At 39.8% G+C, this 120,702-nt stretch overlaps 2 protein-coding genes across 2 annotated transcripts; one reads left to right on the forward strand and one right to left on the reverse strand.

The window, feature by feature from the left end:
• Positions 1 to 6,542: 6,542 nt before the first annotated feature.
• Positions 6,543 to 60,636, reverse strand: shisa9a (shisa family member 9a). Its single transcript, XM_063003804.1, has 4 exons — positions 60,023 to 60,636; positions 54,209 to 54,315; positions 21,666 to 21,791; positions 6,543 to 7,217 (listed from the first exon to the last, which is right to left on the reverse strand). Exons 1-4 carry the CDS (start codon positions 60,529 to 60,531, stop codon positions 6,817 to 6,819), a joined length of 1,143 nt encoding a protein of 380 aa, XP_062859874.1. The 5' UTR covers positions 60,532 to 60,636; the 3' UTR covers positions 6,543 to 6,816.
• An 8,706-nt stretch (positions 60,637 to 69,342) lies between these two features.
• On the forward strand, positions 69,343 to 110,218 carry cpped1 (calcineurin-like phosphoesterase domain containing 1). Its single transcript, XM_063003805.1, has 4 exons — positions 69,343 to 69,406; positions 77,223 to 77,441; positions 83,098 to 83,520; positions 108,035 to 110,218. The coding sequence occupies exons 1-4, from the start codon at positions 69,343 to 69,345 to the stop codon at positions 108,256 to 108,258; spliced, it is 930 nt and encodes a 309-aa protein (XP_062859875.1). The 3' UTR covers positions 108,259 to 110,218.
• Positions 110,219 to 120,702: the final 10,484 nt, after the last annotated feature.

Below are 120,702 nucleotides of genomic sequence, written 5' to 3' on the forward strand. Positions count from 1 at the left end.
CCATAACCTGTTTGCTTCATGAGAAAAGTCCTGCTTGGATCTATTTTTCACTACAGTTACTCAGCTGCTGACTAACACTTGTTTTGGCTCTTACTTGGTTCGGATGAGCCTGCCAATGAATTTGGGTACATAAACAATGCAGACATGTGTCTCCCCAATGCCCATAGCGCCCGGCCCACCCGGCTCTCCGCCCGGCTATGGTTGTTGCCATGGAAACTTAATAGTGATTTTAAAGCAGAAGGCATCTGTTCGATCACCGTGGCAACTGGTGGCTTTCATCCAGGCTTTTGGCCATAGATTAGTCTTTTTGGCTATTTCGGTGCAGTTGACCACCAGCAGACCTGTACAGGTCACATGAGGACTGCCAATAATGTTAAGAATGCATTTGGTTATTGTTCAAATTCTGTTATGCAACAATGCAGATGCTTTAGATGATATCATTGTGTGCATATTAATACTGTTTTCTATATACAAATTGATGTATTTAGTGGTCTTTAAGCACTTTATTGTTGTTGACCCTCTAATATATGCATTTTATTTTAAAAACACTTAAATTTTAACTGGTTCAAATGCAGAAGACATTATCAAGAAATTTTAATATTAAAGTTTCCAACCTGCCACTCAGATTGTAATCACTGCAGAATGAAAGGATCAAACTGTATTGTTTACACCTATCAGCCATAACATTAAAACGATCTCTTTGTTTCTACACTCACTGTCAGCTTCACTTACCATATAGACTTTGTAGTCCTACAATTACTGACTGTAGTCCATCTGTTTCTTAGCATGATTTGTTAGCCCCCTTTCATGCTGTTCTTCAATGGTCAGAATCACCACAGAACCACTACAGAGCAGGTATTATTTAGGTGGTGGGTCATTCTCAGCACTGCAGTGACACTGACATGGTGGTGTGTTAGTGTGTGTTGTGCTGGTATGAGTGGATCAGACACAGTAGCGCTGCTGAAGTTTTTAATCTCCTCACTGTCCTGCTGGACTAAGAATAGTCCACCAACCAAATATATCCAGCCAACAGCACCCTGTGGACAGCATCCTGTGACCACTGATGAAGGTCTCAAAGATGACCAACTCAAACAGCAGCAATAGATGAGCGATCGTCTCTGACTTTACATCTACAAGTTGGACCAACTAGGTAGGAGTGTCTAATAGAGTGGACAGCGAGTGGACACAGTATTTAAAAACTTCAGCAGCGCTGCTGTGTCTGATCCACTCATACCAGCACAACACACACTAACACACCACCTCCAAGTCAGTATCACTGCAGTGCTGAGAATGACTTACCACAAAAATAATACCTGCTCTGTGGTGGTCCTGACCATTGAAGAAGTGTAAAGCAGGCTAAAAAGATATGTAGAGAAACAGATGGACTACAGTCAGTAACTGTAGAACTTCAAAGTGCGTCTATATGATAAGTGGAGCTGAAAAAATGGACAGTGAGTGAAGAAAAAGGTGGTTTTAATGTTATGGCTGATCAGTGTATAACAGTGCCTGTACTTGTATGTTAATTAATTCTGTTTTATTTATCTGGCTTTATTATTAAACTTTGAGGCAGTTACATAAAGCATCAGTGAACTGTTACAGTTTGATGCCAAGAACACATTGAAGTGCACTTAGAGACCAGATGGTGAGACACAAGTCTGGACACTTTGTATCTTGAAGTGGAAGCAACTGGACACTTTCAGTCTGACCTGCTCAGAGAGAAGCTTTTACAATGTTGAAAACAATAGAAACAAAGCTTAAATTAGTGGTGTTTATAAGTTATTTGTTTAGGTTAGTGCATACTTTAATTTGGTAACGTTAATACAATGTAAACCATATTCACATTTGTTGGCCATATAGTGTATAAAAAAGAGGAACAGAGACTAAATAAGTGGAAACAGATCATCTCTACCAATGTAGATTCAAACTGTAGGTTTGTAAGTCATGCTTCCTCACTACTAATATTATAATTAGTAAGATATTTAAACAGCTGACCAGAAAAAAAAACTAGACCAACACTTCGTAATCTGGAAGATGCTGTGCAGAAACTTCATGGTTTATTACAAATCCACACCTGCATTTTTCATGCCATGACTGAATAAACCACTCAAAACTGGTTTATTCTGCCCGGTTGCCAAGCACACTGCAGACTTTAAGAGCTCGATTCTACTAATTAGGTCACTTGCACCCGGTGCTTTTCTTCAAAAAGCCAAATTTTTGATATCTGGCAGAGTAACAAAGCCTGAGCTGAAACGAGTGCATTCAACCACTGGCTAATTTGAGGCACCTGTTTGAAGGTGAAGGAGCGCCAACTAAGATTAGATTAGACACTCGCTCACTTGCTCCAAGAGCCGCAATCTAATCAATTACAGCTTCTTTTCTTCTCCACTCATCATCAGGAAACTCGGCACTGTCGGTTACAATCAGTCACATAAAACATGTTTCTAAAATGGGAAGATCGACAATTATGATTACATATTGTGTTTTTGAGGCCAGGTTAGCATTTCACCCATTAATAGTTGTCCTGCTAAGTAATTCTAATAAAAACTGGAAACTTGAACTTCTCATGTGCAGTTTGGAGGGCTGAACCAATTTCAGATTTCACACAGCAATAACATTTTCATTTTATTTTAACAAGCATTTTAATTCACACCAGCTGCATTTGTTGTTTGTTTTAGGGTACATTTGTACATGTGCATGTAACTTACATTTTACATTTGCTGCATTTAGCATACGCTTTTATCCAAGGCAAATTACAATTATGACTGAATACAATTTGAACAATTGAGGGTTAGGGGCCTTGCTCAGGGGCCCAACAGTGGCAACTTGGCTTTGGTGATGCTACCACTTCTAAAGTATAACAGCATTTCATTCAGCAGTTAAGCAATTCATTAAGAAAGCTTATTATATTGTTAAAAAATGATTGTAATTACTTCACAGAATCACAGCATGAAGGTCCTGGGTCCTGGGTTACACTACTGTAAGTCGGGGCGGCACGGTGGCTCGTTGGCAGGGCGGTCTGGGTTCTTTCTGTGCGAAGTTTGCAAGTTCTCCCCATGTCTGTGTGGGTTTCCTCCAGGAGCTCTGGTTTCCTCCCACAGTCAGGTTAATTGGAGACACTGAATTGCCCTTTAGGAGAATGTGTGTGTGCATGTGTGTGTATGTGTGTCTGCCCTGCGATGGACTGGCGCCCCGTCCAGGGTGTTACTGTGTGCCTTGCACCCATTGAAAAGCTGGGATAGGCTCCAGCACCCCACGCAACCCTAATTGGATAAGTGGTTAAGACAGTGAGTGAGTGAGTGACTACTGTAAGTTGCTTTGGATAAAAGCGTCTGCTAAATGCCGAAAATGTAAATGGATAAATATGTTTTGAATGCACCAGTTTTAAGGCTAATAAAACCCACCAGAGCCCAAAACTTGAAAATATTCTTTAGTGTATATTTAGTGTTCAAGCAAATAAATAAATAATGAGAATTATGGGAACATACTATACTAACAGTAACCAACTGAATAGAGTATGAATATGAAGTCATTTTTAGGTGTATTCAAATAATTGATCCAGTTAGTTTGTTTGTTTTTATATTTTTTGGCTGTCAATAGCCATTTTTATTATATTATTAAAGATCCAATGAAGCTAACATGAAATTCCCATGACAGACAACCGTCATGAAACTAATTCACTGACCTCATGTAAAAATAATATATAAAAACCTGTTTGAACTGAACTGTAACCCACTTTTCTTACAACTAAAGACATCAGTGAAGGACTGTTATGGAGAAAATGATGAAATGCTTATTTTATTCCAATATAATAAGTTGATTGTAAAAGATAACATTATTTTCAAACAACCACATCCATTACATTGTGATGCAGCAGAAACATTTCATCTGGAATGCACAGTTGAGTGAAAAAGACAAATAGATTAAATAAAACACAATGTTAACAAGCTATTTCTTGGCACAACATACTGTATAATTTGCATACATATAATGGTAATAGTATAAATAGATATATGTATACTTTTAAAAACAGTTTCACCAGAATGTTTGTGTAATAATTGCCCTCCTTCACTACTCTCTACAGAAATAAAAGTGCTAAAACCCTGCGGCTGGAACACAGACATTTATTTTTGTGAATAAATATTATACAAATGTTTTAACAAGAGCTCGGCTTTCATTAGGATACGATAAAACACAGAGAAATGAATATTAACTATACTGAAGAGAAAGCAAATACTTCATTCCAAAGTTCAAGAGCTACTAGGCACAATGTGCAGTAGAACGATCATGTTTTATTAACAGTGCTAATTTCTCTTCCTCGTCATCTCACTCCTCATGCTACCTCACGGCGTTTTGTGACAACTGGGGTTGAAAAAGACCCCATAAAACATAATAAGATCATACAATTTATTGATGACTGGACTTGTTACTTGATAAATTGAAGCCGGTCTCACACTGTAAGATAAAATCACAAAAAAATGCAACTCATGAATGAATGTTGAGATTGCTAGAAACATTAGCTTCACAACACGTGATGTGATAAGCACAACAGAGGCCAATTTAGTCCTATACTGCAACCAAAGACAGTCAAAGAGTTGTGACACTGTCAGAGATTTTGAACCAATAACTGTGTGTGGGGCTGCTACTAATAGGTGAATCACATTTCATAAATGTGTGTTTTAAGGGATCACTTTAATTTTTTAGATGAATTCATGTACGAGTGCTTGTCCCTTCTCTTCTATTGACTTAAAACGCCTTAACAAAATGCAGTACAGATAATGCATAGAAAAAACTCATTACCTTAAATTTACTTTGATCAACAGGCATTTCATTTTACCCTCTTGTTCCATTATTTTTGTCTTTTTGTTACCTTTGGGTTTAAAAAAAAAAAAGCACAACACTTATTGCCACTATTTCATAAAAGGGTTATTTTGTTTATGAAACCACATTTTCAGAATGAACCCGAAGGCCTTTATTGACAAGTAGACAAGCTGAAGAATAATTATACACTAATCAGACATATCATTAGAACCACCTCCTTGTTTCTACACTCACTGCTCCACTTACCATATAGCAGCACTTTGTAGTTCTACAATTACTGACTGTAGTCCATCTGTTTCCCTACATACTTTTTTAGCCTGCTTTTGCCCTGCTTTTTAATGGTCAGGACCCCCAAAGGACCACCACAGAGCAGGTATTTTTTAGGTGGTGGATGATTCTCAGCACTGCAGTGACACTGACATGGTGGTGGTGTGTTAGTGTGTGTTGTGCTGGTATGAGTGGATCAGACAGCAGCGCTGCTGGAGTTTTTATATACCATGTCTACTCACTGTCCACTCTATTAGACACTCCTACCTAGTTGAGTCAGAGACGAACGCTCATCCATTGCTGCTGTTTGAGTCGGTCATCTTCTAGACCTTCAGCAGAGATCACAGGATGCTGCCCGCGGGGCGCTGTTGGCTGGCTATTTTTGGTTGGTGGACTATTCTCAGTCCAGCAGTGACAGTGAGGAGTTTAAAAACTCCAGCAGCACTGCTGTGTCTGATCCACTCATACCAGCACAACACACACTAACACACCACCACCATGTCATTGTCACTGCAGTGCTGAGAATGATCCAACACTCAAATAATACCTGCTCTGTAGTGGTCCTGTGGGGGTCCTGACCATTGAAGAACAGGGTGAAAGCAGGCTAAAAAAGTATGTAGAGAAACAGATGGACTACAGTCAGTAATTGTAGAACTACAAAGTGCTTCTATATGGTAGATGGAGCTGATGAAATGGACAATGTGTGTAGAAACAAGGAGGTGGTTTTAATGTTATGGCTGATCGGTGTAGATTTACTACAATTTAAACACACCTTCTCAGTACAGGTTCAGCTTCCAATAACAATATTTCCACCTTGAAAAATGTTAATTAGGTTTATACTAAAGGTTGCCGGAATACTGTGTGCAAGAAGTATAGAAACAGCTCACTGTACTGCCAATTGCATTGTAGACTTTGGTTTGTGTTGTTAAATGTTGGTGTGCATGTGTTGGTTGGAATCTTGTTTTGGCACCCAGACTGGTTGGTGTGGTGATAATTTTGTTGTGTTGTGCTTCACTTGGCCACAGTACTTACACGTCTGTTATAATTTCACAGTTTACAGCTGGCTTTAGAAAGTACATAAAATTATGGAGAAGATTGTAAATGTGAAAACAAATGACTAAGCCCTAAAATTTCATTACATTATATAACAGTTCACTAGTGTTCTTTCTTCAAATAAAACCTCTAACTTAACATTCTTACTAATGCAGTAAACCAGACTTCGATCTAAGCTGTACAGGAATGATCGGAGGGAGAATTCAGCTAAAGAGACATCATGTATTAGCTCTGGTAATGTAATTATATTAATTATTACTGACCCTGTTTACTATAGTCCACTCTAGCCCTTGTTTTCCTGGGCTTTGTATGCATTATACTTTTTATATACTAAAAACATTTCCAATCATTGTGTGTTGTTAACGTTTATTACATTTTATTCATTGCTTGTTAACTTCCCTCCTTTTCTCATTTATTATGTCACTAATTGAAAAAAAAAAAAGATAATTGTTGGCATGAATATAGAGTAAATATTTCACCGAAATAATGGAACGTTCCTGATTCAGCTAATGTCATTGCTCACTGACTGCCTGTGTTTGGGTGGCTGACCATAGTGTGACCAGCTCGTCTCTGCAGTTAAGCCCTCCCTCCACCAGGGGCAGGGTGAAGGTAAATGTCAGCATAGTGTTCAGTTTCTGTTTGAAGGGCTGAAGAGCCTTTTGGAGAAAAGTCATTTGCTTACACAGTCACTTCCGTCTTACTGTTGGTGATGAAGTAGGGCTGTGTGGGCAGGTAGTGATGACTGCGGGCAGTGTGAAGCTCATTCATTTGGCCCATCACATAGGGCTTTTTGGGATTATAGGTCTTGCGGCGGCCCAAAGTTTCTGTGCCCTCCCAGGCCTTTAGCATGCCTGGGTTGGCTATGGTGTTGGAGCTGTAGGCCATGTGATGTGGCACATGGGGCCGGGCGGGCTTAGGTTTCTGTTCACTCGGTTTGGGTGTTGGAATCTTGGTGACGTACGAGGCAGTGGGCTCCACATGCTCCATTCTGATAGTGTGCAGGGGCAGGCTGCCTTTTGTTGCCAATTCGGTCAAGTGGCAGTGCTGCTTCTTGTAGAGTTCACCGTTCATTTTTGAGGCTAAAGCAAAACAGAAAAACAAATACATGTAAAAAATATGAAAATGTAGTAACAGAGCAATTTGCATTGCTTGAAAAAGGCAGTTGGAGCCTAGTGGTTAAGGTACTGGACTAGTAAGCAGAGGTGTGCTGGCTCAAACCCCACCACTGTTGGGCTCTTGAACTAGGCTCCTAACCCTGAATTGCTTAGACTGTTTACTGTAAGTTGCTTTGGATAATTAAATTTTTTCCTTCATTTAATAATGTATCTTCATTAATCATCTCTTAATGTAATTGCTTGTTGAACATTTTTGTGGCAGTTCTGTGAGTGCAATAATTTTTACTGGTTCTCAAACTTTTTATAAATTTAATTATGCTCAAAATGAGTCTAGAACTCAATTGAAGTCCACCTGTTGCAATTTAAATTGATTGGACAAAGTTTGAAAAGACACACCTGGTTTCATAAAGGCCCCAATTTACACTGCATCATCAGGACAAAAACCAAGCCATGCCATCCAAGAAGCTGTCTGTGGATCATTCATCCACTCATTCATTATCTGTTTACCACCGTTTATCCTGGTCGGGATAACGGTGGGTCTGAACTAATAAATAAAGCACGCAGGTGTTCTCAGGACCACAGTGGCCTCAATAATCTTGAGATAGAAGAAGCTTGGCACAACCTTAAGTCTCACTAGAGTTGGCTGTTGAGCCAAATTGGAAATCTGGGCAACAAGGGTCTTGGTCAGGGAGGTATGAAAACCCAACAGTTACTCTAAATGAGCTTAAAAAGTGCAAAGATGGAAAAACTTGTTGGATGGACATCCATTTCTGCATTACCTTATAAATGAGGTCATTATGGCAGAAGCCACTGTTAAATAACAAGCGTATGGCAGCACTGAATAATTCTGGCAACATGAGGAAAACGATTCTCTGGTCTGATAAAATAAAAATATAGAAACAATCTTGAAGAAAACTTACTTCAGAGCACACACTAACTATGACGGGGTGACAGCTCTTCTTTCAACATGACACTGACCCAAAGCATACAGAAAAGACAACACTAGAATGGCTTTGAAGAAGAAGAATGCCTTTATTTGCCTGTACTGTACATCTACATGTGTGCAGTACAATGAAATTCTGTTTTCTGCATTTCCCAGCTTGTTTGGAAGCTGGGGTCAGAGCGCAGGGTCAGCCATAAGACGGCACCCCTGGAGCAGACATGGATAAGGGCCTTGCTCAAGAACCCAGCAGTGGCTGCATGGCAAAGCCTGGATTTGAACCGTAAACCTTCCGATTGATTGATAGCCCAAAGCTCTACCCACTAGGCTACCACTGTTTGGTAAATGTCTCTGAATGACTTAAAAGTTCCTGCCAAATCCCAGGCCTGAATCCTGTTAAACATCTGTGAAGATACTTGATGATGAGAATTAACAGATGCAAAAACCATCCAATCTGACAGAGCCTGAGAGGATCTGCAATGAATGACCTATCCAATAAGACGTACAGCTTTAATTGCTGACAAAAAGGGCTTCTTAGTATTTTAACGTCATGTTTTACACTTCAGTTACATCCATGACAGGAATGGTAGTTACTCATTACACAAGGTTCATCAGTTCACACAAGGTTATTTCGAACAAGTCATGGACAATTTAGTATCTCCAATTTACCTCACTTGTATGTCTTTGGACTGTTGGAGGAAACCGGAGCACCCGGAGTAAACCCGTGCAGACACGGGGAGAACATGCAAACTCCACACAGAAAGGATCCAGACCACCCCACCTGGGGATCAAACCCAGGACCTTCTTGCTGTGAGGCGACAGTACTACCCACTAAGCCACCGTGTCGCGCTCTTAGTATTGAGTAAAGGGTTTTAAATTATTATAATATTCTCACTCACTCCCTGTCTTAAACGCTTATCAAATTAGGGTCTCGTGGGGGTGCCGGAGCCTATCCCAGCTTTTCAATGGGCGCAAGACAAACAGTAACACCCTGGACAGGGCGCCAGTCCATCGCAGTGCAGACACACACACACACAGAGCAATTCAGTGTCTCCAATTAACTTGACTGCATGTTTTTGGACTGTGGGAGGAAACCGGAGCTCCCAAAGGAAACCCACACAGACACGGGGAGAACATGCAAACTCCACACAGAAAGGACCCGGACCGGCCCGCCTGGGGATCGAACCCAGGACCTTCTTGCTGTGAGGCGATAGTGCTACCCACTGAGCCACTGTGCCTCCCGCAATAATATTCTTTTAACATTAAATTAGCATTAGAATAAAGTACATATATAGTAAAGGGGTTTGAATACTTTATGAATCCACTGTATTACAATTCTTGTCACTGCAACACTATATTTTTTATTAGTCAGTGATGGATACTAAAAGATTTTACCTGCTTATTAAACTAAATTTGTGTATTTTACATCAGATCTATTTCACATTTTTCATGCACCAGCACTGGGTGATTTGCTTTATAAAACGACCAATACTGAGCAAAGCACCAAGCATCAGATTCTGCACATTGATCCGTGAGTCTGCTTCCTGAACAACACAAAAGCATGATCAGCCTTTCAGAGCGAACACGATCACCCCAAGGACTCTAATGTTCTCACTGGCATTTGTTTATCAAATGTCTTCCTCTGACCTTTAATCTGTTATGCCGTTCATTGAAATGAGGTGGCCATGTCTGGCTGTGTGCTCCCACTGTGCCTTTTGCATTGGAACAGTTAATGGCATGTTTCACTCCTTCACTAAAGTTCTCGATTAAACTTGTTAGCAGGGGGTGCAAAAATATACCTGTTTTTTTCTCTTCACAAACACTTTGACTGCTTTTAAGACATTTCAATTAAGCTCAAATGGGCTCTTGACTGATTTTCAGCAAGCCAACTTAGTTTTAGTGATACATTGAGAACAGCTATAGAGTCGAGAGAATGTTTGTAATCATTTAGAATTACCTGGATTTACATGATGTCTGTGATATTATTCATTAAATGTGGTCTGATAATAAGAAGATGCACTGATCAGCCATAACATTAAAACCACCTCCTTGTTTTTACACTCACTGTCCATTTTATCAGCTCCACTTACCATATAAAAGCACTTTGTAGTTCTACAATTACTGACTGTAGTCCATCTGTTTCTCTGCATGCTTTGTTAGCCCCCTTTCATGCTGTTCTTCAATGGTCAGAACTCTCCTAGGTCCACTACAGAGCAGGTATTATTTAGGTGGTGGATCATTCTCAGCATTGCAGTGACACTGACATGGTGGTGGTGTGTTAGTGTGTGTTATGCTGGTATGAGTGGATCAGACACAGCAATGCTGATGGAGTTTTTAAATACCTCACTAACAAAGCATGCAGAGAAACAGATGGACTACAGTCAGTAATTGTAGAACTACAAAGTGCTTCTATATGGTAAGTGGAGCTGATAAAATGGACAGTGAGTGTAGAAACAAAGAGGGGGTTTTAATGTTATGGCTGAAGACACAAGCACTTGCTCTTTTCATGTTGTATCCACAAACTAGGCTGAAACAGGTGTGTGAGGGGTATTAAATAACTTGCAAATGCTTTATTTCCTGCATAACAGTTTTATTTTTTTCAGATCATGCCACAATATGTCAGTTAGTTTAAGCTCTTGGCTCTGATCTACCCATTGCAATTTTCTTTCTAATTTTACTCATTTTGTTGTTGACATACTCTTGCCAGTATATGATTATTTTGACTCACTGTCTAGTTGTATAATCTAGCTTCTATTAGCATACTGTGATGGAGCTCTAATATAACATTATCCTGTCAAGCTTCTCAAAACTATTTAAGGTTGTTTGGTTAATGATTGTTTGCTGTTCAGGCCACAAGACAACAGAGCAGGTCCAAAACAAAAGCTGAACTTTTCTCATTGATTTATTGTCCCACTTTTTTTTTTCTTCGTAAATGAGCTTTGCAGTGTTTTTTTGTCTTCTGTGTCGTAATTCCAGTAACTCTATGTTGTTTAGTATTTTTGTATAGAAACACATTCTGGCAATTTCTAGCAAATCAATACTTGTACAGTGGGGTCAAAAAGTATTTAGTCAGCCACTGATTGTGCAGGTTCTCCTACTTAGAAAGATGAGAGAGGTCTGTAATTTTCATCATAGGTACACTTCAACTATGAGAGACAAAATGAGAAAAAAAAATCCAGGAAATCACATTGTAGGATTAAAAAAAAAATTATTTGTAAATGATGGTGGAAAATAAGTATTTGGTCAATAACAAAAGTTCAACTCAATACTTTGTAACATAACCTTTGTTGGCAATGACAGAGGTCAAACGTTTCCTGTAAGTCTTCACCAGGTTTGCACACACTGTAGCTGGTATTTTGGCCCATTCCTCCATGCAGATCTCCTCTAGAGCAGTGATGTTTTGGGGCTGTCGCTGGGCAACACGGACTCCACAAATTTTCTATGGGGTTGAGGTCTGGAGACTGGCTAGGCCACTCCAGGACCTTGAAATGCTTTTTACGGAGCCACTCCTTCGTTGCCCAAGCGGTGTGTTTGGGATCATTGTTATGCTGGAAGACCCAGCCACGTTCCATCTTCAATGCTCTCACTGATGGAAGGAGGTTTTGGCTTAAAATCTCACGATACATGGCCCCGTTCATTCTTCCCTTAACACGGATCAGTCGTCCTGTCCCCTCTGCAGAAAAACAGCCCCAAAGCATGATGTTTCCACCCCCATGCTTCACAGTAGGTATGGTGTTCTTGGGTTCTTCTTCTTCCTCCAAACACGATGAGTTGAGTTCTTACCAAAAAGTTCCATTTTGGTTTCATCTGACCACATGATATTCTCCCAATCCACTTCTGGATCATCCATATGCACTCTGGCAAACTTCAGACGGGCCTGGACATGTACTGGCTTAAGCAGGGGGACACGCCTGGTACTGCAGGATTTGAGTCCCTCTCGGCGTAGTGTGTTACTGATGGTAGCCTTTGTTACTTTGGTCCCAGCTCTCTGCAGGTCATTCATCAGGTCCCTCCGTGTAGTTCTGGGATTTTTGCTCACCGTTCTCATGATCATTTTGACCCCACGGGATGAGATCTTGACCCCAAGGGAGATTATCAATGGTCTTGTATGTCTTCCATTTTCTTACAATTGCTCCCACAGTTGATTTATTCACACCAACCTGCTTGCCTATTGTAGATTCACTCTTCTCAGCCTGGTGCAGGTCTACAATTTTCTTCCTGGTGTCCTTCGACAGCTCTTTGGTCTTGGCCATGGTTGAGTTTGCAGTCTGACTGTTTGAGGCTGTGGACAGGTGTATTTTATACAGATAACGAGGTCAAACAGGTGCCATTAATACAGGTAACGAGTGGAGGACAGAAGAGCTTCTTAAAGAAGAAGTTACAGGTCTGTGAGAGCCAGAAATCTTGCTCGTTTGTTATTGACCAAATACTTATTTTCCACCATAATTTACAAATAAATTCTTTAAAAATCCTACAATGTGACTTCCTGGATTTTTTTTTTCTCATTTTGTCTCTCATAGTTGAAGTGTACCTATGATGAAATTTACAGACCTCTCTCATCTTTCTAAGTAGGAGAACTTGCACAATCAGTGGCTGACTAAATACTTTTTGACCCCACTGTACTTTTTCACAAGACAAGTACAATGATCAGCCATAACAATAAAACCACCTCCTTGTTTCTACATTCACTGTCCATTTTATCAGCTCCACTTACCATATAGAAGCACTTTGTAGCTTGCTTTCACCTTGTTCTTCAATGGTCAGGACCCCCAAAGGACCACCACAGAGCAGGTATTATTTAGGTGGTGGATCATTGTCAGCACTGCAGTGACACTGACATGGTGGTGGTGTGTTAGTGTGTGTTGTGCTGGTATGAGTGGATCAGACACAGCAGTGCTGCTGGAGTTTTTAAATATCATGTCCACTCACTGTCCTCTCTATTAGACACTCCTACCTAGTTGGTCCACCTCATAGATGTAAAGTCAGAGATGATCGCTCATCTATTGCTGCTGTTTGAGTTGGTCATCTTCTAGACCTTCATCTGTGGTCACAGGACGCTGCCCACGGGGTGCTGTTGGCTGGATATTTTTGGTTGGTTGACTATTCTCAATCCAGCAGTGACAGTGAGGTCATACCAGCACAACACACACTAACACACTACCACCATGTTAGTGTCACTGCAGTGCTGAGAATGACCCACCACCCAAATAATACCTGAGCTGTGGTGGTCCTGTGGGGGCCCTGATCATTAAAGAACAGCATGAAAGGGGGCTAACAAAGCATGCAGAGAAAGAGATGGACTACAGTTAGTAATTGTAGAACTACAAAGTGCTCCTATATGGTAAGTGGAGCTGATAAAATGGACAGTGAGTGTAGAAACAAGGAGGTGGTTTTAATGTTATGGCTGATCGGTGTATAATGTTTAAAATAAATACTTTCACTTTGGCCAGAGAAAAAATGGCCACCTAACAAAAATGTAACACTGTGTCAAAAGGAAATGCTAAAGTGAACAAATGTCTGAATGCCAAACACACTTTAAGGACGGCTTGGCAATGTGACATTTGATGTCATTCTTGACAAAGACTGCATTGTGTGTTGTAGTAACTGTTGAGAAAATAGCAAAACACATTTTATCCAAGTTTGGGATTTACTTATACCAGGATGGATGAAAAACAAAGACAACAACCTTAAACAAACAGACATCTCTATTTTACAAAATAGATAGTGTTCACTGAACACATAGTCTTACTGTGTATAAGAGTGTGTGATGTTAAATTAATTATAGCAGCTTTCTGAAGGTTTTAGTCATTTTCAGCAGTGGTACCTAAGAATAGGAATCACTGATCTAATCCTTTTTCTTGCAGCTGAGTTTATCAGTATCCAGCTCACCAATAAAAGACATGTCCTATCACCAGATTATTTATTGTTATCACTTGTTACTCTAAGGGCCGGTGCAATGGCTATCCTTCTGTGACTTTTCAGACTATGTTTGATGGTCTGCTGCTCTATCGTCCTTGAAGATAAAGTTTTTCCACTCCTATCTGTCTTTTGGGAAGTGAATGAGACAGAGTTTATGGGGTACTTTATCTCTTTGGAACATTGCCTCACATATCACACTAACCCAGCCTTCACATAAATTAGTTTACAATTTATACACATTGTACCCAGCTACAATACGACAGAAAGGTTATAAAATATATGTACCTGGATAAAAAATATTGTTTGTCGACTTGAATTGTGGTAGTGAACAAGGAGTTTAATAGAATGAGATCTTTGGTACATCAACAATCAATGTAACTTGTTATATCCTTCTGTTTATAATCATACTCTGTGTTTGTATGGTGTGATCCTCATTTTAATAGAAAACAGAATAAACACGACTACATTGGGTGTTTATGGTCCCTCTGTTTAATGTCAGGTTTTCAGGTAAACTGTTTGTACTTACAGCTGTACTCAGTCATCAGTATCAGGATTAGTCCTGTTTAAATATGATAATACATCTGCAGTGTTTATCTGACTCATCCAGGATAAATCCAGCATTAAAAATGTGTTTCCTGTCTGCTTGTGCAGAATAGCAAAACGTGACTGGGGATCCTAATGTTATTTATTGGTTTAGTTGTACTAACTGTTTCATCCTATTCAGGGGCAAATAACAATATTACAATTATTATAATTAATAACTATTATTTATAATTATACTGTATTTATTATTATTAGGAACTATTTATTATTAGTTGGGTAAATAATAGTACTATATTTATTATTACTATATTATTATTATTAGGGTGGCAATTTCTAATTAGCTTCTGTCCAGCTTTTCTTTAAACTGTTCTGTTATACCAAATTAATACACACCTGCCAGCCAATAAGAAAGAAGCATTCTTGTAGTTGTGGTATCATTTTGGACACAAAAACAAACTGTTTTTATTTGTTATAGATCAATTTTAAATCATGAGTTTCAATTTCAGCTCTGCTACCTGCAGGCCGGGCGCCTACACAAACAATGATTATCTTGTCCGAGGGTGGAAATGCTGGAAGGGATTCTTCATAACTGCTGCAATTATCTGGGGTATAATGGAGGTCGGTGCATGATTCTCCATGCGCAATACAGATCTCCATAAGAACCTACCTCATGCAGCTGAAAATATTTGGCTACTGAACACGTGTTGGAGAGATCGTGTGTCACGTCTCTCCTTGGTCTGGAATGGAGGTCAGCAGCAGTAGAGGAAGCCAAATGCAATCAGATAATTGGATACGACTAGATTGGGAGAAATTGGGAATAATGCACCAAAAATGATACAGTCAGGTATATTTTCTTGGCAGTTGGATGAAGAACCAAATCTGACTTGACAAAATAAATGGGCATAAAAATGCACTAGAACTTAAATTGTAGTTTTAACACTGTGTTTGTGCTAAGATTTGTTATAAAAGTGCAATTTTTAATTAAATTGCACTTAAGTAAGTTTTTAAATAAGTTTTAAAATTTTAAGTAAGTTTTAAAATGTTACCTCTTTACCTCTCATCAGAATATCAATCAGCTGCAAATGTGCGATGTGCAAAATCAGCTGTAACTTATATAATATAAGTAATATATAAACTATATATAATATTAGTTTAGCATAATAATAAATATAGTGTTACTATTTATACAGTATAATTATTAATAAAACTTATTACTACTAATAATAATTGTAATATAATTTTTTATATTAATAATATTATGTTTAATATACTATTATTATTAAATTGTAGTAATATAAAAAAATTATGATGATAATAATAATAATATTCACTGTTTTATACTGAACATTTTTATTCTAATTTATTTATTTATTTGGATTTTACCGTACTGTTTTACACTTTTGATTTCAATTATGACAGGACAAAAGTTACAGGTTACACAAGATTCATCAGTTCAGGTTCACATTCAAACACTGTCACAGTTAATTTTGTATCTCCAATTCACCTAATCTACATGTTTTTGTACTCTGGGAGGAAACCACACAGACAGATGAAGAACGTGCAAACTCCACACAGAAAGGACCCAAACTGCTCCACCTGAAAATCAAATCCAGGACCTTCATACCCACCGAACCCTTGTGCCGCCCCCTATTTGCTTTAAATAGTTGTTCTACTGGCTAGTTGGTCTGGATCATTAAACCCTATATGTAACGATTTTCTAAACTCTATATAAATAAAATGACAGGAAAATTAAGGCATTTAAGGAAAATCAAGGCAGGTAAAAAAGTGGACAGTCACTGTTGAGCTCAACCTTTATGTAAATGTTAATCTATTGTATTACCCTGCTTTGTAAATGTAACCACATTTTGGTCAATCTGTTACTCTCTACTACTCTACACAACACTGGATACATAATAGTTAAGGGTTATTTCCTCTAGTAAAAGAGGGAAATTGGTACCAGATGTCTTTGCCAGATGCTAAGCAAGCATTTGTTTTAAAGTACTTGTGGAATTCGTAGAAAAACGTTCTTGGAAATACAAGAAGGATGTAAAAAGGGAAGAAGTGCTTTAGCTAAGGCTTAGTTTTTCTAATTCAAATAATTTCTAATAATCAAATAAAATTAGCACAACTTTCTATGTTTCCTCCAAAACCAAGATGCCAAAGCACCTGCATCTCCATATTCAAACATGATTAACGGACAAGCTGGCGTCTTTTAATGTGTTTTGTTTTCACATTTTTTTATTTAAAATTTGCCCATCATATATATAAATTTTTCCTCCGTTAATACAGTCTGTATCAGCCACAGAGACTCATACACATACGTATATACAGTAAACCAATGACCATTATATTAATTTGGAATTATTATGTTGTCAGCTAGGCAGCACATGGTGCAGCTGGGGAAGTGGGTGATACACAGCAACATGGTTACACAGAGGTTTGATCCTAGTTTCATATTGTCTTCCCATTTTCATATAAGTGCTCCTGTTTGCTTTTAACTTCCTGCACAGAAGGTAAATTGGCTACTCTAAATTGCTTGTTGGGTGGAATGGTGGCTCAGTGGGTAGCACTGTTGCCTTCTAGGTTTGATTCCTAATTAGAACGTTCTGGGTCCTTTCTGTGTGGAGATTGCGAGTTCTTTACATGTCTGCGTGAGTTTCCTCCAGGAGCTCATGTTTTAAATTTGTGTAAAAATTAAACAGTAATATTATTTTTTATGGTTTAATATAATGATATTATATTCCCTCTAGAAAGGGGAAATCTTTCATAGTACAGAAACAGGTTGCAGGGCAGGTTGGATGGAAAGGCACTTTGTTTTGCTTTTGGGTTAGTTACATGAAAGGTGAGCACCCTGAGACTCGTCCTCTCAGAAGGGTCAGAGGCTATCAAAAAATCTCTGCCTGCTTTTTCTCACGAGTTCCTTTATTTGTTAGCTCTACTTCATATCCAGGAGAAATCCAATAGCTGGTGACTTTAGAGATGCATTTAAGCAACAGGGAAGAGAAGAATCGATTGGTTGGACTGTGGCTTATCAGCTTCTCTTTGCTCCTTTGGGAACTTGTCAGGAAGGCAATTAAATAAGAAGAAATTACAGTGACTCCAGGGAGCTGTTTTCTCTTTTCTCACTGATTTCTCAGTGTGGTACTCATGATGAGAAGAAATTAAGGGGTTGGAGTGGTCCTGCGAGCTGCAGCAGGAGAGGGAAAGCTTACCTGCTGTGAATTGACTGAATACATTTCATGCTTGAGTGATGCTCTTTTACATCGGACTTGGACTGAATGAGACTAAATGAGATATTTTTAGATGCGAGTGGAGGACAACGAGACAATTTGCATCATAAGGTTGAATGAGAAACGGCAATGTGTTTCTGGAATGTGATTATAGTTCAGCTGGTCATTGTTATTGTCAAAATAGCTGTAATAATTCTAAACTTATATTCAGGCTTTAGTATAAATTGTGAATGTTCTTCTGCAATAAACTAATAAAGTCTAAAGATGAAAGATCTGGAATAAATGTAATATGATTATACAAAAAATTATTATAAGGACTACTCATATTACAGTACATTACTTGTATTTGTTTAGCTATTCTCTGACCAATACAGAGTTTTAAAGTACCTTGGCAGAATCTGTATCTGCTAAATGCATTTATTTTGACACAAAAATTATCATAACATAATGGTACAAACCAAATACAGTGGTACCTTGTAACTCAACGTCCCTTAAACTCAAAATCTTTGAAACTTGACGCCCTTCGTCGAGAAATTTGTACCCTTAAACACGTTCACCTTTTTTTTTTTTTTTATTGATTTATTTAATTTCAATTTAACAATGAACAGCCACTTTGTTCAGCGCTCAGCTTGAGCGGTGCATAAAGATGCCATCAAAGTGCGAACATGAGACGAATCTGCATTTGTGTGTCAAATCCAGTCTGAAAGCTCCACATGTATCTGTGTTTATCTTGATTTTTCTACTGTTTCCCTTTTAAACTTGTGTTACAGCTCGAGGTTCTGAGAAATTGTGAGAATCAATTTTTTTTGTTTCCTCCAAAGCCAAGATGCCAAAGCACTTGCATTTGCATATTCGAACATGATTAACAGACAAGCTGATATCTTTTTAACGTGTTTTGCCTTTAAATTTTTTATTTAAATTTTGCCCATCATATATTATGTTTTCTTTTTCTGTTAACACAGTCTGTATCAGCCACAGAGACTGTTTTTCCACATATATACAATAAACCAATGGCCATTAAATTCATTTGGAATTATCATGTTGTCAGCTAGATGGCACATGGTGCAGCTGGTAGAGTGGGTGCTACACAGCAACATGGTTTGATCCTAGTTTCATATTTTCTTCCCATCTTCATATAAGTGCTCCTGTTTGCTTTTACCTTCCTGTACAGAAGGTAAATTGGCTACTCTAAATTGCTTGTTGGGTGGCATGGTGGCTCAGTGGGTAGCTGTTGCCTTCTGGGTTTGATTCCTAATTGGAGTGGTCTAGAATATGATACGAATCGGCATTTGTGTGTCAAATCCAGTCTGAAAACTCCACATGTATTTGTGTTTATCTAGATTTTTCTTCTGTTTCACTTTTAAACTTGTGTTACAGCTCGAGGTTCTGAGAAATTGTAAGAATAATTTTTGTCTGAGAGTCTAAAACGCTTATCGTTAAAAAATGTACTAAAATTATGACATAGAAACACTAATTATTACTGCTCATAAGTTCTCTCCACTAATGAATTTCCTCATGGGAAAAACACCTTGAAACTCAACACCTTTAAAACTCAACGCCACTTCCAGAACCAATTGACGTTGAGTTTCAAGGTACCTCTGTACAGTCAAGACCTCAAAAAAAATCTGATTTCACGTCAGACACATAATACATTACAAAGCTAAAAGCATGTGGACACTCCTTCAATATACTGTGGCATCGGCGATATATAAGGAAACATAACGCTCTTGCTGTTGTAGATCTTGTGTGAATTACAAGAGCGAGAAAAGAGGCCAGATTTGACGTACGGCAGATCCCTCCCACTAATTAAACAAGTAAATATGAACACAAAGGTCACTATGTCTGACACACTTAACCAAAATGGTAACTTTACAAACTCATTCTAAATCAAAAACAAAATGTGTTATGCACTGCATCAATTTGAACAAACGCAAACAATTCAACCATTAATCCCCGGTTTCAGCTGTGGGCACACAGCATCATAGGATACAGCACTCCTGTCATAGATGGCCTCCTGTTTACCTTTTTAATGATGGTGAGCCGGCTGCTCGCCTCAATATATTCTAAATGTTGATCTAGTTTTGGTCATGCTATCTACTGTCTAATTTATGTTCTACATTACCGTCAGGTTTGCTATGCTAATGTTTTATTTTATAAAGCATAAAGACTTGAGCAACTCAGTGATGTGTTTTATATTTTGATGGGACTTGAAAAGCTTTGGTTAACAGTTAATCATCAATTTAGAATGATAACGGCAAAATTAGGGCAATGGTAGCTCAACGCTAAGGTCCTGGACTAGTAATCAAAAGGCTGCCGATTCAAGCACCACCACCTTTAGGTTGCCAATGTAAAGCCCCTGAGCAAAACCCATAAACCTCAATTGCTCAAATTGTATTTTAAGTAAAATCATCTGCTAAATGCCTCCAATGTAAATGCAGATGCAAAAGAGTTAACCTAGTTAGTTAAGCCACATCAATAACATGCAGGGGCGGCATGGTGCCTCACAGCAAGAAGGTCCTGGGTTCGATTCCCAGGTGGAGTGGTCTGGGTCCTTTCTGTGTGGAGTTTGCATGTTCTTCCCGTGCCTGCGTGGGTTTCCTCCCACAGTCCAAAGATGTGCAAGTGAGGTGAATTGGAGATACAAAATTGTCCATGACTGTGTTTGACATTAAACTTGAACTGATGAATCTTGTATAACCAGAAACTACCTGTTCTGTCTTGAATGTAACCAAAGAGTGTAAAACATGATGGTAAAATCATAATAAATTCATAAATAAATCAATAACATGTGCATACAATCAGTCTTTCAGTGCTACACTTTCTAGTCTGGGCGCTGTCGTGAGCGGCAGCCTCTCCAGTCAGTGTTGTACTTCTATAGCGTTTCTATAGTGTTTATACTTTTATTCTTTATTTTGTGTCACTTTTTCTCGCTTTTTCTATCATGAATCTACCTTAAACAATAATTTCCCTCTGGATGAATAAGTATGTATCTATCTATCTATCTATCTATCTATCTATCTATCTATCTATCTATCTATCTATCTATCTATCTATCTATCTATCTATCTATCTATCTATCTATCTATCTATCTATCTATCCATCCATCCATCCATCCATCCATCCATCCATCCATCCATCCATCCATCCATCCATCCATCCATCCATCCATCCATCCATCCATTGATCATATGATGCCACTTTACACCAGGTCACTTAGTCAAATTTCTGTCCTAAGATGGTTGATTTGAATAGCTTCTGTTGTAAAGTTTATACATGGAGCAATTGCAACACCCACTACTGAAATTCAAACAGTATTTTTAATACAATGTCAAATGGCTTATATATTGCACTTTCATGATCAAGCTGCTACAAACAAGACAAGATCACCATACACAATGCCCATACATCGCCATTGTGCCTTAATGTTTTGGTTCTTTATGGATTAAGTGGTGTGCTTATAACTATGCAGACACACTTTACTGTAGGTCTTTCTGTGTTGCAGCATGACAGTGCCCCATGCATAAAACATGACCCTTAAAGAAATAGTTTGCAAAGGTTGTTCAGGAAGAACCTGACTGGTCTACACAAAGCCTTTACTTTAACTCAACCCAGCTCACTTAGAATATCCTGGAATTCCAGCTTTGCCATTTAACACAATTTTAATATTCATGATTTGAGAATAAATATTTCATCCAGCACATGGGGTGTGATGTTTGGGATTAAAGCTTGTATTGTTATTACTTGTGGTCTGAGAAGTGTAAACAATATCTTGATCTTACCAACAGCCTTCAGCGAGGCGTATTTGTTAAGCTCTTTGCCAGGCTGCTGTTGCTCATACACATGGGCCAACTGGCTCAGGACAGGGTAGGGGTGCGGCTGTCTCATGTTGTGCATCTGGGTCCCCTCTAAAATGAGAAAAAAAAAAGAAAGAGGGTTGGAAACTTCCATCAATCCAAGACTCTATATCAAGCATATGTCACAATTATTGGATCAACTGTTGGAAATGATTGTTTGATCTTGTGTGGGGTGTCTTTCTACCTAACAAAATATAAGCTTGGGAAGCTTAATACATAAGACAAAATAGAAGACAACAAACATTTTTAAAGACATATATATATATATGTACAGATCAGCCATAACATTAAAACCACCTCCTTGTTTCTACACTCACTGTCCATTTTAGTAGCTCCACTTACCATATAGAAGCACTTTGTAGTTCTACAATTACTGACTGTAATCCATCTGTGTTTCTCTACATACTTTTTTAGCCTGCTTTCACCCTGTTCTTCAATGGTCAGGACACCCACAGAGTAGGTATTATTTAGGTAGTGGATGATTCTCAGCACTGCAGTGACAATGACATGGTGGTGGTGTGTTAGTGTGTGTTGTGCTGGTATGAGTGGATCAGACACAGCAGCACTGCGGTTTTAATACCGTGTCCACTCACTGTCCACTCTATTAGACACTCCTACCTAGTTGGTCCACCTTGTAGATGTAAAGTCAGAGACGATCGCTCATCTATTGCTGCTGTTTGAGTTGGTCATCTTCTAGAATCTAGACCTTCATCAGTGGTCACAGGACGCTGCCCACGGGGCGCTGTTGGCTGGATATTTTTGGTTGGTGGACTATTCTCAGTCCAGCAGTGACAGTGAGATGTTTAAAAACTCCAGCAGCATTGCTGTGTCTTATCCACTCATACCAGCACAACACACACTAACACACCACCACCATGTCAGTGTCACTGTAGTGCTGAGAATGAACCACCACCCAAATAATACAGTACCTGCTCTGTAGTGGTCCTGGGTAAGTCGTGACCATTGAAGAATAGCGTGAAAGGGGGCTAACAAAGCATGCAAAGAAACAGATGAACTACAGTCAGTAATTGTAGAACTACAAAGTGCTCCTATATGGTAAGTGGAGCTGATAAAATGGACAGTGAGTGAAACAAGGAGGTGGTTTTAATGTTATGGCTGATTGGTATATATACTGTATATATATATATAAATATAAAGAAAAGGCTTTAAACAAAAGTAATAAAAATAATAAGAATCACCTTTAAATCTCCTGAAATATTAAAGAGTACACAATAACAGTTTTCTATGGGCATCGCTGAATGATACAGTAGCTGCCAGATTTAAATGAACACTTTATTATGCTTGGCCATTGTTACGAGTCTCCTGTGACAGTCACACATGCAGACAAATTAATGAATGATGCCAGTGTGCAGTGCCGTCAGCTCCACTGATTTTCACACTCTGATAGGTAGAGAAAGATTGTCACCAGTGAATGACGATTAAAGCGGTGTAACCTACTTGCGTAGCTGTCAGAGAACAGCTCCTGTTGTGACTAATTAATCACTTAGCCTTGCTGCCAGGTTGCTGACACACGTCTGCGCCGAGCGCCACGCAATGAGTCACACAACACCAGTCAACACAGCGAATCCTCCTTCAGCCCGCACATTAAAATACGATATAGCTTAGAGTATTTCACAGTAAACAAACACAACCTGCTGAATGGATTCTCTCAGCTGATGCCTCTTCTTTTAGCACTTAATTCAGCGTGTACTTCCAGTGTTTATTTTACCAGAGACACAATTTGACCTGAAACTGCACATCTGAGAGAAAGACTGTGGATATTCAAAATCATTTTTCCAGAAAATCTAATTCACTACCTTCACATTAGTGCTTCTTTTTCCTCTTGACAGTTCAAACCTCAGTAATAACCAGCTACTGACTGATGTCTGTGCAAGCGAAAGTACTTACTTTGAGTTATTTATCCTCTGCCCTCAAGGGATGTGCCATTCATGTATACACATTAGAAAACTGTAGCATCTAGTTCAGGGCATTTTACAAACAGAAACAAATATAAAAATGAAAGGGTGTACAGAAGTAAAAAATGGATGTGGATTAAAATGGATCCACAATGTTAATCATTAACTGATAAACTGATGACTGGTCAATAAAAAAATGAATCAGTTTTTTAACAGGTGGCAACTAATATTACATTGCAGACATCTAGTGTGTATAAAACACATTAATAACAGAGACATTAAGCCAGTCATTAAAGCCTCCATTTGCATTTAGTTCAAGAGAGTTCAAGAGAGGCTTTATTGTCATTTTAGCTATACAGTATACAAGCACATATTGAAACGAAACAACGTTCTTCCAGGACCAGGGTGCAACATAGAGCAACAAGTGCAAGACAATACAATATACACTGATCAGCCATAACATTAAAACCACCTCCTTGTTTCTACACTCACTGTCCATTTTATCAGCTCCACTTACCATATAGAAGCACTTTGTAGTTCTACAATTACTGACTGTAGTCCATCTGTTTCTCTGCATGCTTTGTTAGCCCCCTTTCACTCTGTTCTTCAATGGTCAGGACTCCCACAGAACCACCACAGAGCAGGTATTATTTAGGTGGTGGATCATTCTCAGCACTGCAGTGACAATGACATGGTGGTGGTGTACGTTGTGCTGGTATGAGTGGATCAGACACAGCAGCATTGCCGTGTCCACTCACTGTCCACTCTATTAGACACTCCTACCTAGTTGGTCCACCTTGTAGATGTAAAGTCAGAGACGATCGCTCATCTATTGCTGCTGTTTGAGTTGGTCATCTTCTAGACCTTCATCAGTAGTCACAGGACACTGCCCATGGGGCGCTGTTGGCTGGATATATTTGGTTGGTGGACTATTCTGAGTCCAGCAGTGACAGTGAGGTGTTTAAAAACTCCAGCAGCATTGCTGTGTCTTATCCACTCATACCAGCACAACACACACTAATACACCACCACCATGTCAGTGTCACTGTAGTGCTGAGAATGAACCACCACCCAAATAATACCTGCTCTGTAGTGGTCCTGGGTGAGTCCTGACCATTGAAGAACAGCATGAGAGGGGGCTAACAAAGCATGCAGAGAAACAGATGGACTATAGTCTTCTATATGGTAAGTGGAGCTGATAAAATGGAAAATGAGTGTAGAAACAAGGAGGTGGTCTTAATGTTATGGCTGATCGGTGTACAGAGTACAGAACAATAAATACAAAAACATTTCTAATCTAAAACATAATTAAGGGAGACAAGACTAGAGACAAGTGTAGTGTTGGCCAGTACATGGTACTAAGTAGATGATAGGTGAGGTGAAAAAACATATTTTGATAAACAGTTAGCAGCGTAGGGTTTTTATAGCAGCAGGCTTGAATTTCTCTTGAATCTTTTACAATCTCCACACTTCTCAACAAGTTGCATATAATGACCTCTTGGTGTCCGACAACCAGTTTAGAGTGTATTCCCATTATGCCCCCTAGTATTCCTGTATAAGGCATATGATGAATATCAGGACTTCAGGGCAGATCTACAGATCTACACTCTCTCTTATCACCCCATGCTTTTGTAACACAGTGACTTCAAACTATTTATCCCCTACTTTGCCCGAGGAAGTACACAACACTCGTACTCATATATCTGGTGGATGTGCTAGAAACTCAGAAACAAGCACAGAATTGAGGATATCTGTGTATAAGATGTGTTTACAAAAGATTTGGAGCAGGACTAACATAGATAAATAACACTAAAGCTATGAAAATACTTCCAGTGAAATAACATACTATAGTAATAAAAACTGGAGCCGAACAAACTGGAAATAGTGCCAATAACTTTTGTGTTAAGTAGTCAGATGTACACTGCTCCAAAAAATAAGTGGAACACTTAAATCACACATCTGATCTAGATGAATGAAAGATTTAAGTTAAAATCTTTACTGATTTAAATTGTGTGTATAGCAGTGGCGATTTCTCTAAGACTGCAAGGGAAGCTCAGCTTCCCCTAAAATGTCAAAAATTAAATGGTCAAATATGTACAGTTGTGTTAACATTTCATTGACTACAAATGCGTTAGAACACTCGTCTTCGAAATTAATCTCGAGTTCGTTCAGAATCAGCTACTTATCACAAATCGACTGACTCGATTTTGTTAACTCCCGTAGCGTCAATGCATTTGCCCGCAGAAGCTGAGCGTCTATTCACTTCAATGGGACTGCATGGAAAAGTTTTTTTCATTGCTTCAAAACTCGCCGGTCATTGGATAAATGCCACGATTTTGTCCCGCCCCCGGACGCTGAGCGTCTCTGGGGGTGAATGGAGCTGTGGGCGGTCTGGACACGGAGCTTCTGCAAGATGATTGGAGGATCAGTAGAAAGGCTGAATCCCATTTTGATTGACAGCTATTTTGAGATCTACACGTCACTTAATCACTGGGAGCTTCAGTCCCATTGCGGATTTTGCGAGTGAAGTCAAAAGACAAACTGCAACCCATTTCTTGGTATTTGCTTGGTGAAATTACTTGACCATTTCCATTGTTCATTGTGTAAATAAAACACACTCATAGTATTTGTTTCAGGACACTGAAGACACAAGTCCCTGGAAAAGACGCCTACTTGGTACGATAGGATCACAGGCCATTTTCTTGAAAAGGAACGGAGGGCAGAATTTATGTATAAATAAATTGACAAATTTTATGATGTAAGCCGACAATGAGCTTCCCCTCTTTGAAAGACCAGCATCCGCCCCTGGTGTATAGTTTGTTGAGGACAAATTCAGAATCAGAATCACTTTATTTTGCCAGGTATGTTACACATACGAGGAATTTGTTTTGGTGATACACATAATAATACACATAATAATACAAACACACATTGATGTACCAATGGTCAGTGAAAACCAAAATCATCAATCCACTGTAGCCAGGACTCAAAATCACATCAAAGTAAAAAATTAAATCACAGACTGATCCATTTTTTTTTGTGAATTTCATCAAGACAATTCATGTGACTCAGTGATGCATTTCAAAACTGTGTGACTTGAATATTCTGCATATTTAATTCTTCAATATTCTTGAATATTCTGCATATTTAATTCTTCAATATTCTTGAATATTCTGCATATTTAATTCTTCAATATTCTTGAATATTCTGCATATTTAAAGGGCGGCACTTTTATTTTGCCCTTGTCCAAACTTGAGATTTTTGAGTGTGTTTAGATTTACAAATATAATTAAGCTTGTCGGCCAACACATTACAAGTAATTGCTTTGCACCTTAGTGAGTTAAATCATGAATAAAAGATTGAAAAGAATTAACAAATCAAAGTAGTTTTTATTGCTTTTAACAAAACATTCACACTTTTTTAAGTGGGATGTGTATCTGAAATGATCATAAAAAAAAAACAAGGATCAGGTTTAATAAAATCTCTCAAGCAATAAAGACAGTAAAACTAAAACAAAAACTAATTAAACAAGTTTCATAACCCTGTTTTGGATCAAATTGTTGCTCTTACATGCTGTTCATTTTGTTCACCACAGATTTCTCAGCCTACTCACTTGAAAAATTGACAAAAGTAGCAGCTAAGTGGGAGTGATCCCATACATGGTTCTGTTCCATTGCTATATCTCAGCGTGTTTTTGCTTTGTGTTTGGAGCTGACTCATCTCTACAGGAAAAATTTCACCCGAGTGTTCAGCTCCAAAATGACTCTACATGTTACTCTGTTGCTAACTCTTGTCATCATGTGAACACATCTGCATGGGTTTTATTTATGATGTATGAAGTCAGTTCTTCTGTGGGATTCACCACCCACAAGCTAAGCACACAGTGTTTAAAAACACATAGCAGGAAGGTTTGTACATTAACAAGCACTTCTTTTTATTATTATTATTATTATTATTATTATTATTATTATTATTATTATTAATAATAATTATTATAGAAATATTATATAATGTCTGATGGCTGCAACACATTCCAAAAAGTTGTAACCAAAGTATACTAACATCCCCTTTTCTTTAACACTTCATTTAAAAACTAAAGACAGAAATTAATCCAACTTTAAAAACTAAATTATTTGCCATGTTTCCGTTGCACACATTTTCAACAGCACAACCTTTATGCATTAGTATTCATCATGTTTATAGTGGGAGATCGGTTCAGAATGCAAACAGGCTAGTCTAGCACCCACATTTTAAACATTACTGATGGATGTTGTTATTATTATTTTCTCCCCTTTTTCTCCCAACCCTTAGCGTATCCATTTACTCAATTGCATTACGCTTCCTCTCTACTGATGCCGATCCCCGCCCTGACTGAGGAGAGCGAGACTGACACATGCCCCCTCCGACACAGTAGTGCAGTAGCTGACTGCATGTCTTCACCTGCATGAGGCGAGTTCATATGCGGATCAGCTTTGTGTACAGAGAGACACACCCTGATCCGCATTATCCCTCGACTCTTTCGATGCAGGTGCCATCAATCAGCCAGCAGAGGTCATAATTGCACCAGTTATGAGGTCCCTATCTGGCTCCCACCCTGTATGAACAACAGCCAATCGTTGTTCATGTAGGCACCCAGCCCAGCCGGATGGCAGAACTGAGTTTTGAACCGACGAGTTTGAAATGTCAGCTCTGGTGTGCTAGCGTGTTTTACTGCTGCGCCACCTGAGCTCCCCTGATGGATGTTATTAACTCTAATGCACCACTGTATCGTAACAGACCCTGGCTTTAAAAACTTCATGGTGGAAACAATCAGCTGGTCCTTTTTTGTTTGGCTTGAAGAGTTTACTATTTCTATTAACAATTATCTATCTAATGTTTCCATGATGATCTTGAGCCAGGAGAGGTCAGCTGTGTTTCTGGTCATTGTTGACATATTGAATCTTATGATGCATGTTTTGTTAACTTGTATTTGTAAATGCAGAGACAAACTGTGTTTATTTAAAAAGGTTTGTCAGTATTTGTGAGCCTCTGTAGGGAAAGAAGAATGTTTACTCCAGTCTTGTCTTTATGAAACACAGTATTATCTCTTGATAAACAAATGTAAAAGGTATCAGATCATTTTAAGGTAAAACAAGGACATTTCTCCAAATGATAAGCTATAATCCACCTAAAGAACCACTTTGTCAGCAACGTCTGGTAAACGTCTTTGCCAGAAAGGGACAATTCATCCTGTTAAGTTTGAAATAAGCATCTTTGCTGCATGTGTTTTATTTCGTGATTACAGGGGTGAAATCTTTTTCCTAAGTAAATAATCACAACCACAAATCCTACTTAGCATGAATGCAAGTACGTAGTAATCTTCACCAAGCCACTGAACTGAATATTTACTTAACTCAAAGCCCCGTATTCTTTTCTTGCTACATGATTAATTCTTTATTGGGCTGTAAGAGGCTTTTACTGGTTACCCTGCTTTAAAGCTACACATAGGTTTTCTAGTGTGCTTTTGGGTTAAAAACCCCTCTGTGTGTTGGAAAAAGTGCCACACTTTCTTCTAGCCCATTAACATTGTACAGTCTCATTCATACAGTTATAAAGCACACACATTTACACACATTTATAATTTATATATACACAGATCAGCCATAACATTAAAACCACCTCCTTGTTTCTACACTCACTGTCCATTTTATCAGCTCCATTTATCATACAGAAGCACTTTGTAGTTCTACAATTACTGACTATAGTCCATCTGTTTCTCTGCATGCTTTGTTAGCCCCCTTTCATGCTGTTCTTCAATGATCAGGACTCTCCCAGGGACCACTACAGAGCAGGTATTATTTGGGTGGTGGATCATTCTCAGCACTGTAGTGACACTGACATGTTAGTGTGTGTTGTGCTGGTATGAATGGATCAGACACAGCAATGCTGATGCAGTTTTTAAACACCTCACTGTCACTGCTGGACTGAGAACAGTCTACCAGCCAAAAATAACCAGCCAACAGCACCCCGTGGGCAGCATCCTGTGACCACTGATGAACATCTCAAAGATGACCAACTCAAACAGCAGTAATAGATGAGTGATCGTCTCTGACTTCTATCTATCTATCTATCTATCTATCTATCTATCTATCTATCTATCTATCTATCTATCTATCTATCTATCTATCTATCTATCTATCTATCTATCTATCTATATAGCGCTATAACTACATTCCCAGCATTTTTTGTACAAACACAATTATTTGCATCACATATTTGGTGAAGTGCCAGTTCTAAAGTAGTGCTCAGTAAATTTGGTTTTTCACCCATCTCAGATGTAAGTGTTTGTGGCTTTTTAGTCCTGCCCTTAAACCTGACCTCCTACCCAACTTATATGGACGTTGTTTTCTTTCTTGTCAGAACATTCACTATACACTGGTTCATTTCTTTTTATTCAGTCTCTCTCTTATTCCCTTTACTGAGGGTCACAGGCTCAAGCCCAACATCTATCAAGTTGCCACTTTTAGGTACTTAAGCAAGGTCCTGGTATGAGCCCCACATCTGCCAAGTTGGCACTGTTGGGCCTTTGAGTGCCTTAACCCTCAATTGCTCAGATTGCAATTATCACTCTGGATAAAAGCATCGGCTAAATGCTGAAAATGTAAATGTAATGAGATTGATTCTGTTTCCTTCTGATCTGAAAGACTGAAATAACACGAGTAACCATAGTAACACATAGTTTCTACAGCAGCTGGCACTGGTGGTGGTACTGGTGCTATTATTGATGCCACACAGAACCAGTGTCCTGGGTATTTGAGGATCAGGATCTTTGCTCACTGTCTGTGTAGACTTTGGCACATTCTCTGTAGGTTTCATTTGCATTCACTTTTAAACTGTACGCTATTAAAACACACACAGAACAGGGATTGGCTGCTCTAAATTGCCCCTGGGTGTGGGTGAGTAAATAGAGGAATGCATTATGTGCTGCCATGAATTGGTGCCCTGTCCAGGATGGTTTTTTTACTTGCATCTAGTCTTTCAATTATGTTTGTGGGTGACCAACAAATCCAAAGAAACTTATTATGATTATAATCAATGATTAAAAAAAACAAAAACAATATGCATTATTAATTGACACACCCTCAAGGCCTGCTCTAGAAAAGGGCAGTCACGCTGCTTCTGGGGCAGTTTGCTCATCCATGGTGGCTCCCTTGTGATGCCCAAAAAATGGCTGAGACACCGGCTAAGTTTCCAGAAAGAGATAAAATCATTCACGCTTCATACACCAGCAGAAAAACAGACAGAGCCCAGCATCATGGTTTCAACAGCATAGCAGGTTTACCAATAAAGGAGCTGGCAAATCTGTGAGGAAGAAACCATGAGAAATAGCAACACTTCCACCTGGAGCGAAGTGCAGGTCACTGTCAGTTAAGAGGAACTGACATGTCAATCATCCACGGCAGGTGGGCTCATTACAGATACTGAACTGTATTATTATAAACAATACAATGTTTTATTATCTACATTTCCCAGACTGCTCTAGCTGCTAGTTTCTGCTGATGTGTTGATTAACAGGGTGTGATAATATAATAAATTGTGGCATTCTTACATAATTGTAAATAATATTTAGTGAATAGAGTTTTGCAGGTCTAAATATATTTGTTTAAAGGTTCTGTTGCTGAATATGGTAATTGTACTTAAATATAGACATTATTTTATTTATTTATTTATTTTTGCAATTTCCCCCCTTATCTAGTCGTATCCAATCACCCGGATTGCATTACGCTTCCTCTGTACCGATACAACCCTCCACTGCTGACTGAGAAGCATCGCAACTGACACACGCCCCCTCCGACACGTGTGCAGTATCGACTGCATCTTTTCACCCGCACGAGGCAAGTTCATATGCGGATCAGCTTTGTGTATGGAGAGCCACACCCTGAACACATTATTTTTCGACTTTGGCAGGTGCCATCAATCAGCCAGCAGAAGTCATAGCTGCATCAGTTATGAGGAACCCTGGTCCGGCTTTCCCACCCTGTGTGAACAACAGCCAATCGTTGTTCATGTAGCCGCCCAGCCCGGCCGGATGGCAGAGCTGAGATTCAAAACAGTGTGTTTGAAATCTCAGCTCTGGTGTGCTAGCGTTTTACCGCTGAACCACCTAAGTGGCCTATAGAGGTTATTTTAATGATAATACGTGTTTGTAGCTGTTGTAAAATATAAAAGCCTGGCAACCTTTTTAACAAAGTCCACCAAAAATGCACCGATAGTTCAAGATCCACTTGATTCAGGAGTACAGACATCATCTGAGTAAAAGAACAGAGGTGTATTAGATGCGCCCTATTTCCATTTCAAATGCTGATTTGCAAAATGTCACCTCTCTGATATGAGCAATCCGTCAAGCCTGTTTAAGCTGGTGATGAATGAACCCCCTCCTCTCCTTCACCCAGTAATTTCCAGGTGGGGATTATGCAAATCTGAAATAAATCACAGTTCTGTTTTCTCTCAGTGCAAATTATTTCTGTTGTTTTCTGTTATTCATTTAAATTTCAATCCTAATAATGTACTTCTCAGGGTCTGACTAATTTTACTGTAAATAAATAAACTGAATAAACCTTACCTGTGATAAACAGGTCAACACTGTGAGAACAGCACAGCAGTTTTTTGTGATTTACCTCTGAAATACTACAGTACAGTACAATAGCAGCTGCTTTAGTGGTTACTACATTGTAATGTCTGTACGTCTGTATGTTGGCCCATAACTTTGGCAAATGTTTATTAATTTTCATAATCCTTTCACTGTTGCATTCAAAATTAAATTTGCAACAAAGTGATGATTTTATTGCCCACTTTAAGTGTTTGATTACAGTATGTCGCAAATACAGCCTCTGTGCTCCTGGAACCTGCCACACCCACCTCTCTGGGAGCACATGTTTGTTTATGGTGTGTGTTCAGTCAGGCCAACACCCCTTTTTGTGATTGGGCTCCTGTTAATGATTCACAGGTGCCTCTTGTTTAGGGAAAATGCTCAGGGCATTTAAGGAGGCCTGTGGATCAGTCAAACGGAGACTATTTTGATTTGCTTTGGATTTTGCAGCTGCCTTTGTCCTGTCCGTTTGCTCCTGTCCGTTTGCTCCTGTCCGTTTGCTCCTGTCCGTTTGCTCCTGTCCGTTTGCTCCTGTTCATGTTCAAGTCTGGTTTAAGTTAGTCTTGTTCATGTTTTGTTGTAGTCAGTCTATGTTCTTTGTTAGCTTAGCTTAGGGTTTAGATTTTGGTTAGGTTCATGTTTCATATGTTTAGCTTTAGCTTTGTTCATGTATGTTTAGATTAGCATTAGCATTTAGATTAGCATTAAGCTTAGGCCATGTTTTAGTGTCTTGTCTTGTTCCAACCTGTCTTGCGTTTTGATATTATTAAATAGTTTGCTCTGCGTGTGTGTCCACCCCTCTGTCCATCCCTAGCCCTAAACTCATTACACAGTACATTGTAAAAAGATTTTTTTTTTTTTTTATGAGCATTAGTTCTTGAGCCTGCGCTATGCTGTCATGGGTGTGTGCGATTCTCATTCAGCCGCTTCGCTTTCGTCTTCCGTAGCTACCAGTTTAGATCTTATACTACAATTTAAGTCTTTCTTTTCCATTTGTCTCTGGAAATTCAGCAAGTACATTAATCTCATACAGTTTATAACCTTTAAGCAGCCACAAGTTCTTAATTAAATTTCTGTCCTTGGTGGTAAAAATCTTGGTGCGCTGCTGCTGACTGGAAACAGAACTGGTTGTCATGGTAACCAATATTTCAAATAAGTAAAATGAAGTACCTTGTTGTGTCGAACAAAGAAAGAATTTTTGGAGTTGTTCAACATTTGCCAAAATTCTAGGTAAATGTACAAAGGTCCCTTTGTCTCATATTATGGTTATACAGTGACTAGGCATAACATTATGACCATTGACGGGTGAAGTGAATAACACTGATTAACTCTTCATCATGGCACCTGTTAGTGGGTGGGATATATTAGACAGCAAGTGAACATTTTATCCTTAAAGTTGATGAGTTAGAATCAGAAAAAATGGACAAGCGTAAGGATTTCAGCGAGTTTGACAAGGGCCTAATTGTGATGGCTGGACGACTGGGTCAGAGCATCTCCAAAACTGCAGCTCTTGTGGGGTGTTCCCGGTCTGCAGTGGTCAGTATTTATCAAAAGTGGTCCAAGAAAAGAACAGTGGTAAACCGGTCATGGGTGGCCAAGGTTCATTGATGCACGTTCTCTGTATGCGATACTGTTCTCTGTGTGAACTTGTCTCTGGCCAGGTGAAAAGAAACAGCTGACACATGGCATGGTCAGGGTAGGCATCTGCAGCAGTGGCAGATACAACTGGGTAATTGGGTACGACTACATTGGGAGAAAAAGGGAATGATGCATTAACAGCATATTTTTAAAAATTATACAAAATAAAGCTGCAATAAGACAGAATAATTTGAATCTATTGGCTCTTGTATTACCCACTGTGTTTTGGTTTTTGTTTGTTTGATTTTCTGTTTTGTTCTGTAGTAATTTAGCATGATTTAAAAGTAATATTAGTAGATTAGATTAACTGGATAAAATATGTTTATTTTGCTTTAATTCCTTTTGCTCTTTAATGGTTTTTATTTCCTGCTAGAATGATTCTCTTTTTTTGCTGGTTATCCCTGGCTAGGTGATCTAATTGAACCATTTTGTGTTTCCTCTTTATCCTTAGACATCATTGTTTGGCTTTGGGTTATTTTGCTTTCTTTAGCAAACTGATGTTTGAATTATATTACTTATTTTAATTTAATTTTTATGTTTTACCAGCGCTTTATCATGGTCAGTGTTTTGGTAGGCCCGGCTTTCCAGGAATCACTGGGTGCATTGCACTGGACACACCCTGGACAGGATGTCAATTCATCAGGGGGCCTAGCCAACCCTGGTGTACCGACCGATAGCACCACAGGGGGATTCAAACCCTGGATCTTAGTGGTGGTGGGCTAGCATAAGGTCCTGCTGTGCTACCCAATATCCTAAGTAAACAATCAAGGGTTTAATTTTAACTATTTGATTTCATACTGCTAAACAGTGTGACATATTAACAGTATTTGACTTAAAAGCAATAATAGTCTTATTATTATTATTATTATTACAGTGGTACCTTGAAACACAATGTCAATTGGTTCCGGGAGTGGCGTTGAGTTTAAAAGGCGTTGAGTTTTAAGGTATTTTTTTCCCATAAGGATGTATGGGGAACCTGTTAATGTGTTCCATGGTCCTGTGGAACTGCATACATTTTAGGCTAATGTAAAATAATAGGATTGTTTTTGACACTTATGCACTATAACACAAATATAATATAAAAACACTAAAATACAATTAAAAACAATAAAAAAATACAATAAAACCTGCTGTTTACCTTTACTTCTTTATTGTTTCTTTATGCTTCTTAATTAGTGGAGAGAACAAGTAAGCAGTAATAATTAAGAGAGGTTTAGTGTTTCCTCGTCATTCCTATAATACATTAGGTTACTGTGTTTTTTAATGATAAGTGTTTGAGACTTTTCTCTCTCAACTGTAACACAAGTCTAAAAGTGAAACAGGAGAAAAATCCAGCTGAACACACATACATGTGGAGCTTTCAGAGAGAATCTGAATTTGTTATTTCACAAATGCAGATTTGTCTCATGTTCGCATGGCGTTTTACCGCACTGCAAGGTGAGCGCTGAGCAAAGCAGCAGTCGCACACATGTTGAGTTTAAGGGAAACATTGAGTTTAAGGGTACAAATTTCTCGACGAAGGGCGTTGAGTTTCAAAGATTTTGAGTTTAGGGGACACTGAGTTACAAGGTACCACTGTATTTATTTACTATTATTTATTCTTAGCAGTTTATAGCTGTGACTTTCATCCTCATCAGACCCCGTGTGCCTAGCAGATGAGGGACTGTCATACTAGACCAGACCGTTCCTATCAGTACATTACATCATACTGAGCAGAAATCATTTATTTTGATTTGCAGTGGAGTTAGAGGAACAAAGTCACGCCCGCAAAATACCCTCAGCATAACAGAGCCACCAGACCCCTGAAAGGTAGGAGCCAGGCACACACAATTTACCAATTTCTGGGTGCATTCTACACACACCATTAAAGCATGAAACACTCGCACTTCTGCCATCTGTGCCTAAACAGTGATGCCAAAATGTCACATTGATCAACCACACCGATATACAAAAGGGCATCATGCGTCCATTTACCTCATTCCTTACACATAAAGGCAGTTTTAAGGGTTCAGTTCACCTGCTGAATGTTTTGGAAGCTGATAGGAAACAGAACCACCTAGAGTGGACACATGGACAACACAAGAAATACCTGGCAGATAGTCATCATAGAGGAGGACTGTACCTCTGGACATATGTCTGGCTACTTAATTATTTATTAGGATTTGTAACGTCATGTTTTACACACTTTGGTTACATTCATGACTGAACAGGTAGTTACTGGTTATACAAGATTCATCAGTTCACAAGTTAAATGTCAAACACAGTAATTGCAAACTCCACACTGCTACAACTGGAGATCGAACCCAGGCCCTTCTTGCTGTGAGGTGACAGTGCTACCCACTGAGCCACCGTGCCATCAACAGGCTACTTTAAATCCCCCATAGATGTGAGCTAGTGAGTGAATGTGTCAGTAAGTGATTCTCTGCTGTTGACTGATGCCAATTAAAAGGGGTATTTCCACCTTGTGTCCAGCATTTCTAAGTGAGTTCCAGTTCACACAGAGATCAGTATCGCATACGGAGAGTCACGCACTGCTCTCCATTATTCACCATTTCTATGTAGGCGCCATCGACCAGTCAGCAGAAGAATAAGGAATCCCTGTGGCTCTCCCACCTGGCAGACGTTAGCCAATCATGTCTACCATTGTTAAATGGTATTCAGTCATAATAGTAAGTCATCTGCTAAATGCCACAAATGTAAATGTAATGCTGGATGCTGGGCAGTTGTAGCCTAGTGGTTAAGGTACCAGACTAGTAATCAACAGGTCGATGGTTCAAGCCCCACCCCTACCAGGTTGCCACTGTTGGGCCCTTGAGCAAGGCCCTTAACCTTCAATTGCTCAGACTATATACTGTCACAGTACTGTAAGTTGCTTTGGATAAAAGTGTCTACTAAATGCCGTAAATGTTGCTGTGAGGCACTCACTCTAGCAGCTGCTATAATTTGCCACTCAGAATATAGATTTAGATAAATCTTAAATTATAGAATAGACATTCCTAGATTTAGATAAATCTTAAATTATAGAATAGACATTCCTGTAATAAACAATAATAAACAACAATACACAGTAGTACTGTACATAAAAAACACACATCACATTTCAGTAAAGTACGTGTGCTGTGCCATACACCATAATACATTTCCTTCTTTTTTATATAAAATGTATCTACCAGAAACAACAATAACTCTCATATTTCTCTATTATTTCCTTCTTTATTTCAATAGTGTTGTATTTTGTAGGTGTAATTACACGAAAGAAAGAATACTTTACTCAGCGGACTTCCTTCTTCTCTCTCACTCACTGTCCCCTCTGTCTGATACAGTGACAGCTACTGCCAGGAGTAATTATACAACAACAAATAGTAATAGATATTTTCATTTTCTCATCACTGCGCTTTCTCTGCACCTTCATTGGGGACATTTTATTATAGAATTTTACAAAATATAAAGAAAACACAGAAAAAAACACCGGCCGCTGTCCGAATGTTCACTCACTGTATATATATAGAGAGAGATGGTCGGAGTCAACTTGTTCGTGACGTCACGTGTTTCGTGAATTTCGGTTTGTAATCTGAAATTTGATTGTACGTTAAGTTGAAAAAGATTGCTCGTGACTCAAAATGTTCATATGGTAAACGGTTCGTAAATCAAGGGTCTACTGTAGCATCCTTTAAAAATACTGTTTTACAAACCATATTGAGTGCATACTGCTATGGGTAATAGCTTGTATCTTTACTCGTATATAATAGAGGTGGACTAGAATACTGTTATCTGTGAACAATGTCCATCAGAACTGTTCATATCTGAGACATTGTCATATTCAAGATAGAAGCTTGCATTGTAAATGCCATCATCATCATCATCAGCTACTGAATTATACTTGTTCCTCCGCAAACCTCATAACCCATTTACATTTTAGGCGTTTAGCAGACGCTTTTATCCAAAGCGACTTACAATTATGACTGAACACGATTTTTGAGCAATTGAGGGTTAAGAGCCTTGCTCAGGGGCCCAACAGTGGCAACTTGGTGGTGTTTGAACCGGCAACCTTCTGATTACTGGTCCAGTACCTTAACCACTGAGCTATCACTACCCAGTATGATTTAGTGTGCACAGTGATTTTAGAGAGGCGAGATAGCCTTAAGTATTTGGTTTTATGGAGGAGTATCATGTCAGTAAGGTTGTGCAAAAAACAAATCTGCATTTATAATTTGTTCAGTTCACACCAAGCAAACTGAACAGAACGGTTTATGTTTAATTTGAAAATCTCTTTGTGCCGTTTTTTTTTTTCAACAAGCCGGTTTAGACAGTGCCTTAGCAACAGCACACAGAAACACTTCTCAATGGCAAAGGCTCTCCCAGCGCAGAGAAAAATTATACCAACGCATCGCTTTCTTCTGAGAGAATCATAAAGCTCGTAGCAGAAAATCCCATATGGAGTCACAACATCCCCTTAAGCAAAGATTCTTTCTTTTGCCAACTGAGAACATAACAAGTTTGCCTGCAGATATCATACATCAAGGCTTAATCTTCAGGAAAAACATATGAAAATGCTTCTTATCGTATACTACATCAGTAACATGATAGATGTCTTTATTGTATCAACATTTTTATTTTATTTTTTATAAGATTGTATGCTGCTGTGTGCTTGCTTCATTGCAAAGAAATTTAAATAAATGACCAATCACTAATGCCAAGCAAGAACGTTGTCATTACTGCTTACTATTTACTGCAGATCTTTTTTCTTTCATTTGGACTGTTTTTCTTGGTGAAAATTGGGCGTCACAGTCAGGGGCGATTTAATGCACAGGCTTACCTGGGCTTCAGCCCAGGGGCCCCGAATAATTGAGGGCCCCGGATTGGCTGTTTTATTTTTTATTTATTTTGTTAGTTATTTTGGTGAATAAGAATGGGAAAGCTTACAAACCAATGATTTTGTAAATCATTTACACGTTATTCATGTTTCTGACTGTTGATTGGCCAGATAAACTCTAACGAGCTGCTGTAATTCTGATTGGTGGTTTCAGTTAAGCAACGTAAACGTTAGAGCTAGTATGTGAGTGACATTCAGCTCAGCCAATCAGAATGCAGCACCAGGTTTATACATGTGCGTTCGGACGTTCTGCAGCAGTTAGTTTTGTATATGAGACTCGGCTTACGGTTCCAGCATTGAAGTTCGGGTTCTGAAACTAGGCGGTTTAAAGTGTTGTAACGCTCACTGAGGTCCTGACTAAACAGTTAAAGTGACTCTACCCTGTCGTGTGCCTTTATTCCCACACCTCCACCACCGCACAGCAACAGACCCGTAGCATCCCCACCAGACAGCGGCTAGGTGAGCCGACCCTCTACAGGCTAATGCTAGCGGTAAAGTGCCGCAATAGCGAAAGTAAAAACATGACAATATTTTTGTTAAGTAAGATATAAAAATAACTAAAAGACAATGAAATATCAGAATACATGTAATCACAATACACAGTGAGTGTACAGCAAGGGATTTGGGGGGCCCAAAATAATTTTTTGCACTGGGGCCCATGAGCTCCTAGTTACACCACTGAACTCTTGTTGTCTTGCGTTGTGTACTGATTTTATGAAAACTATACGTGGGGGTCCACAACCAGCTGTAGCCCCTGGGCCCACCGGCAGGTTAAATCGCCTCTGGTCACAGTGGTTTAGTGGGTGGCACTGTCGTCTCACAGCAAGAAGGTCCTGGGTTCGATTCCCAGATGGGGGTCCTTCTGTGTGGAGTTTGCATGTTCTCCCCGTGTTAGTGTGGGTTTCCTCCGGGAGCTCTGGTTTCCTCCCAAATACATGCAATTGAGTAGTGGTGGTAAATTCGGGTCATTTTATGGACTCGGGTTAATCTGAGTCACTCAGTAATGTGATCCGGTTCACTTGAGTCAGTTGAGTCAGTTGAGTCACTTGTACTGACATGTTGATTGCGATTGATTTACTGCATGAAACCGCATTCAAATATCACTTACCTTCTGAGCGCTCATCTTCTGTAAATAAATCCTTCTCTCTTAATTCTCCTGGCACCTCACATCTCTCTTGTCAGTGACAAGTTGACACTTTTTTCTAAGTGTAATCTTGATCATGGGGAAGAGGGGGGTGGACTCACCTAACAATCAGATGGGTATATTAATGGGTCAAGGGTTCAAGGGGGATGGTCAACAACAATCTGCCATGGTAACTTCACCCAGTCAGGCAGCCACAGTGGTACCAAAACAAACAGTCAATAAATTCCCATGGGGGCTATGATACTCCTTAAGTGGTACAGTACTGTAAGCAGCCTGTAAGCATTTGCATTTTAATAATAATATAACTATATTTTGTTGTTTTGCTTACAAGAAAATATGCTGCATTACTAATCTATACCACTACTACTGATAATAATAATAATAGCTTGTGCATAAAATCAGCCACATAACGAACACCAGTGTGTTTAACTGCTTGTTTATTGGAATATTTAACTTATTACTTAGATTCACGGACTGGAGTGAAGTCGGTTCAGCCAAATCATCTGAGTTCGCAGTGTTTCGAGTGAGTCTGCTCACCCGCCTTGTGTACTTAGCAGCAGCCAATCAGAGGACTCATAGGACCCGGGTTAACTGAGATTTCGGACTCATGATTCCTGATTCAGTACAAAGATTCGAATCATTAACCCGGGTGATTCAGGAACCGCCCAGCTCTACAAGTGAGGTGAATTGGAGATACAAAATTGTCCATGACTGAGTTTGACATTAAACTTGTGAACTGATGGATCTTGTGTAACAAGTGGCTACCGTTTCTGTCATGAATGTAACCAAAGTGTGTAAAACATGACGTCAAAATCCTAATAAATAAAAAAATATGGGTGGAAATGTGATTAATAATTTTGAGGATTTGCAGTAATTCATCTTTAACTAATGATGGTATTTTGTATGTTTGCACCATAACTACAAATATTCCACAAAAAAAAACACAAGTCAATGATGGCGACTGATCTTAGCATATTATTACAGTGAGAACTAAGGAAACAAATAAACTTTGCATGTAGCGGCGCTCGGGTGACAGAGTAGTCTGATACACCAGCCAGTTGGCCTGTTCAGGCAATTAACAGACACAGTTGGTCGTGTCTGATAATGAGTTACCTCTTTGAGGCTGCAAAATGCTACTTCTACTGTGTTATTGTGGGGCTTGAACAAGAATGTGGCACAGTTGCAAATGCAACTGGGAATAGGAAATAAGCAAACTAAGATGACAGTTAATATTTGTACTATAATGCGATAACAATTTTATTTACAAGAAGATCAAGCATTTACACTTTAGACCCCAGGTGGGGCTAAAGCACCTGTCCTATGGCCCCAGACTTCCTCTTTTTTAATTTGATATTTTAGTTTTAAAAATTGAATCTGTGGGCGCCCAGGCGGTGCAGCGGGATATTCCGCTAGGACACTAACGCCGGGATTCTGAACTCCTCGGTTCGAATCTCGGCATTGACAACGGTCGGTTGGGTGCCATCTAGCGGGCATAATTGGCAGTGCCTGCAGCAGACATATTTCTGCTAAGGTGGGCTGACCGGACTATGAGGGTGAGGTCTTCAAACACTGTGTAAGGACCAGATTAGCACATAGTGGCACCTGTGCAAAATGAATGGGTGAAAAAGGGTTCCGCTAAGGGCAGCTCACGAGTCGGAAGAGGCAATGGTGGCCTAGCATAATAGATAACTGCACCACCGAGCACCTGCTTAAGATCGTATGCTCCAAAAATCATCCATGACAACTGGACCACTGTAAAGTTCCACTGTAAGAGACATTTTCTAGAAACTTCAACATACTACACAGTTTTGATCTTTTGTGATGGTGAGATTTTGTCAACCTGAAACCTGAGCTGAGGTGAGAGAGAACATAAATAATTCCTGTTTCTGTCATAGGAAATGAAGCACTGTTAAATGTTGTGCTGAAAATCCATTAATATGTCACTTCCTTTATAACAAAATAATATATGTAATAAATAATGCATATATTTAAGAGAGAGAGAGAGAGAGAGAGAGAGTGTGTGTGTGTGTGTGTAGAATAGAATAGAATGCCTTTATTTGTCATATATACATATACAGGTGTACAGTACAATGAAATTCTTTCTTCGCATATCCCAGCTTGTTTGGAAACTAGGGTTTGGATGCAGGGTCAGCCATTGTACAGCACCCCGAAGCAGAGAGGGTTAAGGGCCTTGCTCAAGGGCCCAACAAAAGCTGCATAGCAGAGCTGGGATTCAAACTGTCAAGTGTATGAGCATGTACATGCAAACAAAGGCAATAAACACACACGAGGGGAGTAAAGAGGAAGAATCACAGCGGGTGCTGATTAAAATCAATACATACATAATTAAGGTCTATAAAGGAAATAGAAACGAGGGCTGCTTTTATAGAGAAACGCTCTAAACAGCAAATAAAAAAATCTGTAAAAACATCAGGGGTTCTTACTCCAGCACCACAAAAAAACTGTTACGCTGCTAATCAACAGGCTTTTTCTTTCATACACAGGATACAGTATGGAAAATGTAAATAAAATAAAAACACAGAGTTTCTTACATTTACTTTGACTTTCTTATTGTAGACAGTATGAACCTGAGATATTTAATGTTTACATTTGCATTTTCGGCATTTAGCAGATGCTTTTATCCAAAGCGACTTACAGTACTGTGACATTATACAGTCTAATCAATTGAGGGTTAAGGGCCTTGCTCAAGGGCCCAACAGTGACAACCTGGTAGTGGTGGGTCTTGAACCAGCGGCTTTTCAATTACTAGTCCAGTACCTTACCCACTAGGCTACACCTGCCCTCATGTTTTGTCTGGTCAACTTCATTTCATTTATTATTAAACATCCATTCCTGCATTTAAGTCCTGCAACACATTCCAAAAAAGTTGGAACAGTAAAGCATTTACCACTTCATCCACCACCCAAATAATACCTACTCTGTAGTGGTCCTGTGGGGGTCCTGACCATTGAAGAACAGCATGAATAGGGGCTAAAAAAGCATGCAGAGAAACAGATGGACAACAGTCAGTAATTGTAGAACTACAAAGTGCTTCTATATGGTAAGTGGAGCTGATCAAATGGACAGTGAGTGTAGAAACATGGAGGTGGTCAAAATGGTATGCCTGATCGGTGTATGTATATTATGTACTGATGTAACATGAAATATCTTGGGTTTAAACAGTCTGTAATGAAATAAAAGTCAAAGTAGATGTAAAAAAACACTATTAGTATTTCTTCCTATTATTATTTTTTTAATTTGCATTTTCCATACTGTCCCAGCTATAATGTGACTTGAATAAAAGTATAGAAGTTACCAGAAGAAAATGACATTAAGCACTAGGTAATTAAGTGGTATTGTATTAAGTGGTATCTAGTGGGCTCAAAGGTTACTCAAGTAAATGTAATAATATTTAATTACATTTTCATGTTTTACCGCCGCTTATCCTAATGAAATGTAAAAGTGGAGCTATATATTCTTTACTGCAGCACTGTAATACAGTTCATTTTATGTGTAAGACAATTGCATGTAATTTTTTAAACCTCCAGCTCTATGGGAGTAGTTTAATCTTAATCTGATTTCCTATTTACTGTGCCTGAAAGAAATTAAATTGGTAATCTGTGTCTGCTACGCTGTGTTCCGGAGACAGCGCCTGAGATCCGCGGAGATACTCAAATGGTGCATTTGCATATATGCATGATGAGAAAAAATTAAATCCTGGATAAATGGCAAACTCTACCCCCTCATCATGCTAATGTAATGCTGCTCCAACATCGTATATTCAGATGAAAAGCCCTCTTTTACTTTAAACCATTCCAAATACTGTGTAATAATGCACACTTTCTGCTTTATATACACTGATCACACATAACCACCTCCTTGTTTCTACACTTACTGTCCATTTTATCAGCTCCACTTACCATATAGAAGCACTTTGTAGTTCTACAATTACTGACTGTAGTCCATCTGTTTCCCCACATACTTTTTTAGCCTGCTTTCACCCTGTTCTTCGGTGGTCAGGACCCCCACAAAGCAGGTATTATTTAGGTGGTGGATGATTTTCAGCACTGCAGTGACACTGACATGGTGGTGGTGTGTTAGTGTGTGTTGTGCTGGTATGAGTGGATCAGACACAGCAGCGCTGCTGGAGTTATTAAATACCATGTCCACTCACTGTCCACTCTATTAGACAATCCTACCTAGTTGGACCACCTTGTAGATGTAAAGTCTAGAGTTGGTCATCTTCTAGACCTCCATCAGTGGTCACAGGACTCTGCCCACAGGGCGCTGTTGGCTGGATATTTTTGGTTGGTGGAATTTTCTCAGTCCAGCAGTGACAGTGAGGTGTTTAAAAACTCCATCAGCGCTGTAGTGGTCCTGTGGGGGTCCTGACCATTGAAGAACAGCATGAAAGGGGGCTAACAAAGCGTGCAGAAAATCAGATGGACTACAGTCAGTAATTGTAGAACTACAAAGTGCTTCTATATGGTAAGTGGAGCTGATAAAATGAACAGTGTGTGTAGAAACAAGGAGGTGGTTTTAATGGTATGGCTAATTGGTGTATTGTCAAAGCAATTGAGGGTTAAGGGCCTTGCTCAAGGGCCCAACAGTGGCAACCTGGTGGTGGTGGGGCTTAAACCAGCGACCTTTTGATTACTAGTCCAGTACTTTAACTGCTAGGCTACAACTGCCCTATACATACTCTATATGGCCAAAAGTATGTGGACACCCAACCATAAGCTTGTATATAGTGTATGATAATCACATGTGTGTGTATTCTTCTTAGATCTTAGAGTAGGCTCTTGTCATAATGGACAGTGTCCTTGTTTATATAAAGTAAAATTAGCCCTGGCATCGTGTATAAGACCTGTACACTCCTATGTTTTAGTGACGCACATCAAACGACCACATGTCCCTTTGCCCAACATGTTGAAGGAACACGGCTGCCAGCCTGTCCTCTGGGTGTGAAATCTGAGCCAATTCTGCTTGATGAAGTTCTCTGGGAGTGTGCGGGCCATGCTGGCCCGAATACTCACCCAGCAGGGGAGTCCCTACTCAGTAGCATTGGAGTGTTGATGGCTGTGCTCAGTGAACAAACAGAAATATGCTGCCTGCCTCTAGGAGCATGAACCGTGGCCCAGTAATCAGGGTGGGACGAAGCCTCAGGAGAGCCCTGGCCATACACACCGTGTTCCTACTATCAGCCAACTGCCTCAGAGGAGACATACAAAGACTTCGCCTGATAGCCGATTATTTATAGACCTTTATCACTGAGAAATAAGAACAGAACACATGGATTTCTTTACAATAAATAAGTGAGAAAATGAGAACACTTTTACAAAGGCTGAGGATTAAGGGGGATTTCTCACCATAAGGAATTTCAGAGAGATAAATGCTGCTTTAATCCCTCGTTCTAGTTTTTCCTCCTCATTTCTGTACTCAGGGTTTTAAGCCATATTTTTCTAGTTGACAAGAAATGCAACCTCTTTCACAGACTTATGTATTGTAAAATGTATTTGAATGAAGATTATTGCAATACATTTTTTTTTATTGAAATAAAAGCCGTTAATGGACTTATCAAATGGTTTTACTTTCATTAGGATTACATTAAAAATCTGTATAAATATTTAATTGAAGTAATTAATGCAGGCTAAAATACAAATACTATATTCAAAAAGCAATGAACCAAATATAAAACTCCTCACATAATCACAAAACCTCAGAGTGTCAAGTTTATTACAATTTTTATGAACAGTAAGTTTAGTCCAATCAGTTCTCACAAAGTATGAATATTAATTTACTGTCTTTTACTGCGTTTTACCAACATTTCTGGAAATGGAGTTTGTTCTTACTTATTGACTGACTGACTAATACCTACTTATTTACTTACTTACTAACTTAATTACTAACTTACTTACTTACCTACTTACTTACCTACTTACCCACTTACTTACTAACTTACTTACTCGCTTACTTACTTCCCTACTTACTTCCCTACTTACTAACTTACTTACTTACCTACTTATTTACTTACTTGCCTACTTACTTACTTAATTACCTACTTATTAACTTACCTACTTACTTACTAACTTACTTACTTGCTAACTAACTTATTTACCTTTACTTACTTACTTACCTACGTACTTACCTACTTACTTACCTACTTACTTACTAGCTTGCTCACCTACTTACTTACCTACTTACTTACTAACTTAGTCACCTACTTAATTACTAACTTACTCACCTACTTACTCACCTACATACTTACTAACTTACTTACTAACTTACTTACTCACCTACGTACTTACGAACTTACTCACCTACTTACTTACTAACTTACTCACCTACTTACTTACTTACTCACCTACATACTTACTAACTTACTTACTAACTTACTTACTCACCTACTTACTTACTAACTTACTCACCTACTTACTTACTCACTTACTTACTAACTTACTTACTAATCTACTGACTAACTTAATCACCTACTTACTTACTTACTTACTTACTCACCTACTTACTTACTCACCTACTTACTTACTTAACTACCTACCTACTTACTTACCTACTTACTTACTAACTTACTTACCTACCTACTTACTTACCTACATACTTACTAACTTACTTACTCACCTACTTACACACTAACCTACTTACTAACTAACCTACTTACTTACTTACTAACCTACCTACTTACTTACCTACCTACTTACTTACCTACTTACTTACTAACTAACTTACCTACCTACTTACTTACTTACCTACTTACTTACTAACTTACTTACTCACCTACTTACATACTAACCTACTTACTTACTAACTTACTTACTAACTTACTTACCTACATACCTACTTACTTACTTACCTACTTACTTACACATACACTAAAAGTATTTGGAAACATGACCATAATCTTGTTGGACATCTTTTCTGAGTAGGCTTCTCACAACACATGTGAAGTATGTCTGAGGGAATTTGTGCCCATTCAGTTTGAAGAGTATCTGTATGGCTGGGCACTAATGATGGTCAAGAAAGCCTCAGTTAATGTTCCAGTTCATTCCAAAGCTGTTCAGTGGAGCTGAGGTCAGGGCTCTGCGCTTCTTTAAACCTCTTTATAGAGCTTGATTTGTGCACAGGGGAACAGTCATGCTGGAACAGGACGAGTCGTTTCTAAACTGTTGAAATCATTTTCTTTATATAATTAATTTATTACACCTGTTAGCCACTGTTGTGGCTGAAACATCTACATTAAAAATAGTTGGGATACTTTTGTCTGTATAGTCTTGGTGCAATTAAGAATAGCTAATAAACACTACCTGCTGCACAACAGTACTGCCCAAACGATGCAGTGTTGTTCTGTTAAACTGTTAAAAAATTCCAAGAAATGAAGCTGTATAAATGTACAGTGGGGTGATGAGATGTGGCTGTGATGTGCTTTATTTCTTGTGTATCACCTTGAAAAAGTTTTTCAAGGACATTGATGGATCTAAAACTGCATGAAAAGCTGTTCTGGAAAAAAACTGAAGGGTACATTCTTTTATGTCTAGTATCTTTCAATGGAGTTTCAGTTTATAAGCAGACATTCATTAATGTTGAAGTGCATTTGACTAGAACTGCTTTTCAGACTGTTTTATGAAAACAGTTCACTACTGTCACTACTGTAAATCCCAGTTGATTTAAACTTTGTAAATAAATGTTCAGAAACAGGTATTTTATGTCCATGAATTCATTTATTCATTTAATTTTCTTTAGGAACCACTTGATATGGCTCAGGGTTACAGTGAGTCCAAGCCATGGCAGGAAAACAAACTGGATATGGTGCAAATCCAAAACAGAAAATCACACAGCTACCCAGAAACCAGAGTTCTCAAAGTAAACCACAACAAACGTGGACACAAAAAAACATACAAAACCTTTAACATCTAGTGACTTGTGGCGAGCATTAAACACAAATCTAAAGAACCCTAGAGCTGTGCGACACCCACCTATAGCATTTTTCCCAATTACATTGTCCTAATTTGGGTATGACACAGTTGCTGACTGATGAGGCGACAGGCCAGCCTCGTTAGACACGTGTAAAGCCATCAGGTATTATTTTATCCTGGCCTTTGGCGAATGGTTGATGAGGGACTTAACATGTACAGTGGATCGCACTATGTGTTCTGTATTCCTCCACCACACATACCAGCACCTCAACCAGATAACAGGTGCTGATACACTGATCAGCCATAACATTAAAACCACCTCCTTGTTTCTACACTCACTGTCCATTTTATCAGCTCCACTTACCATATAGAAGCACTTTGTATTTCTACAATTACTGACTGTAGTCCATCTGTTTCTCTACATACTTTTTAGCCTGCTTTCATCCTGTTCTTCAATGGTCAGGACCCCCACAGAGTAGGTATTATTTAGGTGGTGGATGATTCTCAGTACTGCAGTGACACTGACATGGTGGTGGTGTGTTAGTGTGTGTTGTGCTGGTATAAGTGGATCAGACACAGCAGCACTCCTGGAGTTTTTAAATACCGTGTCCACTCACTGTCCACTCTATTAGACACTCCTACCTAGTTGGTCCACCTTGTAGATGTAAAGTCAGAGACGATCGCTCATCTATTGCTGCTGTTTGAGTTGGTCATCTTCGAGACCTTCATCAGTGGTCACAGGACACTGTCCATGGGGCGCTGGAGATGTATATTTTTGGTTGGTGGACTATTCTCAGTCCTGAAGTGACAGTGAGGTGTTTAAAAACTCCAGCAGCGCACAACACACACTAACAAACCACCACCATGTCAGTGTCACTGCAGTGCTGAGAATGATCCACCACCCAAATAATACCTGCTCTGTGGTGGTCCTGTGGGGGTCCTGACCATTGAAGAAGAGCATGAAAGGGGGCTAACAAAGCATGCAGAGAAACAGATGGACTACAGTCAGTATTTGTAGAACTACAAAGTGCTTCTATATGGTAAGTGGAGCTGATAAAATGGACAGTGAGTGTAGAAACAAGGATGTGGTTTTAATGTTAAGGCTGATCAGTGTAAAACAGTAAGTAGGTCATTTGGCCTTCTCCTTCAGACTGGCCAGGTCAGTGACATCACTAAAACTGGGCTTGAGTGCCCTCTAAGTACTCCTTTTTTCATGTGCAAATAAGCACAATAGATAAACAAGCCTGTTAATGTAACAGAACAGAAAATAAATCTTTTCTTTTTAGCACAGCTGGTGAAACGCCCACCATGGCCATGTGGGCGTACATGTATTCTCAGAATCTAAGGAACATATAGCATTTTCTTGGACGATCACAGCTCGATTCCGGACATCTGCTAGCATGAAGCTCTAATAATGACAAATAACAGAGCTGCAGTTTCATTTGAAAATCCCATTAGGGTAATTAATTTGAGGAGAAGTATTGGACCCACCCCCCTGAACAGAGTTTGTGTGAGCACACATACATAAATAATGAGGCAGGAAAGAATCTCAAAGAACTGCAAAATTTTAAATAAAACTTTTACAAATACATTTTTCATAAAGCTCATTATTAGACTCAATTATTTCATGCATTTCTATTTTATTTTTTATGACCCGCAGTAGAAAAGCTACTTTCATTCCCCAAACTTTGAGCTCTTTCTGGCTGTAACTGTGATGGGACTGATCAGTATGTGGAGTGAATCCCAGTATTAATAAATCTGAAATGATTAAAAGTAGAAGCATTGCTAGAGGTATGAAACTTTAATCTACTCACAGTTCTTCAAGCACCCTCTTTTTAAAAATTAACATTTTGATCTGGGTTGTAACTGCTGTCTGTTTTTTATTTTTATCTAATGAAGTGAAACTCACCTCTCTGCACATCCATGATTGTTTTTGAAAACACAGTGCCTACATTATCTTGTAATTTCTCCCTTTTAGCGCGTCTAATTGCCTGATTGCGTCATGCTTCCTCTCCACCAATGCCGATCTCTGCTCTGATTGAGGAGAACGAAACTAACCCACGCCCCCTCCGACACGTGGGCAGCATGCCGTATGCATCTTGTCACCTACACTTAGACGAGTGCAATGTAGATCAGCACTTTGTATGGAGAGACACACCCTGACAGCACTCTTTTCCCATCCCTGTGCAGGCACCATCAATCAGCAGAGGTCATTAGTTATGAGATGAGTCCCTATCTGGCTTTTTAATATCCTATATGAACAACAGGCTAATCGTTGTTCATGTGGCTGCTCAGCCAAGACGGCAGGCAGAGCTGAGACTCGATACGATGTATCCGAGATCCCAGCTCAGGTTTCAGTGTGTGTTTTTACCGCTGCGCCACCTGAGCGGCCAACAAATTGTTATTTGATGTCAGCATGTCCTTTGGTGTTTTGGCCATAAAATGTATTTCCTTTTTATTATATTATCATTTATTTTTGTAATAGCATTTTGGTTTTGTTTTAGGTTTGTTTCCAGCTCACAGAGTTTCTCTGCTATGACCTTGATCAAGATAATGCAGTTTATTAAAATGAAATAAAAATGCTTTTACAGACCCAATAAAACCATTTAAAAGACTAAATCTAAAGTAATTTAGTTATATATCCATATGTAACAGTGGTGCAGCTAATGGTGTGGGGGCCACACAGCAACACTGGTCCTGTTTTTCTCCAGGGGTGCCATACAATGGCTGACCCTGTGCTCTGAACCCGGCTTACAAACAAGCTAGGATATGCGATGAAAGAATTTCATTGTACTGTATATGTATACATGACAAATAAAGGCTTTTTATTCTATGTTCTCCGGTTTCTGTGTGAGTTTTCATCTGGGTATTCCAATTTTCTTCCAACTTTCAACATACAGTATGTAGATGATAAAGTGGCTGCCCAAAATTGCTCGATGTACTGTAAGTAAATGATTGATGTTTTTTGTTTTGTTTTGTTTATATTTTTGTTTATGCATTTTCTCCCCCTTTTCTCCCTTTTAGCGCGTCCAATTGCCCGATTGCCCGATTGCATCATGCTTCCTTTCCACCAATGCCGATCCCTGCTCTGATTGAGGAGAACGAAGCTTACGTGGCCCATTTGGCTTAGTCCCGCCCAAATCTGAACAACAGGCCAATCGTTGCTCATGTGGCCACTCATACTTAGCCGGTAGGCAGAGCTGAGATTCGATACAATGTATTTGAGATCCCAGCTCTGGTTCCAGTGTGTGTTTTTACTGCTGTGCCACCTGAGCGGCAAGTAAATGATTGTTTGAGTGTATGATGCTCCACAATGGACTTGTGCCTGTCATAGTCAGGTATCTTTAATTTGCTTCGAGATCAATAAAGTATCTATCTATCTATCTATCTATCTATCTATCTATCTATCTATCTATCTATCTATCTATCTATCTATCTATCTATCTATCTATCTATCTATCTATCTATCTATCTATCTATCTATCAACTCCCTAATGCTCGGGGCAGCAAAGTGGGTAGCACTGTCGCCTCACAGCACGAAGGTCCTGGGTCCAGGTGGGGCAGTCTGAGTCCTTTCTATGTGAAGTTTGCTTGTTCACCTCTTGTCCGTGTGGGTTTCCTCCGGGTGCTCCAGTTTCCTCCCACAGTCCAAAGACATACGGGTGAGGTGAATTGGAGGTGCTAGATTGTCCGGGAGTGTGTTCGGTGTGACCTTGTGAACTAATGAATCTTGTGTAATGAGTAACTACCATTTCTGTCATGAATGTCACCAAAGTGTAAAACATGACGTTAAAATCCTAATAAACAAACAAACAAAAAAAACTCCTTAATGCTCAGTGTTTTAGGTGCTGCAGGAACCCACCTTACCACACCCAGTTGGAGAAAACCAATGAATGAATGAAATAACTCACTGAAACTGTCTAGCACCCACTCCACCAGCTGTGCCACCGACGGACTTAAAAATTCAATTACTGGATACTTACAATGCTGTTATTTCTAATAATCTGCCCCTAACTTTTAGTTTATATCATTACTGTAACCCACAGGGGCTCTGAGGAACAGGTCAGAGAGAAGACGCATACTGATTAAATCTACATTATTAATCTCAACTTAAACAATGGGAATTGCCCAAATACACTTTCTTTATCACTGCAATTTAAAATTCACATACTGGTTTTATACAACCACCTGGGGGTCTGTTTATATTTGATGAGAAGCACAAAGTAATTAATTAAGTTGTTCATGTGGCGTGATCACGAGCTTTAATGAGAACTGCAGTAAGCTTGATGTAGTTCCTGTAAAGTGTCCAAGAGCCCTGTTCCCTCTTCCAAACATAGAACAGGGATTAATGTTATTTGTAATTCCATTAATTACAATCTAGCAAACACAAAGACTAATATTAACCCCCAACATTCATTACAGTTCACTGTTACCCATGAGTTTCTGTAACAAATTCATTAACATAACCTACAGCACTTACTGTAGTAATTAACTGTTTTAATGTAGTCCAATGTTATTAACTTGACATATTCTGCCCATGTCTGCGTAGGTTTCTTCTATGCATTCTAGTTTCATTGACTTCCCCAGAACATGCAGAAGAGGGATTGGCTGATTTAACTTGCCCCTAGATGTGAAAGAGCGAGTAAATAGTTTAGTGTGTGGTGCTCTGTGTTGTTCTGTTGTCTTATTCTTCCAGCCACTATTTCTGGGTGTTGCAAGACCCACCGCAACCCTGATCAGGTTATTAAAGTGCTTATTGAAAATGCTTGAAAAGATGTCCGATCAATCTACAGTCAAGCTGGGACAATAGGGAAAATGTAAATAAAAACCGAGAGTAATAATTTAAAAAATAGGACCTTTAACTGAATTTGGTACAAATAGAAGTCATTTAATATTTCAACATATTAACGATCCTTCATGTTTTGTATAAGTATGCTCAGTCTGATGTTGATAACTACATATTTGGACAAAAGTTGGGACAGGGACACAATACTACATCATCTTTCCCTTCAACAATGTTCTGTAATTGTTTTAAAACTAAGGACACTGGCCGCTCAGGTGGCGCAGCGGTAAAAACACAAGCTAGCACACCAGAGCTGGGATCTCGAATACATCGTATCGAGTCTCAGCTCTGCCTACCGTCTGGGTTGAGCAGCCACATGAACAACGATTGGCCTGTTGTTAATATAGGGGTGGGGTATTGAGCCCCTCTTGTCTTTTTAGGGCCCATTCGTTACAGTTATAAAAATAGTGCAAACAATTTAGTTACCATTTACAGAATATCAAGTTTATATGTTAAATTGGAACTCTTGGTAAACATGGCTGAGGAAAACAATAACAACCAAAACAGAAGTCAGAAAAGTGTTTATAATGACTAAAGTCATAATCTGAGTGATGAAACAGGAGGGAAACGAGGTAAAGTTTCTTATTCTCAGTGTAAACCAGAAAGATTTGGTTGCTTTGATACCCACACTGCTCTTGCTGTCATTTCCACACAAACATTTATTTAGGGTTTGATAGCCACAAAGGAGATGATGTATTTAGGGTTACAGACTTTACTTTAATTCATTCACTTTGAGCTGTTAGAGCCCAGTGTTGAACCATCACAATACTGAACCCAAAATGCAAAATGCTTTAACCAAGTAGGAACAATACTGTGGCTAAAAAGCCATAAACAACAAAGAAACAGCAAAATAACAGAAATAAAAGAAGCCAACCAAAAAAACTGCTGCCCAAAGCAGAGAGGAGAAAAACAGATAGACAGATAGAGGGTATCAAACTCCACACGCTCGCCCAGAAGAGAAAAAGGAACATTTGCCACACAGAGACAGAAGTCTAAGCTGTCCCCGGAAAATGTCAGAGGCATCAGCAGCACGCCCTCAGCAAAACCCACAATAACAAAGGAAAGTAAGAACATTAGATAGATAGTAATATTTTTTTTACGTTACACACTTCTGGAGCGTTCACACTACAGACCTGAATTTAACAATGTATTGATTGTGTAAGCCGTAGCCTAGTGGTTAAGGCACAAGACTAGTAATCCAAAGGTTTCTGGTTCAAGCCCCACCACTGCTAGGTTGCTGCTGTTGGGCCCTTGAGCAAGGCCTTTAACCCTCAGTTGCACAGACTGTATACTGTAACTGTAATGTAAGTCGCTTCGGATAAAGGCGTCTGCTAAATGCTGAAAATGTAAATGTAAGCCCATCTAAATATAACTCTACACACAATACAGTACTGTGTCTAACATAAACAACCCTACCCAGCAGCATAGCGGGTTCATTTTCAGGCATAGCTGATGAAACATCATGGTAAAGCATGAGTAACTCCAGATGTGACTTACGTATGTTGTTTGCTCTGGCCTGCATGCTTTCATAGGTCTGTGCATGCCTTCCAATAGCTTCTTCATGTTCAGCCTGACAGGCACCTTGCATCACGCTTGCTACAGCCCTGTCAAAAGACAATATTTTACATTTAAGTAAACAGTATAAGTCGTGTCAGTTTACAGTAGCATTATTTTTCACATTATTACTGTAGTCAGAGCCTAGTCCAGCTGCCAGAGAAAACAGTGCTTGTTAGAAAAGATGTGGCTGGGTAGAGCGACAGCTAAAATTTGTGCCAAGGCATTTTCAGCTAACAGCAAACACAGAGCTTACACTAATCAGGAATACGTCTTGTAGATGATTAAAAACTGAAAAGATTATTACATGGAACATCACATTGTTAGCTGAGTCTACTGAAGAGAATTTGGGGTTAAAAGATGTGCAATACTGTAGTACAATCAGGATCAGAAATCCACATGGCACAGTGTGGCTGCTGTCCAGGGTCCTGACTTTAGGAGCCTCCAGCAGGGGCTACACCAGCGGTGTCCAAACTTTTTTCTAGGAGGGCCAGATTTAATCATGTGAAAGTGCCAAAAGTCCCTGATGCAGTGGCGTAACTAGGAGCTCATGGGCCCCAGTGCAAAAAACATTTTGGGGCCCCCTCAACAAATTGCATATATACTGTATATAGGTCTAGTAACATTAAGCAGGTTACACAAATTCCCAAAATCCCTTGCTGTGCACTCACTGTATATTTTGATTACATGTATTCTGATATTTTATTGTCTTTAAGTTATTTTAATATTTTACTTAACTAAAATATTGTCGGGTTTTTACTTTCATTATCGCCACACTTCACTGCTAGCATTAGCCACTTGCTACTGTAGAGGGTCAGCTCACCTAGCCGCTGCGAGTGCTGTTCGTCCAGTCGGGGATGCTACGGGTTTTTTGCTCCGTGTGGTGGTGGAGGTGTGGGAATAAAGGCACTCGACAGGGTAAAGTCACTTTAACTATTTAGTCAGGACTTCAATGAGCGTTACAACAATTTAGACTGCCTAGCTCCAGCACCCGAACTTCAATGCTGAGCCCATACGGCGAGTCTCATATACATAACTAACTAACTGCAGAACATCTGAACGCACATGTATAAACCGGGTGCTGCATTCTGATTGGCTGAGCTGAATGTCACTCACATATGGCCGCTACAATATTGTAATATAATAATAACGACCTGGCGAGTGCAGCCAATGGGGGGGCAGTGCGGTGGGGGTTGAGTTCATGTCGTAGAGGGCCCCCCCAGCCATGGGCCCCAGTGCACCATGGACCCCCCCCCGGAAGTTACGCCTCTGCCCTGATGACATTATTTTAAACAATAAAATATGCATATAAATACACGGTTATTTAATCATTTTATTTTCACACAGCAAACAACAACCAAATGTAAGCATTCAGATAAACAAATCAGAACATACAGAACAAGCTATTTGAATTTCTAACTGAACTTAAAAACTTTTAGAAACTCTCGCTTAACGTGGCTTTATGTACTAAAAGAACAACACAGGAACTCTGAGTTTCTCTAAATTATTACTGGGCATAAGTTCTCTCTCCACCACTCAAATACTTAGCTCGTTGTTTTAGTACAAAACGCCACGTTAAATTTTGTCCACGTTAATCGTTTGTACAGCCTGTGTCACTTTTATCACGTCATATCAGTGAGTATGTCTCATTCACGATTTTGCCACTTCTCATGTGAATGCGTACTTACACAGTGTTTCTGCCACCATCTGCTAAAAAGGGGAATTGCATCTTGAATTAGTATAATTTTTTTTTCTGTTTGACTGTGCTGGTGGGCCACAAGTAATGCAATTTAAGACAGAAGACGTTGTGATTGGCTCGCGGGCCGGACTTTGGACATGGCTGGGCTAGAGGGTGTTACATTCAGTGGTGCCAGTTTGATGGACTGTCCAAGCATGATGAGAAAATCAGGACAAATATATTTTAGGAATTAAAAATGTATTTCTAACCGGTTTCAAATTGTATGTTTTCTAACTGATGCCTGTTTGTATCAGGAAAAATCTACGCAATGTATTTAACTGTATAAATTAATATTTAAACAATACCAGACAATGTGCATTCATTCATTTATGCATTGTCTGTTTTACCACCGTTTTTTACTTGTCAGGATTGTGATGGCTCTGATTTATTGGGTGAAATAAAACCCCTGACAGGGGGCCAGTCCATCACACTGCACACACACACACACACACTTAGGACAATTTTAGTAGCTCCAGTTGGCCTGACTGCACGTCTATAAACTTGTGAAAGAAAACCTGAGCACCTGGAGGAAACCAATGCAGACTCAGGGTGAACATGCAAATCCACACAGAAAGGATTATGGAACCACCCAGCCGGAAAATCAAAACCCAGGGCCTTCCTCATGTGAGGCGACAGCGCTACCCACTGCACCACCGTGCCACCCTTCAAAGTTTAACCCACACAGTAATATATTTGTAAATATTTACAACTACTTTAAATTTAGTCTTAATGCTTTTTTCTGGACAGCCATAGCTTTTTCTTTCTCTCTTTTTTTTATATTTGAGCTGTCGTTTAATGATGTTTTAAGTCAAATAATAATCCTTACTTAAAACAATTCCAATTACAACTTCATAACCATGATCCTTAATTCACCTCCAGCATAATGCTATTTATGTACAGTCGATGGTTTAAAAAAAATACCAATTAAGGAGTTACTAGACTCAACAGCTTGTGCGTAAAGACGTGTGCATAGAAAGTGCATCGAAACTGGTTCCTACTTTTAATGTTCAAATATAGCAAATATCTGGCTTCTTCTCATAAACTGTACAGATTCTAATGTGATTTGCACTAGTCCTAAATTCGCTACACATTACTGTCTAAACTGAAAGCGCTTATTGAAGCAGCTTCCCATACATTACATCTCAGATCTCACTTACCAGATGTACAATACTGTATGTGCACAAACTGTTAAAATTTATTCATTTATTCCTTTAGTGCCAAGCGCCACCTATAAACACCCTGAACAGAGCAGCAATCCACAACAGGGCAACACGTAATCACCAATGTACTCAATTACTCAGAGGGTGCACTGTCGCCTTACAGCAAGAAGGTCTTGGGTTCAATTCCCAGGTGGGGTGGTCCGGGTCCTTTCTGTGTGAAGTTTGCATGTTTCTCCAGTGTCTGCGTGGGTTTCCTCCGGGAGCTCCGGTTTCCTCCCACAGTCCAAAGACATGCAAGTGAGGTGAATTGGAGATTGGAATTGTCCATGACTGTGTTTAACATTAAACTTGTGAACTGATGAATCTTGTGGAAGCAGTAACTACCGTTTTCTGTCATGAATGTAACCAAAGTGTAAAACATGATGTTAAAATCCTAATAAATAAATAAACAATTACCCAGACCCAAGGAAAAAGAATAGCAGACAATGCTCCTTCAGCAGGTTTTTGAAGGTGAAAAGATATCAGGGTACCAAACATTGTAGACTCCTTACAGACAGTGACCAGAGTTAAGAATTTAACCTAAGACCCTGGGACCCATGTTGGTGCATGGCTCCAACTCTGGCTCCAGGTGGAACTTCAACTTTACCAGCTGTGCCTACTTAGTGATGGGTTATGTCATGGAAAAATGTGTTGGGAAAATAAAAAGTAGTCAAACAGTACCAACCGACTAGATTGAAGAAGATTTATTAAAACACAACTGTGGGTTCTTAAAGCAGTATGTAAGCTGATGAACAAAGAACAGAACTGTGGGCCTTGTTTTATACTACTCTAGTCACATTATGGTTTCAACACTTGGGTGTTGAACTTTGGAACCTCCATTCTGTGCTAACTTTTGTTCCCTATCTGCTTACAACATTTTACACCAGCTTAAGGACAGACATGGTGCTTATATCTGTGCATTTCACTCCCAGCCACACCTCAAGCACCAGCCTGTAAGGCTTTAATGCACAAAACAGCATAATACTAATATGCAGATTATACTAAGCTCACTCACTCACTTTCTTAACCGCTTGTCCAATTAGGGTCGTGGGGGGTGCTGGAGCCTATTCCAGCTTTTCAATGGGCGCAAGGCACACAGTAACACCCTGGACAGGGCGGCAGTCCATCACAGGGCAGACACACACACATACACACACCCATTCACCTATAGGGCAATTCAGTGTCTCCAATTAACTTGACTGCATGTTTTTGGACTGTGGGAGGAAACCAGAGCTCCCGGAGGAAACCCACACAGACACAGGGAGAACATGCAAACTCTGCACAGAAAGGACTCGGACCACCCCGCCTAGGGATCAAACCCAGGACCTCTTGCTGTGAGGCGACAGTGCTACCCACCGAGCCACCGTGCCGCCCTGATTATACTAAGCATAAAATATAATCTTTCAATAACAGTTAACAACACACAGCTTTAGCCATCTACAGTACACACCTATTCTAAATACAACCTGGGAACTTTGTAATCTTGGAATACAACCCACAAGAGTCCAATTCCTTTTAAGGACATCCCTTAATTCTGTACACTCTTACACACCAAGAGGCAATCCACCTACTTCCATGTGTTGCATGAAGACAGAAAACCAGAGTACTCGAATAAAACACACCTGTATAGTTTAAGAGAATTAAAAACTTCACACAGACAACTTGAAATAAGGCTCAAACCCAAAATTACCAGAACCATGAAGCTGTGTGGCATTGACTGCTTTGCTTTCCTGATAATTATTTGTAACAGTCCATCACAGGGCATAACTCACATGCACACAAAGGGGAGATTTAGAGTAAGCACCTACTGGCATGTCTTTGTGAAACTCTGGACATAACAGTAACAAGCCCAATCTTAACATACTCTAACTGGACTCAAGTTAAGGATTGAAGCTTAACTATTTTGAACTGCAGTTGTGCAGCTCCACTATTTGCTGGACCACCATCTCATCCAGTCTCATCTTCATCGTTAGTAAAGGTTTGCAGTGGGTCCATGGCCAACCCTCGACTAATGGGTACATGGAGGAAATATACCCTAGACACACACCCATTCACCTATAGGGAAATTCAGTGTCTCCAGTTAACCTGACTGCATGTTTTTGAACTGTGGGAGGAAACCGGAGCTCCCGGAGGAAACCCACGAAGACATTTACATTTTCAGCATTTAGTAGACGCCTTTATCCAAAGCGACTTACAGTACTGTGACAGTATACAGTCTGAGCAATTGAGGGTTAAGGGCCTTGCTCAACCTGGCAAGTGGTGAGGCTTGAACCAGCAACCTTCTGATTACTAGTCCGGTACCTTAACCGCTAGGCTGTGTGTTGCTGTGTGTTGTTAACTGTTATGTTACGCTTAGTATAATCAGGGGATTGAAAACAGTTGTGCAGCCCACTCTCTGCTGGACCACCATCTCATCCAGTCTCATGTTCATTGTTAGTAAAGGTTTGCAGTGGGTCCATGGCCAACCCCAGACTAATGGGTACAAGGAGGAAATATACCCTAGACAGGCTGACATCATAGGTCATCACACACTTAATTTGGAACAGCCAATGCACCTACTGATGAGTTTTAAGAGATTGTAGGTAACTGGAGTGTAGAAAAACACAGAACAGGAGGTGAACCTTTCAATCCATACAACACGAGTCCTTGTGGAGTTGTGCGCCACCAATATTCGTTGCGCAAAAGTAAAATTGTGCAGTTACTACGATATGGCTATTGTTTCAGATTTAGGATAATTCGTGAGTCTAAAACGAGTTAAAACGAATAAGTCGTGAGTCGCGATTATTCAACCGTGCGTAAAAGCTAAAACTTTGAACCTACCGAGACATGTTTTCCCTGTGCGGTCGCTGCGCCTTTTCCAGTCCAAGTTTGGTAAAGATTCCGACCAGCGCCATGATTGCCACTACTCCACACACCACATACACTATCATGTTGGTCTTGTCCCTGGTCGGGTCGTGTCTCGGGTCGTTTTTCTTTTGCGGTGTCTGTTTTCTGAGCCACACCGGGGTGTTGTAGTTGGTACACAGACTTTGGTCCAGACGCGAGCTCTTGTATGCGCAGCAGAAGCGGAATCCACAGGTGCCGCAGCAGTACAGGTAGGTACCGGTCCGACACACGAACGGCGGGTCCCACTGACCCATCACATCGTAGTAACCGCGGCACTCATCCTGCGTGTGCGGTGCCTCCGAGACCCCGCTCTCCTCCGAACCGTTCGATCCCGATAACACCACAAAACCATCCAGCCGCCGCTCCGCTTCCCCCTCCGCCCTGCACACCAGCACCATGACCTCCACCAACAGGTACTCCCACAGCAAGACCGTCCATCTCATCCTGTTCTCCCGCTAATCTCACCTGCGCGCCTCCGGCCGGATCAGCGATCAATAGGCTACCAGTTTGGAGAGCGCAGCAGTTTAACCAAGAAAGTGCGGCCATGCGGAGTGCGTCTCATTTTTACAACTGTTGTTTCTTTCTTTCTTGTTCTTCTTTTTTGTTGAAACACACGAAGAAAGTCCACGCCGTTTTTCTACGTCCAGTCGAGGTGAAGAAACTGGATGGTTTGCGCTGGTTCTGCGGTTCATGCGCAGCAGCACTGTGTGTGAATGGCACTCTGTGCGCCTCACAGCAAAACACTCACATGCACCAAGCTGCACACTGAGCAAGCCATGAGAAACACACACGCAGACACAGAGTGTGTGTGTGTGTGAGAGAGAGAGAGAGAGAGAGAGAGAGAGAGAGAGAGAGAGAGAGAGATGGGATATGATGGGATGTGATGGGATGGAGAAGGGAGTTCTTCGAGGCTTCTTAATGTAACTAAACATATCTGCATCACAATAAACATGTTATTAACCCCCCTGAGCAATATATTTTGAATGTATTATATTTAATATGCTTTAATAAGTCTTTAGAGGCCAAAAAACATTTTAAATCATTAGGGCAAACAAGAAAGTAGATTTAATTACACAGACTTTTGCTCACATTTAATCTGTACTCTATTTTAACATAATCTTCACAATCCTCCCACACAGCTAAAACACAGGGCTTATTCAACTCATTTTCTGAGAGTTGAGTAAAGAACAATAATTGCATATACAGTGCAATGTATATATACAGTGGGGGAAATAAGTATTTGATCCCCTGCTGATTTTGTAAGTTTATTCCCTTACAAAGACTTGAACAGTCTATAATTTTTATGAAAGGTTTATTTTAACAGAGAGAGACAGAATATCAACAATAAATCCAGGAAAAAAAACATTAAATAAAAGTTATAAATTAATTTGTATTTAATTAAGGGAAATAAGTATTTAATTCCCTACCAACCAGCAAGAATTCTGACCCCCACAGACCGGTTATGTGCCCATGAGGCACACAAATTAGTCCTGTCCCTGTATAAAAGACTCCTGTCACAGAATCAGTTTCTTCTGTTTAAATCTCTCGACCACCATGGGCAAGACCAAAGAGCTATCAAAGGACGTCAGGGACAAGATTGTAGACCTGCACAAGGCTGGAATGGGCTACAAGACCATCAGCAAGAAGCTTGGTGAGAAAGAAACCACTGTTGGTGCGATAATTTGAAAATAGAAGAAATACAAGATCACAGTCAATCGCCCTCGCTCTGGAGCTCCATGCAAGATCTCACCTGGTGGGGTAAGAATGATTCTGAGAAAGGTGAGGTCAGTCCAGAATTACACGGGAGGAGCTTGTCAATGATCTCAAGGGAGCTGGGAGCACAGTCACCAAGAAAACCATTAGTAACACACTTCGCCGTAATGGATTGAGATCCTGCAGTGCCCGCAAAGTCCCTTTGCTCAAGAAGGCTCATGTACAGGCCCGTCTGAAGTTTGCCAATGAACACCTGAATGATTCAGAGAAAGCTTGGTAGAATGTGATATGGTCAGATGAGACCAAAATTGAGCTCTTTGGCATCAACTCCACTCGCCGTGTTTGGAGGCAAAGAAATGCCCGGTGGGGATGGTGTTCTTGGGGTCATATCCAGCATTTCTCTGCTCCCAGCTCCCTTGAGATCATTGACAAGCTCCTCCCGTGTAATTCTGGACTGACCTCACCTTTCTCAGAATCATTCTTACCCCACCAGGTGAGATCTTGCATGGAGCTCCAGAGCGAGGGTGATTGACTGTGATCTTGTATTTCTTCTATTTTCGAATTATCGCACCAACAGTGGTCTCTTTCTCACCAAGCTTCTTGCTGATGGTCTTGTAGCCCATTCCAGCCTTGTGCAGGTCTACAATCTTGTCCCTGACGTCCTTTGATAGCTCTTTGGTCTTGCCCATGGTGGTCGAGAGATTTGAACGGAAGAAACTGATTCTGTGACAGGAGTCTTTTATACAGGGACAGGACTAATTTGTGTGCCTTTTGTGCACATAACCGGTCTGTGGGGGTCAGAATTCTTGCTGGTTGGTAGGGAATTAAATACTTATTTCCCTTAATTAAATACAAATTAATTTATAACTTTTATTTAATGTTTTTTTTCCTGGATTTATTGTTGATATTCTGTCTCTCTCTGTTAAAATAAACCTTCCATAAAAATTATAGACTGTTCAAGTCTTTGTAAGGGGGTAAACTTACGAAATCAGCAGGGGATCAAATACTTCCCCCAGTATTTCCCCCACTGTATATATGTATATATATATATGTACTGTCACTGCTGGACTGAGAATAGTCCACCAACCAAAAATATCCAGCCAACAGTTCCCCATGGGCAGTGCCCTGTGACCACTGATGAAGGTCTAGAAGATGACCAACTCAACAGCAGCAATAGATGAGTCTCAACTGTCTCTGACTTTACATCTACAGGGTGGACCAACTAGGTAGGAGTGTGTAATAGAGTGGACAGTGAGTGGACACGGTATTTGAGAACTCCAGCAGCGCTGCTGTGTCTGATCCACTCATACCAGCACAACACACACTAACACGCCACCACCATGTCAGTGTCACTGCAGTGCTGAGAATGATCCACCACCCAAATAATACCTACTCTGTAGTGGTCCTGGAGAGTCCTGACCATTGAAGAACAGCATGAGAGGGGCTAACAAAGCATGCAGAGAAACAGATGGACTACAGTCAGTAATTGTAGAACTACAAAGTGCTTCTATATGGTAAGTGGAGCTGATAAAATGGACAGTGAGTGTAGAAACAAGGATGTGGTTTTAATGTTATGGCTGATCAGTGTATATATGCCTCAATCAGTCTATAACACTTTGCCACACTAGTGACAGTCTGACTTTAAAACTGTTGATTATTTAATTTTAAAACTCTATAGTGCATGCAGGTGTAAGCCACAAAACTGTTGGGTTCTTCTAGTTAGCTCTTTACATTACCTTTCTATGAGCTAATAAGGTGTCCCCCAGGGAGCAATTAAATTTTTTTTATTAGTATTATTTTACTCCTTTTTCTCCCACTTTAGCGCTTTCAGTTTCTACTCGTCAATCATCCTCTCACTAATGCTGGTCCCTGCTCCTGATTGGGGAGGACGAGGCTGCTCCACGCCCCCTCCGAAATGTGCACAGCAATCGAACATCTTATCACCTACACTTGACGAGTGCAGTGCCACACCCTCTACCACACTCCTTCCCCATCTCCGTGCAGGCGCCACCAACCAGCCAGCAGAGGTCGTAATCGCACTAGTCTGAGTGAGAGTCCCCATCCGGCTTTAGTCCCGCCCCTTATCTGAACAACAGTCCAATCGTTGTTTATGTAGCCACTCAGCCTCAGCCGGCAAGGCAGACCCAGGATTCGATACAATGTATTCGAGATCTCAGCTCTGGTGAACAGCGTGTGTTTTACCGCTGCGCCACCTGAGTGGCAATTCTACTTTTTTAAGCATTTATATCTGCTTTATGGACTCATTAGTTAAAAAAAAAAAAAGCCAGAATATCTAGTTTAAGTAAAAAGTGGCCCTACACGTACTAGTAATTTTGGAATCAATTATTCTTGCAGCTGTTTTTGTAACTGAACTGACTAATTGGAACACACACACCTTGTCCAAAAACTTTAAGTTCTTTACCAGTTTATTGTGTTTATCTGAGAATGTTGGGTTAAAAATATCCATACAGCATTTTAGATAATTCGTTTGGTGATTGACAAAACATATGACATGAACATTTGTTCCATGCACTTTGTAATGGACAGAGTCAAACTAAGTCCACCTCGAAAAGCATGTCATATCACAATCTCGGATCTTGAAACACTAGAGGTTATGATAAGGGCAGCCTTTACTCCCAATGTCCTCTGGAAATACTGAGTTTATTTGCTCAGTCTGCAGATGGCTCCTTGCAACCTTCTAAAAAGCTAAAGGCCACCATGATACAACAGCAAGACCACTACGCCAAGAACCACCTTGGCAACATCATTATTTGCATAAACACACTATTTCAAGGTGGCCACACCTATACAAAGATAGAAGAACTTTCCCATACCATACATGCAGTGTTTTTGTTTTTTATAAAATGCATATTATAAACATGTTGGGTTTTGTATTATAGCCTCTGGACTGTGTAGACAGATCTGTTGGAGAAAAGAATTGCTGCAATCAGGTGGCAGTTAAAAAGCAATCCATAATGTGTATATTACTTCTGCAGAATTCAAAAAGATAAAATTAAATTAAATAGGACCCCTTCAGTCCATTCACCCCTCCAGTGAACACATAATAACAATTTTTTTTGGGGGGGGTTGAGCACCAGCTGAACTTCTGTTCTGAATATACTGACAGCCTCTCTTGCCTTTCTGGCACAGTGATTGAAAGTTATCACTGCTCCTGAAACACCTGCTTAGTTAAAGCACTGTGAAACAACAATAGCAGGAACCAAACCAAAATAAACCCATTAATATGTGCACAGGTTCGATCCCCAGGCGGGGCGGTCCGGGTCCTTTCTGTGTGGAGTTTACATGTTCTCCCTGTGTCTGCGTGGGTTTCCTCTGGGAGCTCTGGTTTTCTCCCACAGTCCGAAAACATGCAGTCAGGGTAATTGGAGACACTGAATTGCCCTATAGGTGAATGAGTGCGTGTATGTAAGTAAGTAAGTAAGTAAGTAAAATTTATTTATATAGCACTTTTCACAGATAAGAATCACAAAGTGCTTTACAAAAACCTTGCATGACAAAATATACACTCATCTACATAATAAAACACAACATAAAATAAATTAAACAACAACAATAATAATAATAATAAATAAAAAAGCAAATAAATGATTAAATAAGAAAATAAAAATAAATAAACAATTCATTCAACATTAAACAAATGCCTGCTTGAAAAGGTAAGTCTTTAGTTGTTTTTTAAAAGAATTTACAGAATCTGCAGATCTTAAAAAGTTGGGTAGTGCATTCCATAATTTTGGAGCGTTTACCTCAAACGCGCGATCCCCACGAGACTTTAAGCGGGAGCGTGGGACAGACAGCAAGTTCAGCTTGCTAGACCTAAGAGAGCGCCCTGATACATATGGGTGAAGTAGCTCTGATATATAGATGGGAGCCTGACCATGCAATGCTCTATAGGTAAAAGTCAAAATTTTAAACTGGATCCTATACTGCACAGGAAGCCAGTGTAGAGATCTTAACAGTGGGGTTATGTGACACCGTCTATTTGAGCTCGTAAGTAATCTAGCAGCAGCATTCTGTATTATCTGCAACCGATCACAAGCAGACATACTAGGAGCAGAAAACAGGGCATTGCAGTAGTCAATACGAGATGAAATAAAAGCATGTATAATCATCTCTAGGTCAGCATTTGAAACTATAGATCTCAATTTGCTTATATTTCTTAAATGAAAAAAGCAAGATCTAGTCAGCTGTTTAACATGTGTGTCAAACAACAATGACTGATTAAAAACAACACCTAGATTTCTTAAATCTGAATGGACAGCAGAGAAGAGAGGTCCAAGACCAATTTCAATTAAGGGAGTCACCTTATCAGGGGCAATAATCATGACCTCAGTCTTTTCTGCATTGAGCTGTAGAAAATTATTTGCTGTCCAGTCCCTAATAGCACCTATACAGTCTAAGAGTCTACTTATATTATGCAATTCATTAGGTTTAAATGAAAAATATGATTGGATATCATCAGCAAATAAGTGATAAACACTATTAAAGTGTTATAAATAAAGTGATTAAAACTATTAATAATCTGTCCCAGAGGCAACATATACAAAGAAAATAAAAGTGGCCCCAAAACTGATCCTTGTGGAACACCACAAAGTAGTGGAACAGAAACTGACCCAACATCTCCAATAGATACAGCAAAACTTCTCTCAGTCAGATATGATTTAAACCAATCTAGCGCTATGCCCGATAAGCCCACCCAGTCACGTAACCTATCTAGCAAAATTTGATGATCTACAGTATCAAACGCAGAGCTAAGGTCAAGCAAAACCAAAACAGAACATTCACCTGCATCAGAAGACATTAACAAATCATTGGAAACCCTCAAAAGAGCGGTCTCCGTTGAGTGTCCCTTTCGAAATCCTGACTGAAACTTTTCAAAAATATTATATTTCTCCAGAAAAGTAGTGAGCTGGTTAGCTACCACTTTTTCAAAAATTTTTGATAAAAATGGGAGTTTTGATATAGGTCTAAAATTTTTAAGCTCTGCAGGATCTAAATTGGGTTTCTTCATTAATGGCTGAACAATAGCATGTTTAAAATAAAAAGGTACACACCCTGTTGCCAGTGAAGAATTAATTATATTTAACAATGCGGGGCCTATAATTGGTAAAACTCTTAAAAATAATGAAAAAGGCATCACATCTAAGGTGCTTGTTGATGGCTTTAATTTCCCAGCAACATCCAACAACTCATCTAAATTGATAGGTCCGTGTACCTTTGGTAATTCGTTTTTCACTTTAAATACCAAAGTTGAAAAACAAGAAAACGGGTCGTTTTTTGTTTTTCGTTTCAAAAACCAATATTGAAAAACGGGAAAACGGGGCGTTATTCGTGTTTCGTTTTAAGATCAAAAATCAAATAACAAATAAGCAGAAATTGAAAAACGGGTCGTATTTTAATTTTCCAAAATCAACATTTTTTATCAGTTCAACCAGAAATAAAAGAGCGAGCGCGTGCACGTGCTGAGGTGCGTGTACACGCTTCATATAAAGTGTAAATCAGGTACAAGTGTTGAGAAGACGGAGCAAAAAGTCATAATAACGTTACACCGCGTCCCCTGTTCTATTACCGTAATACAGGCAGAACTAATCGTACATGTCACGGTGACACTATTACAACATCTAATGCTTCTTTTTAATCAGTGTTCTGCTTATTATTTGCCAAATAACTTTTTGAAATATATTTGATTGTTGTTGCTCCTTGTTTACTGCAGAGTTAGTTCGTGCAATTTTATTAATTTTTGGATGTTTATTGGCCGAGAACAAGAAATATTGAATCTCCTCGGTTAAGGATTCGAATCTTTGTACTGAATCAGGAATCACGAGTCCGAGATCTCAATGAACCCGGATCCTATGAGTCCTCTGATCGGCCCTGGCTCTGAGTGCATGGAAGACAAGTGAGATCTGGAGGCATTTTCATGCAGTAAATCAATCTCAATCAAGATGTCAGTACAAGTGACTCAAGTGAACCGAATCACATCACTGAGTGACTCAGACTAACCCGAGTCCATAAAATGAACCGAATTTACCACCACTATGTGACATGTACGATTAGTTATGCCTGTATTACAGAACTGAGTCCTATACGGTAATAATAATAATAATAACGTAAAAAATAATGCAGCATTCTTTTTCTTAGAATAGCCCCCTATTTTTTTTTAGGATAAATAGTTCTTGTGTGAATTACAAGGGCAGGAAAAAGTACAGCAGACACAAAAGTCAGAACAGGGGACGCGGTGTAACGTTATTATGACTTTGTGCTCCGTCTTCTCAACACTTGTACCTGATTTACACTTTATATGAATGTATAAATGCATGTATACGCACCTCAGCACGTGCACGCGCTCGCACTTTTATTTCTGGTTGAACTGATAAAAAATGTGGATGTTGGAAAATTAAAATACGACCCGTTTTTCAATTTCTGCTTATTTGTTATTTGATTTTTGATCTTAAAACGAAAAACGAATAACGCTCCGTTTTCTTGTCTTTCAACTTTGGGAATTAAAGTGGAAAACGAATTACCAAAGGTACACGGACCGAAAGAATCCAAAGCAATAAAAAGACCTGGAGGACCAATATTAGATAGATCCGACCTTGTCTGAATATTAGATCTAATAGCCATTACCCTATCAACAAAAAAAGAAAGAAATCTGTTGCAATCCTCAACAGACACACATGGCAATGTTGCAACTGGTGGCGAAACAATGGTATTAATTGTATCAAACAAAATCTTAGGATTTCTCTTGGATGATAAAATTAGATTTGCAAAATAAGCAGAACGAGCATCTTTTACTAAATCATTAAAAGAAAGACGAAGATCTTTTAAGTAAAGGCGGTGTACTTCCAACCCAGTAGACTTCCATAATCGTTCATAACTTCGGCACTTCCGTCTTAAGGAGCGGACCTCATCAGTCATCCACGGGACACTGTTATGAATGGCTCTAGACCTGGCCTTTACCGGAGCTACTTTATCCAGTATTGAAGAACAATGATTATTAAAAGACTGCACTAAAAACTCAGCATTACTGCAATCTATCTCGAAATCACAACCATAATAAGTTAAAAATCGATCAATCGATTTCTGAGTTATAATGCGAGAATGTGTATGTGTGTCTGCCCTGCGATGGACTGGCGCCCCGTCCAGGGTGTTACTGTGTGCCTTGCGCCCATTGAAAAGCTGGGATAGGCTCCGTGACCCTAACTGGATAAACGGTTAAGAAAGTGAGTGAGTGTTCTGCAAGTTGACTTATTCCTATAGGCATTCCTAACACATTAGATTTTTAAAGATCTTTATCTTGAGTGTTTAGTATAGCCAATATTTCAGCTGTTAATTGAATATTAGGGGTGGTAGTGAATAGCCCTGCCTAATTCCTCTCTCTCCATCACGAACATTTTAGTTCATTTAAATTTCTGCTTTACAGTGAAAATTGGCCTGATTTAGTTAATACATCACTGAGAGCATCGATCGGTGACTGTACTGCCAGACAAAAGCAGCTGCGCACCTATCTGTGTAACTTTGCAGCTATGGCAGCTGAGGAGGAAATATTTTTGCGAGCAAAACAACGCACTTATAAAGGTTTTACCGAAGGTAAGGGAGTTTTTTGTACCCCACATGTTGAGAGAATAAAGTTCTGTATAAGGTTACATTATAAAATGTGTACAGTTAGCGTGGTAATCGTGTATTTGTACTCTGCTAAAGTAAATGTCACAGAATTCCGCACAGTTGTACTGATTCAGCACTTTTTACATTTAACTAAACATTAATGTGACGAGGCAGAAGTTAAAATAATAGTTTAAATCATTTGGGAAATGTCTTACCTGCATTACAAGCTTTTTATTTTGGTTTGATTTTAGTCAGTCAGAATGAATGAAAAGTACAGTAACCATGGACTGACTGGCTGTACGGAATACTGAATACCCCCCCCCCCCCCCCAACATAATATTTCATATAATAAATACTATATAACATAAGTAGCTCAGTGATCACATGTGAAACCATCCCAGTGAAAATTTAGTAACCATTTCATTCTGATCAAGATTGCGTTGGGTCCAGAGCCACTTAGAAATACTGGGTTCAAGTCGGGATCATAAACAATGTATTAAATGTATTAAAAGCTTGGGACACTCAGCAAATGACTCAGTTACTTGCATTTAGAGGCATTTTGAAAGAGCCAGTTCATCTATGGGTATGTTTTTTCGAAGGTGGAATTAAAACTGAAAGAAAAAGGAAACCCACAGGACAAGTACATGTCAAATGTTTACTAAAACTAATAAAATATAGCCATGGAATTTGATCACCCATAATATAGTTTTTATTAAAAATAAGTCTATAAAACCAAAGACTGTTCGGCGAGCATTACAACCACTAAAATAAAAAACAGCTGCAGCTGCAGTATGTCCTCTGTTGTTGTTTACTTTACAGCATCTTTTGTTTAACATGACACATATGTATACTATTACCATTACAGTGTATAGCTCTAGTGAACGGTACATGGGTTTTGTAGTGTTTTTATATTGAGGTTAAAAGATTACATATGATTTGACAGTGTAAGACTTGAAAGCAAAACTGAAAGTGAGTTTCACAGTCACGTTTTACAATGACTGGAAGCAATTTGATCAGCCATCATATAAAGAACCACAAGCCAATATAAGACACTATAAAATAAAACACCTACTTATAAATAAATTGGGCCATCCAGTATATCATTTTACAGCCTCAGATGTTAATACACAGTGGGTATGAGTCACAGTAAAACCATACAGGCAAGTGCTGGAATTTTTCTTATTTTAAAAACGTTTCCAGCCTTTCTGTACTTACAGTATTTAGCTTAGCATTACCATGGCACTGTTCACTTACAGACCATTTATTATGTTAAATTATGAATGTTGTTTTTTTCTAGTGGAATTTTCCCATTGTGAAAAGAACACAGTTTAACCTCAATGTATAGGATAGACTCATGGAGCTTGATCTAGCACTTTATGGAGCCTACATTACACATTTGCTAATATTTACTGCAAAGAACACTTTACAACAGCTTAGTATATTACATATCACATGTTACATATCTCATCTGACCATATTTACTGCAATGACACTTTAAATTATATTCCATACTACATTTTTTATTCTATTTATTTAATTACATAGCGTTGTACATCATTACAACTGTACTTTAATAATTTTGTACTTTAATACTTTTGTACTTTAATAATTGTCTACTTCAATACTTTTTGCTTTAATTTATCTTGAGCTGCTGTAATAACTGACTTTCCCTATGGGATTATTGAAGTTATCTATCCATCCATCCATCCATCCATCCATCTAGAGCTGTACACTGTAATAATAATAGTATACACATGTGTCAAATTAATCAAGTAAACAACAACAAAGAACAACATCTCTCTTATTGTGTCGTCTTTTACCAATACTGTCACTGGTGCAGCTACAGCAGTTTATCAGTCCACAGTCAGTTTATGTATAATCAAGAAACAGATTTAGGGTTTTTTTTATTTTAGTGGTTGCAGTGTAGTTTTTGGAGCCACTGATACTGATGATTTGACAGGCTTTACGTTGTTTTGGTCAGATGTTTGTTAGACTTTGACAAGATTAAAGTCTGGAGAAGCTACTGATTTGGATAAAAGGTGGGTGGGAACAAAGACTTATTTGGGAGGGAAGACACCTAATTAACTGCATAAGCCGATCTGTGTTCCCTGAAGGTGGAGCTCAAAGTCACACGGAAATTTGAAGGCGCTGTCATGCAGTTGTTGACACTTTGACTATATGTACTTTAGACTTTAAATACTGCTGCTAGTCCCAGTTAAGGTTGCCTTATACCATTTTGTGCAATACCTTATCTCTTTTAAATGCAATAAATCAATCATATCAATCCTGTTAACAGATTTGTACTTATATTACTATTCTTACATCTTCTACTCAAATTTGTCAGTAAATTTCTGTCTTATCTATGATTTATCTGTCTGTCTATCTATCAGTCCGTTCTTTAAGCCATTCATCTATCCACCTATCTAGTATGTCTAATTAGTGCATTTCCAGTGGGTTTATTTACAAACTATGTAGGATATAGAAAGTGAGTTGGCAAAGGCAAGAAACAACTTCCTATCTACTAGCTGTGTGAGTTAAATAAACACCTAATAATGTTAGTTAATGTCAGTTATTTTGAAGTTGAGAAAAATGAGGCAGTGAAACAAAAAAAAATACTTTGGCAAGATGTATACTGCAGACTGTAGCGTATAGGGACTTTCTGTTCAGTATGTAAAAAAGGGAAACTATGAATTACGACACATTGGAGCTTAACAGTATGAGAAAGTAGGCGAAAAGTACAGCAGTGCATCAAAACACCTCCAAGAGAATAAAAAAGTCATTTCAAATAAAATAAAGTATATATTAAAGCCACGTCTTGCTGTGACTTTCTCCAGTCACAAAAAATCTAGTTTGGCAAGTGGCCTCACAAGACTAGTTTATAGTAAACAGAAAGTGAAATTCATTCATTGTGTTCTAGGTATTAGTCCTTGTTGTTTTTTAGAAAACACAAAACAAGAATGAATGAAAACCCCAACATTGTTGGAGCATGTTTGGTTTGTCTGATCCAAATAGAAAAGTAGATCCAACTTGAATATCAGAGCTCTGAATGTAGTTGAATGTTGACACTTTCTCACAGCAATCGAGTCTTCTCTGTGCAAAGACTTATGGTGTTGGGCTTTGGAATTGTTCACACCGTATGTTTATTTAAATATACCGCGTCAGTCAATATTAACTCCTATTTGCTCCTCGTAAATATAATCAAAACAATGAATTTGATTAGAAAAAAAGTTATGAATCTGACCCGATCTGGCCAGTATCTGCCTGTATACTGATGCTCAGTATAAATTTGAGATACACCTTTTGATGTAATCATGGCGGATGATATTCTGCTAATTTATGCTTAAGGAAACCTCTGGGTCTTTCTGAAGTTTTGCCTGCTATTTTAATTGTATATGTTGAAAGTTGAGATGCAGAGAAATCTATAAAACTGTAGTGTCTGTCCTTATATGATGTATTTCAATCAGAGGAACTGACATGGCATGGAAATGGAAAGGTTTTCAGTATCTTTTATTTATTTAAATAAAAGTCGAATGAGGATGTGGAACTATTCACCTGAACATCAACAACTGTAACCCTAATACCCTATTAACTACTACTGTTTAATTAATGCCCTGACTCTCTACACTCACAATTTTTTCTTTACTTGGGAAGATGTGTCACCCCACAGCCAGAAGGTCTTGGGTTCGATCCCTAGGTGGGGTGGTCCGGGTCCTTTCTGTGTGGAGTTTGAATGTTCTCCTCATGTCTGTGTGGGTTTCCTCCAGGAGCTCCGGTTTGTTTCCTCCCACAGTCCAAAGACATGCAAGTGAGGTGAATTGGAGATACTAAATTGTCCATGACTGTGTTGGACCCTAACCCTAACCCTAACCTGTTCTTTCATGAATGTAATGAAAGTGTGTAAAACATGACGTTAAAATCTTAATAAATGAATTAATATTTGGAAAGATGTGTGGGATTTGTTTATCTGTGTAACACTAAATTAATTTTGAATCCTAACATTAGTATCAGAAATGTAACTCATTTTACCAGCAAATAAAATCCTTTATTATTTGATCCCAGTATTTACTTGGGAGCATTGACTGTGCTTACATCAATACACACAGTGTCTCAATTCACAAATGATGAACTGTTGGTAAGCTGATTATAAACCCTAGTTGGTTACACAGCATGCTGATTTAAGAGAACCAGACTCAATTAAACATTTTTAATTCTCAATTTTAATTTCATTTCTCAAAATTCATTCATACTATACAAGGTTCATGTAATACTAGGTTATATTTAAGCAATAAGCAGTAAATGGATTTATGTTCTCAGAGGAGAGATCTCTTTCACTCCGAAGTGAGGTTTTATTTTGCTCCATACTTAACTCTCCATGCTTCATATTCAATTCTCCATACTCAGCTTTGAATTGTTAATACTACATTGCTGCTCCTGACTTCTTTGTGTCATAAGCTGGTGCTCCTCCTCTGGTCGCTGTAGTTCAGCAGCTGGGCGGCACGGTGGCTAAGTGGGTAGCACTGCCACCTCACAGCAAGAAGGTCCTGGGTTCAATCCTCAGGTGAGGCGGTCCGGGTCCTTTCTGTGTGGAGTTTGCATGTTCTCCCCGTGTCTGTGTGGGTTTCCTCCGGGTGCTCCGCTTTCCTCCCACATTCCAAAGACATGCAAGTGAGGTGAATTAGAGATACTAAATTGTCGATGACTGTATTCGATAGAGATGGGACGATCGATCGGCTATGAATCGGTATCGGCCGATTTTTAATCAAAATATGCTATCGGCGATCTGCGATATTTCCTAAAAGTAGCCGATCCGATCGTGTTATATATAAAGATCACGTTAAGTTAACAGCTCAGTGGATTGATCCAGACTTTGAGCTACAAAGCACCAACCATCACATCACCATTCATCAACCATCGTACAGAAACCACAGTGAAAGCTCTTCATGACCTAAAATAACATCATTAACGTTGTGCATCATACATACGATGTAATTTTGCTGATTGTAATATTTACTTTAAAAAGATTATTCAACCCGGTCACATCTGAGTCGATTCTATCAGCACGTTATATAAACTCCTGGTTCACTTTGGTAAATCGTAAGTGGTTCTTACTCGTGATGTAGATGAGAACAGAAGACGTTACAGAGCCAATCAGAGGCAAAAGTTTATTCATTACCAAATTCGTTAGTTCAGGATCATCTGCTGAACTTTTAGGATCAGAAAACTTTTAGCTCCTTAGACGGAACGAGTGTGACGGTCGGTTACAGATCTGTGGTAATAGCGGTTTAATTAAGCCTTTTAATGAAGCTTTTTAATGTAAGAGAGTCACACAAAATGTTCTGTAGTAGTTGGTGTTTATTTAAAACCACAACATTTAATTAATAACAGTAAACACGGAGAGATAACTGAGAAGAGAAACTTACGCTTCGCGAAAAATGACTCGTGAATCAATGAATCACTTATAGCGATACAGTGAACAAAGCGTCTCTTCTAAAGGCGCACACACACACACATGCGCGCGCGCGCTGCTCCGGTTTATCTTCACTGTGAGGCTCTTTTTAAGTTTATTTATTTTATTTACTTCTAACCCCCCCCCGATCGCAATCGGCTATCGGCAGATGTCCCTGAAAGGAGATCGGAGATCGGAATCGGTGCCAAAAGCCCCGATCGTCCCATCTCTAGTATTCGATATAACCTTGTGAACTGATGAATCTTGTGTAATGAGTAACTACAGTTCCTGTCATGAATGTAACCAAAGTGTAAAACATGACGTTAAAATCCTAATAAACAAACGTTCAGCAGCTCACATAGACAATAAATAAATTTGTGTTGCTTTATCTCGTAGCATGACATTGTTGCCAGTGTAAACACAGGTAAGACCTGGCATCCGAGCAGTAGTAACACAAACTCAGTACAATGACCTTCCTTCACCCCAAACACTGCAAACCATTTTTATACTCTCAGCCTTGTACAAGAAAGCATCGTCGTACACGTGTGGAGTGTTTATGTTCTTCCTAACGTAACAACTTCAGCTTCAAAGAATGTTTTTGCTTTTTAGCTAAATAATGAGCATAAAACACAAATTCAGAGCTTGTTAATGCATTCCCAGTAGGGGGGTTCTCTTCTTTTTGTTTGTGCCAGGATTGGAATGATATTACCATAAATCCATTTGGGAGGAAGATAATGATGCAGACTTCGTTTTGTAAGGAGAATACATGTCTTGGGACAGGCTTCTCAAAAGTTGGTCATGAACTGCAGGGAAATTTAGTTCAGTCCACTAACAAAATCTGGCACCTTCTTAAAACAGCATTGTTATCAGTGAATTAGTGACTGGTATGGTCAATGCTTCAAAAGAAAAATTTCCTGATGGGTAAAACACACTTTGTATTTGTATACACGTTTGTATTTAGGAAAGTTTTCCAACACTCATGTTGTCCTTTAAAAAATAAAAAAATAAAATAATTACCCCATTGGATAAATAATAAACCAGTTCACCAAACTGGTTAGCCCCCAGCTAATTGAGTGCAGCCACTCTGCTCATGTTTTTATTTCCTGTAATGTACACTGATCAGCCATAACATTAAAACCACCTCCTTGTTTCTACACTCACTGTCCATTTTATCAGCTCCACTTACCACTTTGTATTTCTACAATTACTGACTGTAGTCCATCTGTTACTCTGCATGCTTTTTTAGCCCCCTTCATGCTGTTCTTCAATGGTCAGGACCCCCACAGGACCACTACAGAGTAGGTATTATTTAGGTGGTGGGCCATTCTCAGCACTGCAGTGACACTGACATGGTGGTGGTGTGTTAGTGTGTGTTGTGCTGGTAGGAGTGGATCAGACACAGCAGCGCCGATGGAGTTTTTAAACACCTCACTGTCACTGCTGCCACCAACCAAAAATATCCAGCCAACATCGCCCCATGGGCAGCCTTCTGTGACCACTGATGAAGGTCTAGAAGATGACCGACTCAAACAGCAGCAATAGATGAGCGATCGTCTCTGACTTTACATCTACAAGGTGGACCAACTAGGTAGGAGTGTCTAATAGAGTGGACAGTGAGTGGACACGGTATTTATAAACTCCAGCAGTGCTGCTGTTTCTGATCCACTCATACCATCACAACACACACTAACACACCACCACCATGTCAGTGTCACTGCAGCGCTGAGAATGATCCACCACCTAAATAATACCTGCTCTGTGGTGGTCCTGTAGCGGTCCTGACCATTGAAGAACAGCATGAAAGGGGGCTAAAAAAGCATGCAGAGAAACAGATGGACTAGAGTCAGTAATTGTAGAACTACAAAGTGCTCCTATATGGTAAGTGGAGCTAATAAAATGGACAGTGAGTGTAGAAACAAGGAGGTGGTTTTAATGTTATGGCTTATCAGTGTATATGCTACATTGTTTACTTTTAGTTGCTGTGGTTCCTAAATGCTTTCACGTTTTAATAATACCTCTCACAGGTGATCATGGAATATCTAGGAGGAAGACATTTCACAAACTGACTTGTTGCGATGGTGATATTGTATTACATTAAATTTAATGAGTGTTTTTTTTTTCTCTTTTGGCTGCTCCTTTAGTATTTACGGGTCATCACAGTAAATCATTCTGGTCAGGATACCTGCTCTGTCACAGTCTATGCCAGAACACCCCTACTATTTTTACCCATCACTGAGAGCTGTCCGGTTGCCCTTCCTAACACAAACCTCCTATTTTTACCCATCACTGAGAGCGCACTGACATGCTGAGTTGCAGCACTGTACAGTAACAGTCTGTGTTTCCTCTTCTTTACAGATGAGCAGAAAGAGTGGAAAGGTCCATTTTGCTTCATCCAGGCAGCTGACCCACAGCTGGGGCTGATGAAGGCCTGGAGGGTAGGAGACTGTGATAAAGGAGGAGATGAGTGGGCAGAAGAGGTGCAGCTCACCAAACAGGCTGTCGAGGCCATCAACAAACTGCAGCCTCGGCCTCGGTTCCTGGTTCTTTGTGGGGATTTGGTCCATGCCATGCCAGGTAAGATCTAGGAGGTCAATATTTGGTTAGACTGAATAGAGGTAAACTAATGTCAGAAATGTTTTAGAGATGTGCACTGGGTAAAATATGACAAGAAAGAATGTAATGCTCACTACACTGATTGTAGAAAGCCAGTTTTCATGAACTATAATGAAAATAAACTTTGATGTCCAGAATCTACCTAAAATTCAAACTGAAGGGGTGACTTAAAAAAACATAAAAGAGTACACTGTATATTGGCACCATTGGCTTCTCTTTGTGTTTAATGCATTTACATTTCCATTTTTGGCATTTAGCAGACGCTCTTATCCAGAGCGACTTACAAAAGTGCTTCCATAGTGAACATTACCTTACTCTAGTTTAGGTAGACAAGAATCCAAGAATGTAAATCTGCTGAATTTTTTTTTTTTCAAGAAATAAATGAGTGTTAGTAAGTAAGTACATGTCGGCTTAAGTGCTTAGTATAGAGGTGATGACTGTTTTTAATCGTCTTTTGAAGACAGCGAGAGACTCTGATGTTCGGACAGACAAGGGAAGTTCGTTCCACCATTTGGGTGCAAGACAAGTCCAAATAAGAGCACTGATGCTTGTCTTCCTCGAGTTCTGAGTGGAGGATCAAGTCGAGCGAGACTAGGGGCTCTGAGGTTGTGTGGTACATATTGAGGTTTTATTTGTTCTCTAAGGTAATTTGGGGCTGGTCCATTTTTGGCTTTGTAGGTGAGCATCAGTGTTTTAAACTGAAAGCGTGCAGCTACAGGAAGACAGTGAAGAGAACGCAGCAGTGCGGTGATGCGACAGTGTTTAGGTTGGTTAAAAACCAGGCGAGCAGCTGCATTTTTGAATGAGTTGCAGGGGTTTAATAGTGGACATAGGAGCACCTGCCAGGAGGGAGTTGCAGTAGTCCAGTCGTGAGATTACACGTAACTGGACAAGAATCTGAGTGGCTTCCGTGGAGTGCTCCAATGCAGTGCTGTATGTTCTGGAAAATTTGGTTTAATTTTGATATTTAAGCCAGATAAGACCATCAGCATAAATAGCGTTTGAAACTTATGTCAGGGGGTCGGGGGCAAGCCATCACAGTCAATTATATATTTGAGTCTAAATCAGTAAATGTATACACACACACACTATGGCTAAAAGTTTTTGGACACCTGGCCATGAGCTTGTTGCAGACATCCTATTTCAATAACAACTGCTAGCGCTATATGTGATCTTTTCAGCTATAACAAGGCTATAACAGCAGCTCGGTGGGTAGCACTGTCACCTCACAGCAAGAAGGTCTTGGATTCGATTTCCAGGTGGAGTTTGCATGTTTTCCCCGTGTCTGTGGGTTTCCTCCGGGAGCTCCGGTTTCCTCCCACAGTCCAAAGATGTGCAAGTGAGGTGAATTGGAGATACAAAATTGTCCATGACTGTGTTTGACATTAAAGACTAGAACTGATTAATCTTGTGTAACCAGTAACTACCTGTCCTGTCATGAATGTAACCAAAGTGTGTAAAACATGACGTTAAAATCCTAATAAATAAATAAAGTATGACCATTGAAAAAGCAGCCAGAACAAATAAGAATAACAATTGTATTTCAAACAAAACAATTAAATTAAATGGACAAAAAGAAAAATAGCCTCTATTAGTGCGTAGTGTCACTCTGTGATGAGTTCATCCAGGTAAACTTTACCCAGGTGACTTCACAAAGCCTGTAACAGTTTTCTTTTTAGGCAATTAATTGAAAGACGGTTTATTTGGAATAAGGGGCTTATTTTATTAAGTGTAACTTAATTAAAACGGCTGGGATTTTTTACAATCCATAATAGTATTTGAATATAGGTTTGTGTGAAATGAAACTTACAGGATTTAGGTTAGAAAAAAAAGCACAGAAGGTTTGTTCAACATCCTGTATTGTCCAGGAATCCAGGGAAATGAAACTTACAGGATTTAGGTTAGAAAAAAAAGCACAGAAGGTTTGTTCAACATCCTGTAACCCAGAATCCAGGGTTACATGTCAGGCACTGCCTCTAGGTATCAGAGGCCAGACTCGTACTGGGAGATAATTAGACCTGATGTCTGTGGCCAGCAGAGTTATCAGTAATCGAGAAAGAACAAAGGAGAACTCGCCACTTCCTAAATCCATAGGTGAGCACTTCAGAATCCCTCGGATGTGGATAAAATGAAAGATCTCTGAGCAGCAGGCAGCGACTGACTACAGGGAGATTACTTCAGTGTTATGTTGATAGGGATCTCGGTTGGGACAGCTTTTAATGAGGTCCTTTGGGGTTTGTCACTGCTAGAAGAGACAGGAATCTGTTAAAGTGACCTCTTAAATGTCTGAGAGAAATGGCTCGAAATGTATTGGCCTTACAATGCTGAAACAAGACCAGCTTTTTTTTTTTAAATGGCCAGGTCCCTAAATGTTCTAGTCAATAACAATAGTTTATTCCTGCCAAATAAGAATAATGAACACTTTAGTTTTATTTTCAGCCTAAATTACCTGTGGGTGGAACAAGTGCTCTGTAGATGTTAGGAGAGTACTAGGACCTGTGAGTAAATTAATTGTAAAAGAAGCTCGCACACAACAAAAAAAAAAAACCTGTAGCAAAAGTGCCTCTGCAAGTAATTAGTGCAGTATTTAGGGAACTAAAGGTCACGGGGGGAATTGGAGAATGGGGAACACATTTGGGCTGTACGTCTATGGGTAAAGCCAGCACAACATGTGAGAGAAGAAAGTTTGCTCCCGTTGCTAGACCTCACACTCTTTATAGGGACAAAAATCTATAAAAGCTGGGAAAGATTGCTTGTGGACACAGTCAGCTAGGGCTGCCGTGATTGGTCGACGCCAATATTTTAAGTCGATGCATTGTTTTTAAAACTATGCTTATAAATGATCCTTTTTAATCTCTACAATATTTGCATTCATATAAGTGTTCATATGATTTCCCTCAGCACTACTTGCTGCGTGCATGACCTAAGTCGTATTTGGTCCAGTCACTTGTTGGCAGCATTAAGCGCAAAAAAATGCCGTCTGCAGCAGTCAGAGGCTGGTTGTAGAGAGCTTTCAAAGAAAAGTTAAAAGTTTTCCAAGACCCAAATCATCAAAAATTTGAGATTACTTACAACTGGCACAAAACAAAAAGGTGGTTTGTACACTGTGCAAGGCTTTGATGGTACCACAGCAGCACTAGCGCCATGTTGCACGTCTGTATTGTTTCAACTTCTTAATCGTGGAGATCCTAGAATACCGTATTCCTTAGCGAGTTCAGTTAGGGCGCATTTTTACTTCTATATTGTTTCATTATGCTTCTTAATCGTGGAGATCCTAGAATACCGTATTCCTTAGCGAGTTCAGTTAGGGCGCATTTTTACTTCTATATTGTTTCATTATGCTTCTTAATCGTGGAGATCCTAGAATACCGTATTCCTTAGCGAGTTCAGTTAGGGCGCATTTTTACTTCTATATTGTTTCATTATGCTTCTTAATCGTGGAGATCCTAGAATACCGTATTCCTTAGCGAGTTCAGTTAGGGCGCATTTTTACTTCTATATTGTTTCATTATGCTTCTTAATCGTGGAGATCCTAGAATACCGTATTCCTTAGCGAGTTCAGTTAGGGCGCATTTTTACTTCTATATTGTTTCATTATGCTTCTTAATCGTGGAGATCCTAGAATACCGTATTCCTTAGCTAGTTCAGTTAGGGCGCATTATTACTTCTATATTGTTTCATTATGCTTCTTAATCGTGGAGATCCTAGAATACCGTATTTCTTAGCTAGTTCAGTTAGGGCGCATTATTACTTCTATATTGTTTCATTATGCTTCTTAATCGTGGAGATCCTAGAATACCGTATTTCTTAGCTAGTTCAGTTAGGGCGCATTATTACTTCTATATTGTTTCATTACGCTTCTTAATCGTGGATCTCCTAGAATACCGTATTCCTTAGCGAGTTCAGTTAGGGCGCATTTTTACTTCTATATTGTTTCATTATGCTTCTTAATCGTGGAGATCCTAGAATACCGTATTCCTTAGCGAGTTCAGTTAGGGCGCATTTTTACTTCTATATTGTTTCATTACGCTTCTTAATCGTGGAGATCCTAGAATACCGTATTCCTTAGCGAGTTCAGTTAGGGCACATTTTTACTTCTATATTGTTTCATTATGCTTCTTAATCGTGGAGATCCTAGAATACCGTATTCCTTAGCGAGTTCAGTTAGGGCACATTTTTACTTCTATATTGTTTCATTACGCTTCTTAATCGTGGAGATCCTAGAATACCGTATTCCTTAGCGAGTTCAGTTAGGGCACATTTTTACTTCTATATTGTTTCATTATGCTTCTTAATCGTGGAGATCCTAGAATACCGTATTCCTTAGCGAGTTCAGTTAGGGCACATTTTTACTTCTATATTGTTTCATTATGCTTCTTAATCGTGGAGATCCTAGAATACCGTATTCCTTAGCGAGTTCAGTTAGGGCACATTTCTACTTCTCTATTGTTTCATTACGCTTCTTAATCGTGGAGATCCTAGAATACCGTATTCCTTAGCGAGTTCAGTTAGGGCGCATTATTACTTCTATATTGTTTCATTATGCTTCTTAATCGTGGAGATCCTAGAATACCGTATTCCTTAGCGAGTTCAGTTAGGGCACATTTTTACTTCTATATTGTTTCATTACGCTTCTTAATCGTGGATCTTCTAGAATACCGTATTCCTTAGCGAGTTCAGTTAGGGCACATTTCTACTTCTCTATTGTTTCATTACGCTTCTTAATCGTGGAGATCCTAGAATACCATATTCCTTAGCTAGTTAGTTAGTTAGGGCGCATTTTTACTTCTCTATTGTTTCGTTAAGCTTAATCGCTGAGATCTTGGAATACCATATTACTTAGCGAGTTCAGTTAGGGCGCATTCACATGCGCCGCCCTCACTGCGCTTGCTGCGGCGCTCAAAGCGCAAAAAGCTTCTCATGTGAAACACTTACCACTGTGTTTACATCGCTTAGAATTTTAAGTTTAAGTTTTGAGTGAATGTGTAGGTTAGAATCTGGGCTCATTCTGTCGTTACTGTACGTTGGACTTAATGAGACATGCCCACCTCTAACTATTTATTTCTGCTATAAGTTTAAGCACTTTGCTTTGTGTACGGAATGCCATAAACACATGTTGTACTTTGTTTAATATGGAGCACTTTGATAATACAGAATTTGATAATATGGACATAAACTCTGTTTACATTTAGTTTTGTGCCATATTATTATGCCATACAGTTTGTTGTTAAAATAAAAGAAGCGTAAATGAGATTCTGAATTAAATTTTTTGAAGAAAAATTAATCGATAGATCTATAGATTAATCAACAGAAAAATAGTGGCAGCCCTACAGTCACCAACTATCAGTGTAAGGAAAGTAGCAGAGCTGAAGAGTTGACATGTTGTTAGATGATGATTTTGGGGAACGTAGAAGAAAATCCAGTCACAGTTATAAATAAATAACTGTAATAAACTTAAAAACATAATAAACTTTGTTCTGACATTATAGCAGTAAACTTTTGACATGTAAAATTTCCTTTTTTGTGCTTTGTTCAACCACTAAGCTAATGCGGTAACACAAAAGTGCTTCTTATTCTCACTCAAAGAAAAAACATTCATTTAACTCTTGCTCTCCAGGCTGCCCATTCAGAGAGGAGCAGGAGAAGGACCTGAAGGAAGTCCTGCGGGGCATCCATCCAGAAATCCCACTTGTGTTTGTCAGCGGTAACCATGATGTGGGCAACAAACCCACCCTGGACACGGTGCAGCAGTTCTGCCGTGCCTGGGGTGACGACTACTTCAGTTTTTGGGTGGGTGGAGTGCTGTGTCTGGTGCTGAACTCCCAGCTGTTCTTCGATGCGTCTGGCTGCCCAGAACTGGACAAAGCTCAGGAGGAATGGATGGAGATACAACTGCAGAAAGCGGCCCAGAGCTCAGCACGGCACGTGCTTATCTTCCAGCACATTCCGCTGTATCGAAACCTTCCGGAGGAGGACGACGACTACTTCAACATACAGAGAGCCAAGAGAGAGAGCCTCATTCACAGATTCCAGCAAGCAGGTATGACGGCTCTGTTCACACCCTTTCAGTATATTTAGATCTTTTTATCAGTTTGTGTTGGTTATTGCTATTAACTTTCCTTTTTATATGCATTCAGTCTGGGTTGTGGTGTTAGTTGGGATACACCATAACCAGTGGCACAGCGGTAGCCTAGAGGGTAGAGCTTTGGGGTATCAGTCAAAGTATTGTTGGTTAAAATCCAGGCTCTGCTATGTTGGGCTCTTGAGCAAGGCCCTTAACCCTGTATATTGGCTGACCCAGCACTTTGACCCCAGCTTCTAAAACAACCTGGGGAAAAATGTCATTGTTCTGTATACGTGTACATGTACACACCGATCAGCCATAACATTAAAAGCACCTCCTTGTTTCTACAATCACTGTCTATTTTATCAGCTCCACTTACCATGAAGGAGCACTTTGTAGTTCTACAACTACTGACTGTAGTCCATCTGTTACTCTGCATGCTTTGTTAGCCCACTTTCATGCTGTTCTACAGAGTAGGTATTATTTGGGTAGTCGATCATTCTCAGCACTGCAGTGACACCGACATGGTGGTGGTGTGTTAGTGTGTGTGGTGCTGGTATGAGTGGATAACACACAGCAATGCTGCTGGAGTTTTTAAACACCTCACTGTCACTGCTGGACTGAGAATAGTCCACCAACCTAAAATATATCCAGCCAACAGCGCCCCGTGGGCAGCGTCCTGTGACCACTGATGAAGGTCTAGAAGATGACCAACACAAACAGCAGCAATAGATGAGCGATCGTCTCCGACTACAAGGTGCGTCTACAAGGTGGACCAACTAGGCAGGAGTGTCTATTAGAGTGGACAGTGAGTGGACACGGTATTTAACAAAGCAGCGCTGCGGTGTCTGATCGACCAGTCTGATCATACCAGCACAACACACACTAACACACCACCACCATGTCAGTGTCACTGCAGTGCTGAGAATGATCCACCACCTAAATACTACCTGCTCTGTGGTGGTCCTGTGGGGGTCCTAACCATTGAAGAACAGGGTGAAACAGTATGCAGAGAAACAGATGGACTACAGTCAGTAATTGTAGAACTACAAAGTGCTTCTATATGGTAAGTGGAGCTGCATAAAATGGACAGTAAGTGTAGAAACAAGGAGGTGGTTTTAATGTTATGGTTGGTCAGTGTACATGACAAATAAAGGCATTCATTCATTTATTCTAAACAAAGAAATGCACACATTTACCTGTTTACTTACTCCCTCCTAACTATGGGCAATTAACAGCAGCCAGTCCACCTTCTGCATAATTTCCAAGGTGCAATAAACACTGGTTTAAACACAATGATAAACCTAATCATTTAAAAGCTCCCATTTGTGTCCTGTCCTGAGCTGGGAAATCAAGTCAAGTTGAGTCATGGCCTGGAGGATAATTTAAATGAACTCGATGTAAACAAACCATATGTACACAAAAATACTGGTGAAAAGAAAAACAAGAATTTGAGTTCGTCATTATTCAGTCCTGTGATGAGGTCTGATAATGAGTTCTGGACATTTTAAATGCAGACACAACAGATTCCCATCAAATCTAGCAGGAGCGGCATTGTTGACACAGCAGTCTAAAACTTGCAGGCTTCGGGTAAAAAGGTTCCCGTCAGATTCACCGCGGGTAGATTCACAGTGGGATATTCCGCTAGAACATCAGCGCCGAGAATCTGAACTCCTCGGTTCGAAACTCGGCATTGCCAACGGTCGGCTGGGCACCATCTAGCGGGCATAATTGGCAGTGCCTGCAGCAGACACAGTTCTGCTAGGATGGTATGATGAATATTTTGGCCATATTCTGTATTTGAGGCATTATTAGACAGCTAAGCCAATAGGCTAGTGGCTGATGAGGGGGATGACTATGTGAGTGGGGTCTTCAAACGCTGTGTAAGGACCCTGATTAGCAGATAGAAAGGCGCCTGAGCAGAGTACATGGGTGAAAAAGGGTTCCGCTAATAAAGTTCACACTACATGACTTTCCAAGTCGTCAGGTTGCTGTACAGTTTACACTACACAACTGGATCTCTTGTAAATCGGGAGTCTTTCAAGTCGATGTGTATTTCACACTACACGACTGATCGGCGATAGGGGGTTTCACACTACACCATCTATCACCAACTGGAATCGCAGACGAGCTTCTCTGGTCTCCCAAACTATGTTTTGTCACGAAAACAAACGCGAGAATTGAAGAGGGGTTTAATGATACCACGTCCAAAAATTCACGTCAACAAGTAGCGAGCGATCAAAGTTTGTGCGCTGATGTGCAGCGTAAAAACAAAGAGGAAAAATAAATGAATCTGAGTAAATTTGTCTACGCGAACAGCGTGCATTGTTCTACAGTGAGTTGGAGGTTAATAAATATTTTTGCAATGCAACACTGGTGTTATGTTTTAAAGAGAACGATAAGGTCAGAAATACTGTAAAATTTGTGTGTGTGTTGTCGAATTATTCTGATATAAACTATATTATGCCCCTGTCCCACCTGTTTACACTCCTCCCCTGCGTTTCCCCTCACACCGTATCTTGCGTTCTCATTAGCTGTTTGACACCGCACTCATTGCCAGTCGGGCAACTCAGATTCAGATATCTGACAAACTAGAAATCTTGCTTCGGTTCAACTCGGATCGAGTTGTTGAGTAGTTCACACATAGCGATTGATAGTCGAGTTTCGATCGCCGAGCGAATGCCAAGTTGCTCCAGAGCCGGCAAATCTAGCGCCAACCAGTCGGCAAGCGAAAATCAGGGCAAAAATCGTGTAGTGTGAACTAGGAATAAGGGCTACGCACGGGTCGGAGAAGGTGTGTGCAGCAATATACCGACCTCGACTGCAATCAGGGATCCCCCAGCAGCAGAAGACAAACTGTCTATGCTAAATTGGGAGAAAATGGAAGAAAGTGCATAAATAAAATAGAAAAAAGAATGTGATATGAAATCATTAACAGTAAGGTAAATAGTGCAGAGAGTAGCAAGATACTAATGGGACCATCAACAGACCTGAGTGAAAGGCAAAATGACAGCAACCCAACACAGCACCCGACCTTGAACCCCCAAGCTCTGCATGTTCCTTTATGATAAGAACACTGTATAGTGGGAATTGGGGTTGGTTTCCACACGCTGTTACAGTAAAGTCAGTGCACTGAAGTGGAGAAGAGCAGCACATGCTTTTAAGATCGTAATCTTCTTTGTCTGCTTTCTTCATTGTGCCGTAAGTATACCTAATTAAAGGTTATGAATTATGAACTTAAATTATGAACTATGTGAATGTAAATTATTGAAATGATTATTTATAGAAGTTAGAGGTCAGACATTGGCGGATGGTTATTGTTTAAAATTCAGCTTCCATAGTGACTGCAATCTACTATGAGTGGCTAATGAGGGAATACTTGGTTAACCCCTATAGTCTTAACCCCTATACAGTGTATCACAAAAGTGAGTACACCCCTCACATTTCTGCAGATATTTAAGTATATCTTTTCATGGGACAACACTGACAAAATGACACTTTGACACAATGAAAAGCAGTCTGTGTGCAGCTTATATAACAGTGTAAATTTATTCTTCCCTCAAAATAACTCAATTTACAGCCATTAATGTCTAAACCACCGGCAACAAAAGTGAGTACACCCCTAAGAGACTACACCCCTAAATGTCCAAATTGAGCACTGCTTGTCATTTTCCCTCAAAAATGTCATGTGACTTGTTAGTGTTACTAGGTCTCAGGTGTGCATAGGGAGCAGGTGTGTTCAATTTAGTAGTACAGCTCTCACACTCTCTTATACTGGTCACTGAAAGTTCCAACATGGCACCTCATGGCAAAGAACTCTCTGAGGATCTTAAAAGACGAATTGTTGCGCTACATGAAGATGGGCAAGGCTACAAGAAGATTGCCAACACCCTGAAACTGAGCTGCAGCACAGTGGCCAAGATCATCCAGCGTTTTAAAAGAGCAGAGTCCACTCAGAACAGACCTCGCGTTGGTCGTCCAAAGAAGCTGAGTGCACGTGCTCAGCGTCACATCCAACTGCTGTCTTTGAAAGATAGGCGCAGGAGCGCTGTCAGCATTGCTGCAGAGATTGAAAAGGTGGGGGGTCAGCCTGTCAGTGCTCAGACCATACGCCGCACACTACATCAAATTGGTCTGCATGGCTGTCACCCCAGAAGGAAGCCTCTTCTGAAGTCTCTACACAAGAAAGCCCGCAAACAGTTTGCTGAAGACATGTCAACAAAGGACATGGATTACTGGAACCATGTCCTATGGTCTGATGAGACCAAGATTAATTTGTTTGGTTCAGATGGTCTCAAGCATGTGTGGCGGCAATCAGGTGAGGAGTACAAAGATAAGTGTGTCATGCCTACAGTCAAGCATGGTGGTGGGAATGCCATGGTCTGGGGCTGCATGAGTGCAGCAGGTGTTGGGGAGTTACATTTCATTGAGGGACACATGAACTCCAATATGTACTGTGAAATACTGAAGCAGAGCATGATCCCCTCCCTCCGGAAACTGGGTCGCAGGGCAGTGTTCCAGCAGTGATAATGACCCCAAACACACCTCTAAGACGACCACTGCTTTATTGAAGAGGCTGAGGGTAAAGGTGATGGACTGGCCAAGCATGTCTCCAGACCTAAACCCAATAGAACATCTTTGGGGCATCCTCAAGCGAAAGGTGGAGGAGTGCAAAGTCTCGAATATCCGCCAGCTCCGTGATGTCATCATGGAGGAGTGGAAAAGCATTCCAGTGGCAACCTGTGAAGCTCTGGTAAACTCCATGCCCAGGAGAGTTAAGGCAGTTCTGGGAAATAATGGTGGCCACACAAAATATTGACACTTCAGGAACTTTCACTAAGGGGTGTACTCACTTTTGTTGCCGGTGGTTTAGACATTAATGGCTGTATATTGAGTTATTTTGAGGGAAGAATAAATTTACACTGTTATATAAGCTGCACACAGACTACTTTTCATTGTGTCAAAGTGTCATTTTGTCAGTGTTGTCCCATGAAAAGATATACTTAAATATCTGCAGAAATGTGAGGGGTGTACTCACTTTTGTGATACACTGTATAAGTGAAGCATTTTCCCCTTTTTCTATTTAGACTGACCCATTCTTTCTCATAAATGTCTGAGCCTTTTATAATGTTCCTTTTATATTCTATCAGTAAAGCATTACCTGTAAAAGGTTTAAAAACAAGTCCCAACATTTTTCAAATTGTGTTCCTCGCATTAAATTCTTTTAACCAATAAGCGACAAGCTTGTAGCAGGCCAGAGTATAAAACAAATAGAGTAACAGTAATGTAAAACCGAATTATGAACCCAAACACGGCGACTAGTTTAATTTTCCCAATGTATATTGTAAACAGCTGGTAGCGAACAGTATATTACAAGGGTTAACTAAACATGCTAATCGAATAATTAGATGCAGTTGGTATCTTAAACCCCTTTCTACTAAGATTGGAGTAGTTATTATTAGATGGTAAGCAGTGTTTTACCTTTATGATGGAGCATGATGCAAATTATCCCCATCATTTTAGAACGTTACACACAGATCCAGAGTTTAACATGCAGTCAGACTCCTTACTGACAGTAAGCCAAACAGTAAGAGCACATGCTTTTAAGTTTGGTTTCTACTTACATGCTGTTAGAAATAATAAACTGTAATATCTCAAAATAAATACCAACTACTGCGCTGTGACTTTTTTTACAGGCAAGAAAGTGCAAACAAAAAATGGGGAGCGAGCTTGCACTGTCTGTCCCAGGAGCACATAAACAGACGTTTTCTGAGTTTAAAAGAAAGAGATAAATGCGCTGCCGTGTTTCAGACTGATCACACACATCACATGAGTTCAGTCAGCTAGTCTCTGAGGGACCGATGAGCCAGACATGCTAAATTCTTTAAGTTTCTTGTGTCTCCTTGTTTCCCTTCCAGTCAGGTTGACGGGTATTAAGCAGTGAGCTGCTTTATTGCGCTGTTTACAGGACCTCCAGCTCATCAGTACATCAGTACTGTTGCTCATTACAAGTCAGTGATTGCTTACATTACACCACTGTTGTACCCAAAATGTTTCAGATAATTGCCATGTTTTACCACCGATGTATCCTGGTCAGGGTCGCAGTATTGTCCACCTTACACACAATGCAGTAACACACCATGTTACACAAGACACCAATCCACCGGAAAGCCTCTGCCAGGTCAGCGCCCCCGCAGACACAGCCAGTCATGTCTGAATCTAGACTTATATTTGGCTGATAGCATTGCTGGGGGTTTGAACTCTGGATCTCAGCGTAAGTGGACTAGCACAGTTTACCGTCACGTCACTGGAGTGCCGATTCAGCACAAGTGTCCAGCCTATAGAACATACTTACCAACAGCATCCAGAGATTTTTCTAGCTTATAATTGTCATCTAGTTGTTAACAAAAATTGATGTTCATTCATATTTCTATTTCTCTGACACTGTTTGGCTAGTAGCTAAAAGTTTATAAAAACACTTAAGAGAAAACCTTGCTATTAATCCTAGCACGTTTGAGACTAGCAGATAGATGTTCAAAAGACATGTCTGTTCACAGCCTTCCCAGATAATTGAGTGTTCAGGTGCCCAAATAATTTTGGTCATATTCTATCATTATTTTTGTTTATGCATTTTCTTCCCTTTTTCCTCCTGATTTAGTGCGTCCAATTGCCAGATTGCGTCATGCTTCCTCTCCACCAATGCCGACCCCGGCTCTGATTGAGGAGAACAAAGCTAACCCACACCCCCTCCGACACGTGGGTAGCAGCTGTATGCATTTTTACCACCTGCTCTTTGACAAGTGCGGATGCAAATCAGCAGTGTGTATGGAGAGACACGCCCTGATCAATCTCTGTACAGGCGCCATCAATCAGCCAGCAGAGGTCAGAATTGCATTGGTCATGAGAGAGAGACCCTATCCGGCTTTAATCCCGCCCCTATATGAACAACAGGCCAATCGTTGTTCATGTGGCTGCTAGATACGGAGACTCGATACGATGTATTTGAGATCCCAGCTCTGGTGTTCAGCGTGTGTTTTACCACTGCGCCACCTGAGCGATTTTGGCCATATTCTGTATTTGAGGCATTAATAGACAGCTAAGCCAATAGGCTAGTGGCTGATGTGGGGGACGAGGTGTTATTTTAGGTTATTTTAGCTGTTTTTACTAGAACTTGTGAGTTTTGGTAGCACTGTGGAACATTTACCACTATGAAAAATAGCCAAACCTGACAGTTAAAGTAGCCATTAATTAAATACTAGAATATAAAGAATATAGTGTATTGTGCCGCCTTGATTTATTTTGACTGACAAAACCCATTAACACATAATAAGATAATAAGTCCATTTTTCTCTGACCTTTTCTCCCAAATGATTCCAAGGTTAATTATTGTGCTCTTCATATTAAAAATAGCCTAACTTTTGAGATCGTAATCTTCTTTGTCTGCGTTCTTCATTGTGCCGTAAGTATACCTGATTAAAGGTTATGAATTATGAACTTAAATTATGAACTATGTGAATGTAAATTATTGAAATGATTATTTATAGAAGTTAGAGGTCAGACATTGGCGGATGGTTATTGTTTAAAATTCAGCTTCCATAGTGACTGCAATCTACTATGAGTGGCTAATGAGGGAATACTTGGTTAACCCCTATAGCCCAAGTGAAGCATTTTTTCCCTTTTTCTATTTAAACTGAAAGTCGACCCATTCTTTCTCATAAATGTCTGAGCTTTTTATAATGTTCCTTTTATATTGTATCCATAAAGCATTACCTGTAAAAGGTTTCAAATGGGTCCCAACATTTTTGAAATTGTGTTCCTTTTTTTAAATTATTATTTTAACCAATAAGCGGCAAGCTTGTAGCAGGCCGAAGTATAAAACAAATAGAGTAACAGTAATGTGAAACCGTATGGTGAACCCAAACACAGCGAGTAGTTTAGTTTTCCCACATCTTCAGCAATTTGAGCTAAAGTAGCTCGTCTGTTGGTTCGGACCACACAGACCAGCCTTCGCTCCCCACGTGCATCGATGAGCCTTGGCCGCCCATAACCCTGTCGCCGGTTTACCACTGTTCTGGCCTTGGACCACTTGGATGGATGGATGGATGGATGGATGGATGGATGGATGGATGGATGGATGGATGGATGGATGGATGGATACTGACCACTGCAGACCAGAAACACCCCACAAGAGCTGCAGTTTTGGAGATGCTCTGACCCAGTTGTCTAGCCATAACAATCTGGCCCTTGTCAAACTCGCTCAGATCCTTACGCTTGCCCATTTTTCCTGCTTCTACCATCTACTTTGAGGATAAAATGTTCATTTGCTGCCTAATATACCCCACCCACTAACAGGTGCTGTGATGAAGAGATAATCAGTGTTACTCACTTCACCTGTCAGTGATCATAATGTTATGCCTGGTCGGTGTATTTTCTATAATAACCATGGGGTCATGTGGTCAGCACTGGCATGGCTGTATTATGACGTGTAGAAGTATGTTTAGGTCACAACCCATGTGTATGTGGAAATGTGGAAATTACCATATTCATTTATTAAGGCACTAACACTGTTTTATTGACTTCATGGGGGGGGGGGGGTGTTAAAGATATTGATCAAAGAACATAAACATGAAGTTCACAAAAAATTCCACCTTTGTATCTAAGAGAAGACCACTTCCACTATGCCAATCCAACATTCAGACATTAGAAACGACACACAGCTGATGTTTATCATCTGATTGACTGTGATTGAATGTTTTCTGTTAGACAGAGACACTGTGGCATTTATTGCTTGAGCCCATGTTATCTGTGCAGTTGTTGCACTTCATCATTTATGATCTCCCATTCTTAACAAGGAGAATAATTTGACTTGGGTCGTATGAAGAAATCTGTACCCATAGTTTCATCCAAGTATTTTTTTATTATGATAGTGGGGCTTTGTGTACTAGTACACACACACTTCAGAGCTCAAAGGTATGCTGTAAAAATAGCTATAAGAGGAGAGCAGTGTTCTCAACAAACACTGTCATTTCTTTTAATCTGATTCTATATATATTGGTCGGCCAGCAGAAAGGCCCTCTATAGTTGAACATCCTGTTGGATCAGTGAGATATTTGTGAATGCGCTGCTCTAATTGGATGTGCTGTATCTTCTGAACTCTGTGAAATGCTGCTCCATCTATTGTTGTCACTATGACTCACTGCAAGATTTCCGGCTCCTTATTCAGAGGTGCTTAGGAACCACAGACTGGCGTAACGTTTTCTTTAAACTGAGTTTGGACCAGATCTAAAAAAGCTGGACGGCTATGTCAAACCCTTCAGGGAAAATCCCAGCTGTCATGCTGCCCCACCTGATAGGTTCACTTTAAAGGTAACAATAAAACAACAATGCTTTTTTTTTTTTTATTTGATCAGGTGGTGTGCTGATCTAATTCAATAGCCCAGGTTCGAGTCTTATGCCCCCTTTTCACTGCACTGTACCCTATCTTACAGTACTCTTTTACATTCTATGATCCCACATTTAGTGGTTGTTTTCATTGCTAAGTGATTATTGCTTTGCTCACAGCCTCAGCTTCAGTTAACTTCTCCTACTCTCACGAGTGCCCTTGTGCAGTTGACAGTGGCGCATTAAGTACACTACAGATAGTTCCATCATTTTCTGCAAAAGACGTAATGAGTGTGATGGGTCACACACCAGTGCTGTAATTTTTTTACTAACTACATTAGTAGTCTTAGGTTGTTAAGATGACTTACTTTGACTTAAGTAATCATTTTAAAAAACAAGCATTTGTTATAATAAAAATATAATAAAAATTGGACTACCAGATTATATAAACTATTATATAACTAATTATATAAATATACACTGATCAGGCATAACATTAAAACCACCTCCTTGTTTCTACACTTACTGTTCATTTTATCAGCTCCACTTACCATATAAAAGGCAGTTGTAGCCTAGTGGTTAAGATACTGGACTAGTAATCAGTAGGTTGCCGGTTCAAGCCTAACCACTGCCAAGATGCAACTGTTGGGCCCTTGAGCAAGGCCCTTAACCCTCAATTGCTTTGGATAAAAGCGTCTGCTAAATGCCAAAAATGTAAATGTAAATATAAAAGCACTTTGAAGTTCTTCAATTACTGACTGTAACTAGACATTCATCAGAGGTCATAGGACGCTGACCACAGGGCGCTGTTGGCTGGATATTTTTGGTTGGTGGACTATTCTCAGTCCAGCAGCAACAGTGAGGTGTTGCTCCATCAGTGCTGCTGTGTCTTATCCACTTATACCAGCACAACACACACTAACACACCACCACCATGTCAGTGTCACTGCAGTGCTGAGAATGATCCACCACCCAAATAATTCCTACTCTGTAGTGGTCCTGTGAGAGTCCTGACAGTTGAAGAACAGCATGAAAGGGGGCTAACAAAGCATGCAGAGTAACAGATGGACTACAGTCAGTAATTGTAAAACTAAGTGCTTCTATATGGTAAGTGAAGCTGATAAAATGAACGATGTGTGTAGAAACAAGGAGGTGGTTTTAATGTTATGGCTGATCGGTGTACATCAGTGACATAAACAATCATGGGTAAGTGAGCTCTGTCCATATTTTTATATACAGTGTGTCCTCTACATTTTCAGCTTGCAAATTTCAAGATTTGTTTAAATAAGTGCAAAATTCCAAACTGAGATAAAATTTCAAATTTGGTGGCAGCACGTAAGGTTAGTTTGTGTCTGTACGGGATCCACACTTTAGAGTCAGAATTTTACTGGCTGTTAGTAAATGTAGACTAATCTAGTGAAAAAGTAGCATTATATGCTGAATATGTAAACTTTATTTTATTGTCTTAAAATACACTGTAAAATCGTACATAAACTGCATTTCCTACAATGCATGCCAATTTTGTGACCCGCAAAGTGACCGCATCCCGCCACTAAATGGCAGTGTTTCCACATCATTGTTAACTGAGGCGGCTTTTCAACAAGTGATGTTGAGAAATATTTACAAATAATCCCAAAATGTACAAGAAGAGAAAATTAAAGCAGAAGAAGGTAATGTAATGAAAGATGGGAAAGTGAACACAAGTTTGTGCTTCAAGAAGAAAAACCGGTACGTCTCTTGTGTTATGAGGCCGTGTCTGTGGTAAAGGAGAACAATATAAATGTAGATATACATTATAAATATACAGTATAAATTTGGCATTTTGACACCAAACACAGAATTTAGCCACAACAAATTGTCTTAAGACTAAAATCACAGCAGGATACGTTACAATCGGCCCTCTGAGGGCCACCGTAATGCAGATGTGGCTGTCGGTGAAAATGAGTTTGACACCCCTGGTATATGCCATAGGCTCACTACAGTGCTGGATGCCTGGGCTAACTTTGTTGGACTTTCTTTATCGAGGACTAACTTTACTGATGTATGACTTGTGAGAGTGATTTCAGTTCGGTCAGTTATGCTGCTTTCTTGTATATTTAAATGAAATCTTATTAGTTAACGTTGCACACAATGCACTGGCCGTCCCTCACTGAGTGCTTCATAAAGGAACTCATGGGAATAAACCACTGTGATACATGAGTGGAATACACAGTGTGCTGCTGCAGATCATTTTCTTCTTTTTTTTGTCATGCTAATTATATACAAGTATAGTTGGTGATGAATTCCCAGGGGCACACACTCAATTGGGCACACATACACCCTCTCTAACTAAGAAATACATTGTCTCTGACTTGTTTGGATTAAAGACAGGAGCAAGAATTTACATATCCAAGTCTGGCAGGCATCCGTGGAAGCCGACCGTCTGTGAATATAGTCATCGGCACCACATTAAGCATCTCAGGAGAGCTAAACAGAAACCAGCATTGTACTTTCTCATCTATTAGAACTTTTTTATGAAAATCTGCTACTTCTGGTTTTTTGGGCTTTTGGCAAACTTTGGGCTCTTAGCTAAAATGCACAGTGATCTCTAGGTGGTAGTATTTCAGCCAAAAATGCTCCTACAGCAGGATGGAAAAAAGCATCTAAAAGCTGTAAAATCATAAGCAAAGCTGCAGTGTTACTAACACCTCAATTTCTTTGCTTATCTCTCTCACCTGTTTTATGTCTCTGTCTTGTTTCACCCTCTGATGTATATTAAGCTATATTTTTCTCCTAACGGTGGCAACGGTGGCTCGGTGGGTAGCACTGTTGCCTCACAGCAAGAAGGTCCTGGATTCGATTCCCAGGTGGAGCGGTCCAGGTCCTTTCTGTGTGGAGTTTGCATGTTCTCCCCGTGTCTGCGTGGGTTTCCTCCCTCAGTCCAAAGATGTGCAAGTAAGGTGAACTAGCGATACTAAATTGTCCATGACTGTATTTTAGGGTGGGGCGGTCTGACCAAAAATGTGTAATTTTTAGGATTCTGATGGATTCACGGTATATCGCGATATTTTTTATTTTATTTTTTATTTTTCTTGACTGGGACTTTTATATGTCTGTGGCTTATTCTACTGTCATAAGTAAATAGAATATAAAAAGTTTCATTTCAACATGTATATAATGAAGGTTTTGAGTACTATAAGCTTTGCTTGGCCCCACTTGTTTGCAAACTCCAATGTGAAAAAAGGGGGCAACTTTATATATGCTACCAGTTTGCTTATAACTAGAGCTGGCACCGATCCGATACTCTGTATTAGTATCGGTCCGATATTGGCCCAAATCACTGGATCGGATATCGGAAAAAAAATAACGTGTAATCTGATCCGATACTGTTGCTTAATGTAAATAACACTTAATGTAAATAACACTTAATGTAAATAAGGCCGTTGTTTGTGTGTAAAACAAATAACACACAAAGAAACGTTCCAACAGAGTGCTGTTTATTGCCACTTACGCTTGATGACATCATTAACATGTGCCACTGATCTACAACTCCTCTGCAACAGCCATTCAGAAATTAAAACACACTGCTCTACTTAAACTTTTAGCATTTAAAAAATCATCTACTACTGCCACATCTAAAAACACTGTTTAAACACGATAAAAATTGCTCTATAAATGATAAATCACTCACCTGAGATAAAGAACCTATCTTGTCCCAGCTTGGAGACAACAATGAATCCATTAGTGTTATGAAATAAAACTAACCGTTTCCTGTTTTCCTCTTCAAAATCCAGCAGGGTTTTTAATAAGCTAAAAACGTGACAGAACTTTAACGGAAAATCTCAACCAAACTCAATTCTAATTGGTCCATCGTGTTTGATTGACATCCACATCTTCCAATTGTAGACACTTTTGTTAAACAAGCCAAAAATGCTGCTAAATGTTCTGTGTGTAAAAGTGAAAATAAAAACAGCAGTTCTAGATAAGTTTGATGTTGTAGCTTCTGTATTTATTCCTTTAGAATATTTGTTTCACAGTCTGAGCATTGTTATTTAGATAGATAGTTTAACCATGGTGCATTGAGACATGTATTATTACTGCTTAGTTGTTTGACAGGAGAAATGACGATATCGGATTGGTATCGGTATTGGCAGATACGCAATTTGCAGTATCGGTATCAGACATAAAAAAGTGGTATTGAGCCAGCCCTACTTAAAATGTTTGTTTAGCAACTGACCTGAAGTACACGGTATGGCGGTATTTGAAAAATCCATATGGTATAAGGAATCAAAGACGGTATACTGAATGTACCATCATACCGCCCAGCACTACTGTTTGATATTAAACTTGAACTGATGAATCTTGTGTAATGAGTAACTACCTGTCCTGTCATGAATGTAACTAAAGTGTGTAAAACATGACGTTAAAATCCTAATAAATAAGTAATGGTGGCAAACTGTCCAGGAACCTGAGACAGCAAAGTGATCCATTATTATTAGTTGTACCTCCATCATGCTTCACAGATGGGCTGAGGTTTGGTGTTGGTCTACAGTGCCTGTTTTCTTCCAAATATGGCCCATAAATTATAGCTGTCATAGAAGTGATGTGGCAAATTTAAGATGTGCGAATGTAATATGTTTTGGTTGAGATGTTCGGTGTTGGATAGGGGCCACATAGGGCAGCTCAGCAGTCCCACTGCTGCCAAGTTCCCTCTGTTGGGCCCCTGAGCAAGGCCCTTAACCCTCAATTGCTCAAACTGTATTCAGTCATAAATGTAAGTCGCTTTGGATAAAAGAATCTGCTAAATGTCACAAATGCCGAAAATTTAAACATAGGGACCAGAGACTGCAGCAGTTGCTCTCCTGTGGGTAGTCTGCGGCAGTGTTCTTTAGTATTAGCTCAGTGATTTAGGCACTAAACTAGTTGCCACTTTCGGGACTTAGGGCCTTAACCCTCAATTACTTGAACTGTTTGTTTGTTTATTAGGATTTTAATGTCATGTTTTACACTTTGGTTACTTTTATGACAAAAATGGTAGTTACTTGTTACACATGATTCATCACTTCACAAGTTTAACGTCAAACACAGTCATGGACAATTTTGTATCTCCAATTCACCTCACTTGCATGTCTTTGGACTGTGGGAGGAAACCATGGGGAGAACATGAAAACTTCACACAGAAAGGACCCGGACCGCCCCACCTGGGGATCGAACCCAGGACCTTCTTGCTTCTCGCCTTCACTTGAACTTTATTCGGTTACAATTGTAAGTCGCTTTGGACAAAAGCGTCTACTAAATGCCATAAATGTACATGGAAGATTGTGGATAACACAACTGTCAGGCTGCCACTCTGTCACTGTTGGGTCCTTGAACAAGGCCATTAACTCTCAGTTGCATGGCACACATCATGATTTTATGCCACTTCAGTTGTAAGTTGCTTTTGAGAAAAGTTTCTGAATAGTGCAAACGTTTAAATGTAACAACACCCTCATCTATAAAATAACCTGTTTCAACCAGAAGTGCAGGTAATTTCAAAAAGGTTTTATATTTATACAAGTAGCTGTATAAAGTTGGTTGTTGTTCCTGCAGGATGGTGGTCTTTGATTTTTAACTTCCAGTGGGCAGCTTGTGATCTGTAAGCGGAAACATGCCTAATAGTGCTGCTGCTTGATGCATTGATCATTATTTCTGTGCCACATAATTTCGAGCCAGCAATATACAAAAATCCTAGAAAGCCTTGTGTAAGTAGTGCTTTGATTCTGATCCTGATCTAAATCCTTTATTTATTTATCCATGTTTCTGTTTATTTTTATTCCATGAGCTTAATCATAAGTAGGGCTGGCTCGATACCACTTTTTTATGTCCGATACCGATACTGCAAATTGAGTATCTGCCGATACCAATCCGATACCGTCATTTCTCCTCTCAAACAACTAAGCAGTAATAATACATGTCTCAATGCACCATGGTTAAACTATCTATCTAAATAACAATGCTCAGAACTGTGAAACAAATATTCTAAAGGAATAAATACAGAACCTACATCATCACACTTATGCAAAACATTTAGCAGCATTTTTGGTTTCACTTACATTTGAGCTGTTGTTCACGTGACACATCTCGCTTTGCGGCATGTCGTCCAAAGTGTCTACAATTGGAAGATGTGGATGTCAATCAAACGCGGTGGACCAATTAGTTCTGTCATGTTTTTAGATTATTAAACCCTGCTGGATTTTGAAGAGGACGTCTGTGGCTAAACGGGAAATGGTGTAGTTTGTTTTATTTCATAACACTAATGGATTAATCGTTGAGGATGTTAAGTCAAGTCAAATTTATTTATATAGCGCTTTTTACAATGGACATTGTTTCACAGCAACTCTACAGAATCCAGGACCAACAGACCAAAAACCCCTGATGAGCAAGCCGATGGCAACAGTGGCAAGGAAAAACTCCCTTAAAATTACAGGAAGAAACCTTGAGAGGAACCAGACTCAGCAGGGACCCCCATCCTTCTTGGGTGGCCTGAAGGATACTTTAAATAAAAAGAATTTACACAAATCATACATACACAAAATTAAATTTAACTGAAAGTTATAATAGCACAAAAATTATTGGAGTTCTTAATTATTCAGTCCAGTCTGTGATAAAGTCCATTGTAAGTTCTGGACATTTTTGGTGCAAACATGCCAGGGTCCCATCCCATCTAGTAGAAGCAACATTGTTGGCACAGCAGTCTCGACTTGCAGTTTTTTACCTCGAGAGGGAGGTGGGAGGGGGATGTGAGAGATCTTCATGTGTTATCTTCATGTATCTTCATGTGTTATTTGCTTTACACACAAACAATGGCCTTATTTACATTAACTGTGGGCGGCACGGGGGCTAAGTGGGTAGCACTGTCGCCTCACAGCAAGAAGGTCCTGGGTTCGATCCCCAGGTCGGGTGGTCTGGGTCCTTTCCATGTGTGGAGTTTGCATGTTCTTTCCATGTCTGCGTGGGTTTACTCCGGGTGCTCCGGTTTCCTCCCACAGTCCAAAGACATGCAAGTGAGGTGAATTGGAGACGCTAAATTATCCAGGACTGTGTTTGATATAACCTTGTGTGAATTGATGAACCTTGTGTAACAAGTAACTACCGTTTCTGTCATGAATGTAACAAAAAGTGTGTAAAACATGACGTTAAAATCCTAATAAATAAACAATAAACAAACATTAACAGTTATTTACATTAAGTGTTATTTACATTAAGCAACAGTATTGGATCGGATTACACGTTTTTTTCCTTCTGATATCTGATCCAGTGATTTGGGCCAATATCAGAAAGATACCAATACAGAGTATCCGATCAGTGCCAGCCCTAATCATAACCTCTCTTTAGAGATTAATTTAAATTCTAAATAATTCAACTTGTTTGTCTTGAAAAAAATGGTAATTTTATCATTTATCCCAATTTTACATTTATTATTTATTATTTTTTTTAATCTCATTTGGTGTTATTTCTGCAGTATTGCCACTGTTGTGTAATTTTGAAGTAAGAGCGTCTCTGCAGTCATATAACACTGCATAATTATCAGTCTTTCCCAGCTTCATTTATCAAAGCGTTGTGTAAATTAGATTCGGTCCGGCTTTAAATTTGCTGACATAATCTGTGTTGTAATTTAGCAAAGTCTTGATTTAACATTCGTCTGCTGTACATGCACCTTAACAGCCAGGTTTGTAATGCCATGAATTGCTGGTTTATAACCAGGAAGACAATAAAGAGCTCTTGAACGACATTTATAGGCTTAAACTCACCTTTATAGGCTAATAAAGTCATTAAAGTCGTTCCTGGATCATAATTAAGGGTGTTTTATGCTTAACACAAATATGAAGAGGATGCATTCATCTGATCAAGAAAAGCCGAATCACTACACGCCCCCTCCAACCCGTGTCTGTTCTGCGGCTTCTTATCACTTGGCAGTGTTAGGTTCTCATGTATCGTGTATGGAGGGCCACACTAGGCTCGATTAAGCTCAACATAACCTAATTTAAAACTAATATTGGCATTGAAACCAATGTTTAGCATAAAATACCTGAGTTTAACAAAGGGTTGTGGCAGGATAATCCAGGAGGTTGAGGCTAGCAAATGCTTCCTCCGAGATATGTCCAGCCAGCCAGTTTTTATGAACTGCAGCTCATGAAATGTCATTGGCGAATCAACATGTCTAAAAGAGAAGAGTTACAAATGCCCAGGATTGGCTGGCATCACATGATTGATAGGGTGGACAGAAAGCTGTGCCTACAACCCAGTCTTCAGGGCCAGTCTACTCCCTGCTACTACTTTTGGTGTACAGTTGCAATTGGAAATATTCAATATCCCTCCTCACCTTAAAAGGTACAATAGTGATATGTAAAATATGTGAAATTTTGTTTAGCATCTTTCCCCAATTTTGCCCCCAATCTAGTCGTATCCATTTACCTGATCACATTTCGCCTCCTCTACTTCTCCTGACCTCCACTTCTGACCAGAAAATGCTGTGAACATCACACGCCCCTTCAGCACGTGTAGTAGCCGGCTTCCTCTTGTTATCTGTACTAGGTGTGTTCATATGGTAATCTGTATTGCTCAAGGAGAGTCATGCACTGATCTCCACTATCCCCCATCTCTCTGCAGGCACACATAATCGAACAGCCAGCAGAAGTCATAATTGCAGCAGTTATGAGGAATCCCCTTCAGCATTTTCACCCTCGGATGAGCCAATCATCGTCTGTATAGTCAGTTGAGAGTTGAGATTTGAATTTATGAGTAATAGTGTCCATGTGTACTATTGTTCAACCCCCAGCCTCAGTGTGTGTGTGTGTGTGAGTGTGTAAAAGAGAGTAAGATAGCAGATTAATCAGAGGTCAGTGTAACACTGTATGTGTAATATACTCTGCACTCAGTTTTAAATCGTGTTGTTTCTTTTTTGTTTTGTTTAGTTGTGTAACACCATCACTCATCATGGCATTTAAACTATTCTATGATGAAGATTCTTCCTGATTTTTTATTGCTGCTGTCATCTGTGCTGATGTATACCTTCTGTATACCATAACACATCAATTACTATTTGTGGGTGTCGTTGCAAAGCACTAGATAATTTTGCCATCAATCATTTTGTCAGCCTGCATTCCCTCAAAATAGTGAGAGCTCATTTGTGCCACACATTCTGTGCTCGGCCAACTGTGGGCACCGGGCAGTCAGTCCGGCGCTCTGAATTTTTTAACAGTAGAGCTGTGTTGGCTGCTGCAGGGAAGAGGCGAGATGAAAACGTTCCCCATGATTATGTAGATCAACACACTGAATAGATTTCTCCAGAGGTCTCCACTGGCCAGATTCCTTTGAAGTTTTTATCCTCGCTTCTCTGAGAGCCAGCAGCACTGAGGTGGTCGTTCTGACAGGAAATCTGTTACTCAGCTTTATTATTGAGGTCATTGAATCACTTTGTTCATGTGTTAACTGGCTGTGCTGTTTAATATTCATGTCAGTGGTAATTAATTAGCAGACTTGCGCTTAACCTGGGCTGTTTTTGATGTATTAGAGCAGCGGTCCCCAGCCTTTTTTGCAGCACAGACCAGTTTCATATAAGATATCATTTCACGGACCGGTGGGGACAGGAGGATTTAAAATAGAATAAATATAACACCTGAAAAGTTGGAAATTTAATTAATTAAACTCTAATTATTTATTCTTTCTGTGCGGCCCGGTAATTAATGGACTGTATTATAGGACAAGGACAAGGTGTCCACCAAACACATGACTGAGTGAAACTGGGCAGATTGTCAACATTGTCAGTATCTCAGCAGTATATCAGCAGGTTGAAATGATAATGTAGCATTTCATTTTGTTGTTACGATGGCTTTATGCTGGTCAGGGTCACAGTTTCTCTGGTTTCGGAGTACAATGCAATTACACACCCTGGATAGGATGCTAATCCATCACAATGCCTTGGGCATCACCCTACGCACAAACCCTGCTCCAACCTGCCCCATCTTACGGACATAGCTCATCACGTCTGTATGTAGACGCCCGGTTGCCTGGTAGCACTGCTGGGGATTCAAACCCTGGATCCCAGCAACAGTTGACTAGCATTATTTACTGCTGTGCCAGCCGAGCATAGTTTGTTTGTTTATTAGGATTTTAACGTCATGTTTTACACTTTGGTTACATTCATGACAGGAATGGTAGTTACTCACTACACAACGTTCATCAGTTCACAAGGTTATATCAAACACAGTCATGGACAGTTTAGTGTCTCCAATTCACCTCACTTGCACGTCTTTGGACTGTGGGAGAACGGGGTCTGTGGACACGGGGAGAACATGCAAACTCCACACAGAAAGGACCCGGACTGCCCCACCTGGGGATCAAACCCAGGACCTTCTTGCTTTGAGGCGACAGTGCTACCCACTTGTGCTAGCCACTGTGCTGCCCCCAACCGAGCATCGAAATCTATCATATTTTATATATACAGTGGGGCCAAAAAGTATTTAGTCAGCCACTGATTGTGCAAGTTCTCCTACTTAGAAAGATGAGAGAGGTCTGTAATTTTCATCATAGGTACACTTCAACTATGAGAGACAAAATGAGAAAAAAAATCCAGGAAATCCCATTGTAGGATTTTTAAAGAATTTATTCGTAAATTATGGTGGAAAATAAGTATTTGGTCAATAACAAACAAGCAAGATTTCTGGCTCTCACAGACCTGTAACTTCTTCTTTAAGAAGCTCTTCTGTCCTCCACTCGTTACCTGTATTAATGGCACCTGTTTGACCTCGTTATCTGTATAAAAGACACCTGTCCACAGCCTCAAACAGTCAGACTCCAAACTCAACCATGGCCAAGACCAAAGAGCTGTCGAAGCACACCAGGAAGAAAATTGTAGACCTGCACCAGGCTGGGAAGAGTGAATCTACAATAGGCAAGCAGGTTGGTGTGAATAAATCAACTGTGGGAGCAATTGTAAGAAAATGGAAGACATACAAGACCATTGATAATCTCCCTCGATCTGGGGCCCCACGCAAGATCTCATCCCGTGGGGTCAAAATGATCATGAGAACGGTGAGCAAAAATCCCAGAACTACATGGAGGGACCTGATGAATGACCTGCAGAGAGCTGGGACCAAAGTAACAAAGGCTACCATCAGTAACACATTACGTCGAGAGGGACTCAAATCCTGCAGTGCCAGGCGTGTCCCCCTGCTTAAGCCAGTACATGTCCAGGCCCGTCTGAAGTTTGCCAGAGAGCATATGGATGATCCAGAAGAGGATTGGGAGAATATCATGTGGTCAGATGAAACCAAAATGGAACTTTTTGGTAAAAACTCAACTCGTTGTGTTTGGAGGAAGAAGAATGCTGAGTTGCATCCCCAGAACACCATACCTACTGTGAAGCATGGGGGTGGAAACATCATGCTTTGGGGCTGTTTTTCTGCAAAGGGGACAGGACGACTGATCCGTGTTAATTGAAGAATGAACGGGGTCTTGTATCGTAAGATTTTAAGCCAAAACCTCCTTCCATCAGTGAGAGCATTGAAGATGGAACGTGGCTGGGTCTTCCAGCATGACAATGATCCCAAACACACCGCTCGGGCAACGAAGGAGTGGCTCCGTAAAAAGCATTTCAAGGTCCTGGAGTGGCCTAGCCAGTCTCCAGACCTCAACCCCATAGAAAATTTGTGGAGTCCGTGTTGCCCAGCGACAGCCCCAAAACATCACTGCTCTAGAGGAGATCTGCATGGAGGAATGGGCCAAAATACCAGCTACAGTGTGTGCAAACCTGGTGAAGACTTACAGGAAACGTTTCACCTCTGTCATTGCCAACAAAGGTTATGTTACAAAGTATTGAGTTGAACTTTTGTTATTGACCAAATACTTATTTTCCACCATAATTTACAAATAAATTCTTTAAAAATCCTACAATGGGATTTCCTGGATATTTTTTCTCATTTTGTCTCTCATAGTTGAAGTGTAGCTATGATGAAAATTACAGACCTCTCTCATCTTTCTAAGTAGGAGAACCTGCACAATCAGTGGCTGACTAAATACTTTTTGGCCCCACTGTACATTACATCTAACTAACCGTCATTCTAATTTACATGCCTGAAGTACCATTTTGGGATCTCACAGCCCTCTTTTTGACAGGTGGGGATGCACTGTTGTTCCACGTTTTCTCCAGTTAAAGATAATAGTTTCTACTGGGGTTGATTGAGTTCCAGATTCTTTCCAGGATGATATATTGAAATAGTTTCTTTCTCGTCTCTTTTTATTGCAGCATAGTGTGCTGCTTGTTTATGCCCTGAAGTCTACTTCACATTGCTGAAAAGCTTCTATTTAAGCATTGTTTACATTCAACAGCGCTGGCAGGAGTTAAGCCTGGGTGTAATTAACAATTAAATTTGGTAAATGGGTCCTTTTCAGTTCATTGATAAAATGATCATTTAAAAACTGCATTTTGTATATTATATTGTTTACTCATTTTGTGTTTATCTCATGCTATTTTTGGCTATTTTTATCTCTGCATGCTTTGTTAGCCCCCTTTCACCCTGTTCTTCAATGGTCAGGACCCCCACAGGACCACCACAGAGCAGGTATTATTTAGGTGGTGGATCATTCTCAGCACTGCAGTGTCACTGACATGGTGGTGGTGTGTTAGTGTGTGTTGTGCTGGTATGAGAGGATCAGACACAGCAGCGCTGCTGGAGTTTTTAAATACCATGTCCACTCACTGTCCACTCTATTAGACACTCCTACCTAGTTTATCCACCTTGTAGATGTAAAGTCAGAGACGATCGCTCATCTATTGCTGCTGTTTGAGTTGGTCATCTTCTAGACCTTAATCAGTGATCACAGGACGCTGCCCACAGGGCGCTGATGGCTGGATATTTTTGGTTGGTGGACTATTCTCAGTCCAGCAGTGACAGTGAGGTGTTTAAAAACTCCATCAGCGCTGCTGTGTCTGATCCACTCATACCAGCACAACACACACTAACACACCACCACCATGTCAGTGTCACTGCAGTGCTGAGAATGACCCACCACCCAAATAATACCTGCTCTGTAGTGGTCCTGGGAGAGTCCTGACCATTGAAGAACAGCATGAAAGGGGGATAACAAAGTATGCAAAGAAACACAGTAATTGTAAAACTACAAAGTGCTTCTATATGGTAAGTGAAGCTGATAAAATAGACAGCTGATAAATGTTTGTAGAAACAAGGAGGTGGTTTTAATGTTATGGCTGACCGGTGTACATGTGTAAATGTATATATGACAAAAGCGTTCTATTCATTCTACCAAGTGTCAGCTAATACTCTAATCAAAGAATACAGATGTAGTCAGATTCTTAAAAGTTTGACAGCATTAGTGTAGTTATTATAACACACTATGATAAGCAGAGTTTAACCTCATACTGGAGCATGATGCAAAATATTCACATCATCAGAGGTGAACATGCAGTCAGACTTTATACTAATGCAAAAAGATTGTGATATTTTGATAGCTAATAGTTCAGTTGTTCGATTTTATTTTGTGTCATGTTTTTACCACCATATTCTGGTCAAAGTCTCAGTGGGTCCGGTTTCCCTGGAATGACCAGGTGCAATGCAGTAACACACCCTGGACAGGACGCCAGTCCATCGCAGGGCCCCCTCATGAGAAATAATTTTAATTTGCTTTAAATTCATGGTGAAAATAGACACTGGTCACATGGGTTTCTACTGGAAAAATATGGTGTAACACTAACAATCACCTGCTTGAACATGGCTGGATTTTAAAATCGTTCCTAGAGCCATTGGTTCAGTGTTCTTTAACTTTTCAACTGTACAGATGACCTTCATCTTTAAATCATTTGCTTACAATTTTAAGTGTCTCATAAAAGTGGGGCTGCATTGATCGTAAAGGCGGCACGGTGGCTAATGCCTAGTTCACACTACACGATTTTTGCCCTGATTTTCGCTCGGCGACTGGTCGGCGATTGATTTTCCGGGTCGGGAGCAACTCGGCGTTTGCTCGGCGATCAAAACTCGGCTCTCAGTCGCTAAGTGTGAACTATCCAACAACTCGACCCGACCGGCTCGCCGAGCGCTCGGCAACTGGATTGAGTTTTCTAGCACGCCAGATATCTGATCTCAGACGGGCAACTGGGAATGAGTGACAATGTCGAACAGCCAATGAGAACACAGGATACAGCGTGAGGGGAAATGCAGGAGAGGACAGGGGTCAGGGGCTTAATTAATATAGTTTATATCAGGATACACCGGCACACACACGTTTTTTACAGTATTTCTGATTTGATCGTCCTCTACAAAACATAATACCCACGCTGCATTGCAAAACTTACTACAAAACAAGCCATATACTGTTTGTGTTGCCAAATCCACTCAGATTCATTTATTTTTCCTCCTTGATATTACGCTGCACATCAGCGAACAAACACTTTGATCTCTCGCTACTTGTTGACGTTCATTTTTTTGGACGTGGTATCATTAAACTTCTCGTCACTTCTCACGTGTTTTTGTAAAAAAAAAAAAGAAAAAAAGGGAGACCAGAGAAGCTCGTCTGCGATTCCAGTTGGTGATGGATCGTGTAGTGTGAAACCCCCTATCGCCGATCAGTCGTGTAGTGTGAAATATACACCGACTGAAAGACTCCCGAGTGCAGGAGATTCAGTCGTATAGTGTGAACTGTACAGCGACCTGACGACTTGGAAAGTCGTGTAGTGTGAACTTGGCATAAGTGGGTAGCACTGTCGTCTCAGAGCAAGAAGGTCCTGGGTTTGATCCCCAGGTGGGGCGGTCCGGGTCTTTTCTGTGTGGAGTTTGCATGTTCTCCCCGTGTCCATATGGGTTTCTTCCGGGTGCTTTGGTTTCATCCCACAGTCCTAAGACATGCAGTTAGGTGAATTGGAGATACAAAATATGTGTTCGATATAACCTTGTGAACTGATGAACCTTGTGTAATGAGTAACTACCGTTCCTGTCATGTGTAACCAAAGAGTGTAAAACATGATGTTAAAATCCTAATAAACAATAAAGTAAAACATTGATTGTGACATTTAAAATCTAAAAGAAATGAGGGGATCAAAATGAGTTCATGTGTGTCATGTTGAAATCTGTTTCAGGTGTGAAAGCAGTGTTCTCCGGCCACTACCACCAGAATGCAGGGGGAGGCCACACTGGGCTGGACATGGTGGTGAGCTCAGCAATTGGACTCCAAATGGGCAAGGATGCTCATGGAGTCCGAGTGGTGGTGGTGACGGCTGATGAGATCATCCATCGCTACCATAGTCTGGAGCAGCTGAGTGAAAAGGGCGTGGACGAAGATCTGATAAAACTGCTCTCTTGAATGTGGGTTTTTGGTAGCCTGCTAAGATTTTGGGTTCTTATATAAGGGTTTTGGGTCTGGTGAAAATTTGAGAAATTTGATTCCTGATATGTTGAAAAAAATCTCAGTTGTATAAGTGGCATTTCATTTCCCTCTGAAGGCTGCTAAAAAAAACAGTGGACTGACGATTCAGAGGTCACAATATCTCAAGGTGCCAATTGTAGGTAGTTTATCTCCTGCATTCCAATCCTTTCATTGCACTCGTGGCTTTTATAGATTGCACAGTTGCCTTTTAGAAATAAGAGGGTTCTAAACCAGAACCGTCCCCCTCTCAATCCTTCATACTCCAGTCTAGGCTCTCGGTATTTGAACCAGCCGATTTCACCTGGGAATGCCTTCATTCTGTTATGTCTGCATCATTTAATAATTCTAATAAGCAGATGGAAAGCATAAGGCTAGATAAACAGCATTAAAGCCTGTCGCTTGTTGATTTCATTCTCTGCCTCTGTGCCCATTACACTCTTCCTACTCTACGAGGTGAGAAGAGGCAATCTCCATGGAAACTACTGAAAGACATGATGGTTAAGACTGGGACTTATACAGACTAGTTCAGTCAGTGGATCATCAGAAACCATTACAGATCCCCTACTTGTTTTAGCACTGGTTTTATCTTTCGTGATCAGGATCTTTGATCACTTAGCACATGACACGTAGACTACTAAAAAAGAAGCTAAGGTATATTGATGGTCTGTGTTTAGGCTGAGAGCTTGTACTGATTTAGCTCTGTGTCTTTTTAAGCTTTGTGTCAGAACTGAGAATATCTTAAAAGCCAAATATGAGCCGCTCAGGTGGCACAGCGGTAAAAACACACGCTGTTCACCAGAGATCTCGAATACATCGTATCGAATCTCTGCTCTGCCTGCCGGCTGAGGCTGAGCGGCCACATGAACAACGATTGGCCTGTTGTTCAGATAGGGGCAGGATTAAGCCGGATGGTGTCTCTCTGTCAGACTAGTGCGATTACGACCTCTGCTGGCTGGTTGGTGGCGCCTGCACGGAGATGGGAAAGGAGTGCGGTAGAGCGCTGTACTTTTCTCGTCAAGTGTAGGTGATAAGATGTTCGATTGCTGTGCACGTGTCGGAGGGGGCGTGGTGCAGCCTCGTCCTCCCCAATCAGGAGCAGGGACCAGCATCAGTGAGAGGATGATTGACGGGCAGAAATTGTATGCGCTAAAGTGGGAGAAACAGGGAAAAAAAAAAAGCTAAAAATAAACATTCGTTCAGCAAATAATTCAATGCCCTTTTTTTTTACCTGAGTCTTATATTATATTATATTAATTATATTATATTATATTAATTATATTATATTATATTATAATATATTATATTACAGCTTTGAAAAAACATTTACTCTAATCATGTATCGTATTCTGGCGTCTGCAATCACAGAATCACATTTGTCCTTATGTTTGGGGTCCATTTAATAACATTAAAGTGCAATTGAGAGATGGGAGGAATATCAGAAGGACACTTAAACACTTACAAATAACAAATAACACACTTTGTTAGGTGACTTATAGTCTTTACATTGTATTTTTATGTTCACTTTATGTTTATTTTGGCGGGCGCTGGTGAGCAGGCAATGGAGTAGGACTGTGCAATGGAGTTTTTTTGAGCATTTATTCATATGTACTACAATATTTGTGCTTTAATACATGAAAGAACACTTCGAAGCCAGTTGGAGCCATAAAAGTTGTATCTATGGCCGCTAGTCTCCATAAATATAAGTACAACGGGACTGCAGGTAGCAGACTACCATTTTACCATTTTATGTTTATTTTATGAGAATTTGAGCCAAATGTTTCATGTGATTTTTTTTTCCACCTTGATTCTGGTTCCTTAAGCCTTTTCTTTTCACTAAATGCCTTGGAAAATCATACCGTAGCACCTTATCATGTTCTTGACTGTATTCTTTACTTAATTAAACATGTTTTTAATACAATTTGTCCTTGTGATTGTTTTTGCTTAGTCTGAGCTGAAACCCGAGTAGAACCCGAACCCTACAGGTTTTATTTCTACACATATTTCTAGATTTATTATGGGACTGCATGAGTAAAACAGGCATTTTTTTAATAAAACCAGCACAATTTACAAGCTGATTTACCAGTCAGGACTACAGAGAATTGCATCTTTTAACTGAGCACAATATTACATGTGTTTTTCATGACTTCTCTAGTATTATGCAGTACAGAGCATTTACACACAAGGGTGCGAAATACAGAGCAGTGGGATTCATCAAACCTAAAAATCATTTTACGTATGCCGGGCGTCATGTTGGCCCAGTGGGTAGCACTGTCACCTCACAGCAAGAAGGCCCTGGGTTCGATCCCCAGGTGGGGATTCTGTGTGGAGTTTGTATGTTCTCCCCATGTCTACATCGGTTTCCTCCCACAGTCCAAAGACATACAAGTGAGGCGAATTGTAAATACAAAATTGTCCATGACTGTGTTTGGAAATTAAACTTGTGAACTGATGAATCTTGTGTAATGAGTAACTACCGTTTCTGTCATGAATGTAACCAAAGTGTAAAACATGACGTTAAAACCCTAATAAATAAATTTTACATATGCCTGTTCATTTCCAGGTACTAATCTGATGCATCATTTGCACAATGTCTAGAATTAGTGCTGAAGGGTTTGTGTCTGATGTCAAGAACAGATTTTTCTAAACTGGTTGTTTTAGTAGCTAATGGGCAAATTTTCACATTGGGCCAGTTGGTGCTGAACTGCATTTTTTCTTCAATAAATGAAATAAGCATTTTTAATGTGTTTGTCTTTGTCCAATAATACATGGTTTGATGATCTTAAACAGATGTGTGATGAATATACAACAACAGAAAAAATTAGGACAGGGGCAAATACTTTATCACAGCACAATGAAGTGTCTTGGTAAAGTTTTGGCCACCTCTAGGCTATGCTTGGCATAGATTCTATAGAGTCTGGAACTGTACTGGATTGACAAACACTTCTTTTAAAACTCATTGCTTCAGTTGGTGTTTTGATGATGGTGATAAGAGCTTTAACATATCGATTAAAATCTTCTACAGGGGTTCAGTTCTTCTGAGATCAGGCCATAGCTCATGATTTACATCATGATTACACTTGTCAAACCAAATCTGTTTAAATCCATCTTATCAGTTCCTACTCATCTGCATTCAGGCGAGTGGCACAGTGGCTCGGTGGGTAGCACTGTTGCCTCACAGCAAGTAGGTCCTGGGTTTGATTCCCAGGTGGGGCGGTCCAGGTCCTTTCTGTGTGGAGTTTGCAGAACATCCCAGTGTCTGCGTGGGTTTCCTCCAGGAGCTCTGGTTTCCTCCCACAGTCCTAAGACATGCAGGTGTGGTGAATTGGAGATACAAAACTATCCATGACTGTGTTTGACATTAAACTTGTGAATTGATGAATCTTGTGTAACCAGTAACTACCTGTTCTGTCATGTATGTAACCAAAGTGTAAAACATGGCGTTAAAAATCCCAATAAACAAATAAACAAACTACTCATCTGCATTCAGACGGGTGGCTCAGTGGGTATACTGTCGCCTCACGGCAAGAAAGTCCTGGGTTCGATTCACAGGTGGAGTGGTTTGGGTCCTTTCTGTGTGGAGTTTGCATGTTCTCCCTGTGTCTGTGTGGGTTTCCTCCGGAAGCTCCGGTTTTCTCCCACAGTCCAAAGACATGCAAGTGAGGTAAATTGGAGATACTGAATTGTCCATGACTGTGTTTGAACTGATGAATCTTGTGTAATGAGTAACTACCTGTCCTGTCATTAATGTAACCAAAGTGTGTAAAACATGACGCTAAAATCCTAATAAATAAATACATTTGCATTCAGGAATGGAAGCTGATTTTCAGTTACAGTACTTATGTAACACTACTGGTTACACTCATGACTATGTAATTGTGTTACAGCACTGTTCAGTTTATAAAGGTGATCTTTTCTGTTGGCTTTTTTCCTGGATGGGGAGCTTGGCATGATGAAGTCTGCTTTGGAACAGAAGGGCATTTGACATTTAGCAGGTTGCCATTCCTCACACAGCAGAATGGACTCCCACACTGAGAAAAATCAGAGCCCGATTTCCAAACTCATAACAACCGTTTGCATCACCACCAAAATAAATGCATAACAGGATAGCCATTGTGTTTAGTACCTGCACAACCATGCTATGTGTTTGCTTGTACATTTTGCTTGATTGGTCTTTTCCCTCAAAATACAGTGGAACCTTGGTAATCATACACAATTGGGTGCTGTTTAAGTAGTGGTTTGTCTTTCATTGTGTTCTTTAGATATTTTTACAACACTTGCAATGAACTATTGACCAGTACACCTTGAATAAATTGTTTGTAGTTGTCATCTGGTCATTTTTTATTTATGTTATTGTTTAGCCGTCTTCCAGAAACACATGAAAAATGTATTCCTAATTTTCCTCCCGATTTAGTTGCATCCAACTACCCAATTGCATTTCGCTTCCTCGACTGCTGCTGACCGAGGAGAGCTGTGACTACACACTCCCCCTCCGACACGTGTGCGGTAGCCGACTGCTTCCTTTCACCTGCATGCAGCAAGTTCTTACGGAGATCTGTATCATGCATGGAGAGTGACGCACCGATCGCCATTCTTCCCCGTCTCACTGCAGGTGCCATCAAACAGCCAGCAAAAGTCGTAACTGCAGCAGGTATGAGGAATACACTCGGACGAGCCGATTACTGTCCATGTAGGCACCCAGTAGCAGAGCTGAGATTGTTTGTTTGTTTATTAGGATTTTATTTTTATATAAAAAAAAAATTATATAAATTTTCTCCACTTTTTTCCCCCAATTTTCTCCCCTAATCTAGTCGTGTCCAATCACCCTGAATGCGTCCTCTATACTGATTCGACCCTTCACCACTGACTGAGGACGCCTCTCAATTGACATACACCCCCTCTGGCACGTACAGACAGTACAGACTGCATTTTTCACCTGCACGAGTGGAGTTCATACACCGACGGGCACTGTGTACGGAGGGCCACACCCCCATCAGCATTATTCCTCAGCCCTGTGCAGGCGCCATCAGTCAGCCAGCAGGGGCCGCAGTTGCACCAGTTATGAGGACCTATGATCCGACTTTTACCCCTAACCCTGAACAACAGCCAATTGTTGTTCATGCAGCTGCCCAACCCAGTCAGAAGGCAGAGCTGAGATTCAATACGATGTATTTGAAACCCCAACCCTGGTGCGCTAGCGTTCTTCACCGCTTATTAGGATTTTAACATCATGTTTTACACTTTAGTTACATTCATGACAGAAACGATAGTTACTCATTACACAAAGTTCATCAGTTCACAAGGTTATATCAAACACAGTCATGGACAATTTAGTATCTACAATTCACCTCACTTGCATGTCTTTGGACTGTGGGAGGAAACCGGAGCACCCAGAGTAAACCCACGCAGAAAGGACCCGGACCGCCCCACCTGGGGATCAAACCCAGGACCTTCTTGCTGTGAGGCGACAGTGCCACCCACTGAGCCACCATGCCGCCTGAGCTGAGATGTGAGCGCTGGTGTGCATGTTTTACCGTTGTGCCCAATTAAACAAAAAATTTTAAGCAAATAGCAGATTAATAATATACTGTAGTAAATCCCGGTCTTAAGTACAATTCATATGCATGAGCACAACTGTATTATAAAACTGATAGTTCCGGTCCTAAAATCTGATTGGCTGAGCCCCGTTCGAAGCCGTTGTAAAATCCCCAATAAACGCACACCTATGAGCACCTCACATCATTCCATATTAATACGCCACTGAAAAGAAAAAGTGAATGTTATGTTCGCCCTCATGTTGCCTAGCAACACTGTTAACGAACTACCTGGGGACGCGAAGAATGCTTTTTGTAAGTGTTTTGGTAAATAAAAACATTTATTTATTGAACATTGTTGTATTTTATTATATTTTATGTTGACCGCCGTTTTATAAAAGCAATAATCCACTCGAGGTTGTGCGTTACTGCTATGATTTTATCACGGGGAAAGACGTTTTAGGCACTTCGCGTCGTGCCAAAACAACCTTCCCCATGATAAAATCGCAGTAACGCACGGTCTCTCGTGGCTTATTGCTTTATTTTATGATCATGTTCTTAAAACAAAGCTTAAAGCAAAGCTAAAGGATTATCTTCATCAACAGCACTTTCTTTAATCAGTATTCAGAATAATACTGTATATATAAAGTACAAAGTCAATACAAAAATCTGTTCTCTTTTTAGACGTAGCAGCAGCTCGGCGGCTTGCATGTTTCAAGGCTAAACCCTCTGCTTTGTGAGTTATGAATTTATTGTTATGTAACTGGCAATCAGTTTATGTTGCATTTCTCTGTACGACTCAGTACAGCTGAGTTCGTTACCAGGCTGCTGCATATTAAGTGTGCTTGTACTGCCAGCTTCGACTTCCCTCATTCAAACTTTATTACTCTTCCCCAAAGGGGGTTTGAGTTTTCCTCATCAGGGTCATACTGGGCTCACTGCAAGCCTTTTATGTGAACTAGATTTTATGTTTGTGGGGTTTGTGTTCGCTTTTTTCAGAGCTGAGCTGTATAATTTAAAACAAAAGCTCTTAATTTAGACAATCATTTAATTAAGTCCAATTAAACAAAAATAACAATATTTTAAGGTTGGTTCGCTAAATTATAGAACAAAGTCAAGCTTTAAAATTGTAATTTAAAACAGAGGCCTGACTAGTACTTTTCATAAACATGATTTATTTGTTTATTCATCCTAATTTCCAGCTTTATTGTAATCAGGGTTAAGCTGGGTCTAGAGCTTGGGTGCATGGAAATACACCCTGGACCAGAATACACACAGACAGAGACAGTAATCAAACAAATTGTGTGACATTCAGACAACCCAGAGAATCAAGGTAATTTTTTTATCTGTGTATGCAACATATGGCCAAAATTATTTGGACACCTGACCATAAACTTGTTGGACATCCCAAAAACAAATGGTATTGAAATGTGTTATCTTTTCAGCTATAACAACAGCCACTGACCTTAGAAGGCTTCTTAGAAGTCTTTGAAGTATGTCTGTGGGAATGTTCAGCTTTGTGCCTAGTGTTTCCGGGTGCCGCCAGACCCACCATCTTTATTTAGTTATTCCCTCTCAGGACATTATTTATATTCTGATTAGGGTAAGTCAGCGTGGATCCTCCACTGGACATTACATTTACATTTTCGGCATTTAGTGGACCCTTTTATTCAAAGCGTCTTACAGTTGTGACAGTATACAATCTAAGCAACTGAGGGTAAAGTGCCTTGCTCTGGCAGTGGTGGGCTTGAACCGGCAACCTTCTGATTACTGAACCAGTACCTTAACCACTAGGCTACAGCACCCTCAACAGACACAACATTTTACTCACTCAGATGTAGGAGAAATTTAAAATACCCAAATCATCTGTGGTCATATTTTTGGTAGGTGGGGTATCCTAAAAGTGTACAAAATTGGAAAGCAAATTGGAATTAAATCTACATCTTTCCGTTCACAAAGCCAGACAGTAAGTATAAACTGCTATGTCTCTGTGCTGCCCCTTTAAATATTTTTCACACACTTACAAACAATATCCGTCACTAATAATTTAAATCAGTTGTCCTCAAACACCGGTCATTTATTACCGGGCCGCACAAAAATAATAAATAATTAGAGATCGCTACATCAGCAGTGAAAACTACTTATTTGTGAGTAGTAAAGTTATTCTATTTTAAATCCCCCCGCCCCTGCCAGTCGTGAAATTATATCTTATATTAAACCGTTCCGTGGTGCAAAAAAGGTTGGTGTTTTAAATGAGACTAGGGCTGCCGCGATTGGTCGACCTAGTCGATGTCAATATTGTAAGGCAATGCGTTGTTTTTAAAACTATGCTTACAAATGATCTTTTTTAATTTCTACAACGTTTCCATTCATATAACTGTTCATACGATTCCCTCAGCACTGCTTGCTGCGTGCATGACCTAAGTCGTATTTGGTCCAGTCACTGGTTGGTGGCATTAAGCGCAGTCTTAAAAAATGCCGCCTGCAGCAGTCAGAGGCCAATTGTAGTGCGCTTTCAAAGAAACGCTCAAAGTTTTCCAAGACCCAAATCATCAAAAATTTGGGAATACTTACAACTGGCACAAAACAAAAATTTTACTTTCTGCAAAGTTTTGATGGTACCACAGCTTTTTCCCCCAATTTTGATCCCTCAGTCTAGTCGTGTCCAATTACCCTGAATGCGTCCTCTATACTAATTCGACCCTTCACCGCTGACTGAGGACACCTCTCAACTGACATGCGCCCCCTCCAGCACGCACAGTCGGTACAGACTGCATTTTTCACCTGCATGAGTCGAGTTCATACACCTGACGGGCACTGTGTACGGAGGGCCACACCCCCATCAGCATTATTTCTCAGCCCTGTGCAGGCACCATCAGTCAGCCAGCAGGGGCCGCAGTCGCACCAGTTATGAGGACCTATGATCTGACTTCTCTTACCCTCTAACCCTGAACAACAGCCAATCAACTCTGGTGAGCTAGCGTACTTTACCGCTGCGCCACCTGAGCGGCCTAAATACCGCATTTCTTAGCGCATTCCGTTAGGGCGCATGAGATATTGTTTTATTCAGCTCCTTAATCACGGAGATCTCGGAATACCGTATTTCCTAGCAAGTTCAGTTAGGGCACGTTTTGAGTGAATGTGTAGGTTAGAAACCGGGCTCATTCTGTCTTTACTGTATGTTGGACTTAATGAGATGTGCCTACTTCTAACTATTTTATTTTTGCTATAACTTTGCTTTGTGTACGGAATGCCATAAACACATGTTGCACATGTTTACATTTAGTTTTGTGCCATATTATTATGCCGTACTGTTTGTTGTTAAAATAAAAGAAGCTTAAATGAGATTCTGAATTACATTTTTTGGAGGAAAATTAAATGTTTAGATTATCCCACTAAACAATAAAATAGTCTATAGATGAATCGATAGAAAAATAGTCGTTAGTGGCAGCCCTAAAGAGACCGCACCTCTGTAGCCCTCATGGATTAAATGCCTTGCTTCACTTGTTTTTACTCAGCCATCAGCTTCAGTTTTCGGCCTGAGGCACAAGCGCCTGTCAGTCATGCTGTGATTCACAATTCAGAAAGTGTCCACAGAGACCTGACACTCCATTGACTGTCATATTAACACTGCTGATACAGCAACACATGGAATTTGTGTTCGAGCTGTATCTGCATATCATGACCTTTTGCTTTTGTACTGTATAAATATTCATTTACCATATTCCTACACTGGTCTGAGTTTTTTCTCTCCATGAATGTTTGATGTTCGTCTCCATCCTGCACAGTTTGGACAAAATTCTTCAAACTGTAACTGAGCTGAAAGTGGAAGCTCTTCATTCTGCATTACTCATTCATGTACTATCTGATGCAAGGAACTACTGCATAGGTGTGTGCTCAGGACCACGATTGTGTTTTATTTCTTATTTGATTTTGATTCTGCCAATTTTTCTTCTTTTTTGCTGAATTTTTGAGTCCTGATTTCACCAGCCATGTCAACCCTGGTTTGCTGAAATTGATCCGACAGCCCAAATAAACTCGTTTCTGGCTTATCTAAAATCTTTCTTTTGTTGAGTGAAGTGTTTTGATCTGCTTTCTTTTTTTTCTCTCTCTCTCTCTCTCTTTCTCTCTCTCTTTCGCCATAAGACATTCGTTCTTGAGGTACTTGCACATACATGGTCATCAATATGCAAGAACGGGAGAAAATCTAGTTTGATTCCACAATATTTGATTGTGTATATGCTAAATAATATGCTATTAAAGGAAACAGTCGCCGTCGTTTCACATCGTCGAATCTTAGCTCTGCTATCCGGCAGGCTGGGCACCTACATGAACAATGATTGCCTGTTGTTCATACAGGGTGGGAGCCAGATGGGGTCTCCTCATAACTGATGCAATTACGACCTCTGCTGGCTGATTGATGGCGCCTGCACAGAGTCGGCGGAGAATGCGTTGATCAGGGTATGGCTCTCCATACACAAGGATTATGAACTCGCCTCGTGCAGGTGAAAAGATGCAGTCGGCTACTGCACGTGTCAGAGGGGGGGGTGTCAGTCTCAGCTCTCCTCAACCAGGGTGGAGATCAACATCAGTAGTAAGGAAGCGTAATGCAATTGGGTAATTGGATACGCTAAAAGTCGGAAGGAAAAAAAAATAAACAAAATAATAATAATAATAAAAAAGAAACAGTCACGTTTGGTTAGGGTTTTTGTAGTTACAAAACAAATGGTTTAATATCAGCACTTTGGGGAAAATGCATAATACCCAAAACATTTGAGAAAGAAAGACAGAGAAAATAGAACCATGACGCAATTAGATCAATATCATGAAGGTAGAAGTGGTTTCTGATTCAGCTCTCAAGAACCAGTGTAGCAGCAGAAACCAGGAGGTTCATGATTCATCATCTGTGAAGAGGCAGTCCAGGGGAAATAGTTAACTCTCAATCCTCATTAATACAGGCACAGCGATGTCATCAGTCCTGATTTTCTAATGGCAACATACATGCAACCTCTCCAGGGTGTTTCTACCCTGCGCTATAGATTTCCAAGATGGGTACTGGACCAACCGAGGCCCTCACCAGTTGTTACGGAAAATAAATGAATGATACAGTAAAACAACAGAACAAAACAATCACCACTGAGGCTGTAGGTTTTAAAAAGCATATTAAATGTGCAAAAGCATTTATATTACATTTACAGCATTTAGCAGATGCTTTTTATCCAAAGCGACTTACACTGGTGACAGTACACAATCTAAGCAATTAAGGGTTAAGAGCTTTGCTTAAGGGCCCAACAGTGGGAACCTGGCAGAGGTGGGGCTTGAACTGGCAACCTTCTGATTACTAGTCCAGCACCTTAACCACTAGACTGCAGCTGCCTTTAAAAAAAAAAAATTTAATTTTGCTTGTGCTGGAGGTCAGCTCTCTGAAACTAAGTTGTTTAAGTAAATTTGGTAAATTGTGACTTTAATGTAGGCAAAACTAACAGATGAATACTGATGCTGTGTTCTTATTTTCAAATAGTTTTTAGTATAAGTAGTTCATTTATTGGGAATGACTGATTGAGTAAAGAGTTGGCAGAGAAAATCTTTCGGTGTTTTTGTATTTCGGCAGCCAGTGAAGAGGCTAAAAGCATTTTTAAGTCAAGAACCAAATGAAGAGTACATTTCAGCCAACTGACGTCACTTTGTTAAGGGTTTTTTTCTGCATTGTGCTCAGTGTTTCTTGGTTGTGCCAGGCACACTGTGACCCTGATAGAGATAAAGTAACAAATTAGATGAAAATGGGTGAGTATATTTCACTCTGTGATTGGCATTCTGTCCAGAGTGTATTATACACTGATCAGCCATAACATTAAAAGCACCTCCTTGTTTTTACACACATTGTCCATTTTATCAGCTCCACTTACCATATAGAAGCACTTTATAGTTCTACAATTACTGACTGTAGTCCATCTGTTTCTCTGTAAATCTATAAATTACTGAATGGGTTAGGCCCAGAATACATCTCAGAAATGTTTAGAGAATATAAACCCAGTAGATCTCTTAGATCGATGGACTCAGGTCAGCTAGTTGAGCCCAGAGTCCAAACTAAACATGGTGAAGCAGCATTTAGCTGTTGGGCTGCATATAACTGGAACAGAAGATATTAGATGTTCCTCAAATGTAGAAATCTTTAAATCCAGGTTAAAAACTTTTCTTTTTTCTTGTGCCTATGATTGAGCTCGAAATTTTTGCTATTACCCTCATTTTACCATATTTCTTTTAGTTTTTCATGCTCTTAATAATTTTTATAGAGTAGTGTATGAGTGTTTGTTGCTTGTTTTAATTTTATATTCTCTAAATTGTAGGGTATATTTTACTATATTTTCCTTTAGTTTTCATGTTCTTAATTGCTTATCTCTCTTGTTTTAATTTCATATTTCTTAAATTGTAGGGTATATTTTACAATATTTTCTTTTAATTTTTCGTGTTCTTAATTTTTATCTCTCTTGTTTGAATTTCATGTTCTTAATTGTAACTAAATGTTTGCAAGAAGTCTTTCTGAGGTTCTAGATCTCAGGAATGTTTTACTGCTTTTAATTTTTCCTTATGTAAAGCACGTTGAATTGCCACTGTGTATGAAAGGTGCTATATAAATAAACTTGCCTTGCCTTGCCTATGCTTTGTTAGTCCTCTTTCATGCTGTTCCTCAATGGTCAGGACCCCCACAGGTCCACTACAGAGTAGATATTATTTGGGTGGCGAATCATTCTCAGCACTGCAGTGACACTGACATGGTGGTGGTGTGTTAGTGTGTGTTGTGCTGGTATGAGTGGATAAGACACAGCAATGCTGATGGAGTTTTTAAACA

The sequence above is a fragment of the Trichomycterus rosablanca genome, chromosome 10 (assembly GCF_030014385.1).
Source record: "Trichomycterus rosablanca isolate fTriRos1 chromosome 10, fTriRos1.hap1, whole genome shotgun sequence".
In the NCBI taxonomy this organism is placed as follows: domain Eukaryota; kingdom Metazoa; phylum Chordata; class Actinopteri; order Siluriformes; family Trichomycteridae; genus Trichomycterus; species Trichomycterus rosablanca.

Bases quoted from the DNA above. Each gene is read 5' to 3' on its own strand.
- shisa9a (XM_063003804.1), bottom strand. From the start codon at position 60,531: ATGAGATGGACGGTCTTGCTGTGGGAGTACCTGTTGGTGGAGGTCATG. The intron at 54,316-60,022 runs GTAGGTTCAAAG...GTCTTTTGACAG, and splicing joins CACAGGGAAAACATGTCTCG to GGCTGTAGCAAGCGTGATGC. The intron at 7,218-21,665 runs GTAAGATCAAGA...GTTTTGCTTTAG, and splicing joins CGCCTCGCTGAAGGCTGTTG to CCTCAAAAATGAACGGTGAA.
- cpped1 (XM_063003805.1), top strand. From the start codon at position 69,343: ATGGCAGCTGAGGAGGAAATATTTTTGCGAGCAAAACAACGCACTTAT. The intron at 69,407-77,222 runs GTAAGGGAGTTT...TCTTCTTTACAG, and splicing joins TTATAAAGGTTTTACCGAAG to ATGAGCAGAAAGAGTGGAAA. The intron at 77,442-83,097 runs GTAAGATCTAGG...CTTGCTCTCCAG, and splicing joins TTTGGTCCATGCCATGCCAG to GCTGCCCATTCAGAGAGGAG.